Consider the following 121,896-nt stretch of genomic DNA (forward strand, 5'->3'; position numbering starts at 1 on the left):
CTGGCATGTCGCTATGGCAGTCATCACCTCCGCCATCACCTCAGTCAGCCAGGGGGGACGGGAGCCAGGTGCCGCCATCGGGGATGTCTGTGAGGCCTTGTTAGAGCCTCGTGCAGCGCGGGTCTCCACGTGGGCGGGAGGCAGGTCTTCCTCTCCCATAACCGGGAATTTGAGCTTCTTCCCCCTACCAGTACACGCACCGGAGGATCGCTGCCTCATCCAGGAGTTGCGGGGAGGTTTAGCAGCAGGAAAAAGTGCCTGGATCCGGATATTAGCAGATGACCCAGCGGAGCTCGAGCAGAAAGCAGCCGCTCACTTCGCCATCCCAGACACGCCCCCGGAGTCAAATTTTAAAAGCTATGTGAAAGAGCCACAGGATATCTGTATGCGTTCCACACATATAAAGGAAGAGATTCTTTCCTAAATGTACAAAATATAACTTGGTACTAAGATTTATGGGTAAAGTTGATCCAGGGAATATCTGATTGCCTCTCAGGGGATCAGGAATTAATTTTCCCCCGCTGTAGCAAATTGGATCATGTTTTGCTGGGGTTTTTCACCTTCCTCTGGGTATATCTCACAAAAGTAAGTACATCCCTCAAATTTTTTGTAAATATTTAATTATATCTTTTCATGTGACAACACTGAAGAAATTACACTTTGCTACAATGTAAAGTAGTGAATGTACAGCTTGTATAACAGTGTAAATTTGCTTTCCCCTTAAAATTACTCGAACGATTCACTCCTCGAGTGGGACTTTAGTTTGGGTGACTGTTAGACCTCATAAAGAGTAATATACCAAAAGGTTCTTTGTAGACATTTTATTGAAAAAAGACAATGAACAGCTGATACTAAGTTGCATGACACATCCACATGGCACAAATTGGGGAAAAAAAAGCACAAGATACAGATAACAGTTGAAAATAGTAAGGGGCCTGTTTCTTCATCCTCCAGACAACTTTTAATTGAAAAGATTGATACATACCTAACATCATCCAAACTTTTCTAACTAAACCTCTCAGCAAGAGAGACCTTAGATTTCATGATCTCCCCAGATGAACTCCAATCACCAATCTCAACAAACAATTCAGAACAATTGCAAGGACTGGGTGGCTTTTCTGGCCAATACTATATGTTCCTTTCGCTCTATTTTAATCCACACATGGTAAAAGCCTTTAATTGCTGGACCTGGCCTCCGTGTCTACTGCCTGAATTCCTAAAGGCCCATATTTCAGTTATACCACCCAATATCCCGTCTAAACATAGATCTTAAAATCTTTGCTAAAATCCTAGCCGCTCGTCTGATTCCACATATTTAGCCAGATTCAGGTAGATGTGTCTAACTTTAGGCGGGCGTAGCGCATCTCATATACGCTACGCCGCCGTAAGTTAGAGAGGCAAGTACAGTATTCACAAAGAACTTGCGTTCTAAGTTACTGCAGCTTAGTGTAAATGGGCCGGCGTAAGCAAGCATAATTCAAAGTAGGCTGTAGTGGGCGTGTTGTATGGTAATGAATCGTGACCCCACGTAAATGACATGCTTAACGAACGGCGCATGCGCCATCCATGGACGTATCCCAGTGCGCATGCTCAAAATCACGTCGCAAATAGTCAATGCTTTCGACGTGAACATAACCTACGCCCAGCCTCATTCTGAATCCGCTTACGCAAACGATGTGAAATTTGACGGCTGTCCCGACATCCATACTTAACATTGGCTGCGCCATCTTTTTGGTGGTTTATCTTTACGCCTGAAAAATGCCTTACTTAAACGGGGTATCTTACTGCGACGGGCGTACGTACGTACGTACGTACGTACGTACGTACGTACGTTCGTGAATAGGCGTATCTTGCTCATTTACATATTCTCGGCGTAAATCGACGTACATGCCCCTAGCGGCCAGCATAAATATGCTGCTAAGATACAACGGCGTAGGAGACTTACGCCGGTCGTATCTTAGCAACAGACAAGCGTATCTCAGTTTGAGCATACGCTTAAAGATACGACGACGCGGATTCGGACTTAAGACGGCGTATCTACTGATACGCCGTCGTTAGTCTTTGTGAATCTGGCTAATTATGTCCATCATTCATTTAGATCAGGTAGCCTTCATACAAATGAGGGAGGCTTGGAATAAACACATCAAGGTCAACCTGAACCACCCATGTTCTCTTCTAACTTCCCACCACTTTTTCATTAGGCCAAGCTCCTGCTTTCAAAATGGAATACAGGTCTCTTCTCTTGGTTTTGCCGCTGTAACATAATTAACCACTTCCATACAGGGCACTTATACACCTTCCCGCCCAGACCAATTTTTAGCTTTCAGCGCTGTTACACTTTGAATGACAATTGCGCGGTCATGCTACACTGTACCCAAACTAAATTTTTATAATTTTGTTCCCACAAATAGAGCTTTCTTTTGGTGGTATTTGATCACCTCTGGGATTTTAATTTTCTGCAAAAAAAAAAAAAAAATGAACGAAAATTTAGAAAAAAAGGTCCGGATTCAGAAAGAGATACGACGGCGTATCTCCTGATACGCCGTCGTATCTCCGAGTTCCGACGGTCGTATCTATGCGCCTGATTCATAGAATCAGGTTAACGCATAGATATCCCTAAGATCCGACAGGTGTAAGTGTCTTACACCGTCGGATCTTAGGCTGCAATTCCAGGCCGGCCGCTAGGTGGCGCTTCCGTATTATTATTACGCAACGAATATGCAAATGAGGAGTTACGCCGATTCAGAAACGAACGACCGCCCGGCGCTTTTTTTTTACGTCGTTTGCGTTCGGCTTTTTCCGGCGTATAGATACACCTGGGTCTATGAGGCGCAGCCAATGTAAAGTATGGCCATCGTTCCCGCGCAGAGTTTTTAAATTTTTACATCGCTTGCGTAAGTCGTTCGCGAATACGGATGGACGTAATTTACGTTCACGACGAAAGCAATGACGTCCTTGCGACGTCATTTAGAGCAATGCACACTGGGAGATTTTACGGACGGCGCATGTGCCGTTCAAGTAAAGCGTAAAAAACGCGGGGTCAAGGGAAATTTAAATAAAACACGCCCCCTACATCCCCATTTGAATTACGCGGCCTTACGCCGCAACACATACGCTATGCCGCTCTAACTAAGGGCGCAAGTTCTTTGTGAATAAAGTTAGAGCGGCGTAACGTATCGGAGATACGTTACGCGGGCCGGACAGATACGCCAATGTATCTAAATCCGGCCCAAAATAGTTTTTTTTGTTTCAGTTATAAAACATTGTAAATAAGTACGTTTTCTCCTTCACTGATAGGCACTGATGGTACTGATAAGGCGGCACTGATGGGCACCGATGAGGTGGCACTGATGTGGTGGCATTGATGGGCACTAATATGCGGCACTGATAGGCGGCACGGATGGGCATGGATAGGCGGCATGGATGGGCACGGACGGGCATAGATGGGCACTGATAGGTGGCACAAACGTACTAATAGTATGTGTTGTACTAATGGATGCCAATCAGTGCCAAACAATAATGCCTGCCAATCAGTGATGCCCATTATGGGCACTGATTGGAATACATTGTGGGCACTGATTGGCATCCATTTGTGATTGTCATCCCTGGTGGTCTAGGGTGGCATACCTGTGGTGGGCATCCCTGGTGGTCTAGTGGCATCCCTGGTGGTCCAGTGTGGGCATCCTCGGTGGGGCTGTGTTGATAATCGATCAACACAAACCCCCCCTGTCAGAGGAGCAGCCGATCGGCTCTCCTCTACAATTACCGGCTTTTCCTGTTTACATCGTGATCAGCCGTGATTGGATACGGCTGATCACATGGTAAAGAGTTTCCGTCGGAGACTCTTTACCTAGATCGGTGTTGCGGGGTGTCAGACTGACACCCTACAACAACGATCGCCGCGATGCGCGCCCCCGGTGGCGCGCAGTGGCTCAATATCCTGAGGACGTCATATGACGTCCACTCAGGATATTGAAACCACTTTGCCGACGTCTTTTTGCATAAGGCGGGTGGTGGCAAGTGGTTAAAGGAAAAGTTCACCTTTTTAAAAAAAATAATTGCAGGTAAAAAAATGTTCATTTGTCATTATTTTGATTTTCTCCTGGAGGCTCTCAGCATAACTTTCTGCTTTTACTGGCAGGCAGTTACCTGAGAGCAGGAAGATCAATGGACTATGAGCACTCACCAGCATCCTCGCAGCTCATTGAGAACTTCAAGCCGCAATGATCAATGGTACTTGTAGGCATTTATTCACAATAAACTGTGAATGAATGACATGGCCGTGCTGTTTTCAAATTGTTACAGGGGGTTTGGGGAGAGGTTCCCCATCCGCTGTCCCAGGGAGGGGTGGTTGGGTGGTAGGCTGCAGATACTGGAACATGCTACATGTTACACCCTAAAAAAGTGTAAATTTCACCTCAAGTCGTGAATTTCTTCCAGACCCTTCCAATTTCATCACCCTATCTCAGAAAATGAAATGCCACTATTACCAGTTTTGTATGAGGATAAACAAACACCCCAGAATCGAACACACTTTATTGACCCTACCTAAACACATAGGGGCAGATCCACAAAAGAATTACGCCAGCGTATCTATTGATACGCCGCGTAATTTTAAATTTCCCGCGTCGTATCTTTGTTTTGTATCTACAAAACAAGATACGACTGCATCTCGGATCGATCCGACAGGCGTACATCTTAGTACGCCGTTGGATCGTAGATGCATTTTTTCCGCCGGCCGCTAGGTGTCGTTTCCGTCAAATTCGCGTAGAGTATGCAAATTAGCTAGTTACGGCGATCCACGAACGTACGTCCGGCGCATTTTTTTACGTCGTTCGCCTTTCGGCTTTTTACGGTGTATAGTTACCCCTGCTATTATGAGGCGTACTTAATGTTAAGTATGGCCGTTGTTCCCGCGCCTAATTTTGATTTTTTTACGTCGTTTTCGTAAATCGTTCGCGAATAGGGATTTGCGTAGAAGACGTCACCGTCGGAAGCATTGGCTTGTTCCGGTTTATTTTCGAGCATGCGCACTGGGATACCCCCACGGACGGCGCATGCGCCGTATCAAAAAAACGTTGTTTACGTCAGGTAACAACGTATTTACATAAAACACGCCCCCATCACATCCATTTGAATTCTGCGCCCTTACGCGCAGAATTCTTTGAGGATTCGAAAAAAAAAGTTGCGGCGGCGTAGTGTATCTTAGATACGCTACGCCCGGCGGATTAATGCGCCAATCTACGTGGATCTGCCCCATAATATTTAGCTAATACTTTTGCAAGACTACTTGACTTAACAAGCCTTCACTGATTTTCGTCTTACCAGACTATCTTGGTCTGCTCAAGGTACTCCACACTAAAAACACAGGGCCGGATTCACAAAGGAGTTACGACGACGTATCTCCAGATACGCCGTCGTAACTCTGAGTGTGAGGCGTCGCATCTCTGCGCCTGAATCATAGAATCAGATACGCCTCACTGTTGCCTAGATATGAGCGGTGCATATTTCCGCTGGCCGCTAGGGGCGCTTCCGTATATTTCCGCGTTGAATATGCCAATGAGCTAGATATGCCGATTCACGAATGTACGTGCGCCCGGCGTATGAAGATACGTCGTTTACGTAAGGCGTCGGACCGGCGTAAAGTTACCCCTCATAAAGCAGGGGTAAGTCATATTAGGTATGGACGTCGGAAACGTACGAACAGCGTCGTATTTTTACGTTGTTTGCATAAGTCGTCCATGAATGGGGCTGGGCGTCATTTACGTGGGGTCACCAATCATTTACGTACAACACGCCCCCTACCAGCCTAGTTTGAATTAGGTGGGCATACGCCGGCCCATTTACACTACGCCGCCGTAACTTAGAGCGCAAGTCCTTTCTGAATACGGGACCTGCCGCTCTAAGTTACGGCGGCGTAGTGTATCTGAGATACGCTACGCCCGCCTAAAATTAGGCGCTTTTTTGAGAATCTGGGCCACATCCTATGATAGGCATTTCCATTAGTTTATGCTCAGCAGCCTTGGTTAAATAGGCCATTTCTCCAGAAGAATCACTGCTTTACCTGAATATTGGAAATTCAAGATTTACCCTGGGATCCCTCACTAGTCCTTGTGCCCTTTTTTACATTTGAGAAAATGGCCCATGGTTGAAGACTTTGAGGGGAGACGGCCCTTTAGACCATGACTTTTGGAAAGCACTTCAGTTAGGCCATTTTCCAAGCATGGTACCATGAACAATACTCTTCTATTGGCCTGTGACTCCCTTCAATTAACTCTGCATTGATTAGGCACTTATTATCCATTGTATTTTGCCATCTGATCACATCTCAACAGAAGCATAATGCCTAATATTTGACACAATGGGAACGAGACTCAAGGGTCTCTGTCACACAAGATGTGTGCTGGTAAATTATATGTCTCTCTCAAAAAATATTATTTGGGCACTAATTTACAGGAAACAAATTTCAAACTCCCCAGTAGATGGTAAAGGACCCTATCACTCACACACCTTTTTACAAATGTTTATATCTGCTGGCATTACAAATCAGAGAATGGACCTCTCAAACAAATATTTTGGACTTCTCCGTACTTGAATGCTTTTTGGAGTGAAGTCATGGCCATATCCCAAAAATATACAGATCACAAATTCCAGATGACCCCACCTCCTTACTCTCAGATCCCACTCAAATCTTACTTTAAGCCTAGGTTCACACTGCTGCGAATTCAAAATCGCGGTAAAATGCGCGATTTTACCGCGATTTCACGGCCGCGATTTTGCCGCGATTTGGGCCGCAATTTAATGTAAATCGCGGCCCGAAATCGCAAAAAGTAGTACAGGAACTACTTTTTGAAATCGCAGATGCGGTGTCGCACTGATTAGGACAGTGCCATTGCCGACAATTGCCGCCGATTTGAGATGCGATTTGACATGTCAAATCGCATCTCAAATCGTTCCAAATCGTACCCAGTGTGAACCAGGGCTAAAATCAGTTCTTTAGCATCGGCTGAATGCAGCTAAAGCATGCATCCTCCTGAAATGGAAACGCCCGTCTTCACCATTAAACAGAAAACTTACTTTGGAGTACCTTTACCTACCTAACATAAGCACTGTTAGCAGTATTGTTCAAAGACATTTTTTTTTTTGTTACTGAAGGCCCCGAACGATTTCTTTCATATGACAAACCGTGTAGGGTGGAGCCTGACGTATAACGTCATTATAGCATCAGGAACTAAGCGAAGTGCAGCCATTTTCTCAGTTGGAAACTAACTTCAGGCACTTTGAATGCTGTTTTTAACTGAAAATCATGTGAGTGGCTTTCTCTATTTCTACCTAACCACTTGTCGACCAGCTCATGCACATTTACGTTGGCAAATTGGCTCCTTCCCGCAAATCGACGTACCTGTATGTCGGCTCCTTTAAGAGCCATAGCAGGTGCGCCCCGGGGCTGATGCCTGCAAGAGGGCTGCTTCTCCAAGCCCGAAACAAGAGGCTATGACCCAAAGTCAAACCTGTATTATGGAGTGACAGATAACCCAATACAACACAATAATATTTATTTTATAATATTCATGTAGTCGCCGGTTTATGTTAGCTCAAGCACACACACTCGCTATTATTTATAAGTCCCATATGAACAATACAGGGCTGTTAAGTACACACAAAGTAGACTCCTGTTTGGATAGTTTCGTAGGCCTCCTTGGGTAGATATAAGAAATTACACATATTTTATTTATTTTCAATCTAGAAAAATCACGGGTGGTCTCCGGGTTGTACCCTTTCCCCAAAGTGTACAACCTGGGTGGAGGTGGGGCTTCTCGTGGGGGACCTGGAGCGTGTGGAGACACCTCGCAGTCATCTGGGCTTGGTTCATTTTTAGAAAAGCAGCAATTTGGTCGGCCATGAAATACAAATTTCTCTCTAAGGAACTGGTAAACACACTCAATCTCATGCTAACTAAACCTAATGAAACAATTATGTATTTACTGTCAATATAACTTTTTCTTTTCCCATATAGAACATATTCCCCTGAAGAAACCCATTAACCATAAACTTTTGGTTGAAACACGTAGGGATTTATATATGTGGAATTTCATATGAATTCATTGTTCTAATTTTGAGTCCATGTGTCAAATGTTCCTTTATTTATGAGATATGTTCTTGATGTTACGACCAGTAATTGCCTTTTATGACTCCCATGTAATTATGCCCTATTCCCTTTTGTTTTTAAAACTTTGATATACGGAATAAAAATACATATTTTTTTTTATATAAACAACTTGTTACTTGTTTTATACAATACCTTGCTGCTAAAAAAAAACATGAGTGATATCCCATTCAATCGGGGTGTGCAACACCCACAACTCTTTCAAATGTGTTACCTATTCTAGATAACCCATGGACTGGACACAGGGCAAAAGGTTGCCGTGGCCAGTGCATAGTCTATTCTGGAGAGGGCTGCATAAGACCTGGACTGGCAGGCGAACACTCTGTCTTTGGGATATTTCTAGCACCATAGATCTACATATCCATGAGTATTACATCACATACGATTACATCACATACATCACATACGAAACAACCTAGACTCAGACTGTAGAGGTTTCAATCTAAATCAGGCTGCAACACAGAGTTAAAATGCGGTTTATGTTGCTTCAGGACCTCAAAGACAGATGCCCTTTTAAATTTAGAGTTCAGTCCACGGACATTCAACCAGCAGACTTTTACAGTGGACATAGTGTAGGCATTAAAACCTCCAGGCCAGGAGGGGAGGGGGGATTCACATAGGGCTCCCCATCTTCGGTCACAGCTGCCAAAGATCGAGAGGGTCGCAGTGGTGCAGAATCATACCTTCACATACACAACACACATACAACAACAAAGCTACCAGTATGTACAATTGAATGATCATTACCCAGGAAGGCTAGCATTACCCCTGCCCAGCTCCAAAAAAGGGGAGTGGGCTTATGCCCTAAACTTGTACCATGCATGGGACGCATGGCCAGCAACAGAAGAAAAGAGTTTCCGAGAAACAAAATACAAAGTATTAAATAGTCAGCGCTTAACAAGAGAACATGGGGAGTTAGGATAAGTCACCCCATGGCAGCTTGGTAGTAGGTAACAAAACGATAAGGGGAAGGGGCAAGGGGAGAAAGATAATGCAGCTTTTCCAGGTTAGATTGCGGCCATCAATCAGGCAGGTGGCTTATGGGGGTGAGGTAGTGATTACCACCAAGATAGGGCATCCTGCGGAGATTGGAAGAAGTGAACCCTCCCCCTGGTGGGTGACCCAAAGGGTAGCAGGGAACAACATAGAATATTGGATATCCTGTTCCCGGAGTTTCTGCTTGACACACTGACAACTGGCTCTTCGGTTGCGGACTATCACAGAGTAGTCAGGATACAGGGACACCACCACGTTATTGATCCGGAGACCCCCCTTCCTCTAGGCCGCCCCCAAGATGGAGTCACAATCCTGAACCTCTCGGAGGAGATGTCCAGGGACCCGGTGAGCCATCTCAATCACGAAGCAAGGGGAGAGTAGATTGCAGTCAAATTCTTGTTCCAGACAGCTTTCAGGGTCAGATCCCTCCACCTGTTCCGGGATGCAAGCCAATGGTCAGGGATTACAGAAGGTAGGAAGTCCGAGGTACAAGCCAGAGGTCAAAGGGGTAGAGATAGCAGCAGATCCGATGAAACAAGCCAAGGGTCGGGTACAGGAGAAGGCGTAGAGAAGTCAGGTCCAATCCAGGTCAAAAACAGGTCAAAGTTTAGGTTTCAGGAATTGTTCAAAACAGGATAAGCTGACAACAAACCAGCAACCCGCCATAGGCTTGGGGCTGGTTTAAATAGGCCGGCCTGAGCCTTAATTGGTGTGCGTGGATGCGCGCGTGGCACAGAACCATGCTGGAATGCAGAAGCGCGCATGCCGCGCATGGGCACGCGCCGTAGCGCAAATCGGCTGCTGGAGCTACTGGTTCCCTGACACGCAGGTTATTTCTGCGGAGGTAATCCACCTTGTCTTTTAGGGTGAAAATTTTAGGCAGGGTGGGGTAAATGGTGTCTTCTAGGTTACTAATGCGTTGTTCAGTCACTGAAACCCAGCCATGTATTTTTTGCATGTGCTGCCACGTGATCGTTAAGTCAATCTTTAGGCCATCCACCTTCCCCTTAAGGTCTGTGTGGTTTAACTTCATGATAGCAAGGACCTCCAACAGGGTAGGCTGCTTGCCGATATCCGTGGCATCCTTGCCCGGGGCCGCTGTGACACGGTCGGGGGGTCTGGTATCTCGGGGGAAGGTGGCGGGGAAGCGTCATGACTGTCCCCAAAGAGATCAGGAGTTACGGCTGGTGAAGTGATGGGTCCATGGACGGTGTTACGGCGGCAGGAGCGGGTGGTGATGTTCATCGTGGTCGGAGGTTGTTTCTTCCCTCTCCATTTTCCTATTCACCAAAATGCCTTCCTGGGATGCAGAAGATGTTCCTTCCCAGATATCCGTGAAGTAAGGTCATTTTTTACCTATGGTCAATCAGGATGGTAGAAGGAGAGACCGGAGCTGCACATGAACATGTCTGCTCACATTCCGCCCTGGGCTACGCCCCCCCCCCATCACTGCCATTACTAGTAAAAAAAATTATGATAATAAATATTGCAATAGATCTATCCCCAATTTTGTAGATGCTATAACTTTTGCGCAAACCAATTAATATACGCTTATTGCACTTTTTTTTTACCACAAATATGCAGAAGAATATATAATCGGTCTAAACTGATGTTTTTTTAATTATTTTTTGGGGATATTTATTATAGCAAAAAGTTAAGAATATAGGCCCCGGATTCACAAAGCACTTGCGCCAACGTATCTCCAGATACACTGCGTAAGTGCAAATATGCGCTGTCGTATCTGGGCACCATGCCCACAAAACTAAGATACGCCTAAAAACAGGCTTCATTCCACCGACGTAACTCGCCAACGCCAGCGTAGAGTGGGCACATATTTACGCTGGACGCATGTGGCACTCCCATTGATTTTCTATTCCAATATGCAAATGAGGGAGATACGCCTGTACTTGCGCCCGACGCAGGCTACGACTGGTACGCGTAAGTTGTACGTACGGCGTAAAGTTATGCCCCATAAAGGAGGTGTAACTCAGCAACATCCATGCAGAGGGCTGCACCAGGGAACACAAGCCCGCATATTTTACGTTGGACGTGAATATGACTAGGCGTAGGTTACGTTCACGCCGTAGGCAGTGATCCGGCGTATCTTAGGCAGTTGTTCCGACGTGATTGTGAGCATGCGCACTGAGATGCGTCCACGTTCGTTATACGTATCTGTCTGCCGCTCGGCCCATGATTTGCTTGGGGTCACGCCTCATTTGCATGGCTCACGCCCACTTCCACCTACGCCGGCTTACGCCTAAAAAACCCAGCGCAGTTTTGGGAGGAAGTGCTTTGTGAATTCCATGCTTGCCTCTCTGCGCTGCGTCGACGTAGCGTAAAGGAGATACGCTACGGCGGGATAAATGTGCGCCGCTGTCTGTGAATCCGGGCCATAGTTTTTTTTCCCCAAAATTGTCTGTCTTTTTTTGTTTATAGCGCAAAATATTAAAAAAACTGAGGTGATCGAATACAACCAAAAGAAAGCTCTATTTCTGGGAAAAAAAGGTCATCAATGTTATTTGTGTACAGCGTTGCACAGTTAAAACGACGCAGTGCCGTATCGAAAAAAAAATGGTCAGGTAATTAAGGGGGAAAATCTTCCATGGCTGAAGTGGTTAAACAGTGTTTTAAACATATTACGCTAAGAAGAGGCTTTATTGAGAGATGCATGTTGTGGACCAGAGTGCACTTATGGGAGACTCAATATTGGCGTGGCTCTAAGATTTGGAACTATTTTGATCAGACACCAGAGGAAGGGAAACATCCTGGAGGTTACCTAGGATCGCATATGTGCAAGTTTGACCCTCTGTAATAGGGGGTCAACGACTTTGGGCAAGAGGCTGTGTAGTGGTGGTGAGGGTGGCGGTCTCCAGTCTGGATCTATGGGCCAGATCCTCAGCCAGCAGCGCAAATTTAGTTCGTCCGAACTTATGACATTTAAGTTACGTTGCCCTAAGTTGGTGTCGTAAGTGCCGTATCCACAGCGCATTTGCGTCTAAATTTGCGCCAGCGTAACTTAAATTCTGAGGCGTAAGGCGGGGTTATTGCAAGTGGGAAGGAAGTGGGCATGCTTCATTGTAATGAGCCGTGACCCCATGCAAATGAGGCGCCGGCCGTACTGCGCATGCGCGCACGAATCTGGACCTCACTGGGCATGTGCAGAACTGGTCTCGGCACAATCAGTGAGATAGGTAAAAGGCCAAGCGTACTTAGTTTAAGGAACGCCCTGTGTATAAAAAGCCCCACACAAACACACTTCCCTTGCAAAAGTATATCCCATTGTTTCCCTTCCATGAGCAATTTGCTTCTGCTCTGTTTGTTGGTGTGTTGTTAAGTTGTGTTTGTGAGAAAAGTGTTTGAGGAGTTGGAGAGTCTAGTTGGTGTTTGTTTTTGAGAAGTGTATTTAGTTAATTTGTTTGTTAGTGTTTTTGCTGATTGTTTTTTGGTGCTTGTTTTTTGTTTTTTTTTGTGCGTGTTTGTTTTGGAATTTATATTAGCTGTGTCCTTGTGTGTTTAGATTTTTGTCAGTTTTTTGGGGTGTATATTTTTGTCTGGTTTTTGGGTGTGTATTCTTGATTGTTTGTCGGGTGTGTTTCTTTTTGCTGGGTGGTGTATGTGATGGCCCCCAAACGCAGGAAGCTTAATTTCACCCTGGGAGAGAAGCAAATTCTTGCTCGGGGCATTGTGAAACATGGGCGATTTCTGCATGACCCGGAGAGCCAGAACACCACCCCGGCCAGGAGGAGGCAGCTTATTCAAAGGATCACGGACCAGATCAATGCGGCGGGGGGGAGACCAGGACCCCCGCTGGCATACAGAAAAAAATTAATGATCTGAGGAGCGTCGTCCGGAATAAGATGGCAAGGATCGACGCCCATACCAGGGGCACTGGAGGAGGGGGACCCTGCCCAGTCAGACTGACGGAGGAGGAATGGGCAGTGGCCCAGTGTTTCCACCCACAGCAGGTGGTGGGCCTGCCTGGCTATACGTCAGATGTTCCTAGGAGGACAGGTACGGTTTTTTTTGTGCTCTCTGTTGATTAGCATGTGTGGGTGGGGGAAGGGAAGATGTGCCAAGTGTGTGGATCCTCAAACCTGTGATTGTTTTGTGTCCTCCACAGATGGCCAGGAGCTTGCAGGCCCATCGGGCCAGGCTGCTGCACCACCCCCAAGACAGGCTGATGATGAGTCCCAAGAAGGGCAGGATTCCCCAGGTTGAGGGGGAGGAGGTTGAGGGGGAGGAGGTTGAGGGGGAGGAGGAGGAAAATATGCAGATTGGCCGGGAAGTCCTCCTGGCCACTGATATGATGACCTTTGAGTCTTCCCCTGAGGCTACCCCTGAGGCTGGCACCAGTCAGGGGTAGCCCCTCCCACTTCTCCCCCAACAGGCCTCCAGTCACAATGTCTCTCTCTCCCCTCCTCCAGGCCCGCAAGACTCAGCGGCAGCCAGGAGGCCGACCCAGGAGACCGTGGCTGTGGGCGAGCGTCTGTCGGCCAGTGTGGTGAAGGACAATGCCCGGCAGACCCGCACTCTAGGGAAAATGCTACAAAAACTTACCCAGATGGAGCACAGCCAGGGTGAAATGATGGAGGCACTCGGTGATGTGGCCACCAACTCAACGGCGGTCATTACATGCTTGAACGACCTACAGACCGCCACAACACGCGTGGCCCATGAGCTGAGTGCCCTGACCCAGGCTGTGCAGGACAATACTAGGTCTGGCCAGGCCAATGCGGCTGCCCTCACTGCCTGTCTCACTAGAATTGCAGGGGCCATGGAGGGCAGGCCAGCAGGGGCGGCTCCTCCTGCACCAGCTCACCCCCCCCAGGAGGCTCGACCTTCCCCAGCTCACCCACCCCAGGAGGCTCCTCCTTCCCCAGCTCACCCCCCCAGGAGGCTCCTCCTTCCCCAGCTCACCCCCCCCCAATGGACATCCTCCACGACGGCGTGGCCGTGCCCATGCCCCTGCCCAGCCAAGGCGTAGCAATCGCCGCCGCTAATTAATTTGCAGGGATACTTTTGTTTTGTTGTTTATGGTTTTTTTTTTTTTTTTATTATTTAATTTGGTCTTCTGTACTTGTGTATGTGTATGAATGATGTGTGAATGTGGGGGGGGGTGGCATTCCTGATAAATTAAGGGTGTCACCCTCAGTTTTGGTGGAGTAGGGATCCCCAGGACCAGGGAGAAGTGCAATCCCAGGTTCCTGAATGGTGTATGAATGCAGTGACATAATTGTAGCCGTGGCGTGGCGTTACTGCTCCCAAGTCCCAAAGGGGGGGGGGGGACTTGGATCTAATCCAATTCGATGTGCATGTGATGTGTCTGTGCTAGGGACCACAGTGGTGTGCATTCATGCATTCTCATTGTGACTTTATTCATGTGCATTTACAGGGAAAAGATACATTCTTATTGTGACATTATTCATGTACGTTTACTGGGAAAAAATGCCTTCTGCGAGGCGTCTCCTGGCTGCTGTGCCCTCAGCAGACCGGGTAGAGTTGGTTGGGGGGGTATTGCCTGGGTCGGGGGTCAGGTCAGCACATAAGTCAATATGCAGTCCCCTTCTCATGGCAAAGTTGTGGAGTATACAACATGCCCCAATTATTTGGCACACAAAGTCTGGGGAATACAGCAGTGTACCCCCAGACTTATCCAGGCATCTGAAGCGGGACTTCATAAGCCCAAATGTACGTTCAACCACTCCCCGGGTATGTATGTGCGCCTGGTTGTAGCGTTGCTCTCCTGGGGTTTTGGGGTTCCTGAATGGGGTCATCATGTGAGGTCCAAGGGCATATCCAGAGTCACCTGTAAGGGAAAAGACAGGAGGATATTAGTCATGCATGTGCCCCTTGTGATGTCAGCATCATGGGGGGGACATACCTGACACACATGTCACTCACCAATCAGCCAGCTGTCTCCATACATGTTCTGTTCCAAATCTCTGGAGATCTGGGTCTGCCGGAAAATATAACTGTCATGGCAGGATCCCGGAAATTTAGCACAGACGTGCCAGATGAGGCCATGGGCATCTACGATCACCTGCACATTGATGGAATGCCAGCCTTTACGATTCCGGAACATGTGCTCAGTATCATGGGGGGGTTGTAGTGCCACATGGGTGCAATCAATGGCCCCGATGGTGCGTGGGAATCTGGCAATGTGATAGAAGTCTGTCATGGTCTCCAATCGCTGGTCCTCCTGGGTGGGTTTTTGAAATTGATTTCCCATGCGCCGCAGGATTGCAGGGACTACTTGGTGCACACACCTGCTCATGGAGGATTGTGCCATCCCAGCCACACCTCCACTTGTGCGTTGGAAAGAGCCAGTGGCAAGAAAATGCAGTGTTGCCAGTACTTTGATGAGTGGCTGCAGTGCATGGGAGCGTTGTGTTGGGCTGGTGAGATCATCCTGAAGGATTGTGGTTAATTCCAGGATGGCCTCACGGTTGAATCTGAAGTTGCGGAATACCTCAGAAGCAGGCATGCCAAACACATCTTGGCGTGGGCGGTATACCCTCTCCTGTGCCCTCCTCCTCCTCCTCCGTTCCCTCCACCTTCTTTGCGCCTCTAAAGACACTAATGCAGCTAGGATCATGGATGGCCCTGGCATGTTGGCAGACAGATTGTAGTCCTAAAAGTGTGTGTGTGCTGAGCTCTTCCTCAATGGTGTTGCTTCAGCAGACATTTACACGGCAGGTGTAAAATTAGGGCTGCTTTTATAAAGTGTAAATTCCCTCCGGGAAACTAACAGGTGCGCACAGGGCGTAATCTACGGCGCACACACTTAATTCTGTGGATCGCCCTATCTCCCTCATTTGCATCTTTGCCTATCAAAAAAAGCGGCGTGCCTAGCGTAATTTGCGCCCGAGAATGCGCCGGTGTAATTGTTTTAGGTAGGACGGAAAAGCCGGAATTTCAGGCGCTTCTCGTTTTGAGGATCAGGCGCAAAGATACGCGCCGTGTAAATTTAGAAATCTCGAGTTAAGTGGGCGTATCTCTTTTGAGGATCTGGCCCTATGTTCCTGTCAAGCTACCATCTCTTTTGAAGCCAAAAGGACTTTTTATGTGCTATCCAACATCTCTATATTTCGGATCTTGTGTATTATGTGTATCAATGATTTTTTATTTATTTTTTTAAACAAAAAAATCTGTTATTTTTTTAAATTAAAGTCAGATTTTTTTTATTCAATTTTTTTTTTATCAAATTTATTTTAATACAATGCTTTTAGAGTAAATATATATCTAAAGATAGTTTTCTATTTAGGATACATTCATAATTTAGTTTATGTGGCATTAAATGGAGTTTAGTTATGTAGCATGAGGCTGTATATTCTGCGATATTTAAATTTTTGGTAAACTCATTCAATGAATCCAAGCTTTGCAAGCTGAGATAACATGCACCGCATTGATGAAGTCACACAATTTCACAGTAATCATGAGATAAAACAAAGTTCAGGAATATCCCATTGTTTTGCAAATCTATGTACACCACAAACTGTATGATTGAATCAGTTCTGATATCTCTGTTTTACTAACCTGACAACTTATTACTCTAAATAGGAAACCTTATTTTTGTTTGTAAATATTAAAGATTCTGACTATCAACAAGAATAAGTCCTTACATTTAAAGAGCACCTGTCATTTCAGATCCATTATGGCAGCGCCTGTTACCAGGCATCCACTCACCTGCTGCCGCCACGTCACTCACCTTGTTGTGTCACTGCCAGATCACCAGCTATCCCATTAAAGTGAATGGGACTGTCGGTGAGTCAACAGCGGGTCAGAGGAGGAACGGCCGAAGAAATGACAGTTGCTCTTTAAAAATTATGATTTAAAATCGAGTTGATTTAAATCAAGCCTTTTTACTAGCGATTTAAATCAACTTTATTTAAATCAAATCCACCCCAGGGAGCTCTATGATTGGTGACAGCACTCACATGGTACTAGGGCCAACCACAGTGTAACATTAATTACCAAACATACCCCCAACATATTTTAGAATATTAAAAATATTAATTACAAAATTAATATGGCACAACAAAAACCTAGAATAGCATTGACGACATTGCAGAAAACACAAAAACAAGGGGGACTGAATGTGCCCGATTTTCAAAAATATTATGAGGCAGTTTTGCCAACACGGGTAGTGGAATGGGCAAAAATAACGAATGAGAAAAGGTTGGTCAAAATAGAAAACACGATGGCTAACATGCATTTAGGTAGGGAAATATGGACACCTCCACAATATAGGCGTTTGGGGAAAAACACTCACACACTGACACAGATTGTATTGAAAACATGGGATAAGCTACATAAGAAAAATAAATAGAAATACATTTCACCAGTGATAGCACTAAAGGAAAACAACTTGTTTGCACCTGGGGAAAAAATCAATGGGAGGGAATTGGATTAAAAAAGAGAATGCACAAATATGAGATATAATACAAAGGGGAAAAACATGCACTATACAAGATTTAAAAATAAAAAAAGGACTTGATGGACATAAATGAATGGAGGTATTACAAGCTTAGACACTTCATAGCAGCACTCTCCCATCCTTTAAGGGAAGGAGATGACCTAACAGCAATGGAACGCTTATGTAATACGGTAACAACGTGTGGGAATATATCCCGAATATATAACATATTGATGGAAGTGGAGAAGCTGGAAGTGCCAACATTCATAAAAAAAGTGGGAGAGGGAACTGGGGGATAGAGGAAGGAATCAAGAAGAGGGAATCATTCTGAAACTTGTACATGGCTCATCTGTTAATAACAAGAAGATGGAAATGAACTACAAATGCATAGCTAGGTGGTATAGAACACCTGATGTCTTGGGGAGGTATCAGGTAGGTCAAACAATGGAATGTTGGCGGAGATGTGGCCAGATGGGAACTATGGCCCAAATTTGGTGGCAATGACCTAAGATAAAGTTATATTGGAAGGAAGTGTTAAGCTATATTAAAGAGATATCTATGGTAGAACTACCCGAGGAACCCTGGACCTGTCTATTCCATGGAGTTAACATCCCGTTAAAGACATATAAAAATTCAATAATAATACATATGATAATTGTAGCAAAAAGTTTAATACCGAAGAATTGGAAAGAAGTAGACAGCCCAAAGATAGGTGAATGGTTAGATGGGATAGAAGAGACACAGAATATGGAATATTTAAGATGCTGCCAGGAAGATACAAGAAAGGAGTTTGCCAAGAGATGGGAGGTATGGAAAAAGTTTAAAGTAACAAAGAGATATGGTAAAATTAAAAGTAAGTAGTGGAGTGGAGGTAGGGGGGAGGGAGAGTAGGCGGGAGGGGGGGTAAATTAGAGGGAGGAGGTGGGGTAGGAAAGGGGTAAGGGTAAATATGGCAATGTATATCCCCACTGGGTGGGAAATGTATTATGTTTTATTATTATGTATGTGTAAATTAAAAAACAATAAAATATAAAGTAAAAAAAAAAAAAATTTTTTACCAAAGTGAACCCATGAACAAAGTAAATAAAATAGTCGTGAATGTAAATATATCTGAGAACCAGAATATATTTGACAATAAATAAAAATAAATCGATGTGACAACAGATACCAGAGTGAACCAATATCAAAAATGCCTTCTAAAAAGTATAAATGTGACTGACACATATATATAAATGCCCAAAATTGTATGTATAAAAAAACCAGTTGCCAACTGTGAAGAGGAAAAAGTCCCAAAAACGATATTCAAATAATAAAATGCTGCATGTAGATGAATCAATCCCCATTATTGAAATAATTAATCTTAAAAACAGTTTGTCTCTAAAATAATGATTCCATAATGATGCAGAAAAAAAGAGTAGAGAAGACTTGTAAGAAGAGAGAAATTATCTTCCACCGATAGGACACCTGGAAGTGATAATGTAGTCTCCCTACCACAGGGGTATGACCGCTATTACGGCGGTCACTCCAAACACAGGGATTTAGGGTCTCCCAATAGACCAAAGCTGGTGACCGAGTGGCAGAGACTCAATCCAATCTTTGTATCTCAGGCGAATGTAAACAGAAAGAACTCCATAGCATAATACTGTATATAAAGGTTTAATAAACCAGAAGATATTGCACTTACAGATATGAAGCAAAGATTGGCGCGGTATAGTAAAATCAGAAGCGAGTATGGTGTCTCCATGGTGCTTCCTATGCTTATTTGCTTGCTGTAGCTGTCTATCTCCGTAGAGAAGGGCGTGATTGTTGGGGTGGGGCTCAGATAGACCAAAATATGACCCAGTTGTTCCTTTGATCTCAGAACGGTACCGGACCAATAATGCGCGCACAGGCTTAGTTTCAGAGTGGTCTAACACGTAGTATATTTGTCATGTTATATAAGATATTACAAGCATTACAAGGCAAAATTCTGATCACACAGTAGTTGTAAGTGTTAATATGTCAGTATCATTAAACAAGGTTATATCCAGACAATCTCATGAGATGTTCTCAAAACATTGGAGCGAAATATAACACAGAAGATTGATAAGGAGTATTTCAATGAAAAAACTTGTCTTTCCAAACTATAACAACAAGATAACTTGCAGGTTAAAAGATACAAAACATGGGAAAAGCATTTCAACATTTAAAGCAGAATACAAGTTAAATCCATTCTTGCTAATATGACAGCAAAATGGATGCTGGCTTACAAGATGGAGTAGAGAAGGTTCATTCTCTTACCTCGGACTCCCAAAGTACCAAATCTCTCGTCTGCAAGTCGTTCAAAATACGGCCGCCAGACTTGTGACTGGGAAAAAAACATGGGAATCAATCTCACCTTCGTTGAGAACCCTTCACTGGTTGCCAGTAAAGGACAGAATTGCATTTAAAGCACTCTGTCTGACGCATAAGTGCATCCATGGGAAGGCTCCGCAACATCTTTGCGACAAGATAGAACCCCACAATTCCAATCGCGTTCTGCGATCCACCGACCAAAATCTGGTCAAGGTACCCAAAGCAAGATACAAGTCCAAAGGAGAAAGAAGGTTTGCTTTCCAAGGTCCTAGACTATGGAACGCTTTACCAGCCAGCATTCGGTTGGAGGAAAACCACCTGGCCTTCAGGGGACGGATCAAAACTCTGCTCTTCTGATGTCAAGAGACAGGAACAACAAGCGCCCAGAGGCGATTTAGTTCGCATGTGCCGCTCTATATAAGTCTTTCATTCATTCATTCAATCCCCTCTTAAATTATATATTTATATATTATTTTTAATAACCCATTTGTGCATGTTTATAAGCTTCCAGATACATTGCATAAGGCAGTATATCCTTAGGGGGGCGCTGGGCCCTTTCCACTATGCACATACAACACTTAAAGCATAAGTAGAGTATTACTGCAAAGATTAGGATCATTATAATGGTAAGCACGATATCCTTAAGCCAGGAAATGCCACCAAATCCAAACCTTCCCGCTCCATGTTTTGGCAAAATCCCTGGCCTCTTGTTGTAGCATTTTTACCTCCTTTGTATGTTGGACGATAATGTCATAATAATCAGGGACCTCAATGGATGTATTATGAACCCAAGTGCAACACTCATAGTCCTCAGTGACTTCACATAGGCCTGTCAGTGCAGCACTCATGCTTTCAATGGCCAGGTCATTGAGTTCTAATTGTTTCCTGATTGCTCTAGTCTCAATATTTCATTTGGAAATATCATCAGAATTCTTTTTCATTACATGATCAATAATACCCGTGTAATTATTGAGCCTCTTCATTAAATCTATTCCCCAACCTGTACTAGAAAGGAACCAGGCCCAGGCCATATTATTAATATGTTTGAGAGGATACCTGGTGTATAAACGTAGCTTTAAGAAGGTGTCCTCCTTTACTATCACCTAATACCCCCATTACTGGGACCAAGGCCGCTAAATAACACCATCCCTGGGATTCTAAAGGGATCCGGGGATAACATCCTTGCAACAGATGTATGTATAATCAACAAGGGCTAAAGGCAACCTTTGAAAAATTCTCCTTAGCTCGTAAGAGAGTCCGGAGAATGCTATAATTGACAACAATTGTCCTACCGTAGAGGTGGGTTGGCGCTTAGGAATTCTAGAAACGTAGAATTAAATAAAGGGTCTGGGGTATGGAAGAAGGAGTTATACCGGGATGCTGCTGGAAATCCAAGTGCAGCATGTTGGCAAGCTGTAGCACCTCTTGTGGAATTACCTTACTTAGAGCACAAATCTGAGAAGCGGCTTCTACCCATGGCTTGGGACACAAAAGTGTTGTTTGAAAATGTTCTTGTGACATCAGTAAGACAAACAGGTGGGGTACCCTTTTAGAAGAGGAGTGAAGCCTTAAAGGCACCGCCGTTAAAGGGATTCTAGTGGTACCCGGGTGGAGTTTACTACATATCCAACGTTTGTCATATCCTGATTTCCTAGCATAAGCATATTTAAACTTTAACAATAACATTTTGTCAGTAAAACTTTCACCGATTTCTCTTTTCACTCTAGCATGTCTTTCAGTGTGGCTAGAGTTAGTTCCCTTTACACAGATGTCTTTTGTGACACCTAAATCTTCTGGGTGGTATATACAGTTAGTTAAGATCCATGTTGGGGGGAAACACTGAAAGTGTGGTCACCCCCAGGAGTGTCCAAAGTTTCTCAGAACCCTGAGCAGTAAACAAAGTAATTTTGCTGTATTTAGAGGATTTACAACACCTGCTTCACCTCCTTGGTCCGGAACTGAAGCTTTATCTGTGTCTTGTCTTGCTTTGCACAATCCACCTTGACCTTTTTTACTCGACTGGCATGGATCCAGGCTTGGGAATTCTCAACTAGGATGGCTGTTCGGGTCACCGCGACTTCTAGCGGTAGGAGGTCCAAAGGGATATTCCTGCTTCTTGGTCCTACTCCTACTTTGTCCTCTACTCGAAAGGGATGTGTTGGTTTCTGTGAACAAAAAGAAGAGACGTGCGAGCGACATTTCTTTCAACTTGGTCTAAAGTTTCAATTAACTTTCTGACATTTTTCCTCCCTTGTCTGATCAAGATCTCCTGCTTCTAAGATGAGGGGTGTTCTAGCCCAAGGGGTGGGAAAGGGTCTACTCATAAGAATCTCAAATGGAAACTACCATGTGGCTTTACCGAGGGTCATTCTGATCTTGGCAAGAACTACTGGTAACATTTTATCCCATTTATGGAAATATCCCCCTGTGGCTTTCCTATTTGCAATGGACATCCCCACCTAGGAATGATTTCCTGCATGACTATGCGCACTACTGTCTATGTGTCTTCTCTTGTGGTTTTGAATGCTTCCATTCGTCGTGAGAATACATCCAAGATGACCAAAAGTTTTGTTGCTTTGTCCCTTTTTTTGGCATGTGGGTGAATTTTTTTTGCAGATGAGTGAATGGTGTAGTAGGATAGGGAAGGGTTCATGTTTCACCTTGTGTGGTATGTATGGATTATTCCTGATACATGTGATGCACCGTGAAACATATGCTTTAACAAGCTTGGGTAGGTTTGCGATAAATAAATCTTTCAGTAAAATTTCACATGTGTTCTGCCAACCCCTATGACCTACCCCATGGTATTGGGCTATAAACAAAGTTGCACTAGCTGCGGGGATGCATGGCTTCCCCTCTTTGAAGAAAAGTCCATTTATGGTCTTTTCCAAGTATTCCCCCACCCAATCCTTCAAATCTCTCTCTGTGGCATGTGTCTGAAGATCTAATAATTAATGATCCAGCAGTGCTATTTCAGGTATTAGTACTGGCATTTGGGTATGTGCTGGCTGCTCTAGCAGCTGACTCTGCAAATGCACTCAAATAACAGCAGAATCTACAAAACCCTTGTGTACATCAGATAAAACAGTGGACGTCATAAATGACCTGGGAGAAGTGTCCCATTGAGCAATGTGTAAACAGTCATGCGGTGACACTACCTCACCCTGTTCTCCTATTTAATCCCAAAAAGGCATTAAAATCCTAGCTTTTGGATTAACTCCATATCCACCCAATCTTTGAGCAGACATGTGTTGGGTGTGAATATTTTAAGTAACATTGTAGTCGGTCTTCCCAGGGTAAATTATGTTGCCATGCCCTACCACCATCGCTCAGGAGGCATACCCTGAACCTGAACTGGGACTACCCTTGGGGGAAAAAAACACAGGTCATAGTTCACCCTTTTGGTGAGGACACCTGTCATAGTCTTACAATTGTCCCTTGCAAACAAACATAACGAGGAGGCCAAGTATGGGTGCTACAACCATAGCACTTTTCAGACACCTTTACTTGGGCACCTGGATATATATTTTTATATCTCCGGAAGGGAGGTTCAGCCCTTGGTAACACCTTTGGTAACAGGTAAAACAAGAAGTGGTATATTATAAAACCAACTGTGGTGAACCCTGTCTCTATCCCATGTTCATTTACTAGGGCAGCCATAACTGCTTGTGACTGAAGACACATTCCATGTGTCAGGCTGTAGAGGGGTCAGAATGGCTGGCAGACATAAAAGATCACATTGATTCCAAAGTTGCCCCCTGTGGACCACTTGTTCTTCTCGTTCTGGGGTCCCTAAAGATGAATTATTTATCCCAGCTATACTGGACCACAACTAGGTGGAATCTATGAGTTGCACAGACCCATCAAGTGTCCGGGGCTGTAATGCAGCATCCTTAGCTGCCTGGTCTGCTTCCATATGCAAGTTTTAAATGCTAGGATGGCTACCTCAGCAAGAACCTGGAAAGCTGAAAACAGCCAATCAATCTAGCTTATTGCTTGATTGATTTACCTGCCGAAGTAAAACAAACTTCTGGCCCTTTAAATGAAACCCCCAAAAAATCCTTTGTTTCTCTATATAAATATATCCACCGACCCCAAGTAAAGGATCCAACGATTTTGAATACAGTGTCCTTCTGGGTACAAACTCAACCCGTTCTTTCAACCAGCCTCCAAAGAGTAACTATATACTGTAGCAGGATGATCTATGTGTAGGTGTGGTATCGCAGGTTGGCTCGCAATGTGGTCTGCAGCATAATTGCGTAGACAACAAAAGGTACATAACCCTGTGTCCACAAGGGGATGCCCTCTCCTCGTCCACCAGAATGCTAAAACGCATTCACTAAACCAATTACTATGAAGTGAAGTGGGTAGCATCGGATGGTGTGGCTGTGGCATGGCACAACAGGTAAAACTGGTGATCTAGGTATAACTAAACTGTTAATTTCCCTCAAATCCTGTATAAGGCAGTAAGAACCATTGGCTTTCTTTACAGGGTTTATAGAGGTGTTGTAGGGTTATATCCAGCATCCCCTCTTCTAGAAATTCATAAACGATACATTTTTTGACTATGCCTCAGAACAGGGTGTTATCAGCATCACTACAATCGCTCAATAATACACAGAAGTGTTATGTCCCTTTAAAATGCAATGTTTATAAAAAAAAAAAAAAATCCATTTTTTTAAATAAACTTCCTGTTAAAAGATATACATATTTGGCATCCTGCCAACTATTTTTATTGGACCCCACCCCTGATCCCAGTGTGACTTTATAGGGTGTATATTGGATGAGTCCTACATGCAGTCAGGTCTCAGCTCATCCTGTCTCTTTTCCTTGTCCCCTATTTCACTTGGGTGTCCTGTTTGTGAGAGCTCCCACAGTGTCACTTTGGACACTTTCTTGCTGCACAGTTGATGGCTGTACAGTGGGAGCTTGTGCTGATTGGGCTGGGGGTCTCCTTGTTACGGGTTGGATCTGATAAACTGTTGCAGCCAAAAAATCTATATCCTCCTTTGAGAAACCTTGGTGATGTGAGAGCTGAGCTGGTAATGTTAGTGTGGGGTAATAGGGTGAGGGCTGGGAAATGGTCGGTGCAAGTATGGGATACAAACTTTGCACGTTCTTTTGGGGAACATAGGGGGGTGGTTTTCCCATTATTTGTGAAATGTCAGAGGGATTTAAATAATACAGTGACCGGGGGCAAACTAAAAAGTTGTTTCCTTGCCAATGTACCTGACCCCTGAGTCCCTTAACCGTTAATCCTTCCTTGAAAACAATTGGCACATGAACCTCAGCACCTGGACTTGGGGTTTACCTTTACGGAACAATGGACCATTACCGATCCTTGAATGATACCCACCCAGTATACTTGCTACTAAATATGTGTGACTATCGTAATAACAAAACAGTACACACACAACACATTCAGAACATCTAGGAGACATTAATAATTTTCTTATACTCTAAAATATGTCTGATCACTGTAATGAGTGAGTGAGTGAGAAACTTATATAGCGCAACACATGCAAACTGAATCGCCTCTGGGCGCTTAGTATCCTTTCCCTACTGTACTTTTGCCCTCAGAAAAGATGGGTTTTGAGTTTTTTTCTGAAGGCCAGGTGATTCACCTCCAACCGGATGCTGGTTGGTAGAGCGTTCCATAGTCTAGGTCCTTGGATTCCAAATCTTTGTTCTCCTTTGGACTTGTATCTGGTTTTGGGTATCTGGAGTAGATTTTGGTTGGTGGATCGCAGAACGCGATTGGGGTTGTGACATTTTAATTTTTCGCATAGATATTGGGGGGCATTTCCTTGAACACACTTATGTGTCAGACAGATTGCCTTAAAAGTGATTCTGTCTTTTACTGGCAACCAATGAAGGGATCTCAGTGAAGGCAAGATTGATTCCCATGGTTTTTTCCCAGTCACGAGTCAAGCGGCCGTATTTTGAACGACTTGCAGACGAGTGATTTGGTATTTTGGGAGTCCGAGGTAGAGGGCATTTGCATAGTGGAGTCTGGAGTTGATAATTGTACCCACCACGACTGCTATGTCTTCTTTCGGGATAAAGGGAATGAGTCTACGTAGCAGGCGCAGCAGATGGTGGGATCCGCTGACTACTGACCCTATTTGTGCATCCATTGTCATGTGGGTGTCAAAAATTACTCCAAGACTTTTGACTTTGGTGCTAGGGGTGATGGTTTGTCCCAGAATGGCCGGCGGTGTCCATATTGGTGCGGAAGGTCTTTCGGTTGGCGTAAAACAGGAGAAGTTCTGTTTTTGAGCCGTTGAGTTTAAGGTAACTCTCCGTCATCCATTTTTCTATCAAAGTAAGGCTTTTCCCTAGTCCGAGATAATGATCCTTATTGTTGCAGATGCAAAAATATAGTTGCGTGTCATCCGCGTAGGAGTGGTAGAGTAACTTCTGGTTACTGATGATTTCAAAAAGAGGGCGGAGATAGATATTGAATAGTACAGGCGACAAGGGGGACTCTGCATGACACTGTGCGTTTTTCAGAAGTGAAAGGACCCAGTTTTACCATTTGAGATCGGTTTTCCAAGAAGGAGGAGAACCAGGGTAAATCCGAGACAGCGACTCTAGCTACTTCAGCTAGGCGAGTTAGCAATAATTTGTGGTCTACAGTATCAAATGCTGCGCTTAGGTCCAACAGTATCAGAAGACAAGTTTCTCCTTCCTCTGCTGCTTTGAGAGCGTCATGCCATATTTTGAGAAGTGCTGTTTCAGTTCCGTGACCAGGGTTTCCGTGACCAGGATGGAAACCCGATTGGAATGGATCGAGTAATTTGTGGGTGTCTAAATGCTGTTGTAGCTGTTGTACAACTTCTTTCTCCATAACCTTGGAGAAGACATTTAGGCTTGTTATGGGTCGACGATTGTTTGGGTCTTTGGGGTCAAGGGTGTTTTTTTTAAGAATTGGTTTAATTATGCCTTGTTTCCGCAAGGTTGGCACCATGCCTTCCTTGAATGACTGGTTTATGAGGTACGTGATCGCCGGTGCCACAATATCGGCACATTCTTTCAGCAGTTTTGTGGGGATAATATCATTAGGCGCTGTGCTGTCTCGCAGAGTACTAATGATTTTTTTAGTGGTGTAGATGGAAATGGGGTTAAGAGTGAATTTAGTTGATTGCGGCATATTTGTGTGGATATTAGCTTCTTGGTTTAAAGGGGAGTCGATGGGGGATCTATTTTGCTAAAAAAAAACTACAGATTTTTTCAATTTTGTTAATGAAGTAATCCGACAATTCGTTGCAAAATCCTTGTGATTCAAAGTTCGGAGCCTCTAGGCCTAAGCGACTAAATTAAAGAGTTTGCGGGGGCGGTTCAGGGCATTTGCGATGATATTAGAAAAATTATCTTTTTTGGCCTTAAAGGTCTCTTTGTGATATTTCTTAGTTATTACCTTGTAAATAATGTGGTTTTCCTCTGTAGAGCTTCTTCTCCAGGCTGCTTCTGCTCTTCTGCTTCAACAACGACAGCTCGTCGTTAAACCAGCTGGAGTTGTTTTTCCGGATGCGCGTTCTGCGTTTCGGCGCTACTATGTCTGCTGTCTGTAGTAGAGCCTTGTTGATGGAGTTGAGTGTTTCTGTCGCTGTTTGATGTTGATCAATTGTTTTTATTTTGTTGTGCAATGTAGTTTTGAAGAGTTCCGAATGGAGCTTCTTCTTGGATCTTGTCCAGTGTGTTGTCAATGGGTTTGTTGTTTTTTTTAAGGGGGCGTTTGTAGTGACTTTGAATTTTATTGCATGGTGATCTGTCCATGGTAAGGGCTGATTTCCGAATATGTTAATTTCCAAATCTTGTCTGAAGATAAGATCGAGCGTGTGGCCTGAAATATGTGTGGGTCCATATACCAGTTGCTGCAGACCTAATCCTTCCAAATGGTCAATGCAGGCGTCAACGACAGGTTCCTGTGAGGAGTTGGCCCAGAGGTTGAAGGTTGAAGTAGCAGGAAATGTTTGATGTTTAAGGTATAGGTGGAGATAAATTCTGTCAATAACGTGAGGAGGTGTATTTTTGGTCCTGGTGGTCTATAGCAGAGTAGTATGTGAACGGTGTCCTGGGGATTTTTTTGGAATTGCAAAGTGAGGGTTTCAATAAATGGAAGTGAGGTCTGAAGGTCTGGTTTAGTGACCGAGAGGTGAGCCATGTAGATCACCGCCAGGCCTCCTCCTCTTTGCCCCACTCTGTTTTCTGTGAGAATGCGATAATTCTCTGGCACCAATTCTCCAAGAATGGTGTTACAGTCAGCTGTTAGCCAGCTTTCTGTGATGAAGAGGCAGTCAATGTTGTGTTGAAGGATGAAATTGTGGATTTCCTGTCGGTGCTTTACTGCCGATCTTTTGTTGATCAAGGCGCATGATATATGTTTTAGCTGAAGTGTAGACGTGCAATCTTTGACTGTCGATCCGTTCTTAACAGTTGCTCTTTCCTTAGTACTTGTTTGATGACGACTGGTAATGTTGGGGCAGATGTCCTTAGACCCCAAATGGTTTTTGCAGAGTATTGCAACTTAACCATAATCGCAGAATCGCCGAGGATGGTGATCCTGGTAAAGTGTTCGAATCACGATTAGTAATCAAAGACGGTGAGGATTTAGTGGTGGCCCCGATGAGCAGACCCCCACCTAACCCCCCCGTTGATCCAGAGGAAGGCGAAAAAACCCTAGCCGTGCAATGCCAATCAGCAGCGACAGGGAAAAAATTCCTTCCTGATCCCTCAGGGGCGATCGAATCAACTGAACTATGGCGGTGGAGTGTGGTTCTTACCTGTTAGAGCTGCAGATTGGTGATCCTGCTTGCCCTATGTTCTGCGACCGAGCGACTTGTGGAGTGAAAAAATGGCCAGTGAATTGATTGCTTGGACGGGCTGGAGGGGCAAAGAAAGGGGTAAGCGGGGGAGGGTAGTCTCTTTGCTGTGCTAGGAGGCTTTCCCAGGTAGATGCAGTAGTATGGTTTGTGGAATGATGAGGGGGGTGGGGGTGAGGGACACAAATGGCAAGCCTGGGGGCTAGGGGGAGGTGAAGCCAGATGAGGCCAGGGACCATAGGCTGGAGGCTGTGTGTGGAGGATCCGTAAAAGGAGAACTGGGAGCTTGATCCTGATCCTGGGAGCTGGAGGCTTGGATGCCAGTGAGCTTACCTGCCTAACCTTCCTCCGGCAGCAGGTGCTACAAACCTCACTGCAAGTCGGGCGAAGGAGAAATTACAATTGATTGATCCTCTCTCCAGCAACTTCAGTCATGTGATTGTTTGTCATGTAATAACAAACCAACAGTCCACTCACACATTCTGGGCACTTACCAGGCACCAACAATATTCTTATACCTCTATACAAGATTATACTTATACTTCTATGCGACAGAAAGATAAGAAAAAGCAAACTGAGATATCGGAACAATGTGTCAATCTATTTTGTGTATACACCTTTAAATAGCCACCCAGGACTATTAGACCCGTCTAGGATCTATCTATATGCGTTTCCTAATTGGATTAAGCTCTCATGTAGGCCTTGTGTGCATTCCAGACCACATATGGGTCTTCCACCGAGTCAGAATTTTCTAGAAGATAGTTTTTAAGGTGTAGGGAAATGTGCTGTAGACAGTGTCGTTCCTGCAGCAGTTTAGTGTTGCAGTGCCAGATGGGGGGTGAGAGGGAGACTCCCTTTTCAGCAACCGACATAGAAATGGCAGCATGGTCTGACCATGTGATGTCGTGAATTGTCACCTTTTCAACATGTTGTAACAACCATTTGTCCTTTAAGAACATATCAATACGAGAATAGGTGCCGTGTCTGTTCGAGAAAAAAGTATAGTCTCTTTCGCTCGTGTGGAGACATCGCCAAGTGTCGAACAGTTCTTCAGTGTGAAGCAGAGGTTGCAGTGCCAAATTACCTTTGGGTTTACCTCCGGATGTGTCTACTTTTGGATCCGAGGTGGTGTTCAAGTCTCTGCAGATCAGGAGGTTCCCATATTTCATGGATTTAGGTCTGTTGAACACTCTGTTTAGGAAACTAATTTGGAACAAGAAAAAGAACAGATAAAGTCAACTGGGTAATAATAAGAAATGGATCCATAACTGATCCTTGTGCAGACGTAACTGCTACTTGTAAGAGGAGGGGTATAGAGAATATGCAAACTGCGCTATCTTGACCCTGGAGATATATTAGGACTGTGTTGAATCAAAGACATGCGTTTCCACCGGCTTTCTTCTTGGCAGAGCGTTTGTGCGACACCACTTGCCAGTCGTTGTGCATGGGTTGCAAACCAGGGGGAGATGAATGTTGAATAGGTTGGTCGGGAAGTATACCCCATTTGCGTAAGACCGATAGCCCTTCGTCCAATGTGGACACATTGACAGTGACCTCATTGTGGGTTATGGTGAGAGTAGCGGGGTATTTCCATTTATGCAGGATATTGTGGTTCCTTAAAGCTTTAGTGACAGTCAGCAGGTTGCGACGTTTCTGTAACGTGTGTCTGGACAAATCTGGCAGCATTCTGATAGTGGCGTATTGCTGGGGGATACCCCCTGGCTTGCGTGAGGCCTGTAGGATTCTATCCTTAATATGATAAAAAAATTCAGAACATCTCGTGGGGTATCGTCAGGGAGAAACGCTGGTTTGGGGATCCTGTCTACAAGAAGATCCTGAGCAGATGCTTCTGGCAACATGGAGGAAAATAGTGTTTGGGCAAATTGTAGGAGCTGCGTGGGGGGAACAGATTCAGGGATTTCTCTCAATTTAAGATTGTTCCTTCTGGACCTGTCCTCGAGATCTGCGATTTTGTCTTTTATCCACTCAATGTCCCCTCCGTGCGCTGAGTGTGCCTCCACCATCGTGTTATATGAGGTAGTGTATTCCCCCATTTTGGTTTCAACCTGTTGCCCAGGGTTTGTACTTCCCTTCTGCATTCATTTAGGCCACTAAGCATGTCTGCTTGCAGGGAGGATCATAAGGATAGCAGCATCTCCTTCAGTGTTGTGTCCGATATAGGCCTGTCGGCAAGTCTGCTATGGGATCCCCCCCCCGTGATTGCCGGTTAGTTGTGGGGATGTGAGGCCTGCTTACCTCCATGTCATCCTCCGGCTGCAGCCTAATCGGACAGTCCCTCCACGGCTTTGATTTCACTGGGCTTCGGGTGGTGGGGCTAGGTGACCCCGAGGATGATCTGCTGGCCGGCAGATCCAGGTGGAGAGAACCGGGAGGAATCCCGTGGAGGTTAGGCTGCGCTCCGGGCCTGTGCTCCGTCCAAGCGTTCCCCGCGTCGCCGCCATTTTGGTAAGGTCCGCGTCCGGGATGCATAAGGAAACTATCCATTTTCTGCGGCTGCTGGGGCTTCTTACGATTCCTCGTCATCCCGCACGGTACCACAAGGATTTGCAAGCCTGATGTTGGCGTTTGGGGCTGCGGATGGTGCTGGTGGTCGCTGATGGCTGTGGATTATCTCCGGCGGACAAGCGGAGCTCCTGGGCTAAGCGTCCATCTTAGAGTCCGGTCGCCACGCCCCCCCCTCTATATGCGTTTCCAAAAACGCTTTATGTGTTTCCAAAACACTTTGTGTGTGCTTCCAAAGCACTATAAATTTGCGTTTCCAAAACACTTTATGTGCTTCCAAAGCACTGTATAATAGCCACCTAGGACTATTTAGGCCTTCCCAAAGCCTATTGTTCATGTTGCCTAAACACTTAATAAGTCTATACTTCCCCCACACAGATTTGAAATAAAGATGATTGTGAACATATGTCACGGCAAGGTAAAAAATAAATTTAACACCTACCGGACAAATGATCCTTGCACGACTACGCCAAAATTGTTGGGGTGGGTTTCAGATAGACCAAGATATGACCCAGTTGTTCCTTCGATCTCAGAACAGTACCGGAGACCCCTCTTTGGCCAATAATGCACGCACAGGCTTCGTTTCAGAGTGGTCTAACAAGTAGTATATTTGTCATGGCTTATATAAGATATTACAAGGCAAAATTCTGGTCACACAGTAGTTGTAAGTGTTAATATGTCAGAATCATTAAACAAGGTTATATCCAGACAATCTCGTGAGATGTTCTCAAAACATTGGAGCGAAATATAACACAGAAGATTGATAAGGAGTATTTTAATGAAAGAAACTTGTCTCTCCAAACTAGAACAACAAGATAGCTTGCAGGTTAAAAGATACAAAACATGGAAAAAGCATTTCAACATTTAAAGCAGAATACAAGTTAAATCCATTCTTGCTAATATGACAGCAAAATGGATGCTGGCTTACAAGATGGCGTAGAGAAGGTTCATTCTCATTCTCGTCGGCAATGCAGGCCACACCCTATGCGTTTTGTCACTAAAAGGACGTCATCTAGGGATTAGCTGCTGCATTCACGTCATTACGATTGCCCTTAAATAGTCCCGCGGCTACATCTTGACTAAGGGCTAAGGCGGGAAAAGGACAAAGAGAGCAAGCGCCACCACCATGTTAACTGCTGGAAACCATTGGAGCAAACAGGAGCCTAGGAGATGTATGTAATTCCGCCATCTTGTGGTAGAAATCAAAAGTGTATATTATAAATAGATAGACAAAACCACAGCGAAAGAGCGCACAAGCAGAGGAAGTCAGGGGAACGCTATAAACAATGATCATAAGTATTGATGCTGATTAAGTATCAAATACATAGAATCACACATCATAAAAATAAGATGCAATATAAGAAATCGCAAAAAAAACATTAAAAACAAATAACAAAATCTAAAATGATTAAAATTTGTAAAATAATTAAATGATGATAAAAGACAGATGAAACTAGGCATTATTAATGAAACAATTAATGTCTCAGTCTACATTTAAACCATGGGGCACATAAGATTTCATATTAAATATTTGTATCTCTCCAATGTGGGCAAAGTTTCTCAATCGGAATAGAGTACCCTTAAGTTGTTGATTATGATACTGGGCATAATGCTTGCATAAATTATGTTTGGGAAAACCCCTTCTAATGTTCCCCACATGTTCCTCCAATCTAACATGAAGAGCTCTTTTAGTATGTCCGATATATTGCCTAGAACACGGGCACTGGATAAGGTAAACCACACACTCTGTGGAGCATGTAATAAAGGAATCAATATAGTAAGTGATATTAGTCTGTGCAGACTGAAAGGTCTCACATTTTCATCTTTGAAAATAATTAACTTGACAGATCTTACATCTTTGACATTGAAAATATTAATTCATTTTGGGAGGATCAATAACATTAGGGGCCATCCTATGATGTAATAAAAATAATAAGAGGTCAGGAATAACAGGACCCAGAATTTTATTGTTTTTAAAGATGTTCCAATGTTTATGAAAGATCTTGTTAACTGAAAAATGTTGGTTAGAATAACCTGTAATAATGGAACATCCAAATCGATTGTCCATGATTTGATAAGCTCTTTCTGAACCGATTAACATCTGTTTTTTATCCATGTCTTCAACATTTTTGATAGTTTCATCTATATTTTTCTCAGAATACCATTTTTCTAAAAATCTTAATTTGAGAATCTGTGCCTGTTGTTGATAATCAGAAAGGGTGGTGCAATTCCTCCTAATCCGTTGGAACTGGCCTTTGGGGACAGCACTAAGCCAGGAAGGATGATGACAACTGGTTAATGGAATATAAGCATTCCGGTCAGTTTCTTTGAAATATGTGGTAGTTGTCAAATTACCATCCCTTACAAAAATTTTAAGATCGAGGAAATGGATTTAAGATTGACCCGCCTCATACTTCAAGCAGATACCCAGATTCAGTTTGGAAAATAAAGTCTCAAGTGAGGGGAGGTCACACTCCCATAAAAGCAAGACGTCGTCAATGTACTTTTTCCAAAGATGCAACTCCTTCGGGGGGTTAACATCAATAACCTCCCTTTTCCAATAGGCCATAAATAAATTCGCAAGGCTGGGGGTGAATTTAGCCCCCATGGCAACGCCACACATTTGTAAGTAAAAATTGCCCCCAAACCAAAAACAGTTGTGACTAGTTGCAAAAATCAAAAGGTTAACAATAAAATCCTTCTGTATCACTGATAGGGTAAGGTCTTGTTGGAGATAAAAACAGACTGCCTCTAGACCCTGTTCATGTGATATTATAGTATAGTATAGATAGGTAACATCCGCCATTGCCAAGATGAACCCCTCTCTCCAACTGCGGCATCCCGTAAGTAGGACGGAGTTGCAGTAACCAAGGGTTGCAAAAACTCATCAATGTATCTGCCTATTCGTGCTGTTACCGAATCAATGCCGTTAATGATGGGGCGGCCAGGTGGATTAGACATACTTTTATGAACCTTGGGTAGATAATATATGACTGGTACTCTTGGTGCCGAAGGCCCCAGATGTAATTTTTCTTTTTTATTTAGAACTTCTAAAGAAAAACCCTCATTTATTAAGGATAGAAGTTCCTTCTTGAATTTAACTGTGGGATTTGTTGCCAATTGTGTGTAAATAGCATTATCCGATAAAAGCCTGTTCATCTCTATCAAATTATAATTTTTTTTAAAATGACTATGCCACCCCCCTTATCTGTAGGGCATATAACAATATCATTCCGTGCACAAATTTGCTTTAAATTGGTCTTCATAGTTGCTTCTAAAACAAATTTCTTCATAGTTGCTTCTAAACCTTGGTGTTTTCAGGGCCACTATGTCCTTAAGTATCATCTCTTTAAAGATTTGTACAGAAGGGGCGATAAAACCAGGAGGATTAAATAAATAAAGTGTTCAAAAAATTAGTATGTCGAATTGATACTTAATTTCCAATATGAGAAGGAGTGGTTGGTGTAAAACTGGAAGGACCAACAGATGAGAGATCTGACCCAATGGCTTGGGGTCCGATAATAGAAGCAATTTGACTCCCATTCCCTATTGGATTAAGGATGAAATGCCTTTTAATATTCATTTTGCAAATGAATTTATGGGCATCAATGAAAGTTTCGAATTTGATAAGTTTACGGGGGGTAAGAATTTAAGGCACTGATCCGCCTCCCTCCTCTAATACCTCTCTTTCGTTGTGTTCCCTTTTGGGTCTGATGTTGGCCAAATGAAAAAAACGAGATTGGTCTGTTCTTCTAAAATTAGAGGCAGATTCCTGTTATTCTTCCCTATATCTGATTACATGATCAATAAATTGGTTAGGATGTCTTGAAATGATGCAAATGCAGCAGCTAATTTTAGTGACAAAACGTGTAGGGTTTGCCCTGCATTTCCTACGTCATCACGCCCTTCTCTACGGAGATAGACAGCTACGGCGAGCAAACAAGCATAGGATGCCCCGTGGAGACGCCATACTCGCTTCTGATTTTACTATACCACGCCAATCTTTGCTTCATATCTGTAAGTGCAATATCTTCTGGTTTATTAAACCTTTATATACATTATTATGCTATGGAGTTCTTTCTGTTTAAATTCTCCTGAGATACAAAGATTGGATAGAGCCTCTGCCACCCGGTCACCAGCTTTGGTCTATTGGGAGACCCTAATTCCCTGTGTTTGGAGTGACTGCCGTAATTTTTTCTGCACCATTATGGAATCATTATTTTAGAGACAAATTGTTTTTAAGATGAATTATTTCAATAATTGGGATTGATTTATCTGCATGCAGCATTTATTATTCGGATATCCTTTTTTCAGACTTTTACTTTTTCCTCTTCACAGTTGGCAAATGTTTTTTTTAATACATAAATTTTTTGTGCACTTATATATATATATATATATATATATATATCACATTTATACTTTTTAGAAGGCATTTTTGGTTACTCTGGTATCTGTTGTCACATTGATTTCTCTTTATTTATTGTCATATATATTCTGGTTCTCAGATATATTTACATTCACAAATATTTTATTTACTTAGTTTATGGATTCACTTTGGTAATTATTGTTACATCAATCTATTTTGATTCACCAATAATTATATTCTGTTTCACAGATCTATATAATTCATTTTTTATTCTTATTTTTTTACACTGGTTTTCATTAATTCATTATTCCTTAATATTGGAATTTTGATCATATTCTAGCGCTGTACCTCATTATTAGTATTTGTTTTGAGTTTTGTATCAAATCTTTGGTACCGGCAGCTGTTTTTCATATTCAATACTTTTTACCTAAAAAAAATACAATTTCTTCTCCTTCAACATTTTTCTAGCACAGGGTTTCTTTTTTTTATTTTTATTTCAAAAGTTATTACTAGTGCTTTACGTTACAAGATAGCAACATTATCTGTAGTTATGAAAGGCTTGATTCTGAATGGGTTAAAGCACTGAAAATCATCAATCCTAATTTAGACAATTCTGCTTGGGGAAAAAAAAAAGTCACTGACCCCGACGTGATTTGAACACGCAACCTTCTGATCTGGAGTCAGACGCGCTACCGTTGCGCCACGAGGTCATGTTGTGTACATATTCCTAGCTTGTCTCCCTAGCTGGCTATGTGCTGAACAATAGTGCATGCTTATTATACAGTTTAATAAACAACCATTACAGCGCAGATATTTTGAAATTCAGCAATTTGTCAAAAGACTTTGTTTAATGTGTACCATGTGTTCTATATATGTAATGTGTTCTATATGTAAAATTACAATTCTGACCTCAGCTAATTAGTTAGGGTTATACAATCAGATGCCTTCTTCTGTTCTAAATCTTGGACGGTCTGATACATATAGAAAAAAAAGGTATAGGAATGAAAATAGAGAAAACATAAAGAAAAAAAAAATGCTGTGGATTGTTGCTGCTCACACTTGGGGAACGTAGAGTCGACATAACACTTTAAAGCTATCTTCCTTCAGCAGTTTCCGTAGTGTAGTGGTTATCACGTTCGCCTCACACGCGAAAGGTCCCCGGTTCGAAACCGGGCGGAAACATTTTTTTTTTTTTTAAACTGTGTCCTTGTTACTTTTAAATACACTACTAGGTGTTTTTCAAAATCAATTGACTATCATTACAATTGACCCTACACATCAGGCTGACTCCGTAAGATAAGTGTCACAAACACCATGCTAATCCTTTGATTATCTTTAGATGTGCTATTGGACAAGAATTTTTTTTGCTCATGTTCCTTTAGAAAATGTTGAATGAACAGTTGGGATTGGCTCTCGAATGCTGAGTACTAATGATCCGATTATCGTACGACCGCCTCGAAAGCAGGATTTTTCATCCGATTTTAGGATCGTATGTACAGGGTTTAAGAGGCTTACCAGAGGCAGACTGAGCTGGGAGTTCCTGCCTTCTCTCTTACTCCCTTCCCCCCATCTGCCTAGCTGCGTAAAAGGGAGGAGGCAGCTGTCAGGTTTTATCTGACCAGTGTCCTGAAGGGCTTACACCACAGGGGGATCAGGCATCGTTAGCACTACTCGGGTAATTACATCCTGATTATGAAGGAGAGAGAGGAGGAATGCAATACAGTGAGCTGCTATAACTCTCTGTATACCTCATTGCCAACGCACCCAGTGTGCATTGTCATTGTGCGATATACACCAAATAAACAGTCCCTACAAGATTGACTCTGATGCAGATGCTACACAGATAACCTTAAAGATGAATATATTGCACTTTTAATGCATTACATTGAATCTAAACGTAACACATATGCGTCCATATATTAAAAGTCAACAGCTGCAGTATTTGTAGCTGCTGACTTATAATAATGTTTTTTCAATGGAACTTAGCTGCTTTTACACTGGAGCAGGCAGGTGTTGATGGTAAAACGCAGCTAGCTTTAGCGGCGCTTTACCGTCATTCTAGCGGCGCTATTCGGCTGCTAGCAGGGCGCTTATATCCCAGCTAGTGGCCGATGAAGGGGTTAAATGCTAACATGTAGTACCACTGCAGAAGAGCTTTGCAGGCGCTTCGGCAGCGGTGCCCATTCATTTCAATGGGCAGGAGTGGTGGAGGAGCGGTATACACCACTCCAAAGATGCTGCTTGCAGGACTTTTTTTTAACATTCTGCCAGCACAGCGCCTCAGTGTAAAAGCACTCGGGCTTTCACACTGAGACTGCAGGGGAGCCGTTTTGCAGGCACTATTTTTAGCCCAAAAGCGCCTGAAAAACACCCCAGTGTGAAAGGGGTCTAATTGTTAGATTTTATGAGATAAGGGGGGGGGGGGGGGAATCAGCCTAACATATCGGCCCAAAAAATCAGCATCCTATATCGGCCGCCGCGATTTCTAAATATTGGCATCGGCCAGAGAAAAACCCATATCGGTCGACCTTTAGTGTGTATGGTAGTGTTTGTTACTAAAGTCAGTCTTGCATATATATATAAAAAAGGCATCAAATGTATGTCTCAAATCAAATCAAATGTATCTCCGTTGAAAAATGTTAGGCCCCAGCGAGATTTGAACTCGCGACCCCTGGTTTACAAGACCAGTGCTCTAACCCCTGAGCTATGGAGCCTTATGTGTTATTACAAACTGACTATCTTTTTTTTTTCCTTGCTTTTTTTTTTTTTTAGGGTGGCGAGGAAAATAAATCTTGACGTTGCTTTGTCATAGGTCCTATCTACATTTATAGAACTTGTAGGTTCTTGTAGTCGTGGCCGAGTGGTTAAGGCGATGGACTTGAAATCCATTGGGGTTTCCCCGCGCAGGTTCAAATCCTGCCGACTACGATTTATTTATTTTTTTGCTTCTTCTGTCTCTCATCCAAATCATTGTAATTTGCTTGTGTTAGTCTAAGTAAATTTAACAGTAAATACATTTACATTTTGGGAACCTTGTCATTTTGGGAAAATTGTAAGACCTACTTACAAATAACTTGTTCTAAGTTCTTACAAATTCCCATTATTGCATTCACTTAGCTAAGAGCAAAACTAGGCACTGCTGAGATTCGAACTCAGGATCTCCTGTTTACTAGACAGGCGCTTTAACCAACTAAGCCACAGCGCCTCATATCAAAGTGGCTTGATCTTTCTGAGTTTTTTTTGTATATTCTTTTTCACATTAACGTTATTTTCTTTTTTAAATATATTCCATTTTATATATGGCGTTAGAGAAAATTGAGTACTGTCCGTGATACTTTTTTAATTTGCATTAACATATTGTTTTTCATGGATGAGCTTTCGGGGTGTGTCCCCTTCTTCAAGGTCCAAGCAATAATCTGCTTGGATCTTAAAGAAGGGGACATACCCCGAAAGCTCATCCATGAAAAATTATACGTTAGTGCAAATAAAAAAAAGTATCACGGACAGTACTCAATTTTCTTTGTCACAATTACACTAACACGGCTACAATAACCTGAAGTATATATGCCATTGAAAGCGTTGTGATTGTCAGTGCACCCACACAGCTGTCCATTAACACCAGGTTTAAATCAAGACAACAAAGTGTGAAAATAATCCAGCCATTACATCTAGGGACTGGTAAACTGCAATACTAGAATTTTTGGGGGGTTTAGATATGCGTTATCTGTTTATGTAAAGCATGCGAGAGTCAAACAATGGAACTAAAGTCATTGTGTAATGGCGCTGGACTAGTGTGCAGTCAGGAATGCCTGGAGGTGATCTGGGATGTATAGTCATGGGTGAGCCTCATTAGGTGGTAGCCACAGAAAAGCTCTCCACAAGATAGATTCAGATGGATGTAGAGGCGTGATTGATATACAAGGTTGTCCCATTTGAAGTTATTCTTAAAGTGTTTGTTACCCCCAACAATTCATATTCCTGATAGCTGCCTGCTGTACCATGTGTATGAGAAAGTATCCTGTTCTCCTTGTATTGCTTCTTTTAGGTAAAGTCCCTGGTGTTACAGCCAGTTGTTCTGCTTTCCTAATTAAAAATAGGCCACACTAAGCAGGAGAGCATACCGTGTTCAATTCTCTAGCTCTACTGGGAACTCTGCCTGCTATGCTCCAATGACCAGACTTGCACTGACCCCCTTCACTGGGAATGTAATTTTGCTTCTCCTCCCCCCAGCTCTTATGCAACTGAGAACAGAGCATATATGATCACTTAAAAAATTACAAATACCCTTTTTCCTTTTTTTATATCTCTATACATAAATGTTTTGTCTTTTATTTCTATTTCAAACTGAATGGGCTGTTTTACAAGGCGATCGTTTACAATTACTTTAAAAATGTTTTATTAGGCCCCTTTCACACTGAGGAGTTTTTCAGGCGGTATAGCACTAAAAATAGAGCCTACATACCGCCTGAAAAACTCCTGCCCAGCATTCTCAATGTGAAAGCTCAAGGGCTTTCACACTGATGCGATGCGCTGGCAGGAGAGAAAAAAATCTCCTGCAAGCAGCATCTTTGGAGTGGTGAGAGGAGCAGTGTGTATACCGCTCCTTCCCTGGGTCAAATGCAAAAGGAGTCCTGTACGTTCTGTAAAATGACGGAGAACCGGACATGCCACTTGAATCGTGAATTTCAATAGATATTTTTAAAAATAACTAACAGTTGTGACAACCTTCCATGTCACGTACAGGTAAGGATTACAAAAGAGTTTACCCAGCAGGGACACAGAGAGCAATTAAAAACCTGACAGGCTTTTTTTTACTGGCATTTACTGATCTTTTTTAGTTCTCTAAAATCCTTATTTATGCATTATATTTGGGCCAGTTCCCATGCTAGAATTGGTTTTGATGTCCTAACCAGACCCAAACATTTGTGAGGAGTGAGTTTGCCTCACATGGGCCACGATCACAAAGCGGTTCACATACCTCGAGTATTAAACTGGTTCCATAACTCTGCAAGGAAATTATGGATAAAAATAGAGGCATCCCCTATGTCCTCACCGTGGATTTTGCAATCGCTACAACATCAGGCAGACTATATACCTTCCTGTGTCCAAGCAACCCTTAAAATCTGGGAACGTTTGCTTTACATTTCTTTACAATCTTCTTATATAAGGCCGTTAACGCCACTTACAAATAATCCCGAATTCCCCCCATGATTGCGATCAAAGGTCCTTTCCTCGTTTGCCATTTTTAAAACAAATTTTTCAATAACTGATGTTATTGACTCAACTGTCCGGAAACTTTTGACACAATTGAATGAGTTCTTGCCTCACTTTCCTAGTAGGTGGCTATTGTATTTCCAACTCTGTAATTTCTACTGTATAACTCAATAAAAACAAGAGGATCTTCACTCCTCCCTTACCGTTTTTGAATCTCTATGTATACAACTTAATCCCCCTGTACATACTGTTTCCCTTGTTTGTAATTTTCTCCTAACCGAGATCTTTTCTGATAAACCACCCTATTTTGTGGAATGGGAAAGGGAACTAGGAGTTATTTTTACTGGAGGAAGGAGTTCGTAAATCCTGTATATGTACTCATAAATATATGTGTAGCGCCCTGCTCCTGTTGAACAGGCGCTGCTCTAAATTTAGCGGGGGTCTGAGCTGTTATTTGGCTCAGGCCAGAGTGATTAAGGGCAATTTAGCCTCTGTTCCAGCCATGGCTGTGCTGAGAGTATCCTCCATATCTTGCCTGGGGGTGTCATCACCACTCCAGGCCAAGGGTGACAGCAGCAAGGTCAGGGTGTATTGAGTGTTCCCCTCGGCAACAAAACAGTGGGAGTGGTCGCCCCACTGTGCATGCTGAGGAGGGGTATTTAAGGGATAGACGCCATTGGTGCGGGGTCTGTCATCCGCCTGCACCTCGTGGCCCACCTGGTCTGAGGTGTGCGTTCTGAATCCTAGTTAAGGGACCACGTTGGCCCCGGGGAGGTGGCTTTGCTTGTGGGCCCAGTTGTCTGGCTGGGGCCTGTGCTGAAGGGGTGATCCTGTGCTGTCGGTCCTGTGGGAGAAAGCCACTTGATGAAGGAAGCCAGGGGAGGACCTATCCTGGAGAGGGCCATGCAAGAGGCTGGTACCTTGGGAGAAGGCCTGGAAACTTAATTGAAGCATGCACCATACACCGAAAGGCTTGACAGTGTTGCCTGTCGGTTCTAAAGAAGCCAAACTAAAGAGATCTGGGTGCTGAATCCTGTGGCAGGGGATTCTGGACCAAAGCGTCTCATCTACAAAGGAAGGTCTGTGGCAGAGACTATACTTTGCTTTGTGCGTCATCCCGGCTGCTAGGCCAGTGAGAGGGACCTATCCGGGTGAGCAATACCCACTCTGGCTAGAGTGGCGACGAGAACTGTTTGCTGGAAACAGGAGTGTTTCCTTACTTTGGATTATGCATCTGAACCTACCTACCCTTCCACCCCTCAACCTTATTTTCTTCTGAAGTTCTCCCAAATAAATCCAAGAAAAAGAAGTGTATTGTGCGGACATTGAAATTCTTCAGACTCTCCTTTCACCCTGGACAGCGAGAACATAGAGGTAACGTGCCACCCAAAAATATAACCAGCAGCTCCTACGGGGATAGTGCTACACATGGGGTCTCGTCCGGGATAGGCTGTTACCTCTGGCAACAGAATTGGAAAGTATTTGCTTTATTGAGAGTCTGAACTTGGAGTGTTGACCTGTGTTCGAGAAAAGAATGGGTTAAGGTCAGGCTGTTTGGCGGAGACGTCGGCTACACGTGGAGCAATGTGCCAAAAAAGAACCAGAAGGGGGAGGAGCTCCCGCCCCTGCGTGAAGCGCGTGTTAGTGTGTCTGGCGCGAAAAGGACATTGATTGGCAGATCAGAGAGACAGGATCGCAGTGCAAGTTGTACCGATGTATTCGCTGTCATCAATAGGGCTGAGGCCTACCATGTTCCCGTCCGGAGCTAGTGTGAGTTCCACACTGTTGAGAGTCTTGCTGACAGACACGGGCATTCGCATGAAACCGCATGGGCATTTTGTCTTGTATACCAGCGGAAATGTGGAGGCGCTTGGTATGTTGTGCCCGAAGTGCGAGGGATTGGCAGTTCAGCTCCGACCTTTCGACCGATGCTTCCAGTGTGGGGAGTACTTATTCGAAGTGGATCAGCTCACCGGATCGCCCCGCGCCTATCGAGTGGACTGGATTACAGGCGCCGTCATTTCGGAAGAAGCTGCTCCCCGCCCTACGTCCAGATCTACACCTGCCTTGCCTGCTACTTTGAGTGACACCAACAAAGATGTCGCTATTGCAATGTTCCGGAGCCACCTGCAAATATTGTTCCTGAAAGTGTTTGCATGGCAGTTGTACCTATTACACCTGCCGGGAAGAAGGTGGGATACATGAAGGCTTCCCGCGGCGGCAGTCAAGGCCAACCCCAGCGTCTACCGGGACCGGACTCCGGGAGAGATGTTGCCCTTGTGAAGTCCACGTCGGTAACTGGTAAGCAGGCTGGGGATAAACTGACAGAAACTGTGCGCGCATATTTCCCTGCAGAAGAGTATGGGGGACTCTGATCTGGACTCGTTGTCAGATGCAGGAGATGACCACTGGTTTGAGTTCTCCGAGTTAATGTGGAACAAAAGATGGAGACCTGCCTCTACCCATAGTTCAGAGAAATGTTCATCCATAGACCCTGGGGAGACAACGCCTCGGGCGGAAACACCGGGTGTGCACTTAGAAGCTGTTGTTGATGCAGAGACTGTTTCTGGGGGAAAAGATGCACTTACATCTGTTCTTAAAAGGTCACCTGAGGCATGTGTAATGTCGGGACTGGAGAGCCCCCGCACGCTACCCAAACTCGCACGCTACCCAAACTTCACAAAGGTGTAGCTTTGCTCTCCCTTAACTGTATATAATATTAGCAATAGGATTGTTATGCGTGTTTGTCTCTTTCTGTTTTCTTTTAGGTAAGCTGATCTTCTATCAAGACTGCTGGAGAATGGGCGGGTTAGATAGATAGGATGTAAATTTGTGGAATTGTTATAACATGATAATGTATACTGTGTTCCTATTTCTTTCTTCCCTTCCCCATCCATGTTTAGGGTTCAGGTGCTGGCACTCAGGCTTGAGTGTTATTGTTCCCGACACTGGGGACAGTCTTTTTCTAGTGGGGGGAGTATGTAGTGCCCCGCTCCTGTTGAACAGGCTCTGCTTTAAATTTAGCGGGGGTCTGAGCTGTTATTTCGCTCAGACCAGAGTGATTAAGGGCAATTTAGCCTCTGTTCCAGCCATAGCTGTGCTGAGAGTATCCATCATTGCTCGCCTGGGGGTGTGTCATTACCACTCCAGGCCAAGGGTGGCAGCAGCAAAGTCAGGGTGTATTGAGTGTTCCCTTCGGCAACAAATCAGTGGGAGTGGTCGCCCCGCTGTGCATGCTGGGGAGGGGTACTTAAGGGACAGACGCCATCGGGTTTGGGGTCTGTCTTCTGCGCCTCGTGGCCCACCTGGCCTGAGGTGCGTGTCCTGAATCCTAGTTCCGGGACCACGTTGGCCCGGGGCTGTATCTTCGCTTGTGGGCCCAGTTGTCTGGCTGGGGCCTGTGCTGAAGGGATGATCCTGTGCTGTCCGTCCTGCGGGAGGAAGCCACTTGATGAAGGAAGCCAGGGGAGGACCTACCCTGGAGAGGGCCATGCAAGAGGCTTGTACCTTGGGAGAAGGCCTGGAAACTTAATCGAAGGATGCACCATACAGCGAAAGGCTTGACAGTGTCGCCTGTCGGATCAAAAGTTCTAAAGAAGCCAAGCTAAAAAGATCCGGGTACTGAATCCTGTGGCACGGGATTCCGGACCAAAGCGTCTCATCTACAAATGAAGGTCTGTGGCAGAGACTGTACTTTGCTTCGTGCGTCATCCCGGCTGCTAGGCCAGTGAGAGGGACCTATATGGGTCAGCAATACCCAATCTGGCTAGAGTGGCGACAAGAACTGTTTGCTGGAAACAGGAGTGTTTCTTTACTTTGATTATTCACCTGAACCTGCCTACCCTTCCACCCCTCATCCTTCTTTTCTTCTGAAGTTCTCCCAAATAAATCCAAGATAAATAAGTGTATTGTGTGGACATTGAAATTATTCAGACTGTCCTTTCACCCTGGACAGCGAAAAAATATAGGTAATGTGCCACCCAAAAATATAACCAGCAGCTTCTACGGGGGTAGAGCTACATGTGGTTGTGAGTCAAATACAGGAACAAAACTACAAAGTCATCACAAGATGGTATCGCTGCCCTTGGGTATTGCATAAATTATTCCCAAATACATCTGACCAATGTTGGCGATGCCTATCTCATATAGGTACCATGCAACATATATGGTGGAGTTGTCCTGCTTTGTGCCCATTTTGGGATAACATTTTTAAAATATGTAGTGCTTTTGCTCAAGAGACAGTGCCCCAAACTCCCTAAATAGCACGATTATCCATGTTTTCAGACTCTGTTTCAAAAGTTAAGAAGGGGGTTTTCCGTTTCTTTTTAGTGGCTGCCAGAGCGATAATTCCGAGATAAAAATCGCAGATCGGCGCCATTACTAGTAAAAAAATAATATTAATAATAAAAATGCCATAAATATATCCCCTATTTTGTAGATGCTATAACTTTTGCGCAAACCAATCAATATATGCTTATTGCAATTTTTTACCAAAAATATGTAGAAGAATACACATCGGCCTAAACTGAGTAAAACAATTTTTTTATATATTTTCTGGGGATATTTATTATAGCAAAAAGTTAAAAATACTGCTTTTTTTTCCAAATTTTAGCTCTTTTTTTTTATAGTGCAAAAAATAAAAAATGCACAGGTGATCGCAGGTGGACGTCAATTTTGTTCAATTTTGGGTACAATGTTGCATGACCACGCAATTGTCAGCTAAAGTGAAGCAGTGCCAAATTGCAAAAAATGCTCTGGTAAGGAAGGGTATAAAATCTTCCGGAGCTGAAGTGGTTAATAGCAGAATGAGTAACAAAGTTAAATAAGCTTATGAGGATGGAGGGATTATTGGTGCAATTAAGCCTCGTACACACGATCAGTCCATCCGACCAGAACGGTCTGAAGGACCGTTGACATCGGTTAACCGATGAAGCTGACTGATGGTCCGTCGCGCCCACACACCATCAGTTAAATAACCGATCGTGTCAAAACGCGGTGACGTAAAACACAATGACGTGCTGAAAAAAACGAAGTTCAATGCTTCCAAGCATGCGTCGACTTGATTCTGACCATGCGTAGATTTTTAACCGATGGTTGTGCCTACTAATGGTTTTGACCTATCGGTTAGGAATCCATCGGTTAAATTTAAAGCAAGTTGGCTTTTTTTTAACCAATGGTTAAACAACCTATGGGGCCCACACACGATCGGTTTTGACCGATGAAAACTGTCCATCAGACCGTTGTCCTCTGGTTAACCGATCGTGTGTACGAGGCATTACACGACGGATATTCTCATTTCCAAGACATATGTTTTTATGAAAAAAACAGATTTTGCAGCTTTATTCTAGCTTCATAGAACAGGGGTCCTCAAACTTTTTAAACAGGGGTCCAGTTCACGGTCCCACAGACATTTGGGGGGCCGGACTATAGTTTAAAAAAATATGAACAAATTTCTATGCACACATCTTATTTGTAGTGCAAAAAAAATGGAAAAAACTATTTAATATATAAAATAAACTATTTTAATCAACAAACGTATTAGTATTTCACAGACTCCCCTCATCACAGAATCCCCCCCTCCCCCCCCCCCATCACAGACTCTTCTTCATCACAGATCCCCCCCATCAAAAGGCCCCTATATCAGGTCATCCATCACAAAGCCCCTCATAAAAGATGCCCCATCACAAACTCCTCTCCATCACAAAGCCCCCCGTAACAGACACCCTCCGTCACAGACTCCCCATCAGTCTTCCCCATCACACTTCTTCCAATCACCCATCACAGACCCCCCCCCCCATCACAGAGGCCCCCACCCCGCTGCTACCTCAATCACACAAGACATGAAGCAGGGCAGGTCCGGACAAAGGCCAGGATTTTGCAAATGAAAGGCAAGTGATTGATTGCTAGGACCGTCCTGCTGCCTAGTAACCAATCGCCCGCTTCTTAACGCAAAAGGTCCCGTCCTTTGTCTGTCATGTTTCTCGTCTTGTGTGATAAAGGTAGCAGAGGGGAGGGGGATTGCTGCAATTTTAAAGGGGCAGTCCGCGGGCCGGGTAAATCATACTGGCGGGCCGGAGTTTGAGGACCCCTGTCCTAGAACTTCTCCACCTGACCCCAAAAACCTTATTCTTTTATATAAGAGTATTATCATGTCGTTTCTTCCCCCCCCCCCCTCTTTTCTTATTCTTTTTATTTATTTATTTATTTTGCTTTTCCCCATATTAGTCATGTTTTTTTAAATGCTTAATTATCTCAAATATATATGCAATTCTATCCCAATATTTTTTAGGGCAACTTTATGTCAAGATCTGTGGGTATATCATCAAAGTGTGTTACCCTTAGTTCAACAGGTGTTGTGATAAAGACAACGTTGACCATGTTTTGAGTTGAAAGAATGAATTGAGTGATATATGTGAAATTTTGCAAAGTCAGAAACACTGAATGCACATATAATTTTTTTTTTACTTTTTTGGCAAGAAAAACAACAATGTAAAATTAGATTGATAAGAACATTGGTGGCACAAGAACAGATCCAGAATAGTTTTTTTTAAATGAACAAAAATATTCCACACTCTCAGGTGTGTCAGCACAATTAAACATAACATACTGTACATAACCAAACACACCCTATTCATTCTGCACCCACACAGAAGGCAGAGGAAACATATTGTGCACATTTGCCACTTAATAAATTAAAGCAGTGTTAAACCCAAAACATAAAATGTAGTATATCAGAAAGCTTACCAATCATTAGATCTGGTGGCTGCATTTGTTTTTCTTAGACTTTTTCTGTCTGTTTTCAACTGGTGATCTGACCAGTAACACACCTCCAGTATTACAGTGCTCCCAGAAGAGGAGAATTAGGGCTGCTCTATACAAACCCATTGCACAGATTGGGCAAGTATAACAAAAAATAAGTATTTACAATCACTTTAACCACTTGCCGACCGCGCACCATCGTTATACGTCCACAAGGTGGCTCTGCTGGGCGAGAGCATGTAATATGACGTCCTCTCTCCCAGCCGCCACTAGGGGCGCGCGCGCGCGCCCCCCCCGCTCGCCCCCGACTCCCGTGCGTGTGCCCGGCGGGCGCGATCGCCGCCGGGCACACGCGATCGCTCGTTACAGAGCGGGGACCGGGAGCTGTGTGTGTAAACACACAGCTCCCGGTCCTGTCAGCAGGGGAAATGCTGATCTTCGGTTCATACAATGTATGAACCGAGGATCAGTGTTTCCCCTAGTGAGGCCACCCCCCCCCCCACAATAAGAACACACCCAGGCATACTTAACCCCTTCCCCGCCCCCTAGTGTTAACCCCTTCACTGCCAGTGGCATTTTTATAGTAATCCAATGCATTTTTATAGCACTGATCGCTATAAAAATGCCAATGGTCCCAAAAATGTGTCAAAAGTGTCCGAAGTGTCCGCCATAATGTCGCAATACCGAGAAAAAAAAATCGCTGATCGCCGCCATTACTAGTAAAAAAAATATAATAAAAATGACATAAAAATACCCCCTATTTTGTAAACGCTATAACTTTTGCGCAAACCAATCAATAAACGCTTATTGCGATTTTTTTTTACGAAAAATATGTAGAAGAAAATGTATCGGCCTAAACTGAGGAAAAAAAATGTTTTTTTATATATTTTTGGGGGATATTTATTATAGCAAAATGTAAAAAATATGATTTTTTTTCAAAATTGGCTCTCTATTTTTGTTTATAGCGCAAAAACTAAAAACCGCAGAGGTGATCAAATACCACCAAAAGTAAGCTCTATTTGTGGGAAAAAAAGGACGCCAATTTTGTTTGGGAGCCACGTCGCACGACCGCGCAATTGTCTGTTAAAGCGATGCAGTCCCGAATCGCAAAAAGTACTCTGGTCTTTGGGCAGCAATATGGTCCGGGGGGTAAGTGGCTAAAGCGACTAATATGCCCTGTACACACGATCGGAATTTCCAATGTGATAAAATCCGATGGAATTTCCAGTAGGAATTCCGTTCAAGCTGTCTTGCATACACGCTGTCAGACCAAATTCCGACTGTCCAAAACGCGGTAACGTAAAACACTAGGACAAGCCGAGAAAAATTAAGTTCAATGCTTCCGAGGACCAAGAGGACATTAAAGAAACGTGTCTCAGAGCACATCTACAACATAGAGATTGGCTACAAAGATCACAGCGTTTCCCTCCACATGAGACCCGTTGGATATATTTGATGAACACGCTCACTCCATCCGGCTTAAATGTCAAATTGGATGTGAATTGTTTTATAAGTGATTATTGATTATCTCTTGTTCTGCATCCTTTGGTTCGATTTTATCCTTGGATATATATGTATATTCTATTTCATCCACCTTTAGATATATATATATATATATTTCTACTTTTTAGTTCTTTGATTATCATAAGCGGTTTCGATGTCTTCACGATGTTCCGTTTTCAGTGCCTTGTAAATTTAAGGTTACATCAGAACATCATAGATTGATCAACCATGAATTAATAATACAATCCAGATTTGATATACAATTGCCGTTTGAAGTTTTTTAACCAGGGGGTAGATTAAACCAGGGTACGGCTGAGAGTGCCTATGCCAAGGTTTCCGGTTCTATATCTAGACGAGAACTGCCGGAGGGTGTTGAACTATATGGGGTTAAATTAACATCCAATTAGTTAACGTCCAATTCACTCCCTCTATATGAACATAGAATCAATTAGAATTCTTTTAAACTATTCATTGTGGAATAATTTCTCACATCTTAATGACATAGTAATATTTTCGATAGTGATTCAGTTTCTGGATTTCAACACCGATCCCCCTTAATATGGCTTGTGAACAGTGTCCCTCCCTGTAAGCAGGGTCACTGAAATAAATAGATCTAATTAGAGGGAGATATACAAGCGGCGGTTGATATGTATTGCACAATGGGCATCATTCAAGCTTCATTTCCCATCCCTTTTATATATGCAACTTTTTATATATGTAACTTTTTATATATGTAACTTTTTATATATAGAGTTTTTTTTTTTTTTAAACTGTGCCTTTTTAATAGATATGTCATATAGGTTTGGTTTTTGATGTGTGATACTGATCTGACCCCTGTCGCATCCGACATGTTTTACAATGGGGGGGTGCCCAATATATATGTGCACAACCTGTTGAAACTGTCGAGAGTGACGGTGTTCCATTAATGGTTTATTTTTACAAATGGTAAAGTGTAAAGTGGAATAACGTTCACTGTCAGTTTGCAGAAGTCCGGCATGTATAAATCATGTGCCGTCACGTATTTTTCCCTCTGCAGATGAAGTTTTATATGGGGCTTGGCCCTCCCCTGAGAAAATGTATGCACCCCTTTAGGTTGGGTTCACACTAGTGCAAATTGGATGAGGCTTTCTCTGCATCCAATTCGCACAGCAGGATATTGTGACCGGCTCTCTATGGAGCCAGTTCACATATTTCTGCAGCCGCTCCAGTTCGATTTGCACAGGAGCAATGTGCGTCTTTTGGTCCGTTTCAGGTCCGAATTCAGCCCAAAATCTGGGAAGCACCCGAGGGCCGACTGAAAAATCGGTTGGGGTATCGACATCGCAAGATCCCAGGACAGGTAAATGTCCCAATATTAAAAGTCTGCAGCTACAGTATTTGTAGTCACAGACTTAACATTTTTGGAGGGGGGGGGGTGGGCTGGAGCTTCTCTTTAAGTCTGTAAAGGTTTCAGTATTTAAAGACACTGGGGTAGATTCAGAAAGCAATTACGCCTGCGTATCCATAGATACACAGCGTAATTGCTAAGTAGCGCCGGCGTATCTACTTTCTGTATTCAGAAAGCTCGATACGCCAACTGTAGCCTAAGATACGACTGGCATAAGGCTCTTATGCCGTCGTATCTTAGGGTGCATTCTGACGCTGGCCGCTAGGTGGCGCAACCGCAGTTGTCAGCGTAGAGTATGCAAATTGCATACTCACGCCGATTCACAAACGTACGCGCGGCCGGTGCTCGTTTTTTACGTCGTTTGCGCCGTAAGGCTGCTCCTGCTATTAGGAGGCGCAGCCAATGGTAAGTATGGACGTCGTTCCCGCGTCGCGATTTTCACATTTTGCGTCATTTGCGTAACTCGTTCGTGAATGGCACTGGACGCCATTTACGTTCACGTCGAAGCCAATGACGTCGGGAAATTTTCCCGACGGAGCATGCGCAGTACGTTCGGCGCGGGAACGCGCCTTATTTAAATGATCCACGCCCCCTACGGGATCATTTAAATTACGCGCACTTACGCCGGCCCCTTTTACGATACGCCACCGCAAATTACGGAGCAAATGCTTCGTGAATGCAGCGTAGCTCCAGTAATTTACAGAGGCGTAGCGTAAAAACGATACGCTGCGCCGCCGTATCAGTGCACGCCCCTACCTGAATCTGGGCCACTATAGACAAGAGATTTGAATAATTCTTCAAGGCTTCTTTGCCACATTTGTTGCTCAGGGGATAGCTCATGGAAAGCAATGGGCTACCTATGCATATGGCGCAAAAACAAGGAGCAATTCTCCGCAGTTACAAAAAGCAAAAATGTGCATGCAGCCTGAGAGTAGCCCGCAGGTTGCATAATGTGTAAAGAAAACCATCTCTGCAAATGTTGATTTTCTCTTTAGCTAGTGCTGCCACCCAGTGTTTATCATCAGTATTTAAATAATTCTAAATATGAAATGTATTGTTATACTGTATATATTTTTTTAGTCTTTGCTACTTTATACATATAATAATCTGTTGCTTCTTTTAGCATACATATGTCAGAGTTTTATCATTTAATGGCAAACTCTGTCAATCAGGGGATGTAGCTCAGTGGTAGAGCGCACGCTTCGCATGTGTGAGGCCCCGGGTTCAATCCCCGGCATCTCCACTTTATTTCTATTTTTTAAACTATATATTTCCATACCTGATAAAACATGATAATCTATGAATTTGAAATTACATACTTCCTAGTGAAGAACAATTGATTAGGTATGCATACTGAATATCAAAATATGCATTAAAGTAGTTGTAAACCCAAAATGTTTTATTTGTTAAAGCGGGGGTTCACCCTAAAACATCTATATACCGTTACATCCAGCATACTGCTGACATCGACAGTATGCTGGATTTTTTTTTTCCGCTGTACTTGCCGTCTTATCGTTGTTTTCACCCGGCTTCCGGGTTCTGGCTCCCCCGGGGAGTAGGCGTTCCTAAGACGAGGCATAGATGATTGACGTGCAGGACATGCGGGGGAGCTCCTGAGAAGGGCTTTGTGCGTTCATAGAAACACACAGCATGGGTTGGCCATGTCCTCTGCTCCCTTCACACAGGTTTTGGTGGACAGTCAATGGCTCCTGCTGCTTCCAGACTGTCCTGTGAGAGCAGATAGAGAAGAGGTGCAGCTGGGCACACCCCTGGATCGATAGAGGACTCAGGCAAGCATTTAGGGCGAGGAACAAGTGGTAAAACATTTTTTAAAGTGATAGTAAAGGCAACTTTTTTTTAAAATAACAAACGTAATACTTACCTGCTCTGTGTAATGGTTTTGAACAAGGCTGTCCCGATCCTCCTCTTTTTGGGTCAAGGAGTACAAGGAAATATTTAACTTTCAAGTCCACATGTAGCAGGTACTTCTCCAGACTGATCTAATCTATGATGGGAGAACTGTCTGCTGCAGCAGTGTGGGCTTTTCCCCCCCACCCATTTCTCTCTTCACACAGACATTCAGAATTGCTTGTTTGTAAACTTCCTATTGGAGGTTGTCTGTAAACTCCCTATTGGAAGAGCCTGAGCCAATCATGAGACAGCAGGAAAGGACTGTGGAGAAGGCGATAAAAAGTCAGAGGAACTAGGCCAGAGCCTCTTTTTTGCCTGCACCCCATCAGGAGAGCATCTGCATTCTATGTGTGTGGAATCACAGCCTACCAAGGGACACACAGCCTGCAACTCCAGCCCAGAGGAACAGATTGTTCATGCAGCTCCAGCCCAGAGGAATAGATTGTTCATGCAGCTCCAGCCCAGAGGAACAGGCTGTCTATGTTAAAGAAGGACATCCTGCAATAGCTCAAGGACTGAATGTCACTGCGACACACCTGCATCTAAGATCGATCGATCGCTCAGGGGAGGACCGCTGACTGTACACAGGATTTTGTGAGGGGCTTTGCCCAGGAACCTTTAATGCTTTTAATAGAATACCACATCCAAATATTGTCCACAGAGCTCCTACATTGCTGGTGAAGATAATAAAAAACGCAAAGATTTGCCTCCAGGACATTACTGCGGTTGCTCCTAAAGGGGACACACCACGGGTATTGATATCATTTCACTGGGTGTGTACTAGAGGTATCGTAGGTCAGCCTGGGGTTCCCCTTTAGCCACAGCATCCCACACACACCAAAAGTTATTGGGGAGTCTATTTAATCTGTACATATTGTTACCTATTGCTTTTGTTGTTTGCATAGTGTTCCTGACTGTTTTCTTTAAACTGTTTCAACCAAGTCCTGGGTATTTACACAGGTCCTGGCTGACTAATGTTAACCTGAATTTTACTTTTCTTCGAGTAAACTACAAGAAGAACTGTGTTGTGCATTCCTGCCGAGTTATTCCATTAACCACATTGCTAAGTGTGCCAGAGGGGTTGGGACAGTTCATTGGGGTTGAAAGGCAGAGTAACGGACTGAACAAACAAAAGCAGCAGGGTTTGCTACACATGGGGGCTCATCATCCAGGATTCTGTTGCTCTGCAATCAACTCACCTACAAGCGCCTGGATGGACCCTGCCGCTGCTATCCACAGTGTGAGGAGGAAGGCGCCCGCTCAGAATCGAGCGTGGTGATCGAACTTCCAGGGGAGGACTGGGCTGAGGAACAAATCAGCCAAGCTGTGAAGACACTATCCCAAAGACAGGCAGGCGTGGGTGATTGCTATCAAAACAGACCTTGGGACCTCTCGCCCCTATGCACTACTAGAGAGGAAAAAAGGAATCCCTGAAAACTTCAAAGGTGTCAGTGTGAAAGTGGCTAACGAGACAGAGCTTTGTGTAATCCATCTGAAGGTTCCAGAGGAGGGCCCTACCTACTCCAGTCAAGCTGAATAAAATAAAGAAGAAGTTCCCTCCCCGTCACCTCTGGCCACGATTGGACCATATTTCTTTGCTGCCCTGAGAGACTTTGTTTCAAAATGTCAGATAGACCCTCCAACATACTCGGCAACTGGGTATCGGAAGCTCAGGGTTTTCTCTAGAAGACAACCAGTGCCTACAGGGGAGGACAGCTTTGAAGAATGGCTGGACCAGGCCACACAAGCCTTGGATGAATGGGACATTCCTGAGACCCACAAGAAACAGAGAATCACAGAGAGCTTGAAAGGGCCCGCCTCAGAAGCCATCCGCAATTTGAAGCTCAGCAAGCGAGATTGTGTCTGAACATTCTGCAAGATGTGTTTGGGCGCACAGAGAAAGCTTCTGATCTTATTTACCAGTTGGAGCACACTTACCAAAATACGGGAGAGAAGCTGTCGGAGTACATGAGATGTTTGGATAAAATTATACACCAAATCTTGCTGAAGAAGGGTCTAGACCCTAGGAAGGTAGATGAAATCTAAGCACAGCAAGTATTGAGGGGTGCTAAGCCCTTGGACCCCATCACCCTCCTGTTGAGAACCAGGCAAGATGGTAGAATCTTGAAGTATCCAGACCTGATCCAGATTGTGTGGGAAGAGAAGGCCATGCTGGAAAACAAAAAGGAAAGCCAGAAGCCAGAATCTGTTGTCGGGGTCAGGATGGTCAGTGCAGCTGATAGCGACCCTCAGGTCGAGCTTCTTAGGACTCAAGTGTCACAACTAATAGAGATGATGGCCCTGTTGACCGCCAAGCCAATTGTTCTACCCAGCGATGAAGTATCAGAGGGGCCCAAGAAGTTTTTAAGCTCTACGGTTGCTCAGGTGCAGAAGCCAGCGAACCAAGGGATTTGTTTCAACTGCGGAGGAGTCGGACATTATCAATAAGTATGCCCAAGCCCAGTGAAGGCTAAAACACAATACCGAAAGCTGGCGGAAAACTCCACAGAGCCCCGAGTGAAGGAGTCAACCGGATGCCCATATACTTTAGCTAGCTCCAAAACACACAACGAAACTGGGAGACCGCAGCGGGAGTCCAAACCTCTGAAGAGGGCTTCAGTTGTTGCCTCCGAGCGACCCAGTGTCCCATTCCCTTAGACCCATGCTACTTGGCATCGGAGAGTGAATGCACACCAGACTCACAAAGCTCAACAGAGACTCAAGCCAAATCAGAACTTCTGCAAGAATTCCCTGCCAAGCTAGTGGGGCCCTCTTCGGTTGTCTCCATCCAAGTGGAAGGAATCTATACCAAGGCCCTCCTGGATACTGGAGCTCAAGTGACTTTCCTCTACAGATACTTCTATGACAGGCACCTCAGACACTGCCATTGAAGCTGATATGCAGGAAGAAGAAGCAGTGGACAAAGCCAAGTCCAGTGTGCCTGTAACACCAGAGCCAAAAAAAAACAAACAGAGAGAGCGATGGGCTATTCACCCACCCAAGAGACTGACTTATGACATGTTGGGTGAAAGCTCTAAATAAGCTGTGTTCACCTCAAAAAGGACTCTTGAGACACCTGATCCTTCCACCACACATTTGGTGGTGGATAACCCCAACTCACCCCCTGGCACATCTAGCTGGGCGATTCCAGTTAAGGTAGCCTGTAGGCAGACAACCTTCCTTCCCATGCTCATTGGTGGGAGGTTCCTCTGCCAGGGTTTTATACAAGTGCAAACTGTCTGATTTCTTGTGCACGCTAACTTGTTTTCTCCGCTTGTATATAAAAAGCATGTAACAGACTTTTTATTTAGTGGGGGGAGTGTGTAGCAGGTACTTCTCCAGACTGATCTAATCTATGATGGGAGAACTGTCTGCTGCAGCAGTGTGGGCTTTTTACCCCCCCTTTCTCTCTTCACACAGACATTCAGAACTGCTTGTTTGTAAACTTCATATTGGAGGTTGTTTGTAAACTCCCTATTGGAAGAGCCTGAGCCAATCATGAGACAGCAGCAAAGGACTGTGGGAAAGGAGATAAAAAGCTAGAGGAACTAGGCCAGAGCCTCTTTTTTGCCTGCACCCCATCAGGAGAGCATCTGCATTCTATGTGTGTGTGGAATCGCGGCCTACCAAGAGACACACAGCTTGCAACTCCAGCCCAGAGGAACAGATTGTTCATGCAGCTCCAGCCCAGAGAAACAGACTGTCCATGCTAAAGAAGAACACCCTGCAACAGCTCAAGGACTGAATGTCACTGCGACACACCTGCATCTAAGATCGATCGCTCAGGGGAGGACTGCTGACTGTGTTCAGGATTTGGTGAGGGGGCTATGCTCAGGAACCTTTAATGCTTTCCATAGAATTCCACATCCAAATATTGTCCACAGAGCTCCTACATTGCCGGTGAAGATAATAAAACGCAAAGCTTTGGCTCCAGGACAGTACAGCGGTTGCTCTTAAAGGGGACACACCACGGGTATTGATATCATTTCACTGGGTGTGTACTAGAAGCATCGTAGGCAAGCCTGGGGTTCCCCTTTAGTCACAGCATCCTAAACACATCAAAAGTTATTGGGGAGTCTATTCAATCTGTAGATATTGTTACCAATTGCTTTTGTTGTTTCCTGATTGTTTTCTTTAAACTGTTTCAACCAGGTTCTGGCTGACTAATGTTAAAGGGGTTGTAAAGGTTTGTTTTTTATTTTTTAAATAGGTTCCTTTAAGCAAGTGCATTGTTGGTTCACTTACCTTTTCCTACGATTTCCCTTCTAAATGTTTTTTTTCTTTGTCTGAATTTCTCACTTCCTGTTTCTCCTCAGTAAACTTGCCACCATCATCCGAGCGGTGGTTAGTCAGAACAGCTTACTGAACAGTTTACTGAGGAGGAACAAGAAGTGAGAAATTCAGACAAAGAAAAAAACATTTAGAAGGGAAATCGAAGGGAAAGGTAACACTAGCTTAAAGGAACCTATTTAGAAAATAAAAAACAAACATTTACACCCCTTTAACCTGAATTTTACTTTTCTTTGAGTAAACTACAAGAAGATCTGTGTTGTGTATTCCTGCTGAGTTATTCCATTAATCACATTGCTAGGTGTGCTAGAGGGGCTGGGACAGTTCATTTGGGTTGAAAGGCAGAGTAAGGGACTGAACAAAAGCAGCTCCCTCTGGGGTTTGCTACACATAGATTATTACGTTTCAGGCAGAGGGAGATTAAAGAAGTAAACAAGTGGCTGAGGAGCTGGTGTAGTAAGGAGGGGTTTAGGTTCCTGGAGAACTGGGCCAACTTCTCAGTCGGTCACCAGTAGGGATGAGCTTCAAGTTCGAGTCGAACTCATGTTCGACTCGAACATTGCCCGTTCGCCGAACAGTGAACAATTTGGGGTGTTCGCTGCAAATTCGAAAATTCGCGGTACACCCTATAAAAGTCTATGGGAGAAATCTAAAGTGCTAATTTTAAAGGCTTATATGCAAGTTATTGTCATAAAAAGTGTTTAGGGACCTGGGTCCCGTCCCAGGGAACATGTATCAATGCAATTTTTTCTAAAAAAAATGCTGATTTTTCGGGAGCAGTGATTTTAATAATGCCTAAAGTGAAACAATAAAAGTGAAATATTCCTTTAAATTTCGTACCTAGGGTGTGTGTAAAGTATGCCTGTAAAGCAGCGCTTGTTTCCCATGTTTAGAACTGTCCCTGCACAAACTGTCATTTTTAAAGGAAAAAAAGTAATTTAAAATCACTCGCGGCTATAATGAATTGTCGGCTCCCGGCAATACAGAGAAAAGGCATTGAAAGTCATTGATAAAAGAAAAAAAATGCTTGGGGTTCCCCCCCCAAATTCAATTACCAGGTCCTGGTAGGGATATTTGGGGGGAACCCCACGTCATTTTTTTTTAAATTTGAAGCAGGGTTCCCCTTAATATCCATACCAGAACCAAAGGGCATGGTAATTTAATTTGAAGGGACCCCCACAGCTATGATTAAGCACTAAATAATAGTGTGAAATGCGTCAGCTGGTATCCTGTCTGCTGTGACATGTATTTTGTGATCCTGTTTTATTAATAAAGGCAACATTTTCATAGTGCGGCTGTCCAGATTTTCCTTCTCATTTGCACAGATGAGAGAAGGGTTTGCTTTAAGAGCATATTAAATAAGGGCATTAGCCATTGCATCCTATTGGGAAATACATTTAAAAGAGTGAATTAAAGTCCTGGGTGGTTTAACTCCAATCTAAAAATGCATATAAAAGCAAAGGAGAAGGCCTTCAAAAAATACAAGGCTGGCGGATCATCATCAGTATTCAAACTGTACAAAGAATGCAACAAGAAATGTAAGGGTTCAATTAGGGGGGCTGAGATAGAACACGAAAAACATAGCGGAGGAGAGAAAAAAAAATCCCAAGAAATGTTTTAAGTATATAAACAGTAAAAGAGGGAGGACAGACCAAATTGGCCCCATACAGAATGAGGAAGGCAATCTGGTTACAAAGAATGGGGAGATGGCGAAGGTATTGAATTTATTCTTCTCCTCAGTAACCAAAACTGAAGTGTTTATCCTTATGACACATCACAAGAAGCACCCTCTTGGCTAACAGAGGACAGAATTAGAAATAGACTTGAAAAACTTAACATTAATAAGTCACTGGGACCAGATGGCTTGCACCCGAGGGTCCTTAGGGAACTCAGTCAAGAAATTGCCAGACCCTTGTTCCTAATTTTTACTGACAGTCTACTGACTGGAATGGTACCAGCTGATTGGAGAAAAGCCAATGTAACACTAATATTTAAAAAGGGACCAAAATACATCCCTGGGAATTACAGACCAGTTTGCCTAACATCAATAGTATGTAAGCTCTTAGAGGGGATAAGGGACTATACACAAGATTTTAGTTATGAGAATAATATCATTAGCAGTAATCAGCATGGATTCATGAAGAATCATTCTTGCCAAACCAATCTATTAACCTTCTATGAGGAGGAGAGTTGCCATCTAGATAAAGGAATGCCCGTAGACGTAGTGTATCTGGATTTTGCAAAAGCATTTGACACAGTTCCCCATAAACGTTTACTGTACAAAGTAAGGTCCGTTGGCATGGACCATAGGGAGAATACTTGGATTGAAAACTGGCTACAAGGGGTGAGTTAAGAGGGAGGTGATGAATGCGGAGTACTCGGAATGGTCAGGGATGGAAAGGGAGGTCCCCCCAGGGTTCTGTCCTGGGACCAATCCTATTTAATGTGTTCATAAAAGACCTGGAGGATGGGCTAAACAGTTGAATCTCTGTATTTGCGGACAATGCTAATCAGGGCAATAACTTCTCCACAGCATGTGGAAACCTTGCAAGTAGATCTGAGAAAATTAATGGGTTAGGCAACTACATGGCAAATGAGGTTTAATGTGAAAAAATGTACAATAATGCATTTGGGTGACAAAAATATGAATGCAATCTACTCAATGGGGGGTGAAACAAGGATGGAAAAGGACCTAGTAGATGCTAGGCTCAGCAATGGCATGCAATTCCAAGCTGCTGCTAACAAAGCAAACAGAATATTGGCATGCATTAAAAAGGGGAATAACTCAATAGACAAAGAGATAATTCTTCCAAGACTAGACAAGACTGTGGTCCAGCCGCACCTGGAGTATGCTGTCCAGTTCTGGGCACCAGTCCTCAGGAAGGATGTGCTGAAAACAGAGCGAGCACAGAGAAAGGCAACAAAACAAATAAAGGGACTGGAGGACATTAGTTATGAAGAAAGGTTACCATATGATTTCAATTAAAAAATACCATACTGGTAACTACACAATAGGGATAAAACTTTTCCGTGAAAGGGAGTTTAACCCCTTCCCAACCAGGAGGCTTGCTTTCAGACCACTAGGGGGGTGCACAAACGCCGCTGGGCACCCGCGATCGCTCCACACAAAGACAGAATGGAGATCTGTCAATGTAAACAGACAGATCTGTGCTGTCAGGGGAGAGGAGACTGATCTGTTGTTCATAGTATGAACAAAGATCGGTCTCCTCACCCAGACAGTCCCATGCCCCCACAGTTAGAATCACTCCCTAGGACACACAGTTAACCCCTTGATCGCCCCCTACTGGTAACCCCTTCCCTGCCAGTATCATTTATACAGTAATCAGTGCATTTTTATAGCACTGATCGCTGTATAAATGTCAATGGTCCCAAAAAAAACTTTTAAAAGTGCCCGATCTGTCCCCCACAACCCACAATGTCGCAGTCCTGATAAAAATCACAGATCACCGCCATTACTAGTAAAAGAAAAAATAATAATAAAAATGCCATAAATATAGCCCCTATTTTGAAGACACTATACATTTTGTGCAAACCAATGAATATATGCATATTTGCCAAAAATATGTAGAAGTATACATACTGGCCTAAACTGAGGAAGAAATTTGTTATATGTATATATTTTTTTCAAACATGTCGCTATTTTTTTGTTTATAGTGCAAAAAAGAAAAATTGCAGAGGTGATCAATTACCAGAAAAAGAAAGCTCTATTTGTGGGGAAATAAGGACATCAATTTTGTTTTTGTACAAAGTCGCACGCCCACGTAATTGTCAGTTAAAACGACGCAGTGCCGAATTGCAAAAAATGGCCTGGTCAATAAGAGGCCAAATCTTCTGGGGTTGAAGTGGTTAACAAGACACGTGACCACTTATTAAAATTAGAAGAAACAAGGTTTAACCTCAAACTATGTAGAGGGTTATTTACTGTAAGAGAGGCAAGTATGTGGAATTCCCTTCCACAGGTGGTGGTTTCAGCGGGAAGCATCGATAGTTTCAAAAAACTATTGGATAAGCACCTGAACGTTCACAACATACAGGGATATACAATTTAATACTGACATATAATCACACACATAGGTTGGACTTGATGGACCTACTATGTAACTAGAATGCATTTTTTTTTTTTAAAGTCTGGCGCTGCTGACTTTTAAAATATGGACACTTACCTGTGCAGGACGCCCGCGATGTCGTCACCCGAAGCTGATCCATACCTTGGCTTTCAGATAGAAGTGTCACCATCTTCTGTAAGGGAATCAGGAGTAAAACTCTGCTTTAAGGTAAAAAACCTTATGTTGTTTAATCACTTTAATGCAAGGAATGGATTAAGGTAAAATAAAATCTTTAGAACCACTTTAAGTAGGCAAAATGTTATTTTCTACTAGGTACTGTAATGTACTGAATATACCTGTATAATTCATTTTAATTATATATCGGATTATTAACTGTGGGCCAGATTCAGAGAGAATCGCCTATCTTTAGGCGGGCGTATCGTATCTCAGCAAGTTGTGTATTCACATAGAACTTGCGCTGAAACTTACGGCGGCGCAGTGTAACTGGGACGGCGTAAGCCTGCCTAATTCAAAATAGGCTAGTTGGGGGCGTGTACTACGGTATGTAAAATAGTAGTGACCACACGTTTTTGAAGTTTTTAACGAACGGCGCATGCGCCGTCCGTGGACGTATCCCAGTGCGCATGCTCCAAATGACATCGGCAAATCGTCATGGCTTTCGACGTGAACGTAAATTACGTCCAGCCCTATTCGCGAATGACTTACGCAAACAACGCAAAAAATTCAAAATTTGACGCAGGAACAACGTCCATACTTAACATTGCGTACGCCTCATAAAAGCAGGAGCAACGTTACGCCGGAAAAGCCTTACGCAAACGACGTAAAAAAATTCCGCCGGGCGCACGTACGTTTGTGAATCGGCGTATCTAGGTCATTTGCATATTCTACGCCGAAAACGACACCTAGCGGCCAGCGTAAATATGCACCCTAAGCTACGACGGCGTAAGAGACTTACGCCAGTCGGATCTTAGCCTAATTTCGGCGTATCTTGCTTTCTGAATACAGAAAGAAGATACGCCGGCGCAGCTTTGAATTTACACGGCGTATCTATAGATACGCCGGCGTAAATTCTTGCTGAATCCGGCCCTGTATCTATAATATGTGTTGAGGCTACATTGATTTGGACATTTTTTAACCACTTGACTACAGGGCACTTACACCCCCTTCCTGTCCAAGCCATTTTTCAGCTTTCAGCACTGTCGCACTTTGAATGATGGAATGATTATCAAGACTGGTTTTATATAAATCTCAAAAAAGCGGAGGCTTCGGCCTCCCGGACTTTTGGCTGTACTATTTATCTGCTAGATGGTCCCAAAAAGCTCAATGGCATATCCTGCATTCAAAAATCCCTTGGGTGGAGTTTGAGAAGGCTTCTATTTTCCCATTTTCTATCTCAAGTTTGCTTTGGGGTAATAAAATCCAGATTCCTGCCTTAGACTCTCGAAATCAAATAGTTGCACATTCATACCAACTATGGAAGCTACATAACCATAAATACAATCTCACTTCCAAATCTCCTCCACACGCCTTATTTTTGGGCGACCCAAAATTCAGTTCAAATGCACAAGCCGCAATAGATCTCACATGGTGGACAAATAATAACGTAACCTCACTCTCCAATTTTATAGAAGGCACCAATTTTATGTCTTTCTCCGCACTTAAGTCAAAATATCAGACCCCAAACTCAGAATATGACACTTTCCTTTATATCAAGCAGTTCTTCGACACACACTTCCAGACTTTGAACACCCAACCCCCCACCCTTTTCGAGAATCTATGGGCCAGATCCTCAAAAGGGATACGCCGTCGTATCCCTGTTTCTATCTTTGGAACTGATCCACAGAATCAGTTTCCCAAAGATAGGCAGAAGATCCGGCATGTGTAAGGGACTTACACTGACGGATCTTAGGATGCAGTACCGCATCCGCCGCTGGGGGCATTTGGAGTCGAAATGCCGCTTCGCATATGCAAATGAGCACTTACGGAGATCCACGAAGCGGTTTAGCTTCATGAAATCTCCGTAAATACTTACGTTGCAATCGTAAAATTAGGGCTGCTTTTACAAAGTGTAAACTGTTTACACCTTGTAAAAGTAGACCCTTCTTTGCAGCGACGCTGTTTATTTATTTTTTTTAAAAAAAAATTCCCGCCGTATCTTTTTTTTTCCCCGACGCAACTTTTTTTACCCGGCGCGATTCACAAAACACGGCGTAACGTAATTTCGCGCTATGCTCGTCGGGAAAATGACATCACGAGCATGCGCAGTACGTCCGGAGCGGGAGCGCGCCTAATTTAAATGGGACTCGCCCCGTTTGAATTGGGAACGCCTTGCGCCGGCCGGATTTAAGTTACACAGCCGAAAATTTCTAGATAAGTGCTTTGTGGATCGGGCACTTAGGTAGAAATTTTGCGGCAGTGTAACTTAAATCAGAATATTTAAGTTACGGCGGCTCTTTGTGGATCTGGCCCATAGTCTCAAATCTCCCAGAAAACAAGGTTTCATCTCTGATCTTTATTCTGACTTAATTAAAAACACAGATATAAATAAACTACCCTACATGCTTAAATGGGAACTGGAAGTAAACTTTACATACTCCACGGTGAATTGGAACAATTGTATAAATAACTTACACACGTGCACTAAATCCATCTCTATTAAAGAAACTGCCCTGAAGCTATTTACGAGATGGTACTATACACCAATTAAACTTCACTCAATCTTTCCCTTGTCCTTCCCGTCTTGTTTCAGAGATTGTTTCAGAGATTGCAACTCCGTGGGCTCGTTCCCCCATATCTTCTGGCATTGTGACAAAATTAAAGGCAAGGGCCAGATCCACAAAGCAAATGCGGCGACTTAACTCGAGATACGCGGCGTAATTGAAATTTACACGGCGCGTATATTTGCGCCTGATCCTCAAAACAAGATATGCCTTAAAATCCTGTTTTTCCGTCCTACCTAAAATAATTACACCGGCGCTTTTCTGTGCGCAAATTACGCTAGAAACGCCACTGTTTTGATAGACAAAGATGCAAATGAGGGAGATAGGGCGATCCACAAAATTAAGTGTGTGCGCCGTAGATTACGCCCTGTGCGCTTCTGTTAGTTTCAATGTGTAAAGTTACACTTTATAAAAGCAGCCCTAATTTTACACATGCCGTGTAATGGTCAGCTAAAGCAACACCATTAAGGAAGAGCTGAGCACACACACTTGCTGGACTACAATCTGTATGCCAACATGCCAGGGGCATCCATGCGCATAGCTAGACTAGTGACTTTAGTAACCCAGGGTACCCCCTCTTCTGAGGGAACAGCAGTCAGGAGACGCCTCACAGAATGCATCTTTGCATAGTAAACACACACATTAATTATGTCACAATGAGAATGCATAAATGCACACACACTGTGGTCCCTAGCACAGACATATCACATGCACATCTAATTGGATTAGATCTAAGTACCCCCCCCATTGGTACTTGGGAGCAGTAACGCCACGGCTCCAATTCTGTTACTGTGCATTCATACACCATTCAGGAACCTGGGATCACTTCTCCCTGGTCCTGGGGATCCCTTCTCCACCAAAACTGAGGGTGACACCCTTATTTAATCAGGAATGCCACCCCCCCACATTCACACACATAAACCAAATCATAAGTACAGTATACAAAACAAAATCATAAAAATATAAAAAAAAATCAAAAGTACCCCTGCAAATTAATTTTGGTGGCGTTTGCTCCGTCTGGGCTGCCCACGGGCACGGCCACCTGGAGAATCTTCATGGGGGGGTGTTAGCAGGGGAAGGAGTATCTTCATGGGGGGGTGGGTGAGCACGGGAAGGAGGAGCCTCCCCTGGTGTCTGTCATCCTGCTGGCCTGCCCTCCAGGGCCACTGCTATCCTTGGCAGACAGACAGTGACGGCAGCCGTATTGGCCTGGCCTGCCCGGGTATTGTCCTGCACAGCCTGGGTCAGGGCAGTAACCTCCTGGGCCACGCCTGTTGTGGCGGTCTTCAGGTCCCACAAACATGTGATGAGTTGGTGGCCACATCACAGAGTGACTCCTTCATTACACCCAGGCTGTGCTCCATCTGGGTCAGAGTGACTTTTATCTGACCCAGAGTGCGGGTCTGCCGGGCATTGTCCTTCTGAAGACTGGCCGGCAGACGCTCGGCCACCCCCCTGGTCTCCTGGGTCGACATCCTGCCTGCCCCTGAGGCTTGTGGCCTGGGAGGAGGGGGGAGAGTGACCCTTGTGGGTTGCGGCCTGTTGGGGGAGGAGTGGGAGGGGCTACCCCTGATGGTGGCCTGACTGCTGCCAGCCTCTGGGGTAGGCTCTGGGGTAGCCTCAAGGGTATCCTCAAAGGTCATCATATCAGAGGCCAAAAGGACTTCCCGGCCAACTTGAAGATCTTCTTCCTCCACCCCCTCCCCCTCAACCTCCTCATGAGGGGAGGTTTGGCCACTCCCCTCCCCTGGGGAATCCTCAGCAGCCTCTTGTCCTTGGGGTGGTGCAGCAGCCTGGCCTGATGGGCCAGCAACCTCCTGGCCTGATGGGCCTGCAATCTCCTGGTCATCTGTGGAGGACACAAAACAATCACAGGTTTGAGGATCCACACACTTGGCACATCTTCCCTTCCCCCACCCACACATGCTAATCACCAGATAGAAAAACCAAAAACGTACCTGCTGGCCCCACAGGAACACCTGTCTGATATCCACGCAGGCCCACCACCTGCTCTGGCTGGAAACACCGGGCCACTGCCCATTCCTCCTCACTCAGACGGATGGGGCAGGGTCCCCCTCCTCCAGTGCCCCTGGTATGGGCAGTGATCTTAGCCACCTTGTTCCGGACCACGCTCTTCAGATCATTTATCTTTTTTTGTATGCCAGCGGGGGTCCTCGTCTCCCCCCCCCCCGCCGCATTGATCTGATCCGTAACCTTTTTTTAATATCGCCTTCCTCTGGGCCGGGGAGGTGTTTCCGGCTATCAGGCCCATGTAAATAGCGCCCATATAGGACGATGGACCTAGCAAGGATTTGCTTCTCAACCTGATTAAAATTGAGCTTCCTGCGCTTGGGTGCCATCACAGACACCACTCAGCAACAAGAAACTCACAGGACAAACAAACAAAAATACACACACAACAAACAAACAAAAACACTCACAGAAGAAACACACAAAAAGCAAAACACACAAGCAGACAGCTACTACAAATTCAAAAACAAACACGCAAAAAACAAACACAAAATACAATCAGAAAAAAACAAACACAATATACAATAAAAAAAAAAAATACACTCAGAAAAAAACAAACAGAAAATACACTTATCAGAAACAAACACCAACTACTATCTAATACTCCTCCAAAACTTCTCTATCACACACAACTCAACAACAAACACCGACAAACATTCAGAGCAGAAGCAACTTGCTCTAGGAAGGTTAACACATAGGAAGGGTAACACAGGGAAATACTTTTGCAAGGGAAGTGTGTTTGACTGGGGCTATTTATACACAGGGCAATCCTCAAACTAAGTACGCTTGACCTTTTACATATCTCACTGATTGCGCCGAGCAAAGTTCTGCACATGCCCAGTGAGCAGCAGATTCGTGCGCGCATGTGCAGTACGGCCGGCCCTTCATTTGCATGGGGTCACGGCTCATTACAATGAAGCACGCCCACTTCCTTCCCACTTGCAATAACCCCGCCTTACGCCTCGGAATTTAAGTTACGCAAGCGCAATTTTGTGCGCAAATGCGCTGTGGATACGGCAATTACGACACCAACTTAGGGCGCCGTAACTTAAATGTTTTGAGTAACTTAATTTGCGGCGCTGGCTGTGGATCTGGCCCTTGGTCTCAGTTGGAGAAATTTGCCTCCAAAATCTCTGATAACATCATTACCTTAACACTTCATAATTGCCTTCTTTTTTCCCCAATCACCGGTCTATCCACATGTCATATGAGATTGATTCACACAATATGTGTCACTTTACACTGGCTAATAGCTTTCAATTGGAAATCACCCATGATTCCCTTAGCCCCTCTCAAATCGAGAATCGACAACATATGTTTAATGGAAAAAATGTTTCACACACTACAAAACACCAATCATATTTATACTAACAAATGGTCTCCTTGGTTTGAGCATTCCTCCCTGTTCTTTAACCCTATCTAATTTCCCCTTGCTTGTCAAACTCTAGCCGATATTGTTTGATTTTTGCATGAGACATCGTTACTTCAGTCTTCAATTTTTCTACGAATATGAATAAGTACCTGTGGCCTTTAAGCGCTATTCTAATGTGTGTATTCAGACTGACTTCTTATTTGTTTTATCTCTACGTTTGTAAATGCCTTAATTGTATGGATTTGTACCACCATTTATTTCTTTAATAAAAGTTTGTAAACAAAAGAATTTTAGTGCACACAACCACAATATAATATAATTTTTTTGGTAAAAAATGCCCCAGTGGGGGGACATTAGTTAGTGCTCTGTAGAGGCAAAGGAGGAGAGGAAATACGTCATTGGTGATATTCACATGTTAGAGTAATGCCCTGGAATAATAAGTATTATTTTGGAAACTGTTATGATGTCACTACATACACAAAATCTACATACAATTTATAGCAACCTTGAAGTTAGACAAGACAAGACGAGGTGGCCGAGTGGTTAAGGCGATGGACTGCTAATCCATTGTGCTCTGCACGCGTGGGTTCGAATCCCATCCTCGTCGAGTAGTTTTTCTCCTTTATAGCCACCCAAAAGTGACTATCACATTATGGCCTCATACACATGGGCATTTCAAAAAGCGAGCTGTAAAGCCAGTACCGTTAAAAACTGCGATTTTATCTGTGCTTTGCATTGGCGTCAATGCGCGTTTAGCCCCGCTAGCTTTAAGCCACGTTTCTATGCCTCTATTCAAAATCAATGGTTCCCCCTCCTGGACCATACCAGGCCACATACCCTCAACATTTTGGGGTGGGGGCGCTCGCTTGTACCCCCCTTTTCCTGACCTTACGGGCTGTTTGCTCGGAAAAGGGTCCAGTATCGTCTTGGGGGGGAACCCTGTGCTATTTTTTTTTAAATAAATTTTGGCAGGGTTCCTCTTCGAGATTCTCAAGTCACCCTGCAAGTCAGATCATCTTTCCATAGGGGAAAAAAAGCTAAAAAACACCACTGTAAAGACGTCCGTGTGTATGAGGCCTTAAAGGGTAAGTTCACCCTTCATAACATGTTACACCCATATTTAGGGTGTAACATGTTATGAATGCACCAGCCTCAACACCACCCTTGTGACAGCAGACCAAGAATTTTCTCTGTGTCTGCTGCCACAAAACGTGCCTGTGCGGGACTCTGCCCACCCAGGCATCTCACTCATTCACATTCCAGCTTTTGTGGCTGTCAGCTTGTAGTTTTCAATTAAAGCGGTTCTCCACCCTAAAGTGGAGTCCCGCTGATCGGAACCCTCCCCCCCTCCGGTGTCACATTTGACACCTTTCAGGGGGGAGGGGGGTGCAGACACCTGTCTAAAGACAGGTATTTGCACCCACACGATACGGGCGAAAGACAGGCATTCCGTCACATCCCGTCTGTCGCCCGTTGTGTGCTGGGAACACTCGGCTCCCAGCACACAGCGTGTGAGCCAATCGGCGGGCGCAGCGCGACTCGCGCATGCGCCGTAGGGAACCGGGCAGTGAAGCCGCAGCGCTTCACTTCCTGGTTCCCTCAGCGTGGATGGCGGGGGGAGCAGCAGAGTGACGAGCGATCGCTCGTGCTCTGCTGCGATCGGCGCTGGACTCCAGGACAGGTAAGTGTCCTATTATTAAAAGTCAGCAGCTGCAGTATTTGTAGCTGCTGGCTTTTAATATTTTGTTCCCATGGCACATCCGCTTTAACTTCCCTTCCTCCTATGCCTGGCATCTGGGTCTCTGGTGTTACCTTTCCCCCACCAATGTCCTTCAGACCCAAATCCAAGGCCTTCCCTTTGCTTAGTAACAATCCCAATATTTGGCCTTTTGTTCAGCAGGCAATGAGAGATTGAGAATATTAGTTTGGACAACACAGGTTCCAATAATTTATCTAAAACACAGAAAAAAAACCTATAAAATCTCTTTAACTACTTGCTTACTGGGCACATATACTCCCTTCCTGCCCAGGTGAAATTTCAGCTTCCGGCACTGCGTCGTTTTAACTGACAATTGCACGGTCGTGCGACGTGGCTCCCAAACAAAATTGACGTCCTTTTTTCCCCACAAATTGAGCTTTCTTTTGGTGGTATTTGATCACCTCTGCAGTTTTTCTTTTTTGTGCTATAAACAAAAAAATTGCGAAAATTTTGAAAAAAAAAAACACAATATTTTTTACTTTTTGCTATAATAAATATCCTAATAAAAAAAAAAAAAAAAAAAAAAAAAAGTTTAGGCCGATACGTATTCTACATTTTTTTGCAATGGGGACACGTTGTATGCCAACCCTGTACCTGGGGGGGGGGGGGGGGGGCGGTGCAGCGTAAAAGTCCAGCACCAGCCCTGCTCACACCCGAAACCTTTACTTAAAAGTATACCGTATAGTCAATATGTGTGACGTAGAGCCGGTTCACACTACTGCAACCTGGGGGGCGCCCCAAGTAGGAGGACATGTCAAATTACATGTTAGTCAATGAGAGTCGTCTTAATGCACACTACTGAAGTCGCTGTGACTTCAGGAAAGGTTCTTGTACTACTTCAAGGCGACTTCTAGGTGACTTGTACCCATTGATTTCAATGGAAGTCGCCTCCAAGTCAGATCCCCTGTCTTAACTGAAGCAACTTTCCAGGAAGAGAGACTCCCTCCCACAGAGATGAATGTTGTTTGATTGGCCACAGCCAAAGTTGCCTGTCCTGGAGGCGACTTGAAGTCACCTTGTAAGTCGCCCCAAATCGCGCTAAAGTCACCTCGCAAAGTCGCGCACAAAGTCGTGTTGCCCCTGTGTGAATCGGCTCTAAGGAGAAATTGTAGACGAGGTGGTGATTTTCAAAAAGTGGCAAAGAAACTTTGATACCAGATTAAAAAACAGGGGATACAGTCATGCCTGCTTTAAAAAAAAGGCAGATAAAGCTTATAAACAAGAAAATAATTCTCAAATTTTTTCTAGCAAGTCCAAAAAGCCACTTCAATAAGGTGAGAGTACTCTAGACCAGTGGTCATCAACCCTGTCCTCAGGGCCCACTAACAGGCCAGGTTTTATATATTACCTTGGGGAGATGCAGACTAGAATACTGCAATCACTGAGCAGCAAATGATATCACCTGTGATGTATTTAAGTTATCTTGCAAACCTGGCCTGTTAGTGGGCCCTGAGGACAGGGTTGATGACCACTGCTCTAGACAACATCAATAAGAAAGTTTTTGAGCAAATTTTGGCCATTTCCAACAGCTGATTCCACTATTAGTAAACCTATCAAACCCTATCTGGAAATTACTTATAAAACGGGCGCCTTCTCTTAACTACTTCAGATCCAAGCTATAGCCGAAAGGCGGCTACAGCGCAGACCTAATTTGCCAGGAGGGCGTCCATGAACGGCCTCCCGTGCTCGAGCGGCCTGCGTGCCCTGTGATCAGCAAGTCAATGAAACTCGGCTGATCACAGATCGGAGTGACCCCAACCCCAAATCCCGACCCCATACCACGTGATCAGCTGTCAGCTGATCAATTTGGATTGGGGCGGGGGGGCGAGACAGGGATGTCCCCTGTCACCCCTCCTCTTTGCCATTGCAATTGAGCCTCTGGCCACTGCTCTCAGATCTACCGCTCAGGTGAGGGGCTTTAGAAGAGGTGACTTAGAAGAAAAAATTGCATTATATGCAGACGGCCACCTGTTATTTCTGGGGGATACGCGGAACTCCTTTCGGAAAGCTATGAACATCATTAATAGATTCGGCCAAATTTCCGGACTTGAGATAAATTGGGAAAAATCCAGCCTTTTGCCAGTAGACCCTCTGACAGGCCCCCTGCCTGAGGAGGTGGCCCAGATTCAAGTGGTGGATAAATTCAAATACTTGGGCATAAATATCTCCAGAGACCTTCAACATTACATTGCAGACATTATAGATCCGTGAAGGAATTTGGCTCATGTATGGAGGCATGAGGTTGCCAACATCTCTGTATCAATTGAAAAAGATGAATACCTCTAAATGAAGTGAGATTTTTCGGGCAACCAAAAAATGATTGTGACAACTAGGTCATAAAAATATAAATTTTAATACATTAGTTCAAAGCATAAACATTTCATAATGACAACATTATTTAAAAAATGAAAAATGAAAAATTTCCGGATTGAAAAAATTGTTACTGCTAGAGGATCACCACACACCCCAGGACTAGGCTAAGGGTATAGGTGATCATTTATCCGACGCGTTTCAGATGTCTCAGTAATACATCTTTCTTCAGGGAACAGAAAGCAGTAAAAGTTTTCCTAAAATTCGGCCAAATTTCCGGACTTGAGATAAATTGGGAAAAATCCAGCCTTTTGCCAGTAGACCCTCTGACAGGCCCCCTGCCTGAGGAGGTGGCCCAGATTCAAGTGGTGGATAAATTCAAATACTTGGGCATAAATATCTCCAGAGACCTTCAACATTACATTGCAGACATTATAGATCCGTTACTGGTTAAATTTAGGGGGGAAATAAAAGTGTTGAAACGCCAGCCAATATTTGTGGCAGGCCGCTGTAATCGAATTAAAATTATTTGGATGCCGCAACTCCTCTATGTATTACATAATTCACAAACCTGGCTGTATAAAAAGTGGTTTCAGAGAATAGATACCCTGTGGCCTGGCAAGAATCGGCTTAAGCACTTTGCAGCTACAGAAACAGGAGGGAGGAGTGGCGCTTCCACACCCCTTTAGCTACTTTCTCGCTTCACAACTTCAGTATATGGGGGGGTTGTAACCTAGATGGGGGAGAGGTAGGAAGAAAGATACTTTTACAGAACACCCCACATGATTCAATAGTTGAAGCCCTGGAGGCAGGTTCTTTTCCCTCAGGACTTCCCACTCTGAATCTAATGATGAGAGTGTGGAATACAGTGAAGGGAATATTGAAGAATAGAGGACTTAAGGAGTATATCCCCCTATGGGAGAATAGTAGATTGGGGGAATTGCAGAAGATGGGGCAGCAAGGGAATGGGAGAGATACAGAATAAAACTTATCACTCAGATATATCAAGAGGGTACCTTAAAAACCTTTCAGGAATTGAGAGACCAATTTGTCCTGCCGTATAATTTTTTATTTAGATACCTTCAGGTTAGACATGCATTGGAGGAGCAGTTTAGAGAGAAGACCCTAGAATGGAGTACAATTCCAATACTTCAAAAGATAATTAATGCAGAAACAGGGAAGGGCTTAATTTAAAAAATATACCCACATATAAATAAAGGGAGAATGGGAGTGATAGAGGCCTCTACATATAAGAAAAAAAAGGGAAAAACGTGGAAAATATTTTTGAAATACAATGGAATACTTGAACATGCCTCTCTGGAATCGTTGTCCCCCTCCCGGAGGATGTCACACCTGTATTTATTATATAGAACCTGTTATACCCCTTCTTCTAAACTCTTCCAGTTTGGTCGTCAACCGAATGCAAGATGCCCTAGGTGTGGGGACTTAGAGGGGGATATAATCCACATGTTCTGGAGATGCCTGACTGCCGAGACTGGACGGAGATGACTAGATCCATTGACCGGGTGTTTGGAACGTCCACTGGGTGGGAGGTGAAACATTGCTTACTGGGATTAGTAGAGGGAGTGAGAAACCCAGGAAACACTCAGGTGCTCTGAGAAGTTTATTCCAAGCAAGGAAACTGATTGCCTTGAACCTCCGTCCAGTAGAGAGTGGATAAATAGTATGAATGTGGTAATCCTCAAAGAGAACTCGGTATATATCGGTATATTTAAAATAGGAAGATACTGCGCAGGTCTAATATGTGAAATAGTGATGACACTATAAAAAAAATATGTGAAAAATAATAAATTAAAAAAAAAAAAATGCTGCTGCAACTTATATGTAAGATACACACACAAATACAATATAAAAAGAAAAGCTGCGGTGCAAATTGAATCAACATAAATAATCAATTATGTTTAAAGTACACAAAAATCCCAGTGCAAAACTGAAAAAAGATTAGTGCAAAAGTCCATATAAGATGTATCACAGAGGATTGCAAGAAGTGACAGGAAGTTCTCCGAATGGGTGAAGCAAAATATCCAGGTAAGAATCTTGTGAATCAGATGACAAATCCACCACCACTTATGTACCAACTGCTTACCAGAGCAAGAATAAAATCAGGCATGTATAACATGGGTCAATAAGGTTCCTGGATAAACTGCCACTCTCTCTCCTGTATCACCAATCCTCTATGTCAGACCAACTTTCTCCATAGATGCGACCTCCTCCATGTGTTCACCAGCTCAAATTTCATGAATCGGGTTTACATCCACTTTAAGAATCGTAGTTACTAGGTAAAAGTAATTTCAAAACTGTAGACCAATTCACAGCAAACAGGTACATTTGCATGTGGAAAATGTGATGTTTATATTTATGAATATATATATATATATATATATATATATATATATATATATATATATATATATATATATATATATATATATATATCCACTCTCTAAAACACAGAGTTACTTGTCAAACTGTAGGATTGGTATATTTGGCCAACTGCCTCTGTGGAAGCTTTTACATAGGCAAGACCAAACGTCCATTCTATAAACGAATTCTGGAAAACAGTTCATGAGATATATATGAAAGTGTCGGGAATAGAGAGGAATCTAAATATAGATATTGTCAGAACATTTGGGAATAAAATAATATACATATAGGCCTTATATTATGCATATTATATATTTTTCATATTTTCTACATTTGTATGTATTTGGCATAAGAGAAACCATTTTGTCTTTAAAGTTGAATCACAGTTCAAAGCCAATGAATAAGGCCTTGTTACCAGAATGGTTTTATGTCTTACAGGGAGGCTGTATAAGCCTTGTCTGTCCCATCTCCAAGATTATAACTCAAAGGTTTAGACACTTCGTAAAATAAACAAGATATCCTTGTTTCGAGGAAGCCTGAAAACCTAAATTATTTTTTTTAGAATAAGCTACGAAACTATAGGGATTATTAAAATTTCCTGTTATATGGTATATCTTAAAAAATATTGTTTCTTTTATAATATGGTTACAGTATATCTATGTGTTAGTAATGCGTTAGTAATTCATATATGAACCCATTTATGCACATATATAGATTAGTATTAGGGAGTTGCAAACATGGTATTATATTAGTGGGATAGCATTAGAAACTGCTTAAACTTACATTCCAGTAATTAGTTTCAAGAAATTTCCCAAACCATTAGCTAATGGTGCGGGGTAGTGTTGATCATAAACATTATCTCAACTATAAATTTAAGAACACATGTTTTGACAGTATTTAACAAATAATGGTATTTCACCAAGCTAGGGGCAAAGATCACGTCAATCAACATTAGAAACATTAGAAATTATTCCTGATATAAGACTGCCCCTACAAGTTAAAAATTACATTGTTCAAGATGGCTGTATACTTGGTTGCTATGGCAACCTACCTTAGCATAGCATCATTTGACGTCATCAATTACACAGCTGTGACATACACTTCTTGGTGTGTTAAAAAGGTGTTACAAAAAGGAAGTGGGAAAGCTGAAGGGATCTCTCTCGGGGCTCTACATCTGAATGAGGCTGGAAGGAGGAGATCTTGAAACGCAAACATGTAGGGGGTTAGGAGTCTTATGAGACTCATCATTACCTTATGGGAAACTTCTCAAACAGACAGTACTCTTAACTACTGGTAATGTATTTTTTTGTTTATTTACCTGTTATGTAATTAAAGTCTGGTTGAGCATATGCTTGACTAATCCAATCTATTGTTAGAACAGTTTTGGAGTGATGTGAATTCTAACTGCAGTATGAATTGGTTTCACTTCTAAACAAGGGAGCTATATATATTATATATATATATATACAGTATATATATATATATATATATATATATATATATATATATATATATATATATATATATATATATTTGTCATATATCCTAATACTAACTTCAGAGTTTTAGAATTTGATTAGTTATAGTCTATGTTAAATCATTGGTTCATTTTAAATTTAACATAAGCCTTGATCGTATTGCCAAGCTGTATGCATAATATTACATTTTGTTTATGCATTTAAGAGGGTAAGAGAAGGTCTGTTTGTTTTTGAGGAGAGATAACATAATGTAAACAAGAGTATTTACATAAAGCCGTGAAGTCATGAAAAGACATTTCACAAGTTACCAAGTTTAAAATATATTGAACTGTGAATATACCTTGTCATATAGAGTTTGCATAGAAATGTAAATAATATTATCTGAACATTAACCATCATTTATCTCTGATTGTATAAGTATATCAATTATTTGTTTTATCACAAAATACACCTGATTAAAATTTTTGCACTGTATCTTTAGTTAATAAATATATATGTTTTAAATATTCATTTGTGTTACTTGCCTTCAAACTAGCACGGATAAAGAACTTAGAATGTCTTGTTTGATATTGTAGGAAGTTGTAAATCTCCCAAATCAAAGATTTGCATATTTCCATGAATACAATACTATTTTAATATTTCAGTATAAACATTCGGACAATATGTCATTACTATCTCTGATATGAAAAGTATTAAGAAGGGTATTTTTCATCATATGACATCAGCAGCTAGAACAATAGCTCGCAAATGGAGATAAAATAAAAGCACAAACATTGCAGATTGGATATGTGAGGTGAACGAAATATATGGAAAGACAGATAAGAAAAGAAGGACATACAAATAGTCAAATGCCAAAATTATGGCAAAAATGGGATGAATTTCGGCTCTCAAAAGAATATTCATAAATGGAAAATTAGGAAGAATATGAAGGGGAAATGTAAATGAAATATAAAAAGAGTATATGGAAAGGGAGAGAATAGGGGGGTTATGGGGTGTTTTTTTTTCTGTTGTTGGATGAATGGGTGCGAGGATAAATGGGAATTGAAGATAGAAGATCATATGTAGATACATGTAGTAGGAAATTTTGTTTAAATGGTAATGAGGTTTATGGATATTAATCAAGATTCTGTATATTGAAGAATGAGCAGGAACAGATACATAATGTGATAGAATACTGTTTAAATGTTAAACTGTTTTGTAATTAAGAAAATGAACCAATAAAAATAAATTGAAAACATTCTATAAAACGTATAAAGGACCATAAATGCCTCATGGATAGGCTATAAGCCAACATGTTTGCTCACAACATGACTTTGACATACATATGGTTGCATTTATGGCCTTTGAGCATGTACCCATGCATGCAAGAGATGTAAGCATTCACCAAACTTTATTACAGCTAGAAACTTGTTGGATCTATAATTTAAATGCTACTACTTACCCAGGTTTTAATGAATATTTAAGCTTCAAGCCGTTTTTGTTACTCACACTCTGTTATAAATATATAATGCTCTTTTGCTTTTTGCCTTTCCCCTCTTCGTGTTCCATCATGCACTTAATTCCACTGCTGCCATTGGATGATTATTGAATAGGTGATATATGACATTCAATGATCTGTAATATGGATGATCTGAAATTTAGACTTTTTTATGTCATAAGTATTGCCTTGTTACATGCCGTTTATATTTAAGCAAATATTATTGTAGTTGCACAATTTTGAATGTTGTAATGTGCCTTAGTTTTGTATTCACTCTGTCCAAATGCTGTACACAGACTGGAGGTTCATCAGTTTATTTGGAGTGTGCAGCCCTTTCAGCTTGCCTGATGACATTATGACTGTTACTTGTATCGTCTGCAGTGGGGGGTGTTAGGCATTACGTGCGACTGCATTTGAGCAGGACTCAGTCCTGGCAGTGCCTGTTTGTGTCACCCCCATTGTACCAATAGGCTTCCATTCGGGACCTCTCCCTTATCTGGGTTTGATCCTGTATGTATATCCATCTGGATTTAGGTACACCGATTCTTTGGACTTGGTATCTCCCTCAATGACCGGGTAACGGCCTGGGATCTCCGGCATGTCAGCTGTTGGAGAGTGAGGATGACCATTGCAGTTTCTTACTATGGCATGCGGTAACTCTGCAGATACATTTGAGGTGTACTTTGTTGCTGCCTTATGTTATTTCTAGCTGCACTTTGAGCTTGAGCAGTGTTGTTGTCAGTGTAACATTCCTGATCAACATTGTTTGGTGCATATGTATTAAGTCTGCTATAAATTTTCTTCTTCTTGCTAGTCAAATCTTTTTGCCCAGCACACTTTTTGATAGCTATGAAATGACTTAGGATGTGACTATTTCCATGCATTATTCATAACTGACTGCATGGATAGCATGTAGACTGCAGTTATTATCTAATCATGGATTTCTATGTATGTATACTTCTACTATGGAAATACAACAGATATATTATGGTAGGTCATCTTCCCGTCCATCACCGCTGACGTGCTTGTTGTGTGATCGTCTTCAGCCTCGGGAGCCGCCAGAAACTACTGACCTCCACCGCTGCCCAGCTGAACTACAGGAGCCCAAGCTACTTATGCCATGCACATTATATCTCACCAAAATGTGAGAGTTGATCTTACTTTTATTAAACTTTGAATTTTAACTGACATACTGCACTTAGGCCTCATACACACAATAGATTAAACAGAGGACAACGGTCTGATGGACCGTTTTCATCGGTCAATACCGATCGTGTGTGGGCCCCATAGGTTAGTAGGCACAACCATTGGTTAAAAATCCACGCATGCTCAGAATCAAATCGACGCATGCTTGGAAGCATTGAACTTCGTTTTTTTTCAGCACGTCGATGTGTTTTACGTCACCGCATTCTGACACGATCGGTTTTTGAACCGATGGTGTGTAGGCGCGACGGACCATCAGTCAGCTTCATCGGTTAACCGATGACAACGGTCCTTCAGACCGTTCTCATCGGATGGACTGATCGTGTGTACGAGGCTTTAGAGTGGCACCGCTTCTCTCCCTCTCACCCTAATCCACACAGTAGCTTTTGCCCTCTACAGCTGGCTGTCCACACCGATACAGAACCTCTAAATCCTGGTTTGGTCTAAGCAGTAAATTAACTTTGCCTACTGGCACAACTGAACCTTGAAACCATTTCCATATCGCACTAGCTGCATTTCTAGCGCTCCATCTTTTTTTTTTTAAATCATCTTTCTTTAACTGCAGTTGCTGTGTTATGATAATATTTTTGATGATGGTTACTGCATTACTATCTGGCACCTTTGCAGTGTTCCTTGTTAACACTTCGGGGCTAGGTTAGCCCCGAATTGGACATATCTGTGGATTGTCCAATGATTTGTTACATATTGAAAACCTATATATGTATTGTATCTTTTAAACCTGGACCTCTTGTGTCCCCTGTGGTCGCATAGCGCCTCCCTTTCACTAGTTTTGAACAATTAGCTAATCATATCAGTGGTTTGCTATACAATATCCTAATGAATATTTCTTAAATATATATATATGACTCTGTTTCTATCAAAGTCTTGAGAAAAGTGGTGATCTGTAAATCCCCCGAAGAAGCCAACCCTGGTGAAACATGTTGGGATCAAACACCACGTTTTGACCATCTACGTCTTGTAAACTAATGATCGATGATATGATATGTATAAAATATAAATGTATTTTTAGTGAACCCATTTTTAAACTCTATGTGAATAAACTTAATTTGTTTTATATGTAAAGTGGTTATCTATGACTTTTGGCACGACTATGATCCCACACAATGCCCTGTTGCTCCATATATACTCAAATGGGTATGAGGTGTCGGCTATAACACTGTCACCCAACTGCTACCCATAATTATGGTACAACATGTTATGAATGCGCCTTTGCACTGAAAACTGAGCGATCGAACATCGCTAGGTTTTCAGAGCTCTGTGAGCAGAGAGCGGCAGACTGTCAGTCACAGCTCTCTGTTCATCTCCCTCCACACTCACTGGAGTGCTAAGCTGTGGAGGGGGAAGAGCAGGTCGTCTCAGGCTCTCAGCGAGCCGCTGAGACAGTTGTCAGTCCAGGCACCTCACAGATCCATACTTACATCGTCAGGATGACGCGGTCCCTGGACTGATACCCGTGAGGTCAGCAGAGAGCAGACTTCAGTCCGCTCTCTGCTAAAAATGGGTCACAGGAGTGCAAAACTAATTGCACTCCTTTGATCCATAACAAGCTTTGGCTCTACTTCTTTAAATCTAAATGCAGATCTCAAGCTAAAAGTAACAGGATAAAAACAAAGGGCCAGATCCTCAAAAGAGATACGCAGGCGGATCTGCTGTTCCGCCTGCGTATCCCTGTTTCTATCTTTGGAACTGATCCACAGAATCAGTTTCCAATAGATAGGCAGAAGATCCGACATGTGTAAGGGACTTACACTGCCGGATCTTAGGATGCAGTACCGCATCCGCCGCTGGGGGCATTTCGAGTCGAAATGCCGCTTCGGGTATGCAAATTAGCACTTACGGAGATCCACAAAGCTTTTCAGCTTCGTTTTTACTCCGTAAGTTTTAAGTTGCATGTGTAAAATTAGGGCTGCTTTTACAAAGTGTAAACTGTTTACACCTTGTAAAAGTAGACCCTTCTTTCTCACGACGCTGTTTTTTTTTTTATTATTTATTTTTTGCCCGCTGTAACTTTTTTTTTCCCCGATGCAACTTTTTTTACCCGGCGCGATTCACAAAACTCGGCGTAACGTAAAATCGCGCAAAGCACGTCGGGAAAATGATGTCGGGAGCATGCGCAGTACGTCCGGCGCGGGAGCGCGCCTAATTTAAATGGGACTCGCCCCATTTGAATAGGAACGCCTTGCGCCGGCCGGATTTAAGTTACACAGCCGAAAATTTCTAGGTAAGTGCTTTGTGGATCGGGCACTTAGGTAGAAATTTTCCAGCAGTGTAACTTAAATGGGAATTTTTAACTTACGGCGGCTGGCTGTGGATCTGGCCCAAAGAGCCCATCAAAAGATGAAATAAAACCAGCAACAGTTGCATTAATCTGTGTCTTTAACATTTGCCTAGGGTTCAAAATTAGAAGTCTTTTCATTTACATCACATCTGGTATTATCATAGCAAACTTTATCTAAGAGTAACCTTTGAGGTGGCTTTTGCTGCCTTCTGCAATTTAAAAAGCTTAGTGCATACCAATTTTTCCAGGCAAAAATTAATACATTAAAATTACTTGATTTACTTCATCTCTGTGGCCAATCCTTATTAGAAAAGCTCAACTCAGTTACAGTACTCAGAAAAAAAAAAGAAGAGTAGTTGTGGCAAAATGTGCGTATTTACATACTCAGTAATCAGCCTTATCTACAAAGGCCTACGGCTAACATATGTTAGCTGTCTGTACTGAAATAAACTTTTTCCATTTTCCCATTGGCATTGTAAGGGGGCAAAAACAACAGAATGGAGATGCATTTTTAAAGCACCTCAGCCACCTGCCAAAACCAGGCAACTGCCTACTAACAGCCCCATACTCATTTCCGCAGTCAAGAAGCTGTGGGCAGCCCAAAAAAAGGGGTATATCACCTGCCTCTGTGCCCCATAGAGGTGAAATGAGGCTGTGATGCAACCGCTGTGCAACTGCATCCAGCAAGAGCGATTGCAGCATGGTGATGAGGGATTTCAGTGTGAAATCCTACAAACAGGCATGCAGGAGACAGAATATCTTCTCCTGATTCCCTAACTGCAGGCCAGTCACTGCTGACAATGCCATCCAGCAGCTAGGCCCTAGTCAAAACATAGTTCTTTAAAGCTGATCTCCAGGTTTTTCTTTCACTTTTAAATTGTTTATTTGACCCAAGCGGGTCCAAACAAACCATTTCCTTCACAAACATTTGCATTGGCTTTAGGTGCTGTATGAACTGTATTGTAGCTTCAACTACCTCCTTCGGGGGGGAAATGCTACAGTCAGATGCCTGTGTCCCCTGCTTGAACAGAGTTGGTGATTTTTCAGTGCAGAAAATCTAACCCCTGCCTTATAATGACCCATAGTTTGTTTAGTGTGCCGATCAGGCTCGATCACTATGGGGAGTAGTGTGGGTGATGCTGCAACCACTGCAGAAGTGGCAGCAAGGGATGAAGCTCGTCCCAGCTCCTGTAATCACTGGAAGGAAAAGAAGAAAGATCCCTGGTACTGCACATCCACAGAGTACTATGGTGGTATGAGAGAGAACCTCAGCCTGGGCTTACCAGTGCCCTCACAGTTCATTGACAACTACAATTGGTCTGCTACAGTGGGAGATACTACTTGTAGTTCATTAATTTACAGAACTCTGTGAATGAATGACACGGTGGTGTAGGCAGAGCCCTGCACGACTGCACTGTTTTCAAATTGTGACAGTGGGTGCAGAGAGATGATTCCCTGCCTGCTGTCCCAGGGGAATCAGGCTTATGGGAAGAAAGGACATTATGGCAGTCCTAATCCTCGTACAAACGCTTTGATTTTTGGACAACCGAACATCTGTTTTTTGCGGCATGATAGTCTCATGTCGAAAGTGAAGAGGTTACTCATAATATGAAAATTTTCAGAAGTGACGTTGATAAAGATATAATCTGTTGAATAGTTTTGTATGTATTTTTTCATTTCTGAGCATGCATAGTCTTGCTCTTACGATTGTTTTCCGTACGAAAACCGTACTAATGAAACGAAATTCGGATTTTCGTATCGTGTGTATGGGCCTTAAGACTCTAGACATTTAGCTCTGCCGTTGTCTTGCGAGTTAGAATGTTAATGTATAAAGAATTTAGGTGTGCAATTTAGGTATTTCATAAAGAAAAAAAAGGATATAGGAGTTCTTTTAAAACAGGACCTCGTGGCGCAACGGTAGCGCGTCTGACTCCAGATCAGAAGGTTGCGTGTTCAAATCACGTCGGGGTCAGCACCTATATTTTGCTAAGTGCCTTACACTAAGACTTGCTGTTTGCAAGTACAGTAAAACCTTGGTTTGAGAGCGTTTTGCAAGACAAGCAAAACGCTTTAATAAATTTTGCCTTGATATACAAGCGATGTCTTGATATAAGAGTAGCGTCATGTCACAACCGAGTAAAAAAAAAAAAAGCGAGGAGACTCTAAGAGTAGCAATATGGTTACATTTAATGAAGGTACAACATTTAGCAATTTATTGCTACACTTAGAGATGCCTCTCTTCGCTTTTATACCCTGTAAAAAAAAATACAAGTGCTTTGGATTACAAGCATGTTTCTGGAACGAATTATGCTCGCAAACCAAGTTTTTACTGTAGAACAAAAAATATAACCTGAAGATTGCATCAGAAATCTTGTTTATTTGCTCAATATAGTTTCTGTTTTGACCGTTTAAACAGAAAAACTGTAAGAATCCAGTTTGGGATACCTAAGCAAAACATCTACATAAAATGTTCAGTGTTTTTTTGGAAATCAAATGTTTAATTGCACTCATAATCAGAATATGAACAATCCAAGTAAGCAGGTAATATAAATAATTGACAAAATATCCAAGACAAAAAGTAATACCTAAACAGCTAATAACAAACGAGGACTGCTGCACTTTTAGAAAATAATAGTACATTTAAAAACATGTTTAATTTTTTCTAAACTTAAATAAATTCAGAAAGTTGTCCAAATAAAGTGGTTGTAAAGGCATTCGTTTTCTACTTTTTTTTTTTTACCTTACTGTATTCTATGCAGTAAGGTAAAAAAAAACATTCTGCATCCAACCCCTCCTAAATACATACCTGAGCCCTATCTCGATTCAGGGATGTGCACAAGGCTCTTGTGCTGCTTATTGGTTCAGATACAGCAGCAGATACAGGGTTTCTGGTCCAAAGTTAGACAAATCTCCCAAAAAATTTAAGATTACCAACTCCCCGTAGACCCGGCCTGGTCCCTTCATCACCATCATACTATACCACAGAAGATTTATAAACACTCTTGCCTCACCTGTTTAACGCAGCTAAGAGTTGTATCCCAGACCTCTAGAAGCAGACTTGGGCCCCTCACTGTGGCCATGTGGCTGGCCAAGGTTGAGGAAGTCAACAGAATGGAGGACCTAATTTTTATCTGGAAACTTGCGATACATTTCTGAAGCAGTTTTACTGTCATGAATTTACATACAAATCCATCCTGGAGCATTTGGCAATCAGGTTCCTCTCGAAGGGCGGGGTGGGAAACTAGTGGGAAGAGGTGTACCCATTCCCTTGCCCTTCCTTAACCCTCTGTTCTCTTATTCCTCTCACCCCCCCCCTTTTTTTTCCTTCATGGTTATTTTGAGAATGGTTGACGATTATGTCCAGCTGTTTTTCAAACTTTTTAAAGGTGGTTTTGAATTTATACTGCAAATAAGGAACAATACACCCTTACTGCAATATGCCCACTGGTGCTTTATACATATGTACAGTATGTCAGAATTATACCTATGATTTTCTCTTGGCTAGTACTTATAGTCAACAATTAGGCTATATGTACTTTCATCGGTTTATATACACCTGTTACATAATATGTATCTTGGTATCAATAAAGAATCGACAAAAAAAGAACCAATAACATAACCAAAGTGAAGCTTTGTTACAGATTTTAGGACTTGTTCACACCAGCAGCTGGTGTGCAGTGAGACTGCAACAGTACTGATCCACTATAAAAAGTGCATGACACCATCTACATTTACTACTACAGTATATTTATACTTTTTTTGTGAGAACTGTACTTAAATGTCACAAAGTTCTAATGGTTGCAGCGCAGTGTGATACGATGAATTTTACTCTGCTGAAAAAAAGTGCTGCATGACATTCTTTTTTCAGCAAACACCATCGCAATGTTGTGGAATGATCTGGCCTCATAGAAAACAAGGCTATCTTACCTTGCATTGGGACTGTGGTGGGCAAGGCTGGCAAGTGCAGTCCAAATGCACATGTTGTGAACAGGCCCTTAACCCTTTTGCGAGGGGGCACAGAACCGTTTCTAGCTGGTCAGGTCAGTATGCTTTAGGTTGGCTCCATTCCCCCTTTAAAGACTATAAACTTGTAGCAAAATTGTCCCCTAGATTCTCTGGATTAAAAAAAAAAAAAAAATGTCTGCTTCTGCTAGGTTCCAAAATGTTGCAATGTTCCCATTGTGATGTGATCATTCTTCAATAAAACCCTTGGAAGTTATTTGAAGATCTTTGGTATGCTGGCATATATGCAGTGTTGGCCCGCCATACGGGGGGGGCAAGGGCGCCGCCCCCCTAATCCATGCGCCCGGTCCCTAATATACATGCAGGGCACAGGACGCATGGATTTCAATATTTTTTTTTTTAGAAGCTCATGATTAGAGTTGGAAGCTCTAATTTAGGGTGACCAGACGTCCCCTGATTGAGGACTCGGCCCCCGGATCCTGTCTGTCATCTCAGCAGGGGGGGGCGCAAAGGTAGAGCGGACGGGGACTCCCAGATCTTGTCCACCAGAAAAGCTACTCCCCCGCAGTGCAGCTATTTACAAAACAAACGTCTCCGGGCCCCCTGTGCTCAGTGGGGGTCAGGAGACAGTAAGCAGACTATTTCTTCATTTTCGGGTTTAGGCGGAAAAATTTGCCACAGCGCAATTCACAGTTGAAGCCCGACCTCTTCAATATGAATACACCTCGGCAGCCTAAACCCAAAAATTAAGAAATAGTCCACTTACTGTAACCCGGCTCCCACTGAACACAGGGGGCCCAGAGACGTTTGCATACCATCATTCCATAAACACGTGCACTTCATATATAATTTGAGGAAAATATGCTTATAAAATAGTTTACCATTTGCCAATAAAAAATAAATAAATATGTCCCCGGATTTCATTTGAAAAATCTGGTCAGCTTACTCTAATTGGCTTAAAAAAAGGATGGGCTAGGGATGCAGAGCACTTCACCCTGAGCCCATCCAGTTGTGTGAATCAGGAAGTGGATCCTGAGACCCGATTGGTCAGGGAGTCCTAGGACTCATTTTCTGTTCAGCCGGGAGGAGAAGCACCCAGGTCCCAAGCGGTACAAAGTCTTGCATGTCTACAGATTGGACCTGGCTCTTCCCTTGTCATCTGCCTCCTAAGGTAAGGAGGCCTCTGATCGTCCGCGGGGTGTGCTGTCGTTAGTTGGCCGCCCAAAATATTGAGCACCAGCTGCCACTGCATATATTTACACATATATTCTGTTGTGCATGCACAGACCACTCTAGCTGTGCCATTTTAAAATTAGATTGCAGTGAGTACTGCAACTTTACTCTACCCAGCTTCTCCCGGGGATGAATACGGAACAATGCGGCAAGCAGCATATCTTGTGACTGTGGGTAAATACTACTGACATGTTTCCTGTTACGCCTCTTAACAAGTGTATGCACCTACTTTCACACTGGGATGCCTAGCCATTAGCATTAAAGCGTAGATCGTTTTAGTGGCACTTTAGCACTGTTTTAGTGGCTCTTTTCAGCAGTTATCGTTTGCTTTTTACCAAAAAAAAAAAAAAGTTAAAAAGTCCAGTTTTGCGGTGCTTTCAAATCATTTAAAGACCTTTGGAAGTGCTGCCCATTCATTGCAATGGGCAGGGCGTTTTGGGAGCGCTAAATACAGCACTCCCAACCAGCCTAAAGATGCTGCTTGCAGGACTTTTTGTAAAAGCCCGCAAGCGCACCTTTTCAGAGTCTATTTCTAGCACTAAAGCGCATGAAAATCACCTCAGTGTGATTTTTTTGCTATGCATACTAGATCATTATGCTTTTGTCTTGCAGGGTGTATTTTTATTTTTTTTCTGACCCCAGAATGACTAACACACAGAATTCAGGGGCCAGGATTAAGTAGCACACAGACCTCAGGGTCAGAACTAAGTAATGCACAGAGTTCAAAGTTCAGGATTAACCACTTGAGATCCGCGCTATAGACAAAATACGTCCGCAGCGCGGCTCTCAAGTGCCAAGTGGCCGTTTAAACACGGCCTTTTATGTGCATTACCCGCGCGCGCCACTGGGTGGCGCGCGGCGGGTAAAAACTGTCCCGGCGCATCGCCGAAGACCCGATGCGTGTACCTGGCGGCCGCGATGTCCGCCGGGTACACGCGATCGTCGGTGACACGGCAGGTGACAGCAGGGACGTGGAGCTCTGTGTGTAAACACAGAGCTCCACGTCCTGTCAGCGAGAGAGGAGACCGATCTGTGTCTCTTGTACATAGGGACACAGATCGGTCACCTCCCCCAGTCACCCCCCTCCCCCCACACAGTTATAACACACCCAGGCTACACAGTTAACCCCTTCCTCACCCCCTAGTGTTAACCCCTTCACTGCCAGTCACATTTATACAGTAATTCGTGCATTTTTATAGCACTGATCGCTGTATAAATGTGAATGGCGCCAAATTTGTGTCAAAAGTGTCCGATACGTCCGCCGCAATATCCCAGTCCCAATAAAAATCGCAGATCGCCGCCATTACTAGTAAAAAAAAAAAATAATAAAAAAAATCATAATTCTGTTCCCCATTTTGTAGGCGCTATAACTTTTGCGCAAACCAGTCGCTTATTGCGATTTTTTTTTTTTTTTACAAAAATACGTCGAAAAATACGTATCGGCCTTAACTGAGAAAAAAATGAGTTTTTAAAAAAAAAAATTGGGATATTTATTATAGCAACAAGTAAAAAAAAATATATATTTTTTTTAAATTGTCGCTCTTTTTTTGTTTATAGCGCAAAAAATAAAAACCGCAGAGGTGATCAAATACCACCAAAAGAAAGCTCTATTTGTGGGGAAAAAAGGACGCCAATTTTGTTTGGGAGCCACGTCGCACGACCGCGCAATTGTCAGTTAAAGCGACGCAGTGCCGGACGCTGAGATTTCGACTGGGAACGAAGGGGGTTTATGTGCCCAGTAAGCAAGTGGTTAAGTCTTAATCCTGACTCCTAAACTGTGCATTATTTAAAGTGGTATTTAACCCAAAAGCAAACATTTATTATATTGCAGCTTATTATTCTAAGATGTGATGGCTGCATTTGTTTTAATTTCTTAGGCTTTCTTTCCTTTACTTTCCTGGTGATCTGGCCAATAAATCTGTTGTCTTTCAACAGAACAAGCTCTGCAGCATATGTATCAGTTACAGAGGGTGCTTACAGTGATCAGCTTTTATTTTAAAATCTTTATTCCAAAGGGGAAAAAAAATTGTTAGGACAAGTTTACAGATTCTAAACTTCAGTTTAGGAGCTTTTGGCGTTTTTTTTTTAGAAAGCTCCTAAACTCAACTCCATAAAAGCCTATTAGGTAGATTCAGAAAGAGTTAGGCTGGCTTATCTACAGATAAGCCAACCTAACTCTGAATCTGCACCGACCTATGTTTAAGTGTATTCTCTAACAGAGATACACTTAAACATATCTAAGATTGCAATGTTTTGGCTGACCGCTAGGTGGCGCTTCCATTGCGGCCGGCGTAGATTATGTATATAAGCTTGTACGCCGATTCACGAACGTACGCGCGGCCGCCGCAGTCGAATTACGTAGTTTCCGTAAGAGATAGGCCGCCTAAAGTTAGAGCTATGCTCTAGTGGAATAGTAATGTTAAGTATGGCCGCCGTGAAATTCGAAATGTTTACGTCGTTTGAGTAAGTCGTCCGCGAATCGGGATTTACGTCGTTTACGTCCACGTCGAAATCAATAGGCCCGTACGGCGTACTTAGCCGCAATGCGCAGTGTAAAAAAACGTCAAAAACGTGAGGTCAAGCCTCATTACCATGATACACGCCCCCCTCCAAGTCATTTGAATTAGGCGCCCTTACGCCCGCTCGTTTGAGGCTACGCCGCCATAGATTAGCAGGTAAGTAGATTGAAAATCACTACTAGCCTAGTTAATTTACGGCGGTGTAGCCTAAACAGGCTAGGCTAGGCCGCCCTAAAGTTAATCCAATCTCTCTGAATCTACCTATATGTGTCCTTGTACACATAGGCTTTTACAAGAGTTTAGCAGCTTCTGCGGTTAGGGGAAGTTCAACCAAACTTTCCTGAACGTGTAAGAATCGTGTTCACGATAGGAAAGTTTTGACCGCTGGCTGTGTGTACATGAGCCCTTACTGTAACTGCTAATAAAGTGTGAGCTGGAGTTTGGCTTCAGTTTCTGCTTGTACATCTAATGCCGCGTACACACGGTCGTTTTTTGGCTTGAAAAAAAAGTCATTTTTCAGCATGTCCAAAAAAACAAATTTTTCCAACATCATTAAAAACTACGTTGCCCACACACCATAGTTTTTGAAAAATTATGAACAAAGTGCGGTGACGTACAACACGTACGACGGCACTCTGAAGGGGAAGTTCTATTCGCCTTTGGGCTGCTTTTAGCCGATTCCGTGTTAGTAAAAGACGATTTGCGCTTTTTTGTCTGTTACAGCGTGATGAATGTGCTTACTCCATTATGAACGGTAGTTTTACCAGAACGAGCGCTCCCGTCTCATAACTCTTTTCTGGGCATGCGCGGGTTTAAAACGTTGTTTTAGCCCACACACGATAATTTTTTACAACCCGAAAAATTAAATTTTTCAGAAGCCCAAAAACGATGTGAAGCCCACACACGATGATTTTAAATGACGTTTTTAAAAATGTCTTTTTTTCATGCCGAAAAACGACCGTGTGTACGCGGCATAACACTTCCCCCTCCCAGCCTGACAATGCTGCTGTTCAAGGATGTTTTGTTTGTGATTTTACATCAATTTACAGTATGTTACAATGCCTTTCTGGCAACAACATGTATTAATATGAGAAATAAAAACAAATAGAATGAGCTGAACCATACTATATTACATCTTTGTTCTTGTGTTTAGGTGTCAACTTATAGTATTCATCGGGTAGCCATAAGTGAAGTGGTTCCATGGTGTAACGGTTAGCACTCTGGACTTTGAATCCAGCGATCCGAGTTCAAATCTCGGTGGAACCTGTTTTTCTTTTTTGTTTGCTTGTTTTTTTGATCTGCCCTAACTGGATGTATCATATTTATTTATTTTTGGGCAAAATACATGGACAAGAAAAAAAACATACATTATTCTATAGGACTTATGTGCTCCAATGTATTGTGGGGAATTGACCAAAAGTCCTGTATGGTGCAGTCTGTGTTTGTGTTAACCTGCATTTTGCCATTCAAGTCAATGCATTTAAAATTACATTTCATAGATGTATGTGATCACAAATCTATTTGCATTTGATTCAATTGGTTAAAGTGATAGTATTATACGTTACCATTAGATAATCAGTTTATGGTGAGTTGGGTCAAACAGAGCTTCTATACACTAAGGCATTTTAACAAATAGTATTGTTCTAATAGTTTACCCTGCGAACACTTTAAAATTCAACTCCAGCTTTGTAGAAAAAAAAAAAAAAAAAAAAGGAGGAAAAAGGGAAAAGTGAGAAGGAAAAAAGTGGGAGGGAAAAAGGAAGGGAGAGGGTAGGGGCGTAAATAGATTAAAGTTGTTCATGCACAAATTTATTTTGTTCTGCCTGTGGGCTTAACAAAGGAAATTAACAAATTCCTTCAAACAAGCTAAACAGAGCTAATAAACAAATAACCCCTGCTGGGCTATTGAATTCTGACTGTGGCTGGCTTTTGTATTCTGATAGCTGCCACTGGTGGCTGTTAGAATACCTGGTCAGCTGCTGCATCTAACTGAATGAAGCTGCTGTTTGGCTGAATATTTTCCATCAGGCTCCCCTGACAAAAGTCAATTGACCAATTGAATAAATGTGGTAAATCCAGCAGGACCATCTACTGAGCAAAGTTCATCAGGAACTAGACAAAATTCACTCATTGCATGGCAGTGTATAGCCATCTTAAAGTTGTTGTAAACGCCATTTGTGAAAGTTGAACTAAGCACATACATCTGTAGTGTTTACTTTTCTTTCTCCAAAGCTGTATGCTCCATTTCTCTGTTATCAGCATGAGTCACTTCTGACAAGTTCTCCAACACATGAGATAACAAAAGCTAAAATTTGTGTTGGGGAGGGAGCTTAGAGGAAGATAAGCAGGGAGCTTGTCTATTCAGACTACAGCTCTGCATGTTCCTTCATTCCTCTGCCTGTGTGAAGGGGGGGGGGGGGGTTGAACCTTTCCCTTCAAGCCATAGGCTTGAGTAATGATTTGTCAAATCCATTTGGAGATAGTGGACTTAGATGCTGCCTGTCCACATCTGGGACCTTCTGGCAGAATAAACAAAATGTCTGTTTTCCGAACCTGAGCAGTAGCCCTAAGATAGATCTTAACTGCTCTTAGTACGTCCAGAGTATGCAAAGACTTTTCTTTTGCAGAACTAGGCTCTGGGAAAAAAGAAGGGAGAACCAGATCTTGGTTCAAATGAAAGTTTGAAACAACCTTAGGAAGGAAGGCCGGATGAGGCCGTAGGACTACTCTGTCCTTGTGAAGAATTAGGTATGGCTCCTTACATGATAAGGCCGCCAACTCCGATACCCTCCTAGCAGAGGTTATGGCCACCAAAAAAAAACACCTTTCTAGTCAGGAGGACCAATGGAATGTGAGCCAGAGGCTCAAAGGGTTGCTTCTGCAAGGCAGAAAGGACCAGATTCAGATCCCACGGACACAAGGGGGTCTTGATTGGAGGATGAACACTAATCACCCCTTGTAAAAAGGTCTTAACAAGAGAATGTGTAGCCAGTGACCTTTGAAAAAATATTGATAAGGCCGAGATCTGGCCCTTTATGGTGCTTAAGACCAACTTCATGTCTGCCCCCATCTGCAGAAAATCTAGAATTCTGCCAATGAGATACCTCCGGGGATGCCATCCTTTGGCTTCGCACCAGGCCACATAAGACTTCCAAACTCTGTAATAAATAAGCCTGGACGCTGGCTTTCTGGCATTAATTAAAGTAGATACTACTGAATTAGAGAGATCCCTCCTCTTTAGGATATGGGATTCAACAGCCAGACCGGTAAATTTAGAGGCCGTAAGGAAGGGTGGAATATTGGCCCCTGAGAGAGCAAGTCTAGACGAAGAGGAAGGGTCCATGGATGTCCCACCAACATCCTTACAATTTCTGCGTACCAGGCCCTTCTGGGCCAAGCTGGAGCGACCAGAATCACTGGTTTCTCTTCCGACTTTATCCTGCGAAGGAGGCGGGGTAATAATTGCAGCAGGGGAAACACATAAATTAGGGAAAATTGATCCCATGGAAACTCCAGCGCATTCCGTCTAGCAAGCGAGTGGATTCCTTGTCTGGGACAGAAAGTTGCCCACCTTTGCATTGAACCTCGATGCAAAGAGATCCACATCTGGCATTCCCCACCTCTGACAAATGCCCTGGAAGATGTCGGGGTGAAGAGTCCACTCTACTGGGAGCAACTGTTGGCGACTTAGAAAGTCTGCCTGCCAATTGTCTATCCCCGAAATAAAAAACGCAGATATGCACGGGACATACTTTTCCACCCAGGTCAAGATTTGATCCACTTCTCTTTGGGCTGCACGACTCCTTGTGCCCCCCTGGTGATTTATGTATGCCACAGCTGTGGCATTGTCGGACTGAATCCTGACTGGGAGACCCCCGCAACCTGTCCGTCCAAGCGGATAGGGCTAGACGAGCTGCCTGAATCTCTAGCAGGTTGATTGGTAGAGATTTCTCCGCGATCGACCACTTTCCCTGGAGAGCCTCTCCAGAACTGCACCCCAGCCCAGAAGACTGGCATCTGTGGTCACAACCCGCCAAGATATGGGAACAAAAGTCTTCCCTCTTAGTAGATTCTGGGGAACTAGCCACCAGCAAAGGCTCTGCCGGACTGTTCGGGAGAGGGACATAGGGAGGTCTAAGGCTTGGGTTTTCTTGTTCCAAGCGGAAAAAATGGCGTGTTGAAGTCCCCTTGAGTGGAACTGAGCAAATGGGACAGCCTCGAAAGAGGCTACCATTTTCCCCAACAGGTCAAGATTTGATCCACTTCTCTTTGGGCTGCACGACTCCTTGTGCCCCCCTGGTGATTTATGTATGCCACAGCTGTGGCATTGTCGGACTGAATCCTGACTGGGAGACCCCCGCAACCTGTCCGTCCAAGCGGATAGGGCAAAGGCGAATGGAGGGCTGACGCTTTGATTTGACCAACTGAACTAGCTCCCTTAAAGAATCGATCTTTATCTGGGGCAGAAAGATCTTTCTTTGATCTATGTCTATGAGTAGACCTAAATACTCAAGTCTTTTCACAGGCACCAAGGCTGACTTGTCCAGGTTGAGAACCCAACCCATGGATTCCAGGTATCTCACTGTAACGGGAGGGCCTGTGGGACCCAGAGGCTCTTGCAGGGTGTGGGGTACTCCTGTTTTAGCTTCACTGATGACTCGTGTCTAAAGTCATCCTATATCCACTAGGGGCATAGGATGACTGAGAAATTATATCTTGAACAACATGAGATGGGGCAGTAATGTAATCCACAATATATTCAAGAATGTCTGCAAGAACTAATTACAGGTTGTTGATTCTGAACCCAACAGGTCAATAGAAGAGTGACTCATTCATGTGGGAACACAGACTGTTAAGGGGGCAATTAAGTCTGCTACTGTCATGTAACTTAACCTTAGTCTAGCTTCTAAAGACATTCCATTGTGTGATGCTAATTAACACTGTATTGTGTGAATTTCTATTGATGATAAATGTGTATTGTATAGCAGGTGAGAAGAGCCGGAGTCATGATGTCTGACTTGTCAGCTGTAGCTAATTAGCTCATGTGGATTGTGTCAGACCTGGCGCCAGAAAGTCTACCCAAGATGTGTATTGGAGGCTCGTTGGTACCCATTGTATAATGTTATGGGTGGAGTGTGTCATTGTCCCTTTGATTACTGCAGCATGCTTTTTGGTGTATATAAGAAGCCTGAGTTTCCCATTAAATTCTATTCATTTTGAACCAGAGAACAGAGCTGTATGTGTCTCGTTTCTGGGGAATCCTATGGGTCATGTTCGTCTGCTGGATTGTGGAGTGTCGATAAGCTGTCGTGGGTTGGTGGAATGGAATATCATAAAGGGCGTTAACCCCTGACCGTTACACTCACGGTTCTGTGTACCACTGAGTTTAGATCGGCAACTGAACGATCTACCAACAACAGATCGTCTAGATAGGAATGTATAAGTATGCGTCCTTTATATCGATGGACGCCAAAAGTTCCCCTCCTTGTAAGGAGGCAACCACCGACCGGATCGATTCCATCTAGAAAGATCGGACCTTTAGGAACTGGTTTAAGGCCTTGAGATCCAGAATGGGTCTTACATCTCCGTTTGGTTTGGGGACGGTGAAAAGATTTGAATAAAACCCCAAACCTTGTTCTTCCAGCGGCAGTTCCCTGATCACCCCTTGAGATAATAGATGATCCAAGGCCAATGTTAGAGATTTTCTTTTCCCCGGGTCTTTCGGGACGCTTGAGGCCAAGAAGCGGGGTGGAGGAAATTCGCGCAACTCCAGCCTATAGCCCTCGGAGACCGTAGAGAGGACCCAATTGTCTTGGATCCTCCCTTGCCAAGCTTCCGCAAACAGCGGAAGAAAAGATCTATCCGGATGTTCCCAATCCTTATAGATAAGACCTTCCAGTAGAGGATAAACTGGGAAGGAATAGTTAGCTTGAGGAGCTTTTAAAGAGCCTAAGGAAGAGACTGAACTTGATGCTGGCTCTAAAAGAGGCAACTTGAAGGCCGAACGGACCATCTCAGTGAGGGACTGCACCAACAGCCTTTCGGACTGAGACGCCGAAAATGGTTCCCCCAGGGTAGAATCCTGCCTGATCTCCTGAGGGTAAATCAACCTCTTCTGAGGATGAGAGGGGGACCTTGTGCGTTTTCTCTGGAGAGAGAGGACGCAATCAAGGTCGCCAATTTTTGCTCCAGTCCACCCATAGGTGAGGCCAGAGCCTCCTGTGTTACAAAAACTGGAGCAGGCGGGAGAAGGGCAGATGAGGCACCTAGCAGCCCTGATGGTTCACCCTGGGCCTCCTCTAATTTATCAGGAGAGGAAATAGCCACAGGAGCATGCCCGAGATCCCCATCACTGAGGGGGATGTCTGCAGAACATCAGGGAACGGGGTCCATGGACAGGAACACCACACCCCTGGACCCATATCGCAGCCTGTCAGTAAGCTTTTGATATTGGGAAATTGACCAAAGCACTGAATACCCAGGATCCAGCCCTCAAAAGAGGAGCATTGCAGGCCAAACCCCGTTCTTCTCATAAAACGCATAAGCAAGCACACATTTTATCACATGAAAAAATGAGCAACAAATATAGCAAAAAGCATTGTAAAAAAGTGCAACACGCTAAAATGTCCCATAAGCTATTTTACCATGTGTACACATTAAAATCAATGGGCTGTCCTAGGCGTGTCATGGGAAAAACAAGCCTAAAAAAAAAGTCCCTCTATGCTAGGTGGGCAAGGGGCCTGAAACTGAAATGGGTGTGCTTACAAAAGAGCAATAAAGTTACATTTACATCTGTGTGTTTCTAAAGGCATGGCAAACTGCACAGAAAATGCATGCTTTGCTGTGCGTTTCAGTAACGTGCTGCAAATTTACCAAAAAGCATAATAAAAAAAAAAAAACACACCACGTTCTGCTTTAAAAAAAAAGTTCTGGAACTTATTGGGGTGATTGCTGTGTGTAGGACAGCCTATTCAAGTAAATGGGCTGCCCTATATTTGATGAGCGAAAAACGCTCAAATGTCCCCCAAAAAAATGCATGTGTGAATGCGATTTCCCACTATGAGATGTGAATAGGGCCCGACAGCTGAGTGTCTCCATCCACTTCCTCCTAGGTACTTGTATAAAGCTGGCCATACACTATGCAATCTGATTGTACAATTTTCTTTAGATTTACCAGAACTATTGAATAGGATGACCTACCTGAACAATCTATTCAATTTGTATCAAATCAGACTGACCCTTGCACTGCACAGCTGATGGTACAAAGGAGATTGTACAATCCTTGTACAATCCTTGAAAACTCATCTTGTCAGGGAAGTCTGTCACGCCTCCAACTAATCTTTTACCACTTTAATCAGCTCATTCCCTACAGTTACAACCTTTTGTACCACCTGCCCCACCCTAATAGATTGCAAGCTCCTCTAAACAGGGCCCTCTTAATCCTATTGTATTTTGTAAAGCGCTGTATAAATCCTGTATAATAATAATAATAATGGAGGAGTGGAAGGTGGTAGCAATGAGGGAGGTGTGGTCCAAAAGTGGTGAGCACGCCCTAACACGCCAGCTTCTGTAAAGCAGCAAGCCAGTGCATTGTGGATTCAAAGCTTCCTGGATGTCACATGATCTACAGAAATTAATGGAAGCATAAAACATTTTTCATACACTCAAACATATGAAATTTCAAAGCTTCTGTGAATGAGGTAAATGAGAGATAACCAAATTGGGATGGCTGGGCCAGAAATTACAACAGAAACGCTTCCATTTATTATGAAACATACAAGTTGAAAAGCATGTAGATATAAGCAATGTACTATTGATCTGCTGAACTGTAGGCACCAATAACATGCAACCCATGTTTGAACATAGCAAAAGTCTGCAAATGTACAGAATAATAAGCTAGTGATATGGAGTGGCCTGTAGCTATCTTGAAAGGATTTAGGCAGCTTGCATAACACTGACCAATTCGGTTGGAGGGTTGAGTCTGCTTCAAAGATTCAGACAAAAAAAGAAGTAAGGGAACCTCCATAGTAGGATACATATGATGAGATATCAAAAGAGTTGAAAAAGTTGTAAAGTGAGGAGCTTCAGAAATTAGAAAAAAGGGGGAGGAAAGAGGACATCAAAGACACCAAGATTAGACCTTAAGGCTTGGTGCCTACAGAGATGAATAACTTGCTATGGGGATTGAAGAATGGGCGTATTGTATCCAATACTGCAAGGAACAAAAGTACTTAAAAGGAGAAGTTAATTTTTTGGCCCTACTTCTCCTATGGATCACAGGAGTGCTGTTCGTTCTGTACTCCTGTGATCTGTTTTCAGCTGACAGTGGGCCAAAGTCCGCTTCGGCTGACATCACTCATCTGGTCAGGCAAGATCTCAACTTTATGTCAGGATCCTCCCAGATGTCTGGACCGGCAGCTGGCTCTGCCTCTCCGCGAAACCCATACTTCTCATTTAACATTTTTCTACCCGTGCTATAGCCAAAAGACAGCTACCGTGTGGGTTTACTTTACTTGAAGGGCGTCCATGTATGTCCTCCTGTGATCACGGTGCCTGTGCCCCCGTGGCATGCTCTGTGTGCACTGCATCCTTAGGATGCAGCTGATCACAGATCGGGGTAAATTACCAATCACAGCGGCCCTTTACCATGTGATCAGCTGTGTCCAAAGACAGCTGATCACGATGTAAACACAAGCCGGTTATTGGCATTTCTTTCCTCATGCTAAGAGGAGAGACAATAATCGGCTTGTGTTAAAGGGACAGTGTCATGATCAGCAGTGCAGTCCCAACAGTGTCCATCCAGTGCTACCCACCTCATCTGTGTCTCCTCATCAGCGCACATCAGTGAAAAATAAAAATTACCTGTTTGCAAACTTTTATAACAAACTATGAAAAACTATTTTTTTCCCCCCAAAATGTTCTGTCTTGTTTCATTTGTTTAGCAAAAAAACCTAGTGGTGATTAACCACCACCAAAAGAAAGCTCCATTTGTGTGAAAAAAAAAAATGATACAAAAAATGTCATATGGGAACAGTGTAGCATGACATCGCAATTGTCATTCAAAGCTGAAAATTGGCCTGGGCAGGAAGGAGGTAAAAGTGCCCAGTAGGTAAGTGGTTAATAGGAGTCAGCTGCCGAACATCTATAATCCTATACAGGAAAATAGTAAATTATTACATATATTAAAAGGAGGCGCAGCGCTCTGTACTATCAAACAATAGGGGTACTTTCACACTAATGCGTCGCAGGCGTTGGCGGTAAAGTGCCGCTAGCAGGGTGCTTTTAACCCCCGCTATCACCCGAAAAAGGGTTAAAACAGCCCGCAAGCGACGTTTTGCGGGCGGTTCACCTGCATAGGTATGAATCCAGCCTAACAAGCACGGGACTTTTATTTTCTTTGTGGAGCACAGATTTTTTAATCGGATGATGAAAATGTGCATTAGAGACTGGACACAATGAAAAGATGCTCTACTGGGAGCACTTTATTAGATTGACAATTGCAGTCGTTTATGTGAATAATTATGGTTGATACATGATTTGAGCATGTTTTAATTTTATTGACACAGGAAGTTGTAGTGATTTTAAAAGTGATTATTAACCTGTTTTATTTTTTGATATATTGTATAGAGTGCTGCACCTCCTTTAGGATATTAATAATAAGGAATTTATGTGTGTCTAAAAGAACACTAACATTTTGGTTCATTAATGTTAGGTTGCAGCTAATTTTTCAATGAATTACTACTAAGTTTAAATTGCTTTTAGTAGGCTAACTAAGTTACACACTCTTGACTTTTGCTGCAGTACTCACTTTGAAACCAGAGCTCTACCTGGCAGTACTTATTTTCTGCTATATGAGAACATTAGTCTGATATTCTTCATTATTTAACTCACTTCCTCCAAGCCCAGGCTGTCTGAGACCTATACCCCCCCCCCCCCCCATAAATGGCCAGTGAAAGTGGAAAAGGAACAGTGATTGCTCAAATTCTCTATGACTCTGCTGTATCCTCCTATCAGCATGCTGCTTGTTGAACTAATTGACTGTTTGTTCAGTTTTTTTCCTTTCACACTCCATCACTGCTATATAGGGATTACAAGAGAGGCTAATACCAGGCTAAACTCCGATATTTACACTGTTTACATATTAAAATATGTTTAATGATCTAATAATAATAATCACAGAGCTACATTATGTGTGTCTAAACCTGGCGTTTAGCATTGAGTCCATCTTAATTCCACAGTTTGCTTATTTGTTAAGCAGTTACAAGCTGGTTTAAAAAAAAAATGACATTGTGTAACTACTCACCTGATACAGTCTAGGAAGATCTCATGTATGACAAACAAGGGTGTGGACATTATGAAAACTGGCTCCATAGCTCAGGGGTTAGAGCACTGGTCTTGTAAACCAGGGGTCGCGAGTTCAAATCTCGCTGGGGCCTAGCTTACTTTTTTTTACCTCTCAATGTAACCCCCTCTGTTTGCTTGGGAGTCTTCAAAATGTCAAGTTTACTAAGAATAATGGCTATGGGCTAAAAATAGTTGAAATTTAATGTGGGAATTATTTAAAATTTTGACCATAGATACACTAAAGTTTCCAACTGAAGTTTCTTAGTTTTACTTTTAATTTTGGTCTGTAGCTGATCTCCCATACCCCCCCACCTCCCAGCATTGAACTGGTACCCTGCTCCAAGCGTATATCTGTAATGTAACCACAGAGCTTGTCTTCATAATGGGAGTAGAGAGCAGAGTGCTGAGATCCAACTTGAATGACTTCAGTGATTCCACTGTGAACTTTGAGTATTGATTGCTCCACAGTGGCTGTCACTACAGAGGTTTTGTTTGTAAAGTCAAATTACTGCTTGTTAAGAATATGTAACGTAAGTTTTTGAATATCCATAGTCTGGTTGCAGTTCTACTTTAAAAAACATTTTCACTATCATCATCAAAATCCATCAGCCCCCATTAACTCACAGAGCTGGTATCTGCCCCTCACAACACAGGTCCTTAATTCCCCTTGATGGTTGTGGTCTCCAGAGATGTCTGCAGCCTGACTTATCAAAATCTACTGCTGGGCTGCTCATGCCTGTGTGCTCATGTTCTATAAACTTGAGTATTCATACCCCTTGACATTTTCCACATTTTGTCATGTTACAACCAAAAACGTTAATGGGGATTTTATGTGATAGACCAACACACAGTGGCACATAATTGTGAAGTGGAAGGAAAATGATAAATGGTTTTCAAATAAAAAATGTGAAAAGTGTGGTGTGCATTTTTATTCAGCCCCCTTTACCCTGATACCCCCAACTAAAATCTAGTTGAACCAATTGCCTTCAAAAGTCACCTGGTTAGTGAATAGCGTCCACCTGCACGTAATTTAATCTCTGTATAAATACAGCTGTTCTGTGAAGCACTCAGAGATTTGTTAGAGAACCTTAGTGAACAAACAGCATCATGAAGGCAAGGAATCCACCAGAGAGGTCAGGGATAAAGTTGTGGAGAAGTTTAAAGCAGGGTTAGGTTAAAAAAAAATATCCCAAGCTTTGAACATCTCACAGAGGACTGTTCAAGCCATCATCCAAAAATAGAAAGAGCATAGCACACCTGCAAACCTACCAAGCCATCCACCTAAACTCACAGGAGAGCATTAATCAGAGAAGAAGCCTACAGACACATGTAACTCTGGAGGAGGTGCAGAGATCATCCGCAGGACAACTATTAGCAGTGCACTCCACAAATCTGGCCTTTATGGAAGAGTGGCAAGAAAAAAGCCATTGTTGAAAGAAAGCCATAAGAAGTCCTGTTTACAGTTTGCGAGAAGCCATGTGGGGAACACCGCAAACATGTGGAAGAAGGTGCTTTGGTCAGATGAGACCAAAATTGAACTTTTTGGCCTAAAAGCAAAACGCTATGTGTTATGGAAAACAAACACTGCACATCACCCTGAACACACCATCACGGTGACAGGGAAGCTGGTCAGAGTTGTTTGGAAGATAGATGGAGCCAAATACAGGACAATCTTAGAAGAAAACTTGTTAGAGTCTGCAAAAGACTTGAGACTGGGGCAGAGGTTCACCTTCCAGTAGGACAACAACCCTAAACATACAGAGAGAGCTACAATGGAATCGTTTAGATCAAAGCATATTCATGTGTTAGAATGGCCCCAGCAAAATCTAGACCTAAATTCAATTGAGAATCTGTGGCAAGACTTTAGGATTGCTGTTCACAGACGTTCGCCATCCAATCTGACAGAGCTTGAGCTATTTTGCAAATAAAAATGGGCAAAAATGTCTGTCACTCCCTAGATGTGCAAAACTGGTAGAGACATCCCCAAAAAGACTTGAAGCTGTAATTGCAATGAAAGGTGGTTTTATTCTACAAAGTATTGACTCAGGGGGGGCTGAATACAAATGCACGCCACACTTTTCACATATTTATTTCTTTGTAAAACATTTTGAAAACCATTTATCATTCTCCTTCAACTTCACAATATATATATATTTTGGTCAGGACTAAAAAAAAAAAAAAAAATCTAAAAATATATTTTTTTTTATGAAAGGTAAACATGAATCATTGCATTCAAATACTTCTAATACTACTAATATTCATTTTCAGCCAACAGATGGAACATTGAGCTCATTTTCATGTTTTAGAGGCAATCCTTTTTTCCGTTGCTGATCAGTCTCTATAGTTTCAATAGCTCAGTTTGAAATTTACATATGACTGAATAAGTGAGAGCAGTGACTCACCTCCCCCTTTCCTCTCTTTAGAGTACTGTACTGTGATGTCTATAAAGCAGCCCATAAAGGATTCATTTTTCTTCTTTGTTTAACCAGCAGGATAGAAGAAGACAGCGCAAGACCATAGTGTACTGCAATGTGAAAAAACAACTTTATTAAAACAACAATGGTTCTACTCACAGGGCAATGAAATATGGGGAAGTGCAACAGCAGAGTGGAAAAGTCTGTTCAGGCTCCAGAGCATGGAGGGAACGATGGACAGCGTCCAGACCACTGTCAAGAAACCAGCGTGGTGCAATGAAGGAGATGCCACAGAAATCCCGCACTCCACCCTGATCGTACCCCAGATGACAATAACCCTGGAGCTGCGCAAACCAGGATAAATTTAGAAATAACCACTTCTACCTCAGCTAGACTTAACAGGGCTACCCACCTCAGTAAAAAACCTCACCACCAGGAATAAGCAACCCTGCTGACAGGCGGGAGCCACAGAGAGACCGAAGCCCCCAACTGTCACTAGCAAGCTCAAATCCTCCTTCCAAAACATACACACACATACATACACATAGATTTATTTTTTATTTTTATTTTTTAAAAGCATAAATCAAATTAATTAAAATGTTTTTACCAGTTTTACCAGTGCTTGGGGAACTGCAGAGATGCCAAAGCTGGCTCACAGCTACCCTCACAGTCCCACCTTAGTGCAAACAGATGAATTTGGAGTTTTACCCAGTGCTCAACATAAATATTACCCAAATTTAAATACAATAAAACATTTCAAAAATGAATTTGCCATAGTAAGAGAACATAAATAAAACAATAAAGAATGCTAAACAATATATTCAGTTCACAGATTTATTATCATATCTAAGTTTATTTTCCATTTTGAGATTAAAATAAATAGCAGGCGTGCAAATAAATGTATATTCTTTCCTAAACGAACTAGGCCAAAAAAAAAAAAAAATGTATATATATATATATATATTTTTTTTTAACGCATACCATGATCTTTTATATTTTACAAAAATTGGGTCTTACTTTGTGTTTTTGTGCATTAAAATTCATCAACGTGTATTTTTCCCCCAAAAATTGGCCTACTATCCTCCCTATTTCATTTTTCCTTCCGTAAGGACCCCAAATTTGCATTACTCCATTGCCCGACAGGGCATTTTCACCCCCTTCCTGCCCAGACCAATTTTTAGTCTTCAGCGCTGTCGCACTTTGAATGACAATTACGCGGTCGTGCGACGTGGCTCCCAAACAAAATTTACGTCCTTTTTTTCCCACAAATAGAGCTTTCGTTTGGTGGTATTTGATCACCTCTGTGGTTTTTATTTTTTGCGCTATAAACAAAAGAAGAGCGGCAATTTTGAAAAAATATTTTTTACTTTTTTATTTAATAAATATCACAATTTAAAAGAAAAAAAAAATCCTTCAGTTTAGGCCATATGTATTCTTCTGAAATAGTAAAAAAATCAGCGCAATATACAGGTAAAACAGAATCAGCAGCTATGCACTAGGATTCAATTTAAAAATTCCTTAAGAGTCAATGTAAAGTAGATAGTGCAGCGCTAGAGGAAAAGTCCAAATAAAGATCATCCAGGTGATTCTCTTATAAGTGACTGACAATATGAGGCATGCAGGTGATATAGCGTGGGTTAACAGGAGACCTCCACCAATAGTAACAATGGCCGCTCACCTCACTGATAATAAAAAATCGCTTTCCCATAAGGGTCAATCCCAGGCATGTAACAGCATAATCCAAGCAGGAAAGGAATACATCTCAGGTAATATCAGCATGGATGGCAGATCTCAAGTAATATCAACATGGATAGCAGCCATGGAATCCGATGTAAGAAAAACAAAACATAGTGTTTCTCCGCAATAACCAATATAACATTTAATAGTGAAAATACACTTACATAAAAAGCACTATATCCAGTGCTAGGAATCAAATGCAAACAAAAACGCACACAGCATGGTCCGATAGATGGCAGCGGGTGACGTCACGTACTTCCCTACCGAACGTTGCGTCCCAAGGGCGGGACTTCTTCAGCGGATGAAGTCCCGCCCTTGGGACGCAACGTTCGGTAGGGAAGTACGTGACGTCACCCGCTGCCATCTATCGGACCATGCTGTGTGCGTTTTTGTTTGCATTTGATTCCTAGCACTGGATATAGTGCTTTTTATGTAAGTGTATTTTCACTATTAAATGTTATATTGGTTATTGCGGAGAAACACTATGTTTTGTTTTTCTTACATCGGATTCCATGGCTGCTATCCATGTTGATATTACTTGAGATCTGCCATCCATGCTGATATTACCTGAGATGTATTCCTTTCCTGCTTGGATTATGCTGTTACATGCCTGGGATTGACCCTTATGGGAAAGCGATTTTTTATTATCAGTGAGGTGAGCGGCCATTGTTACTATTGGTGGAGGTCTCCTGTTAACCCACGCTATATCACCTGCATGCCTCATATTGTCAGTCACTTATAAGAGAATCACCTGGATGATCTTTATTTGGACTTTTCCTCTAGCGCTGCACTATCTACTTTACATATGTATTCTTCTACATGTTTTTGGCATATAATAAAAATAAAAAAAAATTGCAATAAGCGTATATTGATTGGTTTGCGCAAAAGTTATAGCTTCTACAAAATAGGGGATAGATTTATTGCACTTTTTTTTTGTTTTACTAGTAATGGAGGCAATCTGCGATTTTTATTGTGACCGTGACATTGCGACGGACACATCGGACACTTTTGACACATTTTTGGGACATTTACATTTATACAGCGATTAGTGCTGGCAGGTAAGGGGTTAACACTAGGGGGGCACTAAAGGGGTTAAATATGTCCCCTAGGGAGTGATTCTAACTGTGGGGGAGGGAACTGACAAGCTGAGGAGACCGATCTGTGTTCCTCTGTACTGGGAACACACATCGGTCTACTCACCTCTGACTGACTGCACATGGATCTGTGTGTTTACACACACAGATCCACGGTTCTGCTGTAATAACGGCAATCGCAGGTGCCCGGCCCGAAAATCACGACCAACGGGCACACGCACCGGGTCCCGAGCGATGCCGCAGGCGTGCCGCCGGTGGCGCGTGCCCTCTAGACGGCTGGGAAGCCCAGGACGTCATATGACATCCACCCAGGATGGGAGATCCCATCTGTGGACGTCATTTGACTATGGGCGGGTAGAGAAGTGGTTAATAACAGATAAAAGTGGTAATTGTTATGTGAGAGGAGTGTTAAGCCAGGCACACGCGTACTGAAATTCGACCAGTTCAGCAGGAATGGGCTGATTTTCAATGTGTTTGTATCTCTCTCCGTTCAACAGAAACCAGTCTAACAACTGGATTCTGTCCAACAGCTGGTAGAGCAACATTTGATTAGCAGGCTATACCCAAAGGCTGCTGCTCTGATCAGTGGAGTCCCCGCTGTCAGAATACAATAGCGCAGTGGGGGAGATTCCTGCAACCACATCTCTTGTGTGTATGCAGGGATCTGTGAGGTTTTTTTTACGTCCAACCAGCCAGCTAAACGAGAAAAAAAAAAAAAAATGTGTGTATACCTAGCTTACTGAACTATGGTTTGCATTACAATTTCTAATTGTTGCGGCTGGAAAAATCTCATGTATGACAAACATAGGTGTGTTCATCTTCTCAATTCTCTGTAGGCTCCATAGCTCAGGGGTTAGAGCACTGGTCTTGTAAACCAGGGGTCGCGAGTTCAAATCTCGCTGGGGCCTTTGAGAATCTTTTTAAAAGTGTCCATTTAAGTATGAAAAGCAGGGCTTTTTTTCAGGGGGAACTTGGGGGAACTCAGTTCCACCACCTTTGGCTCAGACCCTTTGGTGCCTTCTCACCACAATCACTTGTAAACACAGAAGTCTGGTTTCTGTGTTTACAAGTGACAGCTCTGCACTCTGTGTGTAACCCCCCTGAAATCTGCATTTTGTATGTAATGCAATCCTGGTATTTAATGCCCCTTTAAGACCCTTCTACTGTTTGTGAAATCTGAACGAGTCGTGGTTGAGTTCCTGCACCTATTTCCTGAGAAAAAAAGCTCTGATGAAAAGTATAGGGATTACTATTTCGAGAGTGAGACCAACTAGAGTGGATCAATATTAGATCCACTTAAAGTGGTTGCGAAGAAAAAAAAAAAAAAAAAAAAAAAAAAAAGGAAAAAACCCTGTAAGACAAAGGCATAATGAGCTAGTTGGTATGCATACTAGCTCATTATGAAATACTTACCTTAGATCGAAGCTGTGACCGGCGACATGTCTCCTGGAGTTATTTCCAGGTTTGTAGGCTCCGGCGCTGTGAATTGCTGAAGCCATGATGACGTCACGGGAGCCGCCGGTCGTGAAACGGCTCCTGAAGAAACGGCACGAGCTAGCCGTTCCTTTAGTGCGCATGTGCCATTGGTACATGCGGGTACAGTCAATATCTCCTAAACCGGTAGCCTTATGGGCTTACCTGTAGGTAAAAGTGGTGTAACAGAGTGTCAGGATAGGAATTCCACGGCAGACACGCACATTCACGGCATGCGCACGCCTGTCACCAACGTTGACGCCAAAGGGGCTATTTAAACTGAGTGCACCAAAGACTCTTTGCTGTTTGGTCTTCAGCTTCTGGGTGCCCTGAAACCTGTTATCTGTGCTCACTGCTGACTTCTGATCCTTGACCCGGCTTGCTCTCACTGCTTGATACCCTGACCTCGGTTTGTTTTGGACTTCTCTTCTGCCTGCTGCTCTGCCTGATCCGCCAGTACGTGTTCGACCCGGCCTGCCTGACTCTGCACCTGTTCCTTCAGCCTGCTGCAATTCTGCTCTGCGAATCGCACCACTTCCTTCTTCCATCTGCAGCGTCCCACTCAGGACATGTGGGAACTGCAAAAGTATTACTTCTTTGTCATTGCTATATTGCATGTCATTTTGCATTGTATACCTGTGGTATCCCTGTTCATAGGCTGGTCAGGTGTGCTTCTTACTTCCCACCACAAGATGGGGATAGCACCACTCTGGGAAATCTATCCCAGCTCAGGCTTATCTGTGGTCAGTTGTTGAGTACAGGAAGCAGTGTGGAGAGGGAAAGGGGAATGTGAAGGTGAGAGAAGGTCAGTCCAGAGAAGGGACACATTTAAACTGCTAAAAATCAAAGGATAAAAGCCATTAATCGGCAGCAAAGACCTTTGAGTATAAAGGTGAAGGATTTATTAGCCTCCGGCAACCTCACCCATGTCACTGGATTCAAAAAGGACCAGACACAAGTAAGCATTATTACTGAACCACAGCCTGAGTCCAGGCCTACTAAAGCCTATTAGCAGTGGATCAGCAGAATTCCTCTATTTACCCTGAGACTGTATTCTAACTGGATGTTTGTACTGCAACCCAAACCAGACACAGTAAAAGTTGTGAGTTGTATTCTGCCACTGTCTACCTCATTCTTTAACATTGTTACTACAACTGGTTGTACCACCATTAACGGTACTGGCGTCACGACTAATACCATCAAGGGACCCAGCCGCCACAAGCACTCTAAACACCCCTGTCATCACGGGCACCTCAACCACCATCTTGGCTGGCGTTTCCCTATCGCAGAGCGTGCCCCGGAGGATTTCGTGCTGTCTTCCCTTTCACTGTGCGACCGGCCCAGGGAGGCTTTCTGCTAACCGTGAGTAAACCGATGAACTGTTTTATTGCTGTCTCTCATCGGCCCACCGTGCACCTCACGTGTTCCCCTGCGGTTCTGGCTCGTCGCATAAGAAAAAATTGGCGTCACGAACAGGATAATTACCCCTGTGCCTTATCTAAAAGACTGTCGCATCAGAATAAGCCCCTTTGCTTTATTGAGAGACTATTTACTTATTGCATGCTGTGTGGGGCCACAGAACTGTTTAAACTGTTTAAAAATTGCATGGAAGCGTTATCCCAGTTATCAGCATAAAAATCGCAGCATCCAATTTGTGTGTTAACAAAACTGCATGCAGTATTTGAATTGACTATTTCCATTCAATTAAAATGGCTGCCAGAGACCTTCTTGTTCAAAAATTCCTACGCCATCACTGTGGATAAGTTAGTGACACCCCCTGAAGAGCGGGAAAGTTTGGTGCCACCTATTTATGCAAAATTGTCCGGCCAGCCAGCCTTACCTTTGCTGTGTCAATCCTGGGAGGAAAGTGTGACAAACGCACGCCCCAGAAGTCGCGAGACTTTGCATGCGAGCAAAAGGAGAGAAACTAATCGCATTGCTTGCCGTCCGAGCAGTAATCGCAGCCTGCCAGGTGCCTCTACTAACTATAAGGAGCACTGATACATAGTTACATAGTTACATAGTTAGTCAGGTTGAAAAAAGACACAAGTTCAACCACAAAAAATAAAAAAAACAAAAATAAAAAACACAGTAAAATCCTATACACCCAACTCCATTCCCACAGTTGATCCAGAGGAAGGCAAAAAACTCCAGCAGAGCATGATCCAATTTGCTACAGCAGGGGAAAAAATTCCTTCCTGATCCCCCGAGAGGCAATCGGATTTACCCTGGATCAACTTTACCTACAAATCTTAATACTCAAGTTATATTCTGTACATTTAGGAAAGAATCCAGGCCTTTCTTAAAGCAATCTACTGAGCTGGCCAGAACCACCTCTGGAGGGAGTCTGTTCCACATTTTCACAGCTCTTACTGTGAAGAAACCTTTCCGTATTTGGAGGTGAAATCTCTTTTCCTCTAGACGTAAAGAGTGCCCCCTTGTCCTCAGTGTTGACCGTAAAGTGAATAACTCAACACCAAGTTCACTGTATGGACCTCTTATATATTTGTACATGTTGATCATATCCCCCCTTATTCTCCTCTTCTCAAGAGTGAATAAATTCAGTTCCTCTAATCTTTCCTCATAGCTGAGCTCCTCCATGCCTCTTATCAGTTTGGTTGCCCTTCTCTGCACTTTCTCCAGTTCTCCGATGTCCTTTTTGAGAACTGGTGCCCAAAACTGAACTGCATATTCCAGATGAGGTCTTACTAATGATTTGTACAGGGGCAAAATTATATCTCTGTCTCTGGAGTCCATACCTCTCTTAATACAAGAAAGGACTTTGCTCGCTTTGGATAGCTGGAACTCTGCCAGAGACCCAAAATCAACATTGCTGCAGCCTTGTATTCGGCCGACATTAAATTCTTAAAGGGCCATACACCCGCAAGACAGCGGTTGCCCATAGCAACAACGCACAAAAAGTGTCTAAAAACGCATTTGACTTACCTAACTAGAACTCACCTGCTGTTACCATGTCTGTGCAAGGAGATGACGTGCAGCCCGACCTCAGAGGACCCCCTGCATCAGCCGCAGTCGGTCCCAATGCAATACCAACTGCTGCAGCACCAAGTTTAATGCCTTTAACCATGCCTTATTATTTTGGAGCCCCCTGGTTCCCACGATATTCTGGGGAAATTCATACTTTAAGGGACTTTAAAGAAAAAATTCTGGCTATGTTCAGATTGTACCCTGTATCCTCAGAGCAACAGATGGAGATTCTTCTTGCGCAATTGGAAGGAGCTGCGCTCAGAGAAGTGAAATCTTGGCCGAGCTCAGAGAGAAAGACCATGGAGCAGATTTTTCAACGTCTCTACACCACCTTTGAACCCAGAACCGTGTCAGAGGTCAAGATGAGGTTCTTCAGCAAGAGACAGCAATCTGGTGAGTCACTCAGAGACTTTGCATTATCTTTGCAGGAAGCCCTTAGATCTGTTGTCCAAGTAGACCCCCGTGAGGCAGAAAATCAGGACAAAACCCTGAAAGAACAATTTATTGAAGGCGTCGATACAGACAATCTAAAGAGCCAACTAAGAATGTTAGCCGCCCAACATCCAAGCGCTACCTTCTTAGATTTCAAAGAATTAGCTATCAGCATCCTAGGAAAAAGCCCACCAACAGAACCTGTTAGATCTGTTGACGTGCCTGTATCACAGCTGGTTACCCCTGTAAAGTCTTTACCTATAGTCAGTCAGGCAACCCAAGCTCCAGTTCCTGACGCAGTTGCTGCTAGAGGATGAGAAACCTGTGTCCAGAAGAGACTCTTCCCCTCTAATTCTAGAGAGACTTATTCCAGAAATTCTGGCGGACGCCCCCCTGACCACACTAGTACCCCTAAGCGGCCTATCTGCACGTACTGTCACAAACCAGGCCATACAGAAGCAACCTGCTGGCAGTTAAACGGGAAACCCCCGAGGCCAAGGACCACCCCTCGGGAGGTAAACCAATAGGTCCAGAAGATCCCCACTGGATGCCAAGATACGTTGGATCCCGTCCTGAAGTGGCACTTCAAATAAATGGAGTTCCTTTTGTTGCCCTAGTTGACACCGGATCCCAAGTCGCCACCATCCAACAAGCAGCCTTTGAAAAATACTGGGATCAAAATCAGCTTACCCAGCCTCCAGAATCCTGGCTGAGTCTCATAGCCAGTAACGGCAAACCCATACCAGTCCATGGTTATTGGGAACCTACCATTCAAGTAGGAGGAACTACACTACCTCGACAAGGCCTTATTGTGGTACAAGTCAGAGACAATAACCCTAACCCTCCAATAGTCCTAGGAATGAATGTCCCCAGGAACTGTTATGTTGAGATGCTAGAAGCCTTGCACCAGTTAGTGCCTACTGCCCCTCCTGATTCTAAGAAGGTGATCCAACAAACCATCCGTGTACTAAATGCGCAACAGAGATTCACCAACGAAAAAGGAGAAATTTGCTGTGCCCGCATACGGGATAAGCAACCTGTGATTCTCAAACCCAACACCGAAACTCTCTTGTGGTGCCGAGCTGTAGTCGGAATCCAAGGTCAAGACTACCAAGCCCTGGTAGAGCCTGTTGTTTTGGAAGACTATCCTCTAGTTAGAGCTGCAAGGAGCCTAGTAACCGTCTCTGAAGGTAAAGTGCCTATACGACTCCTAAACTTGAGTGATAGCAGTGTAACACTATCAAAACACCTTCCTATTGCACAGCTAATCCAAGTCACTTTTCAAGATGTCATCAGTGTGGCTACAGCTACCACAGAGCAAATTCCCAAGAGACAGAACCCCCAGGACCAAACTGTAAACACATCCTGGTGGAAAGAACTTCATGTGGGAGATGCTTCCACACCAGCAAACCAAATGGAGGGAGTACTAAAAATTGTGAAGGAGCTTCACCTTGCCTTCAGTAAGCATTCCACCGACTATGGAGAAGTGGATATCATCAAGCACTCCATTCCTACAGGTTCGCACCCACCGATCAAGGAAAGATATCGGCCTATACCACCAACTATGTACCAATCTGTAAAGCAAATGATCCAAGAGATGAAGGACTCCAATGTCATTAGAGACAGCCATAGTCCATGGGCTGCACCTCTAGTCCTTGTCCGTAAAAAGGATGGTAACATCAGATTCTGCGTGGATTACAGAAAAATTAACCAAATCACCCACAAGGATGCTTACCCTTTACCACGCATAGAGGAATCTTTGACAGCTTTAGGATCTTCAGCCTACTTCTCTACCCTTGATTTAACCAGTGGATACTGGCAAGTACCCATGGCACCTGAAGATCGCGAGAAGACTGCATTTACCACCCCGATGGGCCTATTTGAGTTCAACCGCATGCCTTTTGGACTTTGCAATGCGCCCGGAACCTTTCAAAGATTAATGGAGCATTTTTTAGGACACAAAAATTTTGAAACCGTTCTGTTGTACTTAGATGATGTCATCATCTACTCCAAATCTTATGAAGATCACTTGAAACATTTGGCTGAAGTTTTTCAAATCCTCATTAAACATGGACTCAAAGTCAAACCATCTAAGTGCTATCTACTGAAGACAGAAGTCAAATACTTAGGGCATATTGTAAGCTCTGAAGGTGTTAAACCGGATCCAGAGAAGATAGCCGCAGTCCGAAATTGGCCTACTCCTACTACAGTGAAAGAAGTGAGGAGCTTTCTCAGTTTCGCAGGATACTACAGACGCTTTATTCCTCACTTTGCCCAAATTGCGGGGCCAATATTAGAACTTCTGAGAGGACATCCTAAGAGGTACCAAAAGTCTCCAATACCAGTCGAATGGAACACAGAAAGAGAAATTGCCTTCCAGCTCCTAAAGAAGAAGTTAACAGAACCACCAATCCTAGGCTATCCAGATTACCAGAAGCCATTTCATCTTTACACAGATGCTAGTAAGAAAGGTCTGGGAGCTGTCCTATCGCAGGTACAGGAAGGAAAAGAAAGAGTTATTTCCTACGCTAGTAGATCTCTTAAAGGTACTGAAAGAAACGACCAAAACTATAGTTCCTTCAAATTGGAATTCCTCGCACTCGTGTGGGCTGTTACAGAAAAATTTAAAGATTACCTTGCCGCAACACCATTTGTGGCCTTCACAGATAACAACCCGCTAGCACATCTGAGTACCGCCAAGTTGGGAGCATTGGAACAAAGATGGGCCTCACGCCTAGCTAACTACGATTTCACCATAAAATACAGAACAGGAAAAGCAAATGAAAATGCGGATGCATTATCCCGTCTGCCTACCCAAGAAGACCCTACTACACAGGAAGATGTTTGGGAAGAGGTAGAAATGCCAGCTTTTTACGAAAATGTTGCCCAACAAGACATAATTACCATCAAAGGAAGAAAAGTCCTTAATCTTCAACAACAAGTGGATCCAAGATCCCAAGTGGACAAAGAAAGGTGGATCAAGCTGCAAAATGAAAGCAGAGTGTTGGGAGAACTGCAAGATTTCTTCACCAGCGGAAGAACCCCTGAAAGAATTCGCAGAAGAAATGCTGATCCAGAATTGTCAAAACTTTGGAGACACAGAAAACATCTCTTCCTACAGAAGGGCCTACTATTAAGAAGAACTTTAGACCCAATTACCTCGGATTGTCTATACCAAATCTTAATACCACGCCGAGATGCAAGAATCATTCTTGAGATGTATCATGATCAATCAGGACACTTTGGCGTGCAGAAGACAGAAGCCACCATCCGTAGAAGATTCTACTGGATTGGGATGAGAGGAGACATTGAAAAGTGGTGTCGAGAGTGTTCCACCTGTGCTGTTGGAAGAAATGAAAAACATGACCAAAAAGCACCCTTACATCCCATTGTAAGCCAAACACCGCTAGAAATAGTTGCGATTGACCATGTGAAGCTGGAACCAAGTCGCTCAGGTTACACATACGCCATGACCATCATTGATCATTATACCAAATTTGTTGTAGCCGTACCTGTCAAGGACCTGACTGCTAAAACAACTGCAGATGCCTTCTGGAAACATTTCCTATTGCCATATGGATGCCCAGAAAGAATCCTTACAGATCAGGGATCTGCCTTTGAGTCGCAACTCTTCAAAGAACTGTGTACACTTCACAATTGCCAGAAAATCAGGACCACAGCCTACCACCCTCAAGGGAATGGACTTTGCGAGAAAATGAACCAAACTTTAATCGAGATGTTAAGAGCAGTACCTCCTGCTACAAGAAGTGATTGGCCTACTCTATTGCCTCAGTTGATGTACACCTACAATAACACGATTCACTGTTCTACTGGGTATACACCTTACTATCTCATGTTTGGCCGACAAGGTAAACTACCTGCTGACCATACTTTGGGCGTACAAGTGCCTGATGCAATCAACCCTCTACCAAAGACTGATTGGGTGAGTGAGCACCAAAGACGTCTAATTGATGCACAAGAAATTGTTCAACATCGCATGGAACGTGCTCATGAAAAGCAACAAAGAGATTATAACCAATCTGCCAAAGCAGAACCTCTCAAAATTGGTGACCATGTATGGTTAAAAAACAACCATCGCACCAGCAAGTTAGATAGCAAATGGGAGAGAGAACCTTACACCATTACAGCTATTCTCAATCCAGAGACTGATACTTATGAGATCACTAAAGAAAACAAATCACGTGTAGTACATCGCAATCGCCTTAAGTTATGTCTCAAGGAAAGTACTCAAGAAGAAACTCTTCAAGAAGAAGCTATCCAAGAGGAAACACAATCCATAGAACCAGAGCCTACAAAATCATCTGATTCAGAGAATCCACTACAGTCTTTTGGAAAAGCATTATTAGACTCTGATCCTTTACAATGGTTCCTTACACCATGGCTCAATATCTTAGTGCCTGCCAAGAACAATACAACCGCACTTCAACCAGAGGAGCTATCTCAAGAAGTGTCTACTACAGCTCAAGAGACACCAAGTTCCCTTGAAACAAGGCCTGTAGAAACTCAGCCGCTAAGAAGATCTGACAGAACTACAAGAGGACGACCACCTGTCCGTTTGGAGGATTACCTGCACCAGCAACCGAGAAGTCGACTACCAACTCTGTCATCTCATCGTTGAGTGCATCCTTACATCGTCTGAAGTTCCAGAGTGAGAAGAAGACTTACTTGGGATATTATGTTTATTTCCTTTAAAGGACTTTTCAAAAGGACTACATACCTACTGTTTTGCAACGTTCAAGCCTGCACCCGGAGATAGACTTTCACGTACCTGAGCCTCCGTGATATTCATCTGTTGACATTTTCCTGTGCCCAGGGAACGGACTCATACCCTGTGAGCCTCCTGAGATGTTATTTTTGTTTTGTTTTTCTTTTTCCATCTCATCGTGGACTATTCTGGTTTTGCCATACATCACCAGTCTTCAGAGGAAAAACTACACCCCTTTTTGTCACCTTTTGTCACATTTCGTTGTTGCCTGAGATATGTTTGCCTAACCCATTTTACTTGCAGATACAAGAAGTACAAGAATGGGGTTATATTGTTATTTCCTATGCATGCTTGCTTTTCCATTTCTCTTATATCTTACAGGAAGACACAACATCGAGTCAAAAGTGTGCCGAGGTCGACACACGTTTTACCATGGGGGTATGCAGCGTCCCACTCAGGACATGTGGGAACTGCAAAAGTATTACTTCTTTGTCATTGCTATATTGCATGTCATTTTGCATTGTATACCTGTGGTATCCCTGTTCATAGGCTGGTCAGGTGTGCTTCTTACTTCCCACCACAAGATGGGGATAGCACCACTCTGGGAAATCTATCCCAGCTCAGGCTTATCTGTGGTCAGTTGTTGAGTACAGGAAGCAGTGTGGAGAGGGAAAGGGGAATGTGAAGGTGAGAGAAGGTCAGTCCAGAGAAGGGACACATTTAAACTGCTAAAATCAAAGGATAAAAGCCATTAATCGGCAGCAAAGACCTTTGAGTATAAAGGTGAAGGATTTATTAGCCTCCGGCAACCTCACCCATGTCACTGGATTCAAAAAGGACCAGACACAAGTAAGCATTATTACTGAACCACAGCCTGAGTCCAGGCCTACTAAAGCCTATTAGCAGTGGATCAGCAAAATTCCTCTATTTACCCTGAGACTGTATTCTAACTGGATGTTTGTACTGCAACCCAAACCAGACACAGTAAAAGTTGTGAGTTGTATTCTGCCACTGTCTACCTCATTCTTTAACATTGTTACTACAACTGGTTGTACCACCATTAACGGTACTGGCGTCACGACTAATACCATCAAGGGACCCAGCCGCCACAAGCACTCTAAACACCCCTGTCATCACGGGCACCTCAACCACCATCTTGGCTGGCGTTTCCCTATCGCAGAGCGTGCCCCGGAGGATTTCGTGCTGTCTTCCCTTTCACTGTGCGACCGGCCCAGGGAGGCTTTCTGCTAACCGTGAGTAAACCGATGAACTGTATTATTGCTGTCTCTCATCGGCCCACCGTGCACCTCACGTGTTCCCCTGCGGTTCTGGCTCGTCGCACATCTGCGATCCAGTTTGCCACCGTTTGCCTGCTGCATCTCCAGCCACGAGCATCCAGCCACACCGACACTGGACTGATCCTAGGCACTCCTGTGTCACAGTGCTTCCGTGGGTGCTGTCTCAACCTCAGTGGCCCGTAAGCCGGTGCAGCAAGAGAGGCTCTCCTCTACACGTCAGGCTCACGATCCAGGTACGTGACACAGGGTTTTCCATCACTTTAAGGTGCATTCAAACAGCAGCAGAGGCCTGTCGGCGTGGTGAATTGCTTTTATTGCTGGCTGTGATAAGGGGGCAGTGTGGTGCATGATTCAGCGCATCGCACGGCTCCCTTTTTATTATTTTTTTGCACAAACTTTATTTGAAGTGTACAAGACGTACACTTCATTTACAGCAATGTACAGCAGTGAGTTTGTGCTGCTTTACTGTACTTTGCCGTGCGAATAGGCACAATGCCCTCCAAAAAAAGCCAGAGACTGTGTTGCAATGTGAACAGGACACATGAGAAACATTGGTTTCCAGCATGTCCCTGCAGTGACAGATATTTTACCATGCAGTAAAACGTCTGTCACAGCATATAGTGTGAACTACGCTACATCTGAGCACCACAATGAAAAAAAATAGTACTATTAAAGTTAATTTTTAACCACCTCCAGTCTGGGCTTTTTCTGGCACTTTTTGTTGACATGTGACAATTAATATTTTTTTGCTCAAAAATGTGTTAGAATTCCCAAACATTATATTTATATATAAACTGGTAGGTATTGCAATTTTTTATGCCACCCGGTATTTGCGCAGCAGCTTTTCGAATGCAATTTATTAGGGAAAAATTAAACTTTTTTGAATTTTAATGCAAACAAAAACCACACAAAACATAACCAATTTTTTTTGTAAAATATAAAAGATGATGTTACCCTGAGTAAATAGATTCCAAACATGTCACAGCGAGAAGCTTCATCAATTTTACTATCCATAGGCAATGCTTTCAAAGCCGTTACAGGTAAACCAGACTCTGGTGCTAGGTTTACTGCTTATGATTTGCCACTCGTGGTGATACCTCACATGTGTGGAACGATCTTTGCTTGCATGCGTAAGGGACTGACACACGTGTTTGCCTCTGCGAACAAGCACGGGAGGACAGGGGCACTTTTTATATATATTTTTTACACCGTTTTAATTTTATTTTTTCTCACTTTTATTGCTGTCACAAGGAATATAAAACGTCCTTGTGACAGCAATAGGCGTGTGACAGGTACTCTTTATTGAGAGATCTGGAATATCTAAAACCGTAAAATCCCTACTCATTTCATCACAAATACTACCTTTTTACTTATCACTCATCCCTTCGTTTTAGATTGTAAGCTCTCACAAGCAAGGCCCTCCTAACTATTCTTGTATTGAATAGTAACTGTACTGTCTCCCTTGATTTGTAAAAGTGCTGTTTAAACTGTTTGCTAGACCCCCACTTTCTGACTTGATAGGAGACAACATAATATTAATGTGCAATGAGTTTGCAAAAGTAGTGCATGCACTACTTTTGGTATGCTGCGGTGCAATTTTAGCACATCCAAAATAAACAGCCTAAAACTGCACAGGATTACATGTGAATCGCACAGGAATGCACAGTGCATTTCTGTGCGATTCCCAAAGTGAACCAGTCCTGAAAGGTTTCAAAGTGTCTAAGGAAGGGCATACACTTTTTTTTTTTTTCCAGCCAGGGGGTTAAATAAAAAATAAAAACTCTCACAGATCCCTGCATCAAACCTAGGCAGCAAATGTGTTTTATAAATACTGTGAAACCGCAGTAAAAAAAGAAATCCATATGCTTTACATACATTTGAGTGTTTCACTGTCTCTCTATTCAACAGTTAAAGACAATAGGGGCTGACAGCGCTCAGAAGCGGAACTGAAAGTACAGTAAAACTTTGGATTGAGAGTAACTTGGTTTGAGAGCGTTTTGCAAGACAAGCAAAACTTTTAAATGACATTTGGACTTGATTTACAAGCGATGTCTTGATATACAAGTAGCGTCATGTCACAACTGAGTATAAAAGAGAAGAGAGGTGCCTCTAAGTGCAGCAATATGGTTACATTTAATGAATGTACAACATTTAGCAACTCACATGGTTGATGATTAAAACAGGCACATCTAAGGCCCCTTTCACATTGGAGCGGGAGCCACGGTGGCGGTATAGCGCCGCTAAAAATAGCGGCGATACACCGCCGGGATTTCCGCAGGAATCGGCCGATAGCGGTGCGATAAAGGGTTAATACCGCCGGCAATGCGCCTCTGCAGAGGTGCATTGCGGGCAGTATTGCCGCGGTTTCCCATTGTTTTAAATGGGAAGGAGTGGTATACATGCCGCTCCTCCCACCGCTCCAAAGCTGCTGCTGACAGGAGATTTGTTTCTCTCCCGCCAGCGCATCGCCAGTAGGCAGTAAAGGAGTTTTTCAGGCGGTATAGCAGCGCTATTTTTAGCGATGTACCGCCTGAAAAACTCCTCAGTGTGAAAGGGGTCCAAGTATACAAGCATCTGGGGTAAAGCAGGCTTGAAAAAAGGTCTGAACTAATTAGCCCATCAATGCCCTTGTCCATTGAAGACTTATAAACTGTTGTGTATCACTTATATTTAAAATTACAAACTTCATATGAATAGCTATATGCACACATATATAAAATCTAAATACATACGTATAAACATATAACTGTGTGTCAATATACAAACAATAAAACAAAATCAGTAGATGGTGCTGCGCTCTAAGTCAGTGGTCATCAACACTGTCCTCAGGGCCCACTAACAGGCCAGGTTTGCAAGATAACTGAAATACATCACAGGTGATATTATTTGCTGCTCAGTGATTGCAATATTCTAGTCTGCATTTCCACAAGGTAATACCTAAAACCTGGCCTGTTAGTGGGCCCCGAGGACAGGGTTGATGACCACTTCTCTACGTGATAAGGCAAAAAATGTGCAAACACTTGTTTATATTTTTGGATTTCATTATGTTTAGCTCCCTTTCACACGGGGACGGACCTGCTTTCAGCGGTCCACCAGCTCAGCGGGAGATCTCTCCGCAGATCTCCGCTGAGCCGGCGGATGACAAGTCCTCTCTGCTCACTGAGTGGGGAGGGGCTTGTCCAGCACCGCTGTCTCCTATGGAGAGATCTGATGAAAACAGACAGCATGTCCGTTTTCATCAGATCTCACCCGATATGATATGGACGGATGGTGACGTATCGCCATCCGTCTGATTTTAGCGGATCGGATGTCAGCGGACATGTCTCCGCTGACATCCAACGCTCCATAGAGATGTATGGAGTGGCTGTTGAGGTCTGCTGACAAAACTGACGTTTTCTAAACACGCGGCTCGTTACATTGTTTATACATCATATTATTCATATTGTATAATGTATATTTAAAGCAAATTTAAAGCTTACTTTTTTTTTTTTTTTTTAATAACAAACATGTCATACTTACTTTCACTGTACAGTTCGTTTTGGGGTCCCTCAGTGGCTCCTCTCTGTATCAGATAACCCCCTGGATGAAGCGTTCTCCCGGGGGTTACCTTGCCGACACGCTCTTGAGTCCAGCATTCGGCTTCCATAGCCGCCGAATGTATGACTCGGCCTCGCGTCATTGGATTTGATTGACAGCAGAGGGAGCCAATGGCTGCGCTGCTATCATGGTGACTGCCACATGTTTTTTCACCTTACTGCATAGGATGCAGTAAGGTGAAAAAACACAAAGGTTTACAACCCCTTTAACCACTTCCGGACCGCCGCATGTACATTTACGTTGGCAGAATGGCACGGACAGGCACATTGGCGTACCTGTACGTCCCTGCCTAGACGTGGGTCGGGGGTCCGATCGGGACCCCCCCGGTACATGCGGCTGTTCCCGTGGCTTCAGGAGCGATCCGGGACGAGGGGGCGGCTGTTCGTTTTTGTCCGGAACGCTCACAGCCAATGCGAGCACTCCCCCGTGTGTCACTTCCTCCCCCTGTGAAAAAACAGGAAGGGGGAAGTGATGTATTCTCTCCTCTCGGCAGTATTTTCAACCGCCGCTGAGAAAAGAATACATCACACAGTAAGTCTGCACAACACTACACTGACACACACTACACATAGGCACATTAACCCCCCCGATCAACCCCCCCCCACCCCCCCTGTCACAGTGTCACTGAATGCCGTGATCATATATGTACTGATCACTGCACTTAGTGTCACTGTGACACTTAGTGTGACAGGCAGTTAGTGTTAGGTTCAGGGTAACCCCCGTACCCCCCGCCCAAATAAAGTTTTAACCCCTTGATCAGCGCCCTAGTTAACCCTTTCAATCCCTATTGCCAGTGTCACTAAGCGATCATTTTTCTGACCGCTGTATTAGTGTCACTGTTGCCGCTAGGTAGCTAATTTTTTTTTTATTGCGATTTTTTTACTAAAGACATGTGGCTGAATACATTTTGGCCTAAATGTTTGACTAAAATTTAGTTTATTTGATTTTTCTTATAACAAAAAGTAAAAAATATTGTTGTTTTTTCAAAAATGTCGCTCTATTTTTGTATATAGCGCAAAAAATAAAAACCGCAGAGGCGATCAAATACCACCAAAAGAAAGCTCTATTTGTGGGAAGAAAAGGACGCAAATTTTGTTTGGGAGCCACGTCGCACGACCGCGCAATTGTCTGTTAAAGCGACGCAGTGCCGAATTGTAAAAACCCCTTGGGTCATTTAGCTGCATATTGGTCCGGTCCTTAAGTGGTTAAGCACGCAGCACTTGAAATTGTTTGCACATTATTTGCCCTATCACTTAGAGCAGGGCTCAAAATTTCAAGTCCTGAGCTACTAGCCAGGCCTTAAGGGTTACTCGCCACCAGTTCTCCCAACCAATCCCTACCCTGCACCACCCCTAATTCCACCCCTAAACACACCCTCATAAATTATCTCATGAAATTACATTTACATGTTTTATGCAGAATTAATTTACAAACGTTATCAGTGCAGCCACACCTGTGCCCACCATTGCGGCCTCTGCTCACTGTGCCCACCATTGCGGCCTCTGCTCACTGTGCCCACCATTGCGGCCTCTGCTCACTGTGCCCACCATTGCGGCCTCTGCTCACTGTGCCCACCATTGCGGCCTCTGCTCACTGTGCCCACCATTGCGGCCTCTGCTCACTGTGCCCACCATTGCGGCCTCTGCTCACTGTGCCCTCCATTGCAGCCTCTGCTCGCTGTGCCCACCATTGTAACCTCTGCTCACTGTGCCCTCCATTGTAACCTCTGCTCACTGTGCCCACCATTGCGGCCTCTGCTCACTGTGCCCACCATTGCGGCCTCTGCTTATTGTGCCCACCATTGTAGCCTCTGCTTACTGTGCCCACCATTGTGGCCTCTGCTCACTGTGCCCACCATTGCGGCCTCTGCTCACTGTGCCCACCATTGCGGCCTCTGCTCACTGTGCCCACCATTGTGGCCTCTGCTCACTGTGCCCACCATTGCGGCCTCTGCTCACTGTGCCCACCATTGCAGCCTTTACTCCCTGTGCCCACCATTGTAGCCTCTGCTCACCTGTGCAGAGGGTCGCCCCAGGGGAAGAGGAGCTGGGAGTGGGGGGGGGGGCGCGGGTACCGCCGGCATGTGGGGTTTGATCGGGAGCCTGAATCAGATTGACAGAATGCCAGTCCAATGCTGGGACGTGTTCTGTCTATCTGATACAGGCGCAGGGTCAGGAGGCTGGGCTGTGTGTAACCACGAACGGAGCGGAGACAATTGCAATGTAAAGTCAGCTGTAACAGCGGGCTATCGGCTCTGTAATCCCGCGGCTTTTCTCTTCCCCGGGGTGATCGATGGGAGAACGGCTCCCGATCAATCCCTGCATGCTCCACCCCACTCCAAGCTCCTCGCCAAAGACAATTTTCCACTCGCAAAATGCAAGTGGAAAATTTGAGGGCTGACTTAGAGCGCAGCACCGTCTACTGATTTTGTTTTATTTTACCTACCTTGGTTATGGAATAACCATTTTGGTGCTTGCAGCAACTAGTGACTCTTCCTTTTCTCCTTTCTTTGGTAGCCCAGGAATATCTTTATATTTTGTCTATAATATACAAACAATATCAATCTATATTGTATTAAAAACTATCAATTTATGAGATTGTTATATAATGTATATGACATATTTAATGTCGATCATTGATAAAGATGAAAAATAAAATGAAAATGACGTAGCCATGGATCTCGTTGAATAAGCCCCAATTCTAGAAGGAGAGGTGCGACCTGACGCTTTGTATGCTTCACAAATAGATGTAAGGAGGGGCTCCGCTGGGGGCACCAGATGTAAGGAGGGGCTCCGCTGGGGGCACCAGATGTAAGGAGGGGCTCCGCTGGGGGCACCAGATGTAAGGAGGGGCTCCGCTGGGGACACCTGATGCAAGGAGGGGCTCCACTGGGGACACCTGAAGGCATCTGGTGGCAGGTAACGTGACAAGTGACACACTCAGGGCTCCCACTGATTCTACATTATGGTGAGTTGAACTATTTTATATGACATATGTCATAATAGAAATAATGCACTTCAGTCATCCTGACACCATAACAACCATGGTACTGGGATGATTGAAGAGCTAAAACACCAGGTGTTTGGAGTATCTTTATCTGCTGATTGTTGCATTTTCTGGAATACACATATTCCTATTGTGATGTAGAATCTGGGTCTACTGTCCCTCCATCTTTCTCCCTCCCTCCCTCGTTCATCTCAGACTCTAACCACACCCCTTTGAGTCACGCCCAGTATTTAGCTTAAACCCCACCCATTTTTCACTGCAGAGCGCCACATTTCTCTTTCCCCACTATGTCACACCTATAAACAAATGCCCCACCCCTAATTATAAGACTCCGCCCACAGACAAAAAAGTGTCCCTATAATTTTTTTTACAATGTTGGCGACTATGCCAGACTTGGTTGCAGCCCCAGGTGTAATGCTAGGGAAGGCTGGCATTTGATTTCCCAAGCTTCCGTAAGAGCCATGTGTCGGTGTGTGCTCTGAGGTGAAAGTTTCTCAGCCATCAGAATACTTGGGTTAACTGCCAGCAGCTATAGCAGCAAGCAGCGATTGCCAAAAAAAAAAGACGACACGATGGTTGTACTAGTCAGTTGATAGATCGAATCCTGAACAACCAATCTGTACATAGATTGAAATATGCGCTGAACCAGTCTATGGTGGATCGCTTTTCAGTGGAGTGGCAGTGCCTGCGACAAGCCTTTGGGCTCACACTGGTGTGCTGTGTTTGGCTGCCATGCTGGTGTAGTGCCAGTTTTCCTTAGCCGCAGTCCCTGAGACTTCTTTTAGGTTTCACATTTTTGCTGCATTTTCTGAAAGTGCACCAAAGATGTAGGACTTTTTTTTGTGCACTTTCAGAACAGTAAAAATGTGCAACTTAATGATGTCTATAGGACTAGGGGCATCATGCAGGAAGACTGCCAGCTCTGCAGCCAAACCTCAGCATGCCAGTGTCAGTGTGAACCTCTTTATAGCACCTAGGGCAAGGCATTGTTACAGGCTGCTGGAAAGAAAACTTTGGATGCAGAGAGGGGGAGGGAGAGGGATTTGGGTGAGAGAGAGCTGTGAGGGATGAGAAGCTCACTTACATTGAGACTCACTGGATTCAAGCCGACTGCTCAGTTTTAACTTTCCCGCCCACACATCCTCTTCACAGACAGCAGCACACGGTGCTGCCTGGAGTGTGGGCGGGGGGGAAAAAAGAGCAGATTCACCAGCCAATCGTGTGGAGGTGGGCGGGAAAGAAAGAGCAGATCTACCAGC

The 121,896-nt window shown here is 43.4% G+C and overlaps 11 non-coding genes across 11 annotated transcripts; 8 read left to right on the forward strand and 3 right to left on the reverse strand.

Moving 5' to 3' along the window:
* Positions 1-36,265: 36,265 nt before the first annotated feature.
* Positions 36,266-36,337, reverse strand: TRNAW-CCA. The gene has a single exon. It is a non-coding gene; the product is annotated as a tRNA-Trp (tRNA).
* A 399-nt stretch (positions 36,338-36,736) lies between these two features.
* Positions 36,737-36,809, forward strand: TRNAV-CAC. Its single transcript has one exon. It is a non-coding gene; the product is annotated as a tRNA-Val (tRNA).
* A 1,459-nt stretch (positions 36,810-38,268) lies between these two features.
* On the reverse strand, positions 38,269-38,341 carry TRNAT-UGU. The gene has a single exon. It is a non-coding gene; the product is annotated as a tRNA-Thr (tRNA).
* Positions 38,342-38,473: 132 nt separating this feature from the next.
* TRNAS-UGA lies at positions 38,474-38,555 on the forward strand. The gene has a single exon. It is a non-coding gene; the product is annotated as a tRNA-Ser (tRNA).
* Positions 38,556-38,758: 203 nt separating this feature from the next.
* TRNAT-AGU lies at positions 38,759-38,832 on the reverse strand. The gene has a single exon. It is a non-coding gene; the product is annotated as a tRNA-Thr (tRNA).
* A 12,829-nt stretch (positions 38,833-51,661) lies between these two features.
* On the forward strand, positions 51,662-51,733 carry TRNAA-CGC. Its single transcript has one exon. It is a non-coding gene; the product is annotated as a tRNA-Ala (tRNA).
* Positions 51,734-67,427: 15,694 nt separating this feature from the next.
* Positions 67,428-67,509, forward strand: TRNAS-GCU. Its single transcript has one exon. It is a non-coding gene; the product is annotated as a tRNA-Ser (tRNA).
* Positions 67,510-81,713: 14,204 nt separating this feature from the next.
* On the forward strand, positions 81,714-81,785 carry TRNAW-CCA. The gene has a single exon. It is a non-coding gene; the product is annotated as a tRNA-Trp (tRNA).
* A 6,937-nt stretch (positions 81,786-88,722) lies between these two features.
* Positions 88,723-88,794, forward strand: TRNAQ-UUG. Its single transcript has one exon. It is a non-coding gene; the product is annotated as a tRNA-Gln (tRNA).
* Positions 88,795-97,891: 9,097 nt separating this feature from the next.
* Positions 97,892-97,964, forward strand: TRNAT-UGU. Its single transcript has one exon. It is a non-coding gene; the product is annotated as a tRNA-Thr (tRNA).
* A 5,988-nt stretch (positions 97,965-103,952) lies between these two features.
* On the forward strand, positions 103,953-104,025 carry TRNAT-UGU. Its single transcript has one exon. It is a non-coding gene; the product is annotated as a tRNA-Thr (tRNA).
* Positions 104,026-121,896: the final 17,871 nt, after the last annotated feature.

Source organism: Rana temporaria, chromosome 11, assembly GCF_905171775.1.
Source record: "Rana temporaria chromosome 11, aRanTem1.1, whole genome shotgun sequence".
Classification (NCBI taxonomy): domain Eukaryota; kingdom Metazoa; phylum Chordata; class Amphibia; order Anura; family Ranidae; genus Rana; species Rana temporaria.